Source organism: Diuraphis noxia, unplaced genomic scaffold (genome assembly GCF_037042655.1).
Source record: "Diuraphis noxia isolate RWA-SAM2 unplaced genomic scaffold, SU_Dnox_SAM2 contig0002, whole genome shotgun sequence".
NCBI classification, from domain to species: domain Eukaryota; kingdom Metazoa; phylum Arthropoda; class Insecta; order Hemiptera; family Aphididae; genus Diuraphis; species Diuraphis noxia.
Window position 1 is genome coordinate 81,401,132 of NW_028301712.1, and position 144,179 is coordinate 81,545,310.

Here is a 144,179-nt window from a genome sequence, read left to right on the forward strand (position 1 = left end):
AGCCCTATTTTATCTTTAATAATGAACTCATTCGAATCCTGATTTTTGGAATTCAAGGGTTAAATGAGTAACTCAAAAACTACTCGTATGAATTTCGATTCTGATATTACAAACTTTTCAAAAAATTTAGGTCCTAAAAAATATACAGTTGAAAAAGAGGGTTATTATTTAAAACATAAGTTTGTATCTCCACAAGACACTCCTTGAGTATCATAAAAAATCATAAAAATTTAAAAATATGGTATTTACGAATATGCAAAAATTCTAAAAATCAGATTTTAAATAATTATTGAAGGAGAAAAAGGGGGTGAACATGCTTGGTGAAACATCCTGTAAATTATTATTGTGTCGCATGACAGCTATTTATATATCATATACGTTATACGTAGGTACATAAAACATAATAATATTATATATTTATGCGGTATCCACGCGTCGGAAGAATTTCAGCGCGTCGATGGCAAACAATAATCATTATGAAAAACGTGCGAGTAGACTTAATAAAATACGTCATACCTACAGCTGTGTTATAATAATAATAATAGGTAAATAATGCCTATCATTTGACATTTTGACATTTTGACGTATTATTGTTCAGGAATGACCGTTTAACGGTATCGGAACACCGTGCTATTGCACTATTACACCGGTGCACATCAAAGTGTACGTCGCGTGCGATATAATTATAGACTTACTTTTAATGAGTAATTAGATCGATCTTTACCCTTTCGTGTACACATAATATTATTTAATATTTACTCGATATTAAAAAATATACAATGATTTTACTCGACTCCACCGTCTCCTGATAAAAGTACATTGTGCCAGAGTTGCGCCGCAGTATAGCCGTATTATAGGTACCCCACTGCTGCATTCTTACTTAAAAACAGCGCAAATGATATTATAATAAATAAATTGTTCTCATTTCGCACGCCTGCAAATCTGCAACAAGAACGGTTTTCTTCTCTTTTTCACAACATACATTTGCGATTTGTATACGAGCCAGTTGCCGTCGTTATTATTATCATCATCATAATCGTCATTGCCGCGTGGCTGACATCGTATAAATATAATAATACCTACCTAACTATGATTATGATACAGAATATATTAGAAACACGACGAGATTTGATAACATAAGGGAATCGAGTAAACAAACAAATTCCGTTTGCCAATACGACCGCTCAGATAGATTTTGTCACGTATACTGGCCCTTGCAAGTTGCCGTGTAGCTGCTAGATTGAGCGCTTCATACCTCATATCTATTCAACCTTAAAGAGTTTTCGTCTTCCTTACGCGTGGATCTATTACATATATTTTTTCCCGCATCCTCAACAGTATACCTACCGTGATTCTTAAAATGTAACCAGAACATATTTTTTTACGTAGATAACCACGCAAATCAAAAATTATAACGCGCGTAGATTAAACATATTATGCTAGGGCAAAATCGTTACGATTAGAATACAATAACAGTACTTGTTCAATACATTCACGTTCGTTGCGCTTTTACATAAAACATGACTATATTTTTTCGTCCAAATAGTTTCGTATTTTAAAGCTTTTTTTATGTTCATTGACAATTTAAATGCGTGAATTATTTTTCAAAATTAAACTATAGGTACTGATGATAACTGTTGGTTAATCTGAAAAATATACCGATCACATGTTAGGAAAAAACTAAGTTCACAGAAAATTTGAAGTAACATACAACGAAAAATCATGAAATATATGCACTGACAGCGCATGATAAATATGAAACAGATATGCAAAAATTAAATTAAATTGTTAATTTGATTAAGTAATATTAAACAAATGTCTATCTTACTTCCCATTAATTTGGATAATATTATATTAATTCATAAATATATCTGCTTCCTAATTATAATAATAATATAGTATATTATGTATTATAATCTTTCTAATATCTCTCTAATATAGTTTTAAAAGATTTTCGATCTACGGATAAAATGCATACGATTGTGATTTGTTAAATATTATCTATTTATTAGGTAAATTATTTGGAGTGACATGTAGTAATATAAGAGTTACACAGTGTTATACTTTATATTTTTATAATGATAATTATTATAATACCGGCTTAGCTTGAAAGACGTGGCATTGTAAATATTTTATTGTCTTTGTACGCCAGCTGGAATTTTCATAATTATATGTTTTTAAAACCTGTTACCGATACAATGAACAATGATAAAACGATTTCAGTTGTCAAAACTCAAAAGTGAACATAACTTTTTTTTAACACTAGTTTTTAATACCCAACAGTAAAATCGATCATTCTTTAAGTCATCAACACAGTTAAAGTGTTCGATGTATAATTATTATTGTATTAGGTATTAAATCTCAAAAGGTATAGGTATGCAGTATAAGCACAACAATAATTTAATTTCAATGTAAAAAGTAACATAAGAGGGTAAAGATGCTTGTCACATTCTGTTTAGGGAACGTTGTATATTATTTCTAGTCATTAACTGATAATTGTTATTCTATTTAGTTTATTTTGATTTCGGTATTTAATTATACATCAGATATTATTAATTTAAATAATATGATTTTTAAGTCATTATCGTAGACACATAAATCTTCATTATATTTTATATTTAACTGAATTTTTATTAAATTAAACAATTTTATGTTGAATAAAAAACAACTTAATAATTGGCTTAATCCACTAAGGGTTTTATTTAAATTACCACTTTATAAAGTTCTATGAAAGAATGTAATTTTTTTTATTTATGTGGTTACATCTAAAAGGTTTATATCTGTATATAGATATATATGTATAGGTACTATATTCTATTCTATATTGTCTAAAAAGCTAAGCATATTTAAAAAAGATTCAAATACTAATATCGTATACAAAAATATAATATGTAAAAAAATCTAAATCTAATATAATGTACAGAGTTTAAAATTATAATTGTGATATTTCAAGTTAAAAAAAAAAATATTAGTATTAAACCACATGTATGAAAATATATTCAATTATTGATTTTTGGTATTTATAAACTTTAAAATGTACGTATATTTAAACAAATAGAGGAACGAAATATTTACGAATTATATCATTTATTTACATAATTGAAAAATGGATACCTACCTTTTACATTACAGGCAATAAGGTACTATTGTGGTTTAAGTCAAAAGCTATATAAATAACTAATCTATACCAGAGATAATTAAAACTAATTGTGATTTTTATATCAGCTAGGTAATTAAAAAATGATAGGTAATTTTAAATAATAAATATATTATGATTTTTTTCAGTATATGTGTGAATATTACGAAATACTACTTCAAAATTTAAACATTAAAATAACAAGATAAATATTTGGTATGGTTGTAGGTTAGGTTTGTAGATGACTTGTAAATAATATTTTTTTATTATTAGTCGTAGTTATCGTTTTCTTTCAAATCGTATGTATAGGGAATCCAAATATATTCATATGCATTTGAATTATTTTTATATTTTTCAATGGATATTTTTAAAACTGATTTAAACATATGAAGTTAATCAGGTGTAGAAAAATAAAATATTGCTATTAAATCCCGAAGTAATAATATTTTTATTGATAAAAAAACTAGTTTCCACAACATAGCAAGCTATTGCATAAACGTTTTACAATCAAAATGTCAAGTGTAGAATACTATAATATATATATTTTAACATTAAAAATAACTTTAATTTAATTAGTTTGTATTTTATTGATTATTATCGGTCAGTTCAATGTGCTTTAAACAGAATTTTGTTATCTTTTTAAAACAAAAAGTAAGACGTTATCCGGGTATTATAGCAACATAGAATTTACATAAGTTATAACAAAATTAATTCATCATTATGAATAGTTGTGCTCTAGATATAAAATAGTATGTTAAGTCAACAAGAATAAATTTGATAAACAAAGGGATACCGAGATGGTGGTAAATGTCAAATGTGTTAAGCATAGGATCGTGATTTTTTTTCTTTAAACATAATATAATATCACCTAATAGACAATTTAATGACCATGGCACGAACCTTGTCTTAAAGAACCTGTCTTCATTTACTATGATAACGCATTATGTTCTAAAAAAAATGAAAAACACATATACTTATTATAATATACATATAAGTATAGTACATATTTCAATGTTGGTTTACGCTTTATCTCCGTTTTTTATTATATGTTTCATGGAAACTCAGTGCAAGTATATCGTAATTATTTATAAGTGACTGATTTTTTTTTCTTGTGTTTTATATTATATCGTAGTGATATTTTTGTGTTGGAAATAAGGATATCTAGATAATTGTCAAAAAATATATGTGCTTGTATTAATAAATCACAATTCACAACTATAATATTTTTATGGTTATACAATTCAATGATGAGTACCCATATGGATACTGCATTTTTTTCTTTACTAATAATAAAGAATAAATCGAGTTACATGTTCGAAATGTGTTTAAAATAATATCAAATACAAAAAAAAATGTTGGGAAATTAAAAAACCGAAACGAAGGCGTACAATGGATATTCACAGAGACCAATTGACCTAATTCTGAAGAGCTTAGACGCCTTAGATGACGTTAAACAGTTCGTTTTCATTTCGTATAACAAAAGTGTTTATGTTGTATTCTATTTAGAAAAATGAAAGGAATATTATTGAAATTATTACATATCAGTATTATATCATGAATATCACTTATAAATAATATAATATATCAATCCGACATCGCCTGAAACATTTTGATTATCAGAAGCCGGTATAGTATAGCAATCCAAAAGTGTTATTTATTTCGCATTATAATATATTGTGTCGCGTTGCGTTCGATTCGCCGGCAGATATCATAAAACTCCATAGTAGTACACGATTTTTCATAAATACTACACTGTAAAATATAATATACTTTTACGCAAGCCTGGGCAAAATGAAGATAATTTTTAACTGAGATAAATTAAGTTGATAGAAAAAATTCAAAAACGTTTAAGCTTAATAGTAAACCTAAATTTTTTTAACCTCGGTACCTAAGTTAAAAGTTATAATGAAACCTTTAATTAAGTTATTAAGTTAATTTAAATTAAATTTTTTAATTTATAAACAGCCTGTAATATAGTTTGAAATGATAAAAATCATAATTATTAATGAGCACAGCAAATGTGTACAGTAACATACAACTAAATTTGGAAAATAAAGAAATTGTACACATGAAAGAATAATGACGTAGGTACTACAATTATGAAAATAAATATAAAATAATATCTGTATAATATTTATTTTTTTAAATTATTAAATAAAATTAAGCAGGTAAGTGGATACTGCTCTGCTGTACATTAGGGGATGGGGTGAACCTCTGACTAGGGTAGGTTAAAACTGAATGCAATGATAGGTATCATATTGTATACGAAATACGATTCTTAACGTTTATGATTTGTCAGTCTAGGATATATTATATTTAAACCTTGTCATATATTATTCTATTTTGAAATAAATATTTTATTTTTCAATTAGGACGCATTTTGCATAAGGCACATGGTTAATCAATTTTTCCAAAAACATTGCATGTAGTTATCATAATTCATAATACCATATGTATATTATCATAGATATACTGCATATACCGGGTTTGAGGATAAATCGTTATCGTTACGCGATTTCATACAAATTTAAAACTCAAACGCTCAAAACATTTTCTCTATAGTGACGTTTCAAATTTTCTCTATAGCTATTTATAGTGTTGAATTGTTTAACCTTAGATATAAATACAATCAATTTTATTTGCAAATATTTATGGTTGTGACGAATTTTTGTCAATATTTGAACTTCAAATGCTAATAAAAAAAAAAATTGTGCCTATGTATTCTTATAATTTTTTAATCACTATAAGAATAACTTATGAGGAACTTTGTATTAAATTTTCAAGTTTTTTTGGTCATCCAACATTTTTTTACCGACACTTTAAAAAAAATTCTCATAAAAATCGAAAATTTCAGTAGTCTATAAATAACTCAAAAAAGTCAAATAAAACTGCTTATAGATAACATTAACATAAACATTTGGTGAAAATGTCAAGTATTTACAGAGATTTGTTTTTGAATTACAACCATATAAAAAAACGATTTGGTCGAAAACTGGTTTTGCGTAAAAATTCCCGTTATTCTGTCACTTTTTGTTGTTGTTTTTCTCGATTTTTTTGAAAACTGTTGGAAAATGTTTACTTTTGACCTCTATAACGCACCAAGAATATTCACTTTTCCATCGGAAACCATCCCCAAAGTTTGAAATTGAAGCATTATTTCGACTAGTTATGCTGTACACAGACACACAAAAAAACACACATCATTGTAAAATGAATACATTCATCACTCCGTTCAGAATATAAAATATGGAATTTAAGAATGTACTTAACTTTAATCTCTGAATAATTTTTAAGATAACTAAGACTATAAGAGAAAGAAATCAACTTTATACCTCTGTAAAATATTTATTAAATGTTAGCAAAAGTCATCATAATTTAATCAAAAAAATAAATGTATGTACATCACTGATAATCATATCATAGTTACACAATATTGTCAGTCTTGTGTGCTGCGAGAGTCGATAATGAATAGTGAATCCCAAGGACTATTTTGTCTATTGACAATATTGACTGTGTAAAATATAAATATTTTAAATAGACAGTAAAATACTGTAAGGATTTGAATTTCTATAACTTTGTAGCCACTTTAAAACACAATTTTTTTTTTAAATTTGGTTTTTTAATATTTAAATGTTCTACTATAAATGTTACTATAGGCGGTGAAAGACATAAGCGCCAAAATTAGATAAGAAAAAATAAAGTCGTATCGTACAAAAGCGCCAAAATCGTATCGTACAAAAGCGCCAAAATCGTATCGTACGAAAGTGCCAAAATCCTTGGTACCTGTGTGCCACGGTTAATAGATGTTAAATAACAGATATTAAATTTAGAATTATATCGTTCAAAAACTCCAACGTTTAATCTTAATCGACAAATGTCGACAATTAGATTTTATATTTGATTACAATAGATTGTCACATAGACAGTGTATGAGCAGTTTTGTGTTATTAGTTTATAACATATTGTTAGTAAGTACTTCGTAAGCATTCGTGTAAGCATCATTCGTTAAAATGGATTTTACAAAACTATTACAAATAAAGGTGTTGTGTGTATTTTACATAAAGAGCAAAAATATAGATTTTTACGAGAAATGGCCAGTGGTAATGTGTCATTGAGGTGTACCAAAAAAAAATGTTCTGCTAGAATACAGATGGATAAACCTATGACAGAAATTGTTAGTATTAATGGTGAGCATTTACATGAAATAATGAACGATCATGATGCCCTGTGTCATATTTTGCGCAATAATTGTAAACGAAAAGCAACCGAAAATATAACCGACCGACCATCGAAAATTATGCGTCAAGAGTTGTGTACTGCTGAAAATACTGCAATGGTTTCAGATGATATTGGAAATATCCGAGTTTCAATGTACAGACAACGACGTAAATTATTGCCGACAACGCCTCAATCACTAGAAGAAGCTATTAATCAAGTTAGTAATCGGAATATTTTTACTAATAGGAACGAAACGTTTTGTCACGTAGATACAGAAAGCAAAATCATTTTTCTGACCACTAAATCTAATCTCCAATACATGTGCCACAATAGTTCACTTTTACTTGCCGATGGTACATTTTACGTTAGTCCGAAATTCTTTTACCAACTATACACGATACATGTTTATAGCTGTGGAAGATATTTACATTTAATTTACTGTCTACTACCAAGTAAAACTTCAAATTGCTATGAATCAATGTGGAAATATATACAAAAATTGTGTGAAAAATATAATTTAGCATTTTCTCCAAAAACACTCCTAGTTGATTTTTAAAAAGCAGCACATGATGGATTTTTAGCAGTTTTTTCAAATTCAAAAATAAAATGTTGTAAATTTCATTTAAAGCAATCATTGTTTCGGAAAATTCAAAACTTGGGTCTTCGAAATGATTACATGAAGAACTCTGAAATAGGGATTTGGTTGAAGTCTTTTTTTGGTTTGGCTTTTCTTCCGTGCACCGAAGTGTCTGATGGTTTTGCAGATTTAATGTCCATCGCACCCGAAGATCAAACAATTTTAAAATTTAGTGATTAAATTTTAGAAACATACATTGATTCTAGTATATTTCCGTCTAAAATTTGGGCTGAAATTCCGGATACTGAGGTTATACGAACTACAAATGCAGCTGAATTATATCATCGACATTTAAAAGATCAATTTTATTTGACTCATTGTTCCGTCCATATAGTAATTGATGTATTATTAAAATTACAAAGTGAAACATATTTATTTATGAATTCTACTCCTAACAATAAATTAAGGGTATCTCACGAAGAAATAATTGTACAATGGAAGAAATACCAATATGGTGAAATAAATCGTTTAGAATATGTGAAAAAAGTAGGATTAAAAAATCAACCAATTTATTAAATTATTATTATTGACATTTTTTTATAAAATCGCAACCGTTTTATTAAATTTATATTTATTTGCATGTGTATTGTATATCATAATTTATTATTGACATTTTTTTTATAAAATCGCAACCGTTTTATTAAATTTATATTTATTTGCATGTGTATTGTATATCATAATTTATTACTGACATTTTTTTATAAAATTGAAACCGTTTTATTAAATTCATATTTATTTGCATTTATATTATAATTTATTATTGACATTTTTTTTAACATAATATAATTATTTAAAAGAGCAACTTTTAAATATCTACTTACATAAAATTTTAATTTCGGCCCAAATTATTTGTAAGTTTTGCACCTTTGGCGCCTATTTCACATGTTAGGTATACAATATTATATTGGCGCTTATGTCCTACACATTTTGGCGCAAATGATAGGTCATTTTTGTGCCTTCGGCGCTTCTGTCATATAGCCACTATAGGTATCTACATATTCCCGTTGATGTTAGGTCCGTTTATACTTTATTCATTAAAGTATTCAAATTATAATCTTGAAATTTATAAGTATATATCTGTAAATTTGTAAACTTAAAAATCATATTATTTTTAAACACTTCATTTCCAGGTGTATTCAATGTCTCTAGAACCTTTGAAAAAAAAAATAATACCTTTTCTACTTCACAATTATTTTAATTGAATTTTAACGAACTTTTAGGCATACCTATACCTATTTTGATGTATCTAGATCAATTCAATTCAATTTTAAATGCGTAGATTCATAGTAAAATAATTTCATGAATACAAATGTATTAAAATTAAAGTTTAAACGATTAGGAAAATAACACTACCTATTATTATTTTAATATTTACTAAATGTATTTATTCCCCTGCAAATCAACTGTAACAACTAACAAGTGATAAAGATTAAAGAAACCCGTGTATCTTATGAAAAGTTTCAAATAATGTGTAGGTTATGTATAGAAGGCGTCCGTAAGGTATACAAACAAAGCTGATCGAGGGATTTTCTAAGTAGTCGAGCTGATACGGCAACAATACGACAATATAATGTAATACCTATATTACCTACCAATATAATATAGTGCGGACATAACATTGGGCTGCGAGCCAACGCATATCGATACCGCGCCCGCGCATACGACCTACCCGGTGTGCTATGTGTGTCCGAGTATATACATTATGTATCATGTACACAATACACATTGAATATATATACATATGTCTGTGTCCGTACGTCTGTTGAACACGAAAAAGATCAGAAAATTATGCGCGACGTTCGATTACAAATCCTGTCGACGACTCTGCACAACACACTGCAAAACGAATAGTTTAATATAATATATTATTACTGTACAGTGTGCGACACTCGCGTCTCGCGGTCGCCGGGTAATACGACTCTTGTACGTCACCGCGGTCGCCGTGTTCACAAACATGTTTATAATATAGTGGTCGTCACGTGTGCACAACGGGTCGTATGATTATACCTATATATGCATTTATCAGTATTGTGTATATATGCGTGTACAGTTACCATAAGGTACAATACGCGATACACGACGTGCCGTCTTTCGGCACAGGAACTTACCTTTACCGCGGTGACTCGGTCGATGAGGTGGTCGTTCCAGACTAAACACCTAATTGCATCCCAAAAAGGACGTTATTTTGTAGGAGTACATTTTTTTTACACGCATTCTTGGACTTAAAGCATCTTACTGAAAAGATTCCATATACCTAGCCATCAAATATACGTATCTATAGGTAGGTATTAGATGGGGAGATATAATCATATTATTATATACAGAAATGAAATATAACTAAATAGATAAATATTTTCAAAACGAGCTTTAATGTTGTGACGTATAGAACTGTGTCAACTTATGTGTGTACCTATAAAAGACCATTTAGACTTATATTATTTTTAATAATAACAGTAATCACAAGATAACTAATTATTATTATTGACTGATTATTTTTAAAATTTTGTCAGGTTTAAAACGAGGTAGGTACCTACGACTAGTTCACACCCTTTTTAAGCAAGAAACTTGCCCAGTAAAAGGTATATGATTAAACTCAAATGTATAGCTATATGCCGGTCGTTTGCTCGGTCTTCGACTGAATAATGATAATAATAATCATGATACGCAGGTGTATAATATAAATTATTATTTAGATATAGACGCCCGATTCAACGATGATGACGACGTGCCCGGTATCAATGATTAATCGCTGAAATGGAAAAGATGAAAAAAAAAAATCCCAAGAGGTTTTGTGCGTTGGTCGGTCCACCAAAAACAAGGTGGTCGGGGATTTACGATCGCCGAGCGATAACGTCGCGCAATCGTTGGATTCGCCTGTGGCAAAAATCACTAATGACGACGGTGATGACACGATTGATGAAACACCTCTCCGGATGTGATTTTTTGCATAGTGTTTGTACTTGAACGATTTTTTGTATTTTTGTTTTCGTGACCGGAAAAAACTCCGAATAGATTGAAAAAAAAAATTGCCACAACCATAGTGCGATTCAACTATCTGGTTCAACGATATTATTCTAGCCATGGGACGGCAAGAGTAAAACGTATCAAGACATGAAACAAAATAATAATATTTCAAACAATCCTCACACGAAAAAAAAACAATAACTGTGTTAGTTATTACATGATTGATCATTGGGATTATCTATCTGTTCTTCGTACATGATCATGTGCGTTTTCCTTTTTAAGGTGGCATAGTACTTTTGTTTACTTTTGATACTCGCACAAAAGGCATCAACCTACACTATCGCTATGTATTAGGTATAATATATTATATTTTTATGCAGAAAAAGGAATATGATCCCGAACCTATGCAATATATAAATAATAAATATATTCGGTGTCCATGTGTTGATGACGGTATTCGTTATTTCTGATTAAACGCCTCTTTTACTACTACTTTACTACAACGCTCGTTTCGATTTTAGTAATTGTTTTCACACTCTCTCCCTGCTATTTTAATTTTTTTCCACTCCACCGTTTGCTCATTCGAACTTTCAAACGAATTTTTAAATCGAATAACAGAATATTCAATTCATTAATCATCATTCATCACAGACACGCTTATGGAGTATTGCATCCACACAATCTATAATTTGTAATGGTTACATAAGCACAATTTCTCTAATTCAACAAAACAATTTTATCTAAATATTATTTTTCTCCGGCATGATACTGTTTGTGAAATCTTGTCAGCACAAAACTTGTATCGTTGAAAATATTTTTTATATCATATTATACTACTACCTAGTACCTATTAAGTATTAATATTACTATTTTATTTGAACTGTTGTATATACACACCCATCGCAAAAAATATTAATCTTAAAATATAATTTTATGACTCTGTGATATCAAGGATTACTAGGACAAAGTTTATACTTTTATAGTGTTTACTGGAATATTTAACGGATATTATTTTAATGCCTAAAATAAACATAAAATAAAACTAGTACAACGACTAAGGTTAATATTATTCAAAAATTCAAAATAATACAATATTATGAATAAAACTTATCTGTGAATATTGTGAAAACCCGACAATGCCCTCCATTTAAATTAACAGTCAAATAGGTAGTTTGTATTTATTTTAAGACGAAACATATTTTACAAAAATTAAAGTATATTAGTTTTTAATTCTAAAAATATTTTAAATAAATTCAAAATAGTATAATTTACCAAACGTTTAGAATGAAATCGTCGAGAGTCTGGTTTTTATCAAATAAAAAATAAATCGGTTTTCACCGCGACGTCTGGGTCACACCCTTTTTTTTCCAATCACGAATCGATTGTGTTTGAATAATAATAAAAATTTAATAATAGGAAAATAAAGAGAGGATGGACCACATCGGGTACTCGACCGAGAGAACAAAAAAAAAATGTAAAACTCTATACATATATAGTATATACATATATAAGTAATAAGTATACGTAAAATGTAATATAATAATAAATGGTGGCTATAAGACAACCGAGGAATATGCTAACGAATGAATGACTATCTTAAAAATGATCTTGACGTGCCCTCACGATGATTTATCATTTTTTTTCTCCTCGTTCTATCATACTCTATGGGTATACCACCACCATATACCCGCCTGCCAATTGAAGTCCCAAGACCATTAGAACCGACGGTTTTCAAAAGGAAAACATTCCATTTCTAGTTATAGTAAATACGTACACATACACACACACATATATATATTATATATATATATATATAATACAATAAAAATGCAGTCGCTATATATACATATATATATATACCAATCAAAAGGATTATTATTGTATTATTTTTTTTTATCTTATTATTATTTCTTTTCTTGTAGTAACTATTATTTAACAAGTTTCAGTAAAAAAAAATAAAAAAAAATTGTCTCAGATTTATAGATGGATTAGATTTTGTATTAGTGTAACCAAAAGACCTAACACAGCGTGCCCCCGGGGGCTGATACTCCGGAGTGCGCACCTCCTATAACGTTTGTTTGGTCTGATTAAACAGTGTGGTGATTCGTTTCGTTTGTCGTCGTGTCTAATATCATATAGAAAATATTATCAGACAGATTATGACAACGTTTTAAGTGATCAATATAATATTACACGAGGTTCGAATCCAAAAATGCCAAAACGAGACTTTAAATATTATATAGTAAAGTATTATTCATTCCTTTTTTCGTGACTTTGAAAAAGTCGTTTATTCAGTATTAATCTTAATATTAAGTGAAAGCATTTACCGTTTAGACAATAATTGGTCGTAAAATTGGCATTTTACCACGAAATCTCAAATTTTTGGGAGCCTTATGCATACTGAAATTTAAATTTATAATGTATACGGTATATATATATACAAGGCGCCCAGTTAGGATTCACCCATTGCGATATCTCCTAAGATAACAAATAGGTACATAATAAATCTATTTTTTGGTGAAAAAGTAAAAAAATATTTTTTAATTTTTGAAAAAATAAAGATAACTATTTTACAGAGTTTATTTGGTTGAAAATGTTGACCTTTCAATAAAATAATGTAATTCATAAATCACACGATTTTTAATATTTTTTTTAGATTATAGATAAAACGGCAAAAAACTGGTTTTTATCCAGGTGGAAAGTACCCCTTTACGGCTTATGGGTATGTACAGGAAACTGTATATTACATCATATAAATAATACAGAATATAAAATTTAATTTTAATCAGCTTATAGGTGAACAAACAGAACTCAATGAGCCACACTATTAAATTTAAGGTGGTATGTGCCAAAAAACAACCTATTGATTAGCTGAAATTATTATCATTTGTCGTACCTACTTGAACAAATTATGAAGTACCTATAAGTTATAAATTATAAATTATTATAACATATTTAACTTCGAACTATAGTTGTTTCAGGGATAATATCCAACAGGATGGAGTTTAAATAAATCAATGATCTACTAGTATAGGATATAAAGTGTGGACAAATGATTATTTTTTATGATGAGTTTCCCGATATTTTTATTTGTATACACAGCTAGGTATATGCTTAGCATAGTCGTCGGAACTTTTGCGTATGCAGTATAATATTATTATCATTTAGTACTTGATGCCATAAAGCATTCGAGAATTTTGTATACGTGATGATTTCTAAAAATGTTGAGTGAACACCTTATAAGAATATTACATTATCCGTATTATGTAATTATTATAACCCTTTCATTCGCATTTTAATGAAGTCCGTGAGGCCGATCGTTATGTACCTATCATTTTAATAAATTGTGCTAACATAAAAAATGATAAAAATCGTCACGTTTTATTGGTATTTCCCATACGCGTATTTATATATATATATTATTATTTCAATAAAGCAATTTCAAATATTAAATTGTACTTTTTTCATCGATCATCCAAGTATTGACATCTGACCGATTATTCTAAAATCGAATTCTTTGGTCCGTTATGTGCGTGTTCGTCAAACTTGAAGCACAACGACGTCTTATATGATTCTACCGACCCGTGCAATGAACTTGATAAAACGCTCTCGTATAACAATTACTTTTTGCGGTCCGTGCACGGTTTTGACCTTGAACTTGGCCCCATACACAAATTATATATATATACATATATACGTCATCGTCATCATCACACACGATGGTATCGGGGTATCGTCGTACCAAAATCCAACACAATATAATACAATATATATTATTAAACTATAATACATATACTAAAGAGTAGGTATATATCTACTCTGTAGCTGACAAGATTAATTAAAGTGATACATTTACAGAAATCCTTTATTGTACCGGATTTGCGTTGTACAGTAAATGTGAGTCGACTGAGTGGAGTGAACGATATTAATTCAACTACACATATTGACGTATTATATAATTAACTAGTTGGTCCCTCTGCACTTGGTTGCCCGTTAGAAATAGGTACCAAATCTATAAAATGATTCAAAATTTGTGTTTAATTCGTAATTTAATCCCTGGCGTACTTATAGTTATGTCCAAAACTTCCTGTGGATTTACCTATCATAATAAGCTCCATTAAATATTTTTAACACAGCTATAATGAAATACAGGACTAAAATTATATTTAATCATAATAATTTCTCGCATTTCTATCTTTGTTAATGTGAAACAGTTTTTCAAATTGGTACATATAATAGCAAATTGCTAATTTCTTATTCACCCACACTAAATTGTTTAACCAATAGCAACCCTATAGTAAACAAAAATATATTTTTATTATTATATTCTTGAGTCTCTTCTTTGTTTTTGCCTTCGCCTTCGCCTTCTTTCCAACCATTTCGGGTCGGCTACATTTATCCTACACATCCATATTTCTTGATTTTTCACATCCCTACACGAACACATTCTCAGGAAATTAAAAAAAATCCAAAAAAAATTTACCAACATTTTCTTGCGGTAAAAATCTTCTCGTGGCAATTACGAACAACTTAAAAAAATTTTGAGCCAAATCGCCAAATCGGATAAGCCATTCTCATTTACCTACTATATACAATATACATTATTAACAATACATTTTTCAAACCATTTGCACCATTTGAATATATATTGAATATATATATATATATTTGAATATATATATATATATATATGGAAGATAACGCTTTATAATGTAACAACTGCATCACAAAATTCAAAACCTATAAACATATTTTAGGTATTTAAAAAAAAAATTTAACGTATATGACCCGTATATGATTCAAAACAGGGAAGCCATTTTCTTGTATTGATTTTTGATAAATTCGGCTCTAGGCCATTCTGCTAAACTGTTCTCGTTATCAGGTCGGCGTAATTTAATGTGTATTTCAAGAAACATTTTTGGCATTCGTTAACATCCAGTGTAAAAACGATTATACTGCGTTAAAATATACATGTATACAATTTTAAATATTTACGTGTATATAAAAAGTTAAAAAATTATTTCGAGGGACATAAAAAATTAACGCTGTCCACAGAAAAAGCAATCTCGCTTCACTGTCAGACAGTGGTTTTTTTCACTTTAGTATTTATCGTGCGCAAACTAATGGAACCGTGATAATTTACACATAATTTTTATTCACTCGTTTAGAGGTGTCGACTACGTAAAAAAAAATATAAATCGACAAAAAACACTGTATAAAAATAACGCCCGACCACATTACGCTACAACGGGTCATTTTCAACCGCAATCGACGGAAACGGCCAAAACATGTGTAGGTATATTATAGGTACTGTAAAATATAATATATTACGAGTGTCCAATTTCAGCAAAACACATTCTTTAGTGTTTTTTCCTTTTTGATTTTCAATCTGCTCGAGAAAAAAATTGCCACCAATGTTTCAATTAGATGATTTAAAACTATGTATTGTTACAAGTTAAAGACTTCTTATAGTTTACAACCTTTCACTCGAAAAAAAAAAGTTCGGTGAGGGACGACTGGTGATATGAGCCGGGTTTTTCAGCTATTTGTTTTCAAAAATCGCATGATTTACTTAAAATTGCTACATAAATACAAAAAGTATATTATGGCCCTTGATGCCTACCACCGATGAAGAATAAAATTATTTTCTTTAATATTACTTTTTGAAAAGCTAAAGAAACAATTCAACCAAAAACAACTTTCAAAAAAAAATTATATTAAAAACATGAAATAGTTTTAAAAAAAAATCTAAATCAAATGTTTACACAATATACCCTATGCGTGTAGAATTTATCGAATCCAAGGCTGATAGAAAAATATGGAAAAATATATCAGCAACTCATATAACATTAAAGATTTAAACTTTGATAACGCTATAATAGAACTTTTATGTTGTTCCGTATTTTGTAGTGCCATATTATGTGGTCGGAAATATGATTGTATTATGAAAAATTAACACTAAGATTTACATATAACAGAATTATAACGCTGCAGACTCTTAGATATTAAACATAATTGATGATGATTTTAATGAGATTTTAGTGGTTTTTGTTTTGAAAAATAAATGGCAGACGATGAACTGCGTAAAAACGCGAAGAAGCGACCAGCTAAGGTACTATACGACAGCAGGTAAACGTGATTCGTTGCGGTGGTGCTAATAAGTGTATTGAGAGAAAGAAAGAGAGAGAGTGAGAGTGTGTACAACCCGTCGTTGAGGTCAGAACAGTAAACCGGGTGGTTTACGAGTTACGACGTGGACCATAAAAACAGTCCCTGGTCGTGTTTAGGTTATAGGTAAGTGTATAACATTATACATATTTTTTTTACCTTTACGACCCACATTTCGTAACTGGTGTCTGACTCGCGTCCCCAAGATGAAATTAATAATATAATACCATTATCATTTTTACTCTGCTTCTGTCTCTCGATCGACGCATACAACTTTAAATGATTAAAACTTCTCTTAAGCGGTCACTATGAAAATATTGTGTTTTGATACCGAAAGATGTGTGTAACATAGGTTGAAAATATTTACAACCCATGTACACATTATATACATCGTAAAATTTTCTTACCTATACCTCTTTATCCAATTCAAATTCAACAAATGTTACACGACTAAGTAGGAAATCAAAATTAAATTAGTAGTTTGTGACGAATGTGATTTTTGAATAATTACTGAAAATAATCAATATAATTATTATAGGTCTTTTGCACAAAAACTGGTTCATAACTCTTAAGACAAGTAATAAAATAAATAATATGGTGAAGTACACTATAAAAAAAAAAAAATTAATTTTGTATATACATGGTTTTCAATCACGAGAAACCCCGATTAGTGGACGCCGTGGTCCTGTAACACGGGAAATAGAGATTCAGTCAAAATAAACGCTCATTAATATAGTAGGTATAATAAATTTTTCCAAACGGCGATAAAACAGTAATGTTAATAATGGTATATATCGTACGCGTGGCACTTCACCGGGAGACCCACTTCAGACACGAAATATAACATTATTATATAGCGCGGTCGTTTTGTTGACGTTTTACACGGTCACGGCAGTTATTTATTTATTTCGACCTCTACGACGGTTGTGGTTTTTTTTTCAACCCTCGTTTACACTCAAAATTTCAACAAACGACGTCAAATTTTACACCGTTCTACGTACGTTCTACGAACCAAAAGTGTGTTATACTTATACCACGCGCTAGTACAACTAATATCCTTCTCGCGTGTCTCCGAACTATAATATACGTATATATAAAACACAAGCGTTTTAAATATTTGAAAGTGAATTTAATAGCATCTTAAAAGAGTGCAGTTATTATAAAATTTATACGTGTAATGCGAGTGTATGTGTATAAAAATGCCAATGACCTCATAAAAAATGTTAAAAATAATTTTCTATGTACCAAACACTTAAGACTGACATGGTAATTTGGTCGTAACAATAATTATCGTTGAAATATTTATCTAACGACTTAAATATTGTGACGAGATATTCGTCGAAAATTCGATACGATATATTCAACTATAACTAAACACAGTCCTATGCTATACATATTATATACAAAGCCTTACCATCAAACTATTATTTGATCATATTTATGGCGGTAAAGTATACAAGTTCTGAACCACGTGTATGTTGTAAGTATATATATATCTATATATATATATATATATATATCACAACGCTATATTCTTTTAGAAGTTTTCTAGCATCTAGCATTTTCTGGCATCAATAAAAAATTATGTCGTTGGAAAACGTATTGAGTGCGAATCTGATCGCTTGAATTTCTCCGTTCAGCAAACGAACAGCAATTGAATATATTTAGTTGTATGGGTACCTACTACTCGATAAACGTCGATATAGTTCACTATTTAAAAAATAATGGACATTTACGCATTGCTGTCATGTCTTACAATGCAACTATAATATTATATCAGATGAGTATATATGAAAATAATATAGCACAAATCCACAACATAAAAGTGGAATGAAAGTACATTTTTTAATATTATATTGTTTTAAGACTCGTGTTCAACGGTCAGATCAAATTACTCGCGCTATAAATTAGTCACTAACTCTCTCGTTATCATAACGCGGGATCATAGCGTTATTAAACGACACGACCGTTGCTTCAATAAATTACTTGTGAAGTTATAGCATTTTTACTAGTGTAGGTATATTAACGCATTACGTAATATCGATTTCGTGTTTGCAAATAACCGAACGCAATAATTATATCCAACGACCTGCAAAAGACATAATATTATTATTATTATTATTGTTAAACGGCCGTGTTATTGTAACGCGTGTGCTGTTTTAATAGAAGCGCACACACTGCAGTTAGGTAATGTATTATTTTTGTCCGTACAGAAAGAGATCACGATTTACGCTCAAATACAGAGACTACGACTATAGACAAGACGCTGTAGAGTGTAGAGAAAGGGGCGCGGGCTCTTCAATAAAACCAAAGAGTGTATATAGTGACTACTATACAATATACGTGACCCCGGCATAATATGCAGCAGCCGCTATATATATAAATATATATATATTGGATGTAAATAATTTGAAACGACCAACGGCGTAATGAAAACGAGGATTGATGAGGGAAGACTGTAGTTCGTACGGCGAGAAAAGTGTAAATTGATGATGATTGGAATTTGACCTTTTATGATTCGTCGGGTTCAAAGTGATTAAGTCTCGGATATTTGATTTTTACAAATGCAATTGGTTTATTATCATTATATTATATTTTCTACACGTGTCGTGTAACACCCGAACGTTAATAATATAATATAGTATCTATATAGCTCATTCAGTAGTTAAGTGCCCAATACTATTAGAACCATATATTATAATGCTTACCTATAACAAATTGTATGAATATAACCAAAGAAATATAGAATAAACTATTTAAGTTTTTGGAAAAAATAAATATAAATCGTCGAGCTGTCCCGCATTTGCACGATTTTATACACTCGTATATAACCTTTTGCTGTACATTAAACAAATTATTGTTTATTCGTGTATAATCCAATTACAGTTGAAGTATCGATATTTAAAAAGTTAATTTTGTTTTTCATCATCAGAAATCCATTTATACATCATTCGGCGTAGGTATATGCTATAGATTATTTCAAAAGATATCAACATTATCATCATTACGTGTATGCACTATATATTATATATGTACGCACGTGCGTGTGTGTGTTAAGTGTAGACGGTTTTTATCAAACTAATTTAATATTCGAGATTTTTTTTCCGTAATAAATCGAGCGAGTGACCTGCACGGGGGTGTGGTCCTATATATATGTAATATATATACATTTTTCTACGAACTTCAGTGGAGATCGAAGGTAGGTACTGCAAATAATGAGTTACTGTCATCGTGTCTTCTATTATAGCCGCCGTACCTTTATGCAATATAATATTCGTTGGCTATTAATTACATTATAAGTGAACTGTCAAGGTGGTTTGGAATAGTCCAGCAATATACCTGTACAACCTAATACCTATACCGTACGATGTGGGATTTCATGTGTGAACGAATCCATTACAATAATTGACGAGCTTTGCTGTTCGTCAATGTATCACATCCGAATAAAAAAACACTACAGGATTTACTATGCATTTAATATTATATTATGATATTGATTTTTTATAACATGCCTGTTGTGTTTCGGAATCATCATAATTCCGTATATTTTTCGGTTTTTTACGCTCGTTATTGTTGTTTTGTTGTTGTCGTATATGATCGTCAAGATATATTTCTAAAAAAAAAAAAATCGATGGTTAGATCAAAGTATTTGCTGATATAAATAATCGTTTTTCGGTACGTATAGGTATTAGGAATTAGGACCACAATATTTTGTAAATAAATATAGAAAGTTAATGATTCCTCGTACTCAACTTAAAGAAACCGATGAATTAGTATTTTTATTTAAATGTTGTGGGAATATAATAGCAATGCATATACTTTATAATAATAATAAAACTAATGATAATATACACGTTATCGAGTTTAATGGATTTATGTTATCAACACGTCTTTTTTAAGTATAATATAATATATATGTAAAATTTAAACGAATACGCGAGATATTGGATGTCTGTTAAAAAAAAAAAAAAAAAAAAAAAAACGTTAAAATATAAATCATAAATCTTTATGAAACATATTATTTCAAGTCGAGGGATTATAATAAATAATCGTAAATCCCAAAACCCGTGAATACCAATTTGGCTAGCAAAATGTGTTTAATTATACGCATATATGTCCGTTCTTCGAGTATTCGAGTAATATACGAACAGCGAACAACGCGTTATAATTTATACCTACCAAATAATCAGTCAAATATATAAATGGTTTTGCTTTTGCATATTATGTTAGGTAAACCGGTCATGCTGTTGTTTTGGATTTTTTTTTCTCAACATCAGACACTGCGTTAATGGATTGGACATTTCCTAATAGCTTATTTGGATTCTTTAGTTATGTATTATGACATAATAATAAAATAATTCAATTGTGGGAGCTTAATATAATAATAATAATATAACTGTTACTCATTTGGTATGATATATTAAATTCCTGGTGCGGACGACTAACACACGATGCACACGCGAGACATATGTTTTTTTATTTTACGCATGGACGTATGAATTATAAACATATATTTTTCAAAAATTATTCACATATTATAATATTTCAAAAATTGATTTCGAGCTTAATTATTCGCATAATTACACGCTACTATCTTATTTCCACTCAATCATCGCATACATAATGTGTATAATATACTCGATTAGATTATTGACGTCGTGTACTTAAAATAATTATTATTAACTGATAAGTATATGAAGTATATAATATTATTGAACACTAAAACATCGAGTAGGCGGGTTATCTTGATAAAGTAATTTTTATTCCTTTATTTTTTTAACTCAGAATACTTTTAGCCAGTATATAGGACATAGGTGTACGTATACGCGTTATCGCCGACAATCAATATAAAATTCACGCATTTAATACAAAATTATGTTCAATAAATTATTTTACACGCGTTTGAATAATTCAATGAAAGCCTCGTGCATTTTTTTTATGTGTATTTTCTCTGCGGACGTTTAAACTCTCTGAGATGTATTGAAAGTAATTTCGCACGTATTGCCGAGTCATTACAAGAAGAGAAATCATTGTTTTCAAAATATATTTCCTGGAATGTTACAAAGCGCTGAATATAAAGAGTTTAGATCACGAAACAATACAGTTGGTTCTTAAAATTTGGAAGAAAAAATTTAAAATATATTATTATGTGGTTGACCAATGATTAATCTATCTTTATTAACACGCAGTAAATAGTGTGCGTTATTAAAGCTGAAACGGATTTTAACTGTTTATGAAGATATGTATAATATATTAATAGGAAATCCGTGGGATGACCCTCATAATGATAGTACAACATCCTTTTTTTAATTCATTTAATCACGTTTTAGTTTTATAAATTGAGAGAGAATGGTGGCGCGCAACCGGAAGGATTAACCTCAAAGCCACATAGGTATTGTATATACGTACCAGACTTTATTCAGCAATAGCACAATATTTTATTTTATTATAAAGAATATAATATAATATTTTATTTTTATTCAGTTATTATAATAATTGTTTTGACATTTATCGAAGTTTTTGTACATAATATTTTTGTTTAAGTAGAATATTATTATAAACCAATAAAATGACATGTATGTATATTAAAATATACGTAACAAATTGGGATTCATACACTTATGTAGAAGAAAAAAATATAATCACAGGACATTAATGAAATCATTAAAATGTTATTTATAGACATTTATACTATAATATTATATAAGGTAAGTGTTTCAGCCCGTTTCGGGTAAACTAATTTGCAGTGATTCAATTTTCACCGATATTTTTGTTATTAAAACTAGGTATACGTATAAGTACGCCAGGTACGGTGTTAAAAGTTAACAGCTATGACAAATTATTGTTATGAACATTTTTGAAAAACACAAAAATTGACTGTTGTGATACAGATTTATACACAAAAATAATATCTATTGTACATAATATTTTGGGCATCCATAAATTATACTAATCTTTGTTTGTACTCCCTCCGTATAATGTATAATATACACCATATTATATGCTGCTTGCATACATACAGTTTAACAAAACGCAATGTTACACTCTTACAACCTTAAATGAAGGTACCTGTACATAATAATTTCACGTTTCACACCTTGCCGTGTTATTGTCGATTCTAAGACAATAATATTATTACACTATATAGGTACATACGTGTATCTTAACTCATCTCTCTCGCCCTTCTTCGCCCACCACAAGTATAAGTATTTCGAGTATCCACACATCTGCTCGAGTCCTACGAATAGGTCGACGAATTCTTATGTAGGTACATATATTATTAAATTTGAAATCCAACATATGTAACATTGCACGCGCACCCTGTATTTATTATTACTACAATCTTGTTAGTTGCGATACGATACATGCTATAATAGAACGGTGCTCCGTATAAACGAATAATATTGTGCTATTTTACATTTTTTTTTTTTCACAGGAAACCAACAATTTGAAAACGGATGAAAACGTTAAACACAATATATTATCTAACGTACGTAATTTAAGTCGTTAAAAAATAAAATAAAAATGTGTATTAACATCAAGCGACTGCAATGCGCATTTGTCTGCACGCGTGTGTGTATATGTTTTTTTTGTGCGTTTGATAAATGTCAACGCCTATAGTATGTGTGTTTAAACGGTGAAAGTAAAATATTATTACGTTTGATGAGATCATATCCTGCGGGAGTTATTTACACGTGTGGTCAATTGCAGCCTTCGTGTAATAAGACGGAATAATAATATAATATCATTAGACCCATTTCTCGAGCAACGCCACCGCGTGTCCAGTATATAATACCGATTTATCTGTTCAGATATTTGCTGTCTAAGTGCGTATTCAGTAGATCTCTGGTCAAACCATTACAATTATAATAATATTGACAATACCAAAAGTCATTTAAGTAAATTGCTTTGGCGTTCGTTCAACTATATCTCTCAAATCGAATGAGAATACATTCTTTAAAAAAAAATTAAAACCACTGCATTTTTTTTTTAAGACTTCCGCACTGTAATATTCGAATAATACATCCTCTTGAGATTATGAAATAAAAAGCAATATTCTTTTACTTTTGTGTCAATATTTATAAATCATAATAATGTTCATTGTTATTTCAAAGTAACGAATGTTGTAAAATGTTAAGCCCTTTTGGACAAAGGATATAAGTCCCCTATAACTAAAAATAGTTTTATTTCAAGAAAGTGATGTTGTTAAAACGTACAATTATATATTAAATAATTAAATCCACTGAATAATATTAAATTCAGTCATCAACAGATTTAAAATATAATTGATTATCTAATTTTTTTCATTCTGTATTTGTATGAAAAAAATAGGTAAGTATTGGCAAAAAATAAAAGAGATATTTAGTTATGATAGTACCTACATTTTTGGATGATTTTGTGTTAAACAAATATCAAGAGAATTCAATTTTATTATATATGCCCATGATATTATCATATTACAAAGAATAAACTTCTCTGCTTTTCATGTTGTATTTCACCGTATTTATTTGAAGTAGGATCAATAAGATCTATATCATATTATTAAAATTTTACGAGTATTTATAAACTATGGTATTGTCTAGAAGTATTAATAGTTAGGTATACGATACTAACCTACGTTATAAATTAAATATACAGTCAATGGTGTAAGATTATAAGATTAATTTAAAAAAAAATATTATTATTATTATTATTATGAATACTTGTGCAGTTGTGCCACTTATTTTTAAGACAGCTATGTTTTTGTCAATTAAGAACGGACGTCGGACAGTAATATATATTTTTAGCTATAAATTACAAAATTATTCATGATTGACCAAATGTAAATAATTTAATTTTAAATTTCAGCTCTCAATTTTAATTTTTTAATTTATTCGTGATGATTAAATATTAATTGTTCCTTCTATGTATCTGTATAATATGATATGTTGTATCAGTATAATATGCTTTGAATGGATATACCAAATAAATATTAAATGTTTTACGTGACCTAAGTCTAAATTATTGAATTCTAATTATTTCACATAAATAACAAAATAAAGTACCTATAACTATTTTTAAAAAAAGAGGTAGTGGTATTAACGTAATTTTTAGTTGTTAATAGATTAATATTATGTAATTATTTCAACTATACCTAATATATACGACGTCCAATGCAAATCAATGAAATACGGCAGGCAATGTCCAGTAGGAAAACATAAATTTTTAAATTATGTATATTATACTATAGCCATATCTCATAAATAATATTATATAGTACTGAATCATATGAATCTGAGTGTGGAAAAAATTAACCTTTTTTTACGACGTGATCTCGTTTACTCGATATAATATCCGCACGCATGACGCATCGTCACAATAATAAACAGCTACTATGCTTTATTTAATTCAAATCGACCAGGAGAATAATAATAATAATTATCGCTTCTGTAATTTATACATCACACATTCAGTTGTGCAGGAATTATAATTGTATCGTTCTAACTGTATCGTTACGCACACGAGTTATTGACTTGTATTCAGTGGCATAGCTAGACGAGAAAGGGCCCCGGGGCAGTTAATAAACAAGGCCTTTTTACGAACATAGGATGGGCCGCAGCATGTAGCTTCAAATAACAATGATTACCCTCGGACATCGCTCGTTTTCATACGAAACACAAATATGTGTATGTGTGCGAGTATGTTAGATGTGTGTGTGTGTATGTGTGATGTGATGTGATGACAGTGAAAAATAATTAAAAAATAGTGCGGCTCTTTCGCAAACAAATATAATATCTATAAAAATACTAAATATACACGGAACATTATTATTATTATTTTTTTAATGTGAATATACTTACTATAGGGCAATAAATTTGATTAATTAAATAAAACAATTTACAAATTAATACTAGGTTTTGCAGTGAAAAAAAATGTGTCAATAAAATAAAAATAAAAATTAGGATAAAGTTTTGTGGTAAAAAAAAATAACTAACTAGGTACATGAAAATAAGAAGAATTGATCAGAAATTTTGAAAGTTACACACAAAATAACATGAAGACGTTTAAATTGAAAAAAATCAATATTTTTGAAAGACTATAGCTAATCCCACGTGATGACTTATAGGTAACGCTAATAGGCTTGTTATTTGTATAAAAGGCAAATATATTATGCAAAGAAATATATTATGCGCCAAAAACAATAAAAAAAAAAGAGAAGTATGACGCCAAACGTCTTTCACCCCATTGCATACCTGTTTATTGTTATTCTATTTAATATTACTGATATTACTTATTGTGATTGTGAACGAATTTAACTCGTATAATTTTGAATATTTACTGATAGATACATCAATACATTAAATTATTTGACGACACTTTGAGATCTGCAGTAACCCTGGGACACTGCCTTGATTTACTCTATGATGGTAGTTATACCGCTGTTTGTATTTTGTATAGGATGATAATATAAAATACAACACGTATATATATAGCTGGTACATATTAAGTCCCTACACAATATTTAGGCACAGTGATTCAAATAATGGACATGCGTATAAAATATGAAAAATGCAATATAATATTATGTTCTCCGTCGATCCTATAATATTACATAATAATATAACATGATAAATTCACCCAATGTGCGTCCGACACATTTCAATATTAATAATAATAATACACAGTGACCGTCGTATCGTAGATGTTCCAACGGGATTGGTTTTCATCGCACCCGTAAACCTGGCGATAAGATTCGGCCATCAACAATAATATTGTTATACAATAGCATATAATAATAATAATACACATTTATAATAGGTAGGTGAAGGTACCTTGAACGCAACCCATAGTACGTTCTACATAGGTACTATACCTATATCTACGTACACAACAGCGGACAGACGTCTTCGTCGCCGGTCGCCGTGTTGTAAAAAACGAAAAAAATCAAAACGTTGTTACGGAATAGATGATAATATTATAGAATACTCCGGGAATCAAGGATGTTGATTGGGAACGGTGGGAGGGAGAGCTCCGGAGTGGAGAAGTAGAGGACTGACAGAAGTTTTAACGAGAAGAATAATGATTAATGACGTGTAGGAAATAAAAAAAGAAAAATAGAAAAATAAAGAAAGGAAAAAATGTATAAAAATATTTTAAAGGTATTTATGGGGAAGGTGCTGCGCACGCTTTTATAGGATAAGTGTGTGTATGTGTGTTTGTGTGTGTGTGTGCGCTCGCGTCTGGACGAATGGACATGACACCGTAGTGTTATATGTGTGTAACCTACCTATATTATACTATCGTCATATTATTATTACTATTATTATTATTATTATTTTATGTCGTGGTCAGCGCACTTTTGGTCTTGTGTCCAACATTTTTAAGACGTCTGACGTGTACCTTGTTTTATTTGTGTTCAGATCCGCCGAAACGAATATCGCACCAATGCGCGTGTTGCGTTTGCGTATGTACGTATTAAGTATTATGATCCGCGCAGTCGTCGACGTATTAAAAAAAATAAAAAATAAACACTTATAACATTCTTGTCCCCTCCCCCTCCCTCCCCCCCCCATTTGTCTTAATCGACAAGTTGGCAATGATCGTAGTACAAACAACATGCAATAGATACCTATACTGTGTTATACTATTATATTATTAGTAAATAACTTTTCATTGACAACGATAAGATAAAATAAAATAAAATGGAAAATTAATTTTAATTACAATCGAAAAAGTTCTATAGATTACAGTTGTTTCACTTACGTCATTAACTCAACGTTAGCGATGTTCCCGTACGGCAATACCTAATAACTAAATGTATTTTTGTTGTTTTATTTCGCGTATCCTTAGACTTTATCGTTTCGATAAAACACTTGTTGCCTTTTTGTTTGTTTATTTTGCAAAAATAAGACTATTTTTATGTGAACAACTATTTGCACTTCCTATGATATGGTATGATATGATATAACGTACCAACGCGACTAAAGCGTGTTTATTACACGTTTTAGTCTTTATGACTCTATATAATTATATTTTATTAGCCTAAGTTCCAAAGTGCATCATACACGTATGTTTCAGTAAACGTTTATTAGTTTATTACCTAACTACTTCCGGTACACGAATATGTATACCGCAATATTGTAGCATTGCAATTTTCCAATAGGTACGATTATAGTACTCAATATTATGGCTAAGGGTTTAGTAATCTACTAACTAGGGTCCTAGTAACCACGTAAATAGTTTTATCTGTTAATAGTTTATTGCCAAGTATGTAATATATTGTGGTTTTATTTAATATGATCTACATACATCTGTCCATGTTTTATTGAATTTGGTTTAACGTTATTGCTGGTTGTTTATTCAAATTGTGTAAACTTCAGATAACACACAATCATCAATGTTGAGGAATTACCTTAGGAATACGAAAATATGATTTATATGTACATATTATACGTTTTTGATTGTTTAATAGCAAAAAAAGTATAATTTATTAGCTTTTTTGTCTTATCGAAATCTGTTTTACTGTAGTTTGTTATAATTATATTCTAATAAAATGCTTATATTACTCACTGTTGAACATTTTTTTAAGCCTAAAACTTAATATCTTGCTTAAAGGTCATAAAAAGGTATGCGTAATATTAAATAATATTGTTAATCCATACAGACTAGTTTACAATTACAATAAATAAGTCAGAATGACGTAGTTTTGTATAAAAGTATTTTAATAATATAAATATATATGGTATACTTATACACGATTATAATATAATACGTAAATGTAACCAAAATTCAGTGTTTTCTTCACATTTTAATTACTGCCTTCATGATTTTTTTATGATCTCGTTCCATCCACAACGAATTCGATTCGATTTTCTGGTAAATTTTGTCCAGCACAGCTTTCAGGTCGGCTGATTTGACAGATCGTCTTATATTGTCCATCTGCGTAAAAAAAAATCAATAATTATCATCAACACTGCATTACTCACTGCAATATATTGCGAGGAAAAGACGAAAATATCGTCAAACGGATGTATCATAATATTTACAACAGTGATCTCGTTGTCCGTCGCCACTTTGGTTGCTAACGTGGAGTACATGACGGCGATGTACTTGTTCAGGTCATCGCCTATTGGTGTCCATCGAATAGTGTCCAGTTTGCTTGATAGGAAACCAATAAGCGCTGTAACACCTTCCGGTGTGGTTACGACGTTCTCGCAAATTGTTTTGAAGTTCTGTAAGCTTCCGCGATTCACGACGTCTAATTGCATAATATCCAGGTGACTTAAAATCGTAAAGGTACACAATTAATACAAATTTCCAACATATTTTATCAATAGTATATACATTTATTATTAAGTAATGCATCTCGCAGATCGAGTAATAGTAAAAGAGGTTTTTTTTGTGTAGTTAGTGAGCGGCGGATATTTTGCGGAGTAACTGATTTCGGTATTTTGTTCTTAACTATGAACTTTTCTAAAAATTCTTATAACAGTGAATTCTTTAATTTCTTTTGAAAGTTAATATAAATATGGTTTTAGTCACCTAGAATGGAATTTTTTCATACAAAAAAAAATTGTTTAAATATACCGTTATATGAATAACTCTTAAAATTAATTGACTAATCTACTTCGCCTAAGAAAAATTAAACTGCCATAATCTGTAAATATTGCAAAATGTGTCCCCTTATTTAATAACCAAATCCGTTTCACACATTAATATCGTTACAATATTATAATAATAAACATAAAACAAGTATTACCTCAACAACGTTCGGACATTTTTGGAGCAGGCCAAAGCTCTCAAAATTATTTTTTTTTGTGACGGTGATCTCGTGGTCTTGTAGAGTTTGTGAATTTTCGACATGGTTAAGAGATCGTCTTTTTTCATGCCCATGCACAATGCAGCTTCTTCCATTTCCACCGGTATTCTAAAAATAACACGTCAATATAGTGCGTATGTTTGGGACTAAACATTGTTTTTGGACATAAAGAAACAAATATTGATTAGAGGTCAAGATTGAAACTATAGCCATCGTGTGGAAAAAAATATCAACGACACTTGGTGCCATATTATGAATGCCACCAGAGTTTTTTTCTGGGGAAAAAAGACTTTATTAAATTACTAAAAAAAAAAAATGAGCACGTTTAATACGAGCTGTAGAGATAAATGCTCAGATTTTTCTCCACCTCTGTATGCCCAAAGTTGTGAAACATGTCTCCTTATCATACGAATGCATTGTTCTATTTACAGAATTACCAAACACGATATACATTTTAACATGATATTTGAACAAGTTTAAATGTTGAGGTGTGTAGACTATTATATTTTCTTGAGAGATAAGTTTTATTAAACTCGTTGAAATTTAGGTGAACGAGAATAACATTATTAAACGTACCTACGTATGTACTTGTACCTATAGGTTCTATATATTATACGTTAAACCTATACTATATATCACACATTGGCCGTTATCGGATTACAAAATGTCAAAGCTCTGTAACAACAACACCACTCGACCAATCGTATCGCCAAGAATGTAATATATGCATTCAATATTTATCAATATAAATTCTTTCATATTTTTAAAAACCATCCTACTCGTTGTAGGTATGTTTTATAATACGAGTATTAATGCTGAGAAAAAAAATACGAAACTTCACTGTTTTCATAGGTATAGTTCGTAGTACAATTCGAACATTTTGCCGGCAGACTACGCAGATTATAAAAATCACAACATAATTATTATTGATTTATATAATATTATTATACAATATTCAAAACTGAATATAAAATTTGAAATATTAATTCACTTCGTATTATCGACGTGCACAATCGCTTCAGCGTGCATAATGCGGTATCCTACGCGTGCAAAGTGTATACAGTACATATTAAATAAGGTTTTTGCTCGACAAAATGTGTAAAACACACCGTAGGTACGTAACATAATATCCGTGCTTCGCAAATGGTATATATAGACAACAATAAATAACTCACTATATTATATTAAGGCGGATACTAAGGTGTATTCGCGTTGTCAACTTGTCCATATATACATGCGTGCCTACACGTGTGTGTACAGAGTGATCCATTTGACTTGCCTCACTGTTTTTTTTTTTTCATACGTGCTTATAATATTTTATCGAATTGAGTTTTCATATTGTTTTTATTCCAGATATCGCAAGTGATAAATCCCAAAGGATTGCGTAGGACTCTGCGCAAAACTCGACTTAACACCCCCCCCCCCCGTCGATTTAAATGATTTAACTTACTCGTGTCCGTTCATCCATTCGTTAAAATGCGTTAATGCAGATTTTGTGCAACGCGAGTTACCCATGTTACACGTCCACGTCAATAGTTTGCTCCAACCGATTTTCGTCGAATTGTTATGGATCTGATTTTTTGATAATTTATCGTACAATATATCCGCCAAGCCTTTCGTGTATTCCTATGAGAAATGGACGTTTATAATGTAGGTATATAATATTTATTTATTATTATTATTGTATGGAATAATATATAATATTATAATAGAGTAAGGAATACTTGGAACATTGTATATTCTGTGGGATATCGACGGATGGCGTCCATGATCGACGACAATCCGGTCACCGCCGTGTTCCAAGGTGTCACGTGGTCCTCCATCAACAGGTATTCGAGCAGCGAAGTGTAATAATTGTACGGCACCAGCTCTGCTCGACACAGGTGGAACACGTCGTCTATGATCTGAGCTCTGTTGAGCACGTGTATCCGGTCGGGATTAGTTACCAACTGGATCAAAAGAAGTTTCCAATTTTTTTCGTCGTAATTCACCCTGTAGAACCCTATACAACGACGGACGTATAATATAATATCACCGGTTTAGTATTATTGTATCAGATGATAAAATGTTAAGCGTAGGTAAGGTTACACAGTTGCATATTAACATATTATGCTTACCGGACGATTGTATGTTGACAATTATCCATCCCGAATCTTCGGGCACTGGCATTATTGCTTGCTCGTCGGTCGGTTTCAGCCAAACGCTTGGCGTGACCTCTTCGAAATCTATTTCGGCCTCAGTGGTGTACGTTAAGCCTACAAACCATTTAATGTCGTCGGTCGTTTGAGGCGGATACGATAGAGAAAAACGTTTCTGCGGGAATCATCATCAGAATAGTAAATTATACAGTCGATGATAAACATTTATTACATCAATTATTTTTATTGAAGTACCACCATCACTGCAGGGGCACGCCACAATAATACAGTGAATGTAATTTGGATTTTAATTTTTTTTTTTATTACCTGCGATGCTTTGAAAAATCCATCACTCGCGTAAGTCACTGTTATCAGTGGGTACCCGGGTTGGTTCGTCCACAAATCCATATATTTATAGATCGTGACGTCATCGTCGATATTGTAGTCGGCGTCGTATAGCACGTAATCGAATGTCTCCCACAAGTCTGTCGGTCCCGCTACCGTGTATCTGTAGCAACCATGCACGAGTATATAAACTATTAAAATCGTAAACTGTTTTTGATATAATTAACATTAAACCTTTACTCTTCCCTTATTTGCCCTCATCTAGAGTATTGCCTGTATTATAATGATATGTAAATCGGGGACTTTTTAAATTAAGCTAACGCCTGTCATTATATTAAATAAATAAATAAAAGCAATAAAATATTGTATTATCTGGGTAACTGTCTTTATATTCAGTTCCTGTATGATCATCTGAATTAATTTTAAGTACCTACCTATCTCAAATCGTAAATTTGCGTTAGTCAAATAAAAATACAACGCAACTTACAAGAAGAACGGATTCGATGATAAAATGAATAATAATTACGATATCATTATCGTTACCTATGTTTTCTGTATACTCACGCATAATCATTGAGATATTTGTCGACCGAAATCCTGAAGTAATACTCGCCCACCACACATTCCAACATCCTGAGAAGCGCCGCGCTCTTGTCGGATGCAATGGTATCAAAAGCATTTACGATTTCTTCGGGAGTGGACACTGCGAACGTCAAAGGGTGCGTATCGTTATACTCGTCCCAGGACAGCGCGTACTGGTGAACGTTCTCTACGAATGATTCCTCCATATCCCATTCAGGTTCGATCTGCAAAAATCACGCGTATGTCATGCAGAGTTTTGAAAAAGGTCGTATTTAATATTCAATCGCCAAAGTCTCTAGTCTAGACTAACCATACTCGTTAGGTAATAGTTCAAGTAATTACAAATTCCATAGTTCAACCACTCGTTGTCCCACCAAGAAGTGGTCACCATGTTGCCGAACCACTGGTGTAGGATCTCATGCAATATGGCCATGGATCCCTCTATTTTGTCTTCTGTTTGTGACTCGTCCGACAAAGTCACGTAAAATTCCCTAAACAAAAATAACAACGTAACACAAAACGTAGATTGATTTTCGCTTCAAACGACATATGAATAGGCACCTGACCGATATTGTTATAACAACTCATAATAGTGATAGCTCATTTATATGCACCATAATTCGTGTAAGATATTACAACGCACCGTTAGTTATGATTATTATACTATTATGTTAATTATATTATTTTTTTCATAACATTTTATTTTATTAAACAGATTTTTCAAACTTACTCGTAAGAATTTAGTCCCCAATTCTCCATACTGTAGGCGTTCAGTAAAGGAACGCCGACTAAATCCAACTTTGGTAACATGTACGATATTTGAGTAAACTTTTCCACGCCTTTGAGTAATTTTGGTGCTTTCCCCATCATATATTTGGTGTATTCAATGTACTCTTTGCGCGTATGCATAGCGATATTATCACCGTTTATAGAGTTTTTGTCGAAATCTGACACCATAAAAGCTACTAAATACGTGGGTATTGGCTTTGTAGTTTCAAAGTGATCCCAAACCCAATCATTTTTACTACTAAAAAAATAAAAATAAAAATGAAACACGTATTGTACTTATATCGTTTCATATTAGGTTATAGTAACTATGCTTAAACGTAACGAGATAACAGTATAGGTACAACGAATATTGACCTGACGCATTCGATAAAAATTACGAGAGCCCAAGCGAAATATCAAACTTACTTGAATTCGCTGCATTTAAGTGGCATATTAGACAACGTAGAATGATGGTTTTGCCTGGAGATCGATATCGTATACGGAGTTTTGAACTTCGGTTCATCATAACATGGAAATGCTCGTCTAGCGTATATTGGTTTGAACTGAGTCAGAGCTATCCACCTATACGGAAACAAGATTATAATATTTAAATTGTATTTAATAAAATTATACTGTTTTTCGACTAGGTTATTGTGACATGTAGGTGTATGGGTAAACTATTTCCGTTGGTACTTGTGACCTGGGTGAGAAGGGAGAACAAGAAAAATATGAAGACGGTAAATTTTGTAGTTCGAAAAAAGGCATATAGGATCTAGGTGTAATTAAATAAATAGTGTACGTCGTGCGTACAAATCGCATTTATTATAAATACCTCGAGCTATTGCCAGAGTCGTAGTTATATTTATGAAGTCCAGTGAAGTCGTCTCTAACGATACCGCTGAACACGACAGTGAACCTATAGAGCCGCGGTGGCAAAATCAATTTTTCTAGTTTGATGACCAACCGTTCGTTGGGCTGTTCGTACACGTAATCCTTTATCGCCGTGCTCCGGTTTGTCTTCAAGTCCCGGAACCAGGACACGGACGACACGATCAAATCCTTTGAGTTTAAGATCACCTCGGACGTGTATTGTTTCGCCCTCACAACGATGTCGACTTGACCGCTAAACGAGTTATTTTGTATGTCGGGCTTTATCCGCAGTTCGTAGGATACCGGTTCTGTGGTGTCCGGTAAACGGTAAGCGTCGCCATTGGTATTGGCGTGATTTGTTTCTCCGGTAAGCGTCGCCAAACCTATGCCGCCATTGTGCAAGGCCGTCAGAAAGTATGCGGCGAAAGTCAATAAAAAGACTTTTGACATAATCGTATTTATACTGTATTATACTATTACGACCGTCGTCAAAACGATACACGACTAACCAGTGAGTCCCGCACAGCAATTTGGACGATGCCATGAATTGTCGGTGTATATATAATGTAATCATAAAACTTATCGGTGAATTAGACTCGTTCGGCTTAAACCGTAATCCCAACTGAAGTACGTACTTTACCTTCATCATATTTTATTGCAATTATAATTTAGCGCAAAATAATGTAGACAATACGCTAAGACTTTTATATCTGAAATTTATTTGCATATATAATATTGTTTTACTTCGAATCTATTTATGAAATAATGTTGAATGGAATAATTGAATTTGCAGAAGAATTAAAAATAAAAATATGAGTAAAAGGTATATTTTATACACGACGCGTGTAGACGATGCAAAGTTTAAACAACTGCTTGTAAACTTTATCATGTTGTCAATTATTCACAAGCTCGTCAACAAAGGAACTATATACACTACCGTAATATAGCACAAAGAAATAATGTGTTGTTTTGAATGTGATTATGCATTGATATTTTCTGCAAATAGAATATTCGCGAGAAGTGCGTTTGAGATCAAATTTATATTTGTATAAGTTAAGTTTTTAATATACTCTATACTCTCTACTTTAATATAATTGATTAGGTATTTAGAGTTATATAAGTATAATATACATAGAAGTGCATCTGTACATTTGTTAAAATGTGTGGCTACATACAATTTTTGATTTAATGGTATTGTTAATATTTAAAATTGATAACAAATCGTTCATTAACGAGTGTAAAATCGTCAATTTATTTGTTATCATACATTTTATAGGTATTTATTATATATGATACGTAGACTAGAATTTTTTACTATAATCTATCTCTTTCATATACATATTAATATATCTATAGTAGTATGATCACTTTCTATAACAGTGTTGGCATTTGGAAACCTATATAGAAGGATACGAGAGACGCGTAGTGCTGCAGTGAATATATTAATAATTTAAGTACAGCGTAGTGTAGTGGAGGATATACGAAGGTATACGATGTACTTAACTAAACTCAAAACGTTAAAAATGTCATGTGCGTAAAAGAAAAAAAATTATACAAATACGCTAGTATAAGATCGTGATTTGATGGATGATAGCCATAAAATATATAATTTGAAAATTTCTGATTTTTTATTATTCTTATCACTCCGAGGGAAACAATCAGATACATTTCTTAAAAAGACAATTAGAGCGTTGAAATTATTTAAAATTAAGAATGAAGAATATATTTTAGATTCAGAAGTAGATTTAGCTCAAATAAATATGATTTTCACAACAATCACTTTGACCAATAAATGAAAATCACTTTGTATTAATTATAATCAGTTAATAACTATAAAATATAATATCGTCATTATAAATATAATATAATAATCTATATTCCCGTTAACTTGATGAAGGTATGGGGGAAAGACTTAAGCACCCTACGTGTCATATAATTCCCTATTTAGGCGTATATCCCAAAAACATTTACAGCTACACTGTCTACAATATTGATTAAAAGGTAGTCCGGTACAAATACGAATTGCTCAAAAATATTGTTAAATGCCTCCCTGGCTAGTGGCTACTTAAAATCTAAAATTTGATATGTTATATTATGATGTCTATAATAGGTAATCTATCAAAAATGTAGATTTATTGTATTGTAATCAAATACAGGCACAGTCACAGTGAGTAAAATTTACGTAAAAACGAGTACCTAGTAGGATTGCAAGATGTTACCCGAAAACAAATGGTAATATTTATGTTCTAGTGGGATTACCTAAATCGTTTTTAATTACTTATATAAAAATATTAAACAATAATTGAAAGACGATCGTATCGATAATATGTAGAATTAATATTGTTCCAAAAACTTTGATGGCTGTTCACATTGAATATTAATATAATACAGTAGGTACTTACTACTTAGGTCATAATTTGTAATATTTAAATAAAGCATTCGTCTGTATTTGTGCAACAATAATTTATTAAACTGTGATTTTTGAATGTGTTATGAGTGTTATGACATGCTTTTATTATTATTATAATGAATATTTTTTTTATAAGAATTTTTTAAATAATTGTCTCCACAGAAAAATAAATATTATCAGATTAGGCGAATAAAAACATATTACATGCAAAAACTTAAATTCAACCACATAAAATGTTTCAATGGCCCACTTCGCAGACTCATTTCAATAAATAGTTGCTTGCTGGATACATCTAAATTTAGGAATAAAATATTATGTTAACAATCATTATATAATACTTTGCAAACTTTGAAGAAAAAATTTGAAGTATAACGATGAATAGTCGGATGAAATCCTATTAATAATGTCATATAAGTGAAAATTAGTAATTAAAGATTACAAAATAGAATTATTTCTATGTCAATGGTAAAAATGCCTTTCATAAAATATTTTCAATAATGATATCGATCCACCCAAAATAAAAATATAAAAACATTATAGACAATCATGTTATGGATACAATTGATATTTCTTGTACCTTAAATTAACAAAAAATAAACCGAGAATGTGATAAGTTGTGATATAATCACTGTAGTTTAGCTAGGTATTAAAGATTGCATAAGTTTGAAGACATGTAATGTAAAAATAAGTTTTAAAATGTTTGACAAATAACAGTCGGTGGTCAGTTGGAGTATATAATATAGTAGTTCACGTTTTGCTATATTTTAAATGGTCAAAGGTAAGAAATAAAAGAAATATTTGTAGATCTGGATCGTATTATGATTATGAAGTATAAAATTTAGAGATTTACTACCACACGTTTCACAATAGGTTGAAATAATATATTATACATTTATACCTAGTGATGAACTTGAAAAAAATAATCTATTTTTGATGTACTTTTTTATATTTTATTTATATATTGATTGCAATTTATGCTTTTATTTCTATAGTTGTAAAGATATGTCTATTTAGGCTTTTGAATTATAGTCAGATAATATGACGCAATTTCTTACAAAATATCTAAAATATTATAAAATTATAAATACATACTAACTTAACCGATATCACCGATAAGAGGTTATCCTCAGTGGTGAGATGGGCCATCTAACCATATTATGTATATAATCAATGACTATACTTATTGAAATCGTATTTTTCTTTTGGCCAATAAATATTATTATTATTTAATATGTCAAAAAAAAAAAAAAAGCAACAGCATTAATTTGCCTGTAGAAGATGTTCCTTCCGATTTTCATGGGTGATAAATTAAAGGGCTCCATCAAAGGCACGATACTGGCCAAAGCGGTGCGACTGATTTCACTAATGTAACGATTGTCATCATCGACATCGTACATTTTAATCCGTACGTTGAGAATGGCTAATATGCTGAGTGTTAACAATACCTAGGTGTACATAATACATATGTAGTATGCACCATTAGAATATATTTGAAAAACTAATAAAACATTGAATTGGTGAGATACACAATTTTATTATACATATGATAATATATATGTTTCAAACGTTTCAGTTATTTATCTTTAAATATTACTATAGGCAGTCACATTTCTTGATTTCTGTATTTTTTATACTGGTATTAAATTATTTTACATAATATTATTAAAATAATTTCAAAATGCATTCTACGATCCTATATTATTATTGTAGTACAGTATAGTTATTAATCGAATGGGTACAAAGAGTAATATTGTACTTTGAGTACCTACCTATAATTATCTATATTGTATGTACGGATACTTTTAAAAATTATTTACTATTTAACTTCTGATAAAATATTTTAATTTAGATTTTGGAGTAGGGAACTAAAATCCAAATCGAATTAAAAGTAAAACAAATGTTTTGTTGATTATTTATTGAGGTCCTAACTCTAGAAACGCTTACAAAATATTCCTATGTCATACGTCGTATAGAGGCTACCTCCTCATAAATTTTATGTATTCATTAAACTAGATTTCCAACAACGTCTTAAGTAATAAAAAAATTAAAAAAGTAAATTTAAATTTTTAAATTGTTATTTGGTATCTACAAGATTATAATTACTTGTTACATTATTATTTTCTTTTTGAATTGATATAATACCAGATCAGTGAATTGCAATTGACTCGTTTATTCCACTACAATATTATTGACTCTAATAGTTCTGGTATAAATGTTTTGATGATTTGTTTATTATATTTTTAAGCAGCATTATTGTTTATTTTTTTAAATTTAAATTCTGTAAAATTTAAATTTCAAAATAAAATACATTACTATTTCACTGTATAATGTGTATACTATAATTCGTTCCCGCATTTTTTTTATGATTCTTGTGAATTCCAGCATCTTCTTGGAAATAACTCATTTCTAACACTGCTGCAGTTAATTATAATGGTTAAACTATAATAATCGTTAAACCGAGGAAAACAATTAAGAAAATTAATTGGATTTTTTAAAATTATTTTCCTGATTCCGGTCGATTTTAAACTTTCGTGAATTAATTTATAAAATAATCAAGAAAAAAATATATTAATTAGTTTAATGTCCGATCCTGTTTTTAACTTTATTTTCGCTGTATAGGTAGCTCTAAGCGTATTATTATTATTATTATTATTATTATTATTAATATATGTTTATAATTCATACTTGCCTTTAGATATTTAAAAAAGTAACTTATGTTTTGTATATTATTTATACATTGATGAAAAACTTTAATTTTTGAAATACAAGATCAAACAATAATATACATATATTTTATGAATTTTAGTTGTGTTACATATTAAATATAAATAGTTTTAATTCAGTCATAGAAGTATGTATAAGACGATACGAATGACTTAAAAAAAAGAATCCATAGTAGAACTTGTAATTTGTTAAAGTATATTTATTCGATATTTTAACAAATTTAAGTGGCACATAAAACTAATCAGTGAGTAAAAATACTTAGATATATATTAATATATATATTTAAATATAAAATACTTAAATGTGGACATATCATGTTTTATACAAATTAAATTATCAGTTTTGAACAAAGGCAGTTGAATTGTTCATAGAAATAATTTAAGATTTTGAATTATACTTGTTTGGTTCTTTAAACAAAAAATTTTTGTTATTGTTATTGATAAAAACTTTTTTTTTGTACTAGTTCCATAGGTATTTTTCACCTCCATCTTGAATACGCTAATTTTAAATCAAAAAATTACTGCTCTAATAAAATGGTTATAATTGCTATATAACATTATTTAAATTTGAAAACGTTATCATATTTATAGTATCATTAAAAATCAAAATTAGCAAGATATTTTAAAACCAATTTTATCATTCACGCTACGATCTGAACATAAAATTAAATTAACGAAAAGTGTGACATATTCACATATTTATCGTAAAAAAAAACTTATTATATCATACACATATTAGGAAATACTTAGATTATGTTTACAAATAGTTTAACTGACACAGACAGCGCTAAAATCTGCACAATTATTGCATAGTTATGCAGTCTCGACGAAGCATTAGAATCGTCTTCCGACGTGCTCTGTGGAGTCGTGTTCTGCTCCGATGGATTGAGCGGCACTGTTTTCGACAAAGGATTTATGTACTCCCAAATCGCTTCTGGACCACCATTGTCATACCATTTTTGGTTGTCAATGACTTCGCTCTGAAACACCGGGATGAGTGTCTTTGAATATTCACATGGTATTTTGCTTTCATAAATCGTCGTCATAATCTGAAACCGAGAAAATGTTACTTGATAATATCATGGATTTTCATTGCATCCATACAGCTGTAGACTTATTATTACATAATTTTTACTGTTTGTTAATCAAAAAGTAGAAATATATCACCCAGGAAGGAGCTAATTCGTGTACTGTGAGAAAAATGTTCCAAAAAATAGGGTATTACCCTGAAGTCTCACGAGTGTCTTAATGGTTTATACGATAACAAATTGCATATTATTAAGAATACGAATTGATTGACATATTTTACTTAAATCTAAACTGTCTCGAAGGATATGATAAATACAGTAACAGGTAACAGAAATAATGAAAAAAAACTATATTATTAGATAATATACTTATTCTATATAATAAGTGTTGAATGGATATATTGGTTAGCTATTAAATGCACAATATTTCATTAAGTAATCTAGCCAATAGCCATATAATAGGTGTACTACCATGAATGGACTTTTATACCATCAATCGTTATAACTAGAGTTTTAGTACAGTTATATAATAATAAAATATACATATTGTGGCTTGGTGAGGCGCGGTCGAACGCTCAATCTGCGGAAACGCACTGAGCGTACGTACCGGCCGCAGTTGCTAGCTCCCGGATGGGTGACCACCCGGGATTTTTAGCAACATATCCTTGCCACACTTACACAAACACGTGTTACAACCCTACCCAATTAAAAACCTACAAACAAACATACAAATATAATCCCTACCGTACCACCCCACACCCAATGGCCTATGTTGCCGCGGGTTCTCCTTACAAAAAAAAAAAAATATATACATATTATACTCTTTACGTGGTTGATTTCGTCTATGGTGGTAATTTTTGAAAATAAGATTGAAAATATAGTCGTAGCTATATTTTTGCCATCTTTTACGTTATTGACCAGGTCTGTGAAATTTGTGATAAAATAATTCATAGCAATTATCCCGTTGGTCGTCGAAGACATTGCATTAAAGAAGTCCTCGTAATCACTTGGTTCAATTGGAAATTTTTCTTCCATTATTAATGTCAAAAATCTAAAACACATATAATATAATATACTATTTAGTATTTTGGATACTAAATGTTGATACTATATTAATATGAAATATGGCAAATAATTATATCAAAAACCATATTATGGTAAGGTTGGACGTATGAGTATTTAACATTGTACATAATCTTTGACCTCGATCATTACAAGGTCTAGCTTTTGAGTTACTTCACTGATTTCTTAAATGTGTGTCAATGATTAAAACTATTTGGACAATATGGTCATGAAAAAAATTTGTTCTCACGTCAAAAGTGTCTGTATATCAGCACAAGGCAGCGCGTTAATCACCGACGCTCTTTCGGAATACGTTTTGGTGGTATTGTATAAGTGTAAAAGTTTGTCAAAACTTTCTGAGACTTGGGAATGTCGAACGCCGACACAGAACGCCGCGTCCTTAATATCAGACGGTATCCTATAACGATTAAAAAAACACATAAATGTCACAAATGTCAAATATCATATAACTATTATTTGATATTTTACCTAAAATATATTATAACGATCGAAGCACGATAATGCTGATGAATATTATTATAATGAAATACGAACTAGGACTTACTCTTCACCGTTTTTCCATCTCCGATAATATTCCGGAACCGTGGTCGATTGATACATAATATAGTTGTCCAACTTACACGCCCACGTCGACAACGTGTTCCAGCCAATATTGGTAGGATATTGAGGACTTTTCTGTTCAGCGATGAGTTTGTTTATCATTTCGAACGCAGTGTAGGCCAATTTAGAGACAAAGGCCTGCGTGAACACAAATGCGGTTTTAGAATTTGTGAAAATACGTCAAATAATAAAATATTATGATGCAAAGTGCAAATTTATACAACTGCAAAATGATGCGTTTACATTTTGCGTTATATTTATACGATTTTACGACTTGGTATTCGTATAGTACTATAGTGTTACACAACTAAAATAATTTATTTCGAGAGTATCGAGAATGTTTAACGAATGTGGATAGGTATGCTCTCAAATTTGCATTGTTAATGTTCTTTCGTCAATTCTTCTACACATATTAATTATGTATATTATGTTATGCCTATACATTTTTGTTTTAAAATGTATTTATTGTGTGTCACAATATTGTTATTTTATTCTGTTTTGAATAAGAGAAAATGAAAAGTAAACTTTTTTTTAAAAGTAGAATAATGCTAGTTGACAGTTGTTATGTTTTATGCTAACGAAAAACATAAAACATAGAAAACTGAGCAAATCGCTTTTATCGCCATAAACCATAGTATACCTATACTTAACGTTTAATACAAGTATAAGCATGGTAATATATAAAAGTAGATCATAAAATAATAGTAAACTAACAGCCATGAACTCATTAATTAGAGATAAACATTAAACAATTATTCAAAATTGAATTGGAAATTTCTATTAAATACACGTTTACTCTACGCCTATGTTCATTATATAATGCATGACAGCTGCAAAATACTAATCTAATAAACATACTTGTCTATATATAATATAATATACAAAGTTTCTATCTAACTACGTTGATCCCTATGAGCTTTTTCAACCTTCATAATAATAATTAACAGTGATGATAACGGGATTGTATATTATTGTATTATTATAATATAACACGTGAATGCGAGTAAAAGTTAATTCATGGTGAGCCCACCTCAACATCGACCAACGCATTCCTGAAACGTCTCATACGGTTTAAAACAAAATTTAAACTGTTCATAGCCGTGAACCACGGTATTATGTCATTTTCTTTTTGCAGATAATCCGTGAAGCTCATTGGTATCTTATAATTCAGCAGACCCGCTTTTGCCAAATTGAACGAATCGTCAATCAACTGAGCTCTGTTGAGAACGTGTATTTCTTCAAATGAATCGTTTAGCTGTTTGATCAATGATAACCAATTTTCTTCTGTGTAGTTTACCCTGTAGAAACCTAATGCAAAAATAAATAAATATGTTATACTATATCATATAATAATATGATCAATGGCTTAAATCGAGCATTTGAAACGAAATGTATAATGAAAATTATAAACAATAGATAATCTTTTGCAAAAATAAAGTTGTCCACCTGTTGATTGTATATTGAAAATGTACCATTCGACGTCATCGTCGATCGGGATAACTGTTTCATTTACCGACGGATTCAGCCAAACGGTAGGTGCGGACTTGGTGTCGAAATTTTTTTCTTTATTCGTCGTGTAACTCAAACGTATAAACCACTTGGATTCATCATTTGACTTGGTATAACCGGATAAAAAGCGTTGCTGAAAATATAAATAAATAATTGCTTGTTGTGATACTCGCAGTAAGTGAGTTGATTCCCGAGACCTACTTTATGTATTAGTTGATTCCCGGGTCATTTAGTTCGAACATCACTTGTTTGAGAGAAGTGTTACCATAGTATAGGTACTGGTAATCTCATTAACAATTTTTAAATACAATGTGTTATATATTTTTACCAAATTACTAAATTATTTTAATAATAATTTTTAATTAAAAAATGAAAAAAAACAACAATTTCGAGAAACTTGTCAAACAACCTCCTCGTGGTGTTTATTAGGTTACGCTAATAGGCTGAATATTTGACTAAATAGTAGGAAAAATATTTTATGACTGGAAATCAAATCGTACACATCTTTTGATGACCCGGAAATCAACTCGTACCTACCGTGATAGTTGGGATAATTCTTACTTGAGTTAAGACGAGTGATTTGTCTTTTTTCATGACGTTCACCACTGGATATCCGGCTTGTTCTGTCCACGTGCTCATCACAGTACGAACGTTGTTGTCGTTCAAACTGGACTTTGTCAAGTCGAATAGCGCATTGTCGAACGCATTCCACAGTTTTTCCGGTTCTACTGAGGTATACCTATAAAACGGTATTATTATACCAGATGCAACCTCCACTTATTAGATTAGTTCTCATCTTATATTATGATGAGTAAACAGATTTTTCATAATTTTTGAATTTCAAATATTATCGTCCTTAAAATATTTTTAAGTTATTTAAAGTCGTAATATTTTAAAAATTTGGAATATCATGGAAATATATACGCTTACTGGTTGTGGGTCAAGTATATATTGATGGCTTTTTTGAACGCTTTTTCACCCACCCAATCGTTGAGCATCATCATAATTGCCGCTGTCTTTTGTCTGGACCATCTGTTGGCAATGTTATAATTCACATCTCCTGGCTTTATTGTTGACGAGGTCAAAGGCCGTTGTTGGGTTCTGTCGTAATCTAGGGCCGGCCGTTGCTGGTCAACAATAAAAAAGTGCTCAAGTCGCCATTCCGGTTCCACCTATTACAGTGTACACAATAATAGGGACATTATTAGATTAACGTCACCATAACGCGACAGTATTAATATTATTAATATGTAATAATGCACATGCACGACTAGCGATCGATACAATGCTGACATAATATAATGTACTGTGCATTGTATTAACCACCGATATTATAATACATAAATATTACCGTTGCGGTGATAAGGTATTCTAAATAAGTCGCAAGCCCTTTATTCAGCCACGCAAAGTCCCATTGGGCTGGAGTCACTAAATTTCCAAACCACTGATTTGCCACGGCATGTCCCACTGCTGTCTTTGCTGACATTATTGCCTTAGAGCTCGTTTTCGTGTCGACAAAAAGCGTTTTTTCCCTGTCATGCACAAGCATACCATCATAATGTTTTTCTTTCAGGATAATTTTATTATTTTAGACAGATGATGACGGATATAACAATATTAAAAAATACAAATTTAAAGGGGTCGAAAGTCTATGTTAATCTATACAATTAATTGATTACCTAACTCATCAGTTGCAAGGATCATTGAAAATACACTCTGTACGATTATCACCATAAACCAGTTCAAAGTATAATCTATGTAATTATTATGCATAACTTATAATTCGAATACCAAAAAAATTGAGATTTTTTATGTTTGGCCAAAATACTTAAAAACTTTTTAGTATACCATATAGAGACATGACAAAAATATAAACATAATTTAAAACTGGGCGGTATTAAGCCTTAGATATTAAGTTATAGGAATTTAAAAATTAATTTTACGTGAAAGTTATATATAAACTTGATTAAACGTTTTGATCCGTCATCGTTATAATAAATCACGATTCTCAAATCATGTGTAAATGGTTTTATTGTCTACCTTACCGGTAAGTGGTTAGTCCCCAATTATTTTCGACTTGTTCTAAGCCAAGTATTGGTAGGGCCAACAAGTTCAGTTCGGGCATAGCGTATGGAATGCCCATGTAATTTTCCATGGCCTCCAAAATATCTGGCACTGCTTTCGTCATGTACTCGATCTGATACAAGCGGCCTAAGTGAGAGTACACGTTGACCGCGCTCAGGTGGGTTTTGTCGAATTGTTCGAATTCACCGACGAACAACGTGACCGAACACGTGGGCATGTATGGTGTCTGAGCAAAGTGAACCCATTTCTTGCTATTGTATTCAATCGAACCATCCGCGAGTATGTCATCTCTGCAATACAATGTTTTATATTATCCCAATCATGGTTTAAAAATTATGTTTAAATAATGGCCTATCAGAAATGGTAGGTGGCAGTAGATATGACTTTAAATATTAATTTACTCTATAAAATTCTATGTTACCTATTGTAGGTTTTAAAATGATTTCAGCAATTTTAAAGAAATTTTGAAAATGGTCAATGGTTTTATAACCTGTGTTAAATTCTTAATAATTTAAGGTACTGCAAGGTTCAATACGGTATAATACTGCGTATTCTATAAAAAAGAAGTAATAGTGAAATACCGTGTTTTAACATCTTTACTTACACGTAAATGGTTTCTAAAACTGGCATATTTGATAGAGCAATTTCATTCTTTTTAACTTTTATTGATATATTGAAAGGTGTTCTGAAATTTGGTTCATCGTAACAAGGGAAAGTACTTCTGGCCTGTGTGGTTTGAAATTGAGTAGCAGCTATCCATCTGAAAAAAAAAACGATTAAAACACATATAGACTTTATATTTTTATAATATGTTACACTATATTAAATATGAACAAATGTTGTAATTATTTTTAATAATAGTCTTGGTATTTATATTGAGATTTTCTTAAAATTTAACTATATTATATACATTTTTTGCCTGTAATTATTGTATTATTTACTAACCCATTTAATCTTTATTTACCTATTTAATGTTCTAAATAGGTTTTTATTTTATTTTTTTTACATTTATAGATATTATAGTTTATTAAAATTTTAATAACATGCAAGTCATTAATAACTTGTCTATTCATAACCATTTTCAGTTAAAAATTATACTTTATAATAATTCCTACGTTGTGATTTTACTAATTACTAGTCGTCTTGCCCGGCGTTGCCCGCAAAGAAGATTTGTTTATTTTGTTTAGTTAATAGGCACTATTAACTACAGGTTTTCTTAAATTTCTCTAAAAACAAAATTATTAGTTTTTTATTCAAGGGTAAATATAAATAAGTTTTTTCTGAGCTAACATGAGAGAAACTGACAAAATCATAATAAATTATTATCCATGAGTAAGGCAAGGGCCTGTATTATCGATTCCTGCAACTTTCATAGTATACCCTTGTGTTTTATTGATAGAAATTGTAGCACAACATTTATTGGGAATTTTACTCGTTTGAAATTGAACATAGAAACGTATTTAGGGGGGAGGCTTAGGCCCCGGGTGGTAAATTTTTAGGGGCTCTAAATTTAATTTCGGAGAGTATTTTGATACGATAGATTAGGTTAGGTTAGTACTAGTTTATTTAGGTGATAAAAAAAAGTAATGACACTCAGATAAACTAAAAAACTATCATGTTTTTTTTTACAAATTGCTAAAGAAATTTAGGTTAGAAGGAGGCATTTTTTTTTTACCTGGTACGCAAAATTCCTAAATACATCTCTGCTCGAACAAATATTCAATTGAAGTCATTGATGTTCTTAAATTTTATACAAATTGACCACTCTCTGCACCAGTGATAATTTTGATTTCGATAATAGGTATTATTTGTTAAAGATAAAACTCTCAATTTGATTTCATTGCACAAATTGGGAGAATTTAATTTTCACATAAGAATAATGAGAGTAATGATTTTTAAATTAAGTTTTTGTGGCATTAGACCTGACAAATTTAATGAATTAAGGATTTTTTATTAGCTTCGAACATAGAAATAATTTTTTCGTTTTTTGGATACCAAGTTCACCAAATTATTCATCGGATTTATAAGAAATTTGAAAAGGTATGTGGTACCTATAAATTTATGACTTATGTTTACATATAACTTAATATGTCACCGTTATTCACCTGATGGGGTGCCATTTGCTGATCTCAAACGCGTTGTTAATTATTATACCCATAACTTATAATGATAAATTATTCAATTTTTAATGTACTTATAGAATTTAAATTAATCTTAAACCTTGATCTACGATGTACTCTTTCATTTAGTTAATGATTACAATAATCGGATGAGTGGTTTCTGTGAATATGCGTGATAAGGATTTCCATTTCACATTTATATATAGGTATATAGACAATGAGATACAGTACCGGTCTGATCGTCTGATTATTATACATTTGTTTTATTGAAATATGCACTAAAATAAATTCTTAACAACTATCTAGAACTATTTAATATTAGGTACCTACGTTTACGTTGATATATACAGTTTAAAAAATCAGTGAACAAAATGTAATGAAGTTGACGTAATTAAATAATTTTGAATATGCTTGGAGTGGAGCAACAGTTTTGGTCAAAATAACATCTTAAGGTTTTATTGATTTATATATACAAAAAAAAAAAAAAAAAATTATAAATTATTGTACATACTTTTTTCCATCCAATTCAGTTTCGTAACCACATTTAAAAAACCCTATTCCATCGTCTCTGAGAACGCCTTCAAACCGTATGCGGATCGTGTATCTTCTGTTGGCCAAGATGTGTCCATCCATCGATATCGTCACCTGTTCACGGTCATTCGCGTAACTCCAAGAGTTTACACCGATAACCCTGCTGGTGTTTTCGTCCGTTACCGTGATTTCGTGCAACACCAAGTCATTATTAGAGTTCAGCGTGATCGTGGTAGTGGTGGTCTTCACTTCGATCGTGATATCCACGGTGCCAACGAATGAAGCGTTTTCCGTTTCGAGATTAGGTTCTACTCTCAACACGTACGATCGTGGTTCGGTGTTATCCGGCAACTTCCCGGAATCCGTGGTCTGGCCATCGTAACCCCTGACAAGGCAGAAAATTACGATAGAAACCACCGTCACCCGCGACATTGTGTACAGTGAACAAACACGTTGTTCGGATAAATATTGGTAACTGCGGCGCTATATACGAATATACGGCAAAAAAGACAATTTGACAGTAGGTACGTCGCAATGCAAATACGACCATACTACAAACATTACTATTTTATTATTATCATCATCAAACGTCACTAGAACAATAATTTCACTACAATCTTATCTATTGTAACGTTTGAAGGAGTTTTCGTATTTTAGTCACGATGTATTGACATGTTTGGACACTTCAACCGAAAAATACCATTCGTCATTACGATATTAAACACAATTGTCATATATTATGATCGTGAAAATAATAAGTACGCAAAGGTAGGAAATTACGAACCAGTGAATATGTTTTTTTTTTTGTTTTTAATATTAGATCACCTAGTAGATACCTATTAATCTATTTACATAATACGTCCTATTTATTAAATGGATATTCCCACACTTGTTAACGTTCGTAAAAACTTGGTACCAACGTTGAATACGATGACCTTGTGTCATTGAGCTTTTCAAGTTAAGTTTATAGTGTGCTGGTGTTGTAACTGCGATTACGTCAAACAAATAAAATAAAATATGTTTGTAATATTATATAAATATTTCCATAACGTATCTATATGCATATCGTTATACGAAAATGTTCTCGATTAAACAATAATAACTTTAACTAAGATATGCAGATGGAGGAGTTGCATTGTTTTTCATATGTTCTCATATTTATAGCAGATCAAGCTAGAAATCCATTAGTTACAAATTATGAATTTGCAAATAAACATTTAAAATTACATATCTACTTTAACATACATTTTTTTTTAGGTTGTAATGTACATATTTATGTTTTAGTTTTCTAATCATCACATCGCCAATATTATGATTATTTCCACTGTATTTTTAATCAATAATAATAATCGTAGCATTATGCGATGTGCATGACTGTGGACTCATGCAATATAGGTATTATAATACGTCTTCCTAAGTTATGATCAACAATCACAAAATAATAAATATTGACTTGCTGTATTATTTATTTTAATAGGTACATAATAAATGAATTATATAGTTTAGTGATGGCACATATTATTATAACAAACACAAATAATAATCACTCTATTAAATAAAATATTAAAACTCACGTTGAAAGAATTTAAAAAGAATTTATAAATATTTGCAAATATTATTCATACGAGTACATTATTAATATAATAATTATTCAAAAGTAAAGTATTTCACCCCTACATTATTTTTAAATTTTTCAATACAATTTGATTACGCATGACAGGAAAATTTTATTATACTATATAGTTAAAAGAATCGATAATTATGTAATGAATTTAACATACTAATGGACTCCAAACATTTGTCTCGATATATCGAATAGTGATTATATTATTATGAATACAATTCATGCGACGCCTTTTGAAATGTTTATGATGTACAAGCAATTTAAGTAAATCATACATATTTTATTGTTTTTGCCATATTTTTCTACCATAAAAATTATTTCAATTTAACAAAATATAATCTTAATTGCTGTATGACTAACGAACAATATTTCCTAGTAGCAAGATTCAAATCTATGTGCTCTATAGTCTATGTTAAACTGTTTAAATATCTATATCACTATATACCACTGTAAATATGGTTTAATATTAATAAAACTACAACAATAAATTATAAGTTATTATTATTCAAACGTTTCTCACAAAAATGATGAACTTGAAATTATCGAAGTATATTATTTAAATAAATACATTGAAATTTTGTATTGTTCAACATAGGCAATAACAATATTGCTTATTTGATTACCAAGGTTAGTAGTAGAGGTCTGAATTGCTTAAATAAAAATTGGTTTGCTTTCCAGTTTCAGAAAATTTATACAGTTATACATTTTATGTTTAGTTGAAACTATAAACAGTTCAATACAGTGTTCTTAAAATAGTTTAAATTTAGAATTTTAAATGTGATTATTTAATTGAAATTTCAGTATTGATAAAATAAATGCACTAGAAACTAAATACTAATAGTATAAGTACTAAATAAAAATAAAAAAAAACCTTCGAACTAACAAAATGAACCAAAACTCCAAACCAAATCAATATTTATATATGGATAATAATATAATTTGAACACTTTTTTGATATTTCTACTTTTAAAATCAACAACAATGATCGAACTCATACTGAACGATTACTTTCAACAGAAAAAAATGCCTACATTAAAGACATTTTGAATCATATTTTATTAAATTTGATTCAATACTACGAGTGAATTAGCCAACATAAATTACACATTCGATTAGCTGTGCAATTTTGACAAAAACCTTAAATTTTTTTTTTATCATCTAACTAAATTAATAGTGTAATAAATTCATATATATTTTGATCACAATCAAGAGACAATTAACAAAAACTCACTAGATTACAAAATATCAGAAAAACATAATATCATTGAATATATTGCAGATAAATACTTACACTTTAAAATTGCAAAAAGTTTTACCAGTAATCAAATTTCGAATAAATACTATGCCCATTAAAAGAGCAGAAAGTATTAATACGCATGTAAAAACAAAACTAAATATATAATATGGGCGTTCAAAAAACGGTTTAGTGGTCCGAACTATCGTCGTCGATTTATATATTAAGGTTGTAGCCTCTGTAAATGTATCTTCAGATTTTTTTATCGTTGAACTATAAGAAATTGATGATGAATCTGTAGTAACAGTTGGGGAAGTAGATTCATGTGTTTCTGCCTCTGAACTATGAGATGTTGATGACGAATCTGTTGTAACAGGGGATGAAGTGGATTCATGTGTTTCCGTCACTGTACTATGAGATGTTGACGACGAGTTTGTAGTAACAGGGGGGGAGGTGGATTCATGTGTTTCCGTCACTGTACTATGAGATGTTGACGACGAGTTTGTAGTAACAGGGGGGGAGGTGGATTCATGTGTTTCCGTCACTGTACTATGAGATGTTGACGACGAGTTTGTAGTAACAGGGGGGGAGGTGGATTCATGTGTTTCCGTCACTGTACTATGGGACGTTGACGACGAGCTTGTAGTAACAGGGGGGGAGGTGGATTCATGTGTTTCCGTCACTGTACTATGAGATGTTGACGACGAGTTTGTAGTAACAGGGGGGGAGGTGGATTCATGTGTTTCCGTCACTGTACTATGAGACGTTGATGACGAACCTGTAGTAACAGGGGGGGAGGTGGATTCATGTGTTTCCGTCACTGTACTATGAGATGTTGACGACGAGTTTGTAGTAACAGGGGGGGAGGTGGATTCATGTGTTTCCGTCACTGTACTATGAGACGTTGACGACGAGCTTGTAGTAACAGGGGGGGAGGTGGATTCATGTGTTTCCGTCACTGTACTATGAGATGTTGACGACGAGTTTGTAGTAACAGGGGGGGAGGTGGATTCATGTGTTTCCGTCACTGTACTATGGGACGTTGACGACGAGCTTGTAGTAACAGGGGGGGAGGTGGATTCATGTGTTTCCGTCACTGTACTATGAGATGTTGACGACGAGTTTGTAGTAACAGGGGGGGAGGTGGATTCATGTGTTTCCGTCACTGTACTATGAGATGTTGACGACGAGTTTGTAGTAACAGGGGGGGAGGTGGATTCATGTGTTTCCGTCACTGTACTATGGGACGTTGACGACGAGCTTGTAGTAACAGGGGGGGAGGTGGATTCATGTGTTTCCGTCACTGTACTATGAGATGTTGACGACGAGTTTGTAGTAACAGGGGGGGAGGTGGATTCATGTGTTTCCGTCACTGTACTATGAGACGTTGATGACGAACCTGTAGTAACAGGGGGGGAGGTGGATTCATGTGTTTCCGTCACTGTACTATGAGATGTTGACGACGAGTTTGTAGTAACAGGGGGGGAGGTGGATTCATGTGTTTCCGTCACTGTACTATGAGACGTTGACGACGAGCTTGTAGTAACAGGGGGGGAGGTGGATTCATGTGTTTCCGTCACTGTACTATGAGATGTTGACGACGAACTTGTAGTAACAGGGGGTGAGGTGGATTCATGTGTTTCCGTCACTGTACTATGAGACGTTGATGATGAACCTGTAGTAGCAGGGGGTGAGGTGGATTCATGTGTTTCCGCTACTGTACTATGAGATGTTGACGACGAACCTGTAGTAACAGGGGGTGAGGTGGATTCATGTGTTTCCGTCACTGTACTATGAGACGTTGACGACGAGCTTGTAGTAACAGGGGGGGAGGTGGATTCATGTGTTTCCGTCACTGTACTATGAGATGTTGACGACGAACTTGTAGTAACAGGGGGTGAGGTGGATTCATGTGTTTCCGTCACTGTACTATGAGACGTTGATGATGAACCTGTAGTAGCAGGGGGTGAGGTGGATTCATGTGTTTCCGCTACTGTACTATGAGATGTTGACGACGAACCTGTAGTAACAGGGGGTGAGGTGGATTCATGTGTTTCCGCCACTATAGTATGAGATGTTGATGACGAATCTTCATTTGTGTCCACCATTGCATAATATTTGTTTTTTCTTATTGTGATCAGTTGATCAAGAGACCTTTTCATTAAGTATTTTTCCAGATAAAAGCCATCTTCGGGACTTAATTTTCGTTGGAATTCATTAAACTGCTTGAGTTCGCCAACAAAAAGAGCAACCATAAACGTTGCGATCGGCGGAGTTTGAATAAAATGAACCCAGGTCTTACCCAGGTATTCGGTTGATTCTTTTACAGGCTCATATCTAGAAGCAGAAAAATGTAATTATTTTAATAAGCATTAATCACATTACAAAATAAATGGTGAAAGGTTAGGTTAGGTTCTAAAAAGTATTTAAGGTAATTACGAGTATATCCCAACCAATCATAATAGGACCAAATACAATAAATAAAACATATTATTCTTATTTATTGAATTGAATTTGAGGATAATAAATATGAACATAAACATCCTTAAATAAGAAGTATGTATTGTGCATTGTGGTTCAGACAATATACATTTTATAACAATTATTTTTAAACTGTTCAACATTTTTAGTACCAGAATTAAACTATATAATCTTCATTGATGTTATTATTTTAGAGTAAAAATGAAATTACAAAATATTTTACGAGATTATGATTAATAATATTTTATTTCGAGAATTTACATATTATTTATTTTTAATTCAATGAAATAATGTTTATATAAAATAAAAACAATTAGGTAGGTATGGCTTTTTATATTGTATTTTCACTTTTCAGTTTATAGCTTTATGAATAATCAACCAAATGCAATAATTCTTACATGTCAACTGAGTTCAAAATTGGTGTACTTGACAGAGCGATTTCGTTTTTTTTAATTTTGATTGAAACATTAAATGGTGTTTTAAAATGTGGTTCGTCATAACAAGGAAAAGCACTTCTTGCACGTGTGGTTTTAAATTGTTTGTTAGCAGCTATCCACCTGTAAAATATTTATAACAGTTATACAATATTTACGATCTAAAAATAATTTTAGAAAAAGTTGGAACTATTCGATGAAATATAATTCTGTATTTGTTTAAATACAGATTTTCTCCATATAAATCGAAGTGCAGTGAAAAGCGATCAACACGCAAACCTACTTTTTTACACGCTGGTAGGCATCGTAAGAGGTGTGGAAAATATTGGATGCATCGTCGTTCAAATAACCACTATAGTCAATATGTATTTTGTATTTTCGTTTTGCCAAAATATGTCCGACTACCTTGACTTTTACTCGTTCAAGGTCTTCCACGTATTTCCAAGAGTCAACCCTGACATCACCGTTAGTGTCATCATCCGTTATCCTGATTTCGTGCAACATCAAGTCCTTGGAGTTCAACGTGATCTCGGACGTGGTGGTCTTCACTAGGATCGAGATATCCACTCGGCCCGCGAACGAAGGCTCTGTCGCATTAAAGTCTGGCACCAAGTTTAGTGCGTACCATTCCGGTGAAGTGTCGTCCGGCAATCGTCCGAAATCGATGGTCGGCTTGTCATCGTATCCACGGACGTGATGTGCATACAAAACGAGAAACACAATAATTGATTGCGGACGCATATTGTCAAATGCACACAACTTACTAATGGCAAGAGTACCAACAAAAATAAATGACAGAATCAGTTCGATTCAAATCCAAGCACCTATATTCTATGAAACGATACGGTATGCAATTACCATTATCTTATCGGTTATTGGACGAGTAACGAGAAACGCGCCGAAGCGTTTGCGTTTTTTTTTTGATACGTTGTATAAACATCGAGGTACTTGTCTTGTGCGCCATAATGTTAATTATAAACATGATTCTGTTAAAGCCACGTCAAAAAGGTATAAAAAACTATAGAAAGTAACAAGTGCACGCCTAGTAGCTTAGTACTGCACTGGAATAAAACCACATTAAATTTGTCTGCACTTAATACATATTGTTTAATGTACCGATATCTACATTTAAGTCATATCGATTGACTGATATATTTCATACGATAACCACAATCAAAATATTATAATCCTAATGTTAATTGACCACATTAAAGACGGAGCTCAATTCATAAATATTGTTAAATATTGTCCTATTTGATATTTATACATGCATGTATAGATAGGTACGAAACGTACAAACAATTAGGTTATACTTATATGGTTTCAAAATAATATAAATATCTGTATATAGCTTTTTTTTTTTAAAATTATTGGATACCATAAAGTATTTTAACAACCATACCAATCATACAGACAAATGGCTTAGAATTGAACATTGATACAATTTTTACAGAGTGTTTGAATTAAATTTATTAAAATTAATTCATAGTGATATATAAAATATACAATATTATATACACATCACCTGAAACCGCTAGTACATAATGAGACAAGACGAGATATCAAGCCTCCCAATAATTTTGTAATGTATCAAAGCACTTGACTTTTCAACATCATTTTATCTCGTATTGATTAAAAAATATATTGTACATTTTAGTGAAATATTTAGTACCTACTTGTCCTGTCTGGGCTTAGTAAATAACTAGACAGTTCTCATTAATATTCGAAACATTGAGTAATTGTTTACTTAAATTTTGTATAATTTAGTACATAACCTTTTTGATTTAAAAAAAAAAAACTTAAATGAGCATGAATTATAATAATACACTTTTGAATATCGTCTAAACATTTTCATGAATAATGTTTACAGGCACCTGATAATACGAGTATATAGTACATATAGAATAAACAAATATTTTTCCAATTAAGTTGTTTGTATGAGCTGGTGCTGTTCTTAGCTACCTCCTTTCAAACCTCTCAATTAGCTTAACACTGCTAACTTTTTTACCCCAGTGATCGAGAAACCATATATATATGATTAGTGTTGATGAGCTGGAAGTGCTCGGGTACACACTTATTGTATAATAATATACAGTGTGGTTTTTTTTTATCAAAAAACACTCATTTTTTCAAAAAGTATTGACTTTTTTCAAAATATTTTTTTACATAGTTTCAAGTTGTTAAAAAAAACGTTTTTATTAAAAAATTATATTTTTAAATATTTTTTATCCTTATCATTTTTTAAGTTTTTTACTTTTTTGAATAACGACATAGAGTTTTAATTTCATATTCCAAAGCAGAATATTTTTCTAAGTATTTTGATTCATAAAAATTGAATTTAGGACGAGTAGTTTATAAGTTATATGTATTTAAAGTTTAGACAAGCGGAGTAGTGGACAAACATTTTGCGGGGTAACCCCGTACCACTCCACTCTACCAATCTAAACTTTAAATACTTATAACTCAAAAACTACTAGCCCTAAATTCGATTTTTATGGATCAAAATACTTAGAAAAATATTCTGCTTAGGAATATGAAATTAAAACTCTATGTTGCCATTTAAAAAGTAAAAAAAAATTATAAGGATAAAAAATATTTAAAAATATAATTTTTTAATAAAAACTTTGGTTTTTTAACAACTTGAAACCACGTAAAAAAATATTTGAAAAAGTAAATACTTTTTTAAATAATGATTTTTCTTTGATAAAAAAATCACCCTGTATAGATAGAGCTCAGTGAAGTACAGTAGTACCGATATACTATATAAATACAATAATGTTATACAGATATAAATAATAAACTAGGTTCTACATAATATTAATATTATATACTATGCCAACTATATAAACATTTCAATCCGTCACCACTGGCAAGTCACGTCGTGTATCTTGTCATATTATTATCCTGATTTTGAAAACGTAAATAATATATTATATTACTATATTAATACAATATTATGCATTTTGGCCTGGCATGGAATCCATGCATGATGTAGATGTCAATTTAATTATTCTATTTGTTCAAGATTAATCTTATTTGCTGTCTAATTTATAATATAAACCTTTGATGACGATCCTTGATCATCGCATGCAATATTTATGTATTTCATATTTACATGTTATTACAATACGTATAAACATATAGCCATATAGGTACATTATTAGTTCGTAAGTGTAAATTATTGTTTTTCTACTGTCAATTTATTAAACTTATTATATATAGGTACCTACTACTATTTTTTAGTTTTTTACCATTTATATTAATATTTATACATTTATACATTTATACATTTATACATTTACTTGGTCTTGTGATTGATTAATAATGTTGCAATTTTGCGTACCTATTTGATGACAATATTCAACATACATATTATTAAACCTCAGGATACCTACGCAATATTTATTGTATCACTGTCGGTCGAACATTTTATCTCTTGCATTATTCCTTCAATAATTTTAATAACAATTATGTTTGTTATAAAGAGTGTGTCGTGTGCCTGTACATAATATTTGTTCATTTGTGAGGAAATCTTTAATGTCACCTAGTTAACAGCTTAATTTTAATATTTTTCCTCCATTCACTTAATTTCTGTTTTGGCTTTTATTTTATTGGTAGATGATTATTGTTTAATTTGGTTTTGACTTACTAAACTGTAATTATTTATATTTGTTTATTTAATAAATCTAATCTAATAGATTTAATTGCAAAGAACAATGAAAAATAACATTCATAAGAAGTATTCAAGCATGAGCCCGTAACAAAGAGAGAAATAGCAAATGAGTTGTAAATGCATTGTATTATTTTGTACTTTAAAATTATTTATAGTTTCCACAATATAATTTGAATTCTGTAAATGCTGATCATAAAATAATTTGTTCCTAATTTTTTACAACAAATCCAGAAGGTGTATTTTTTTAACCGGAATTGTGAGTTAAATATATCGAGATATTTATAGCTTAATTGAGTTAGAAATACCATAAAACCTAATGATTAATTAAAAACTTACTACTTTTAGTTGTTTCTTCTATCAAACATGGAGGTGATTGTAACTTAAAATAAGTGTGATCTTCATGTGTAAATTTTTTTTTAATTATATGATACTTAAATATTATACTATCTAATGAACTTTATTTCTATAATTTTCTTGAGCATTCTTAGTAAAAATCATTATTTGTAAGATTTTAACTATATACTATACACTTTTCTAAAAATGATTACATTCTTAATTTGTATAGCTTTAACTCAGATTTGATTTCTTGTCATAAAAAAGTATTCTGATTCATACAAATTATTATGTTCATTCCTATTTCAATTTATCTAATACATATTTAGATACAATAAATATTGTTACATTTTCAATCATTCGTCAGAATAAAATTCCTTAGCGGTATTAACTTTACTACTACTAGTAGTTTTTTAAATGCTTTAGGCATTTATACTTTATAAATATTGAATGGTATAATTACTATTGAACAAAACATATCATGCTATATATTATTATTAGTGAATAATTCAGAACTTAATAGATGATGCTGAACCATAAATACCAGAAAAAATCATTAACTACTAAAATATTTGTGAATCTATAAGTTTTATAGTTTAATAATGTTTCTAAATAATTGGTGTATTATGATTAACATTATAAATATTAAATTTGCAGTTATATTGAGCAGTGTAGCATAAAAACTTTGACCGAAATTTAGTTTTGGATGTCGCCGTTTCAGTCAGTTCCCATTAAATCTGTGATGAAAATCCGACGCAAGTCTTCGGTCAACTGCATAGTTTGGTATATACATACGGCATCAATGAAACAAGCTTAGTTCAAATATTATCATCAAATTGAATTCCGGCTATAAACATTAAAGGAATATATGCTACTTTGAAGTTAAAACTAATGAAAAATTTTAGTTTCCAATTATAAATATTTTTCGAGTATAAGATTATTTGGTGAAAAGGGTAACAATTTAATTTTGGGTATTGGATAAATTAACCAATTCAAAAACAATTTAACTTACATAATATATAGAACTAAGAAATTTACAAAACTAATAAAAAAAAAAGACATGGAAGAGGATAAAATAATTAAAATAAATAGATCTACAGGACTTATAATAAAACATTAAATAAGTCTTAAAAATAAATATCATAAAATAAAAGAGCATGAAGGCCCAACATAATAAAAATATTACTCAGATAATAAATAATTAATCATCCATAATCTACTCAACCTAAAAACAAACAACTAATCTAACTGAATATAATTCCAATAGAATAAATTATATTTAAACTCTTCAAACGAATTCAGTAAAATATATTACTTATTAGAATTATTAAATTAAGAATACATAAAAACCAGTATTCGTTACTTGAATAAAAATATAAAAACATAAGTACACAACTCATGAAATTACAATCAATAATAAAAAAAAAAAACAATACTAACAAAGAAAATAAAACTTATAAGTTTTTTGTTTTTTAATTGTGAATTACATATTAGAAGTTGATATATACGTTTAGTTATCACAACAATTATTTGTTGAAGACAGGCGCCAAAGAAACATAATTAAAACAACTGCTATGAAAAAGAGAAAAATTAAAAAAATTAAATTAAAATAGGGATGTTTATCAGATGGCACAGGAATAGTATGATCAGCAACATTTGATGATGTTATGATAAACTCTGTCGATGTCTCTGTATGATCAGACAATGTAGTGCATAATTCTGATGTTTCCGTGGAATAACCTGTTGAAGAATAGGGTTGATTCATTAATGTGGGTATTCTAGTTGAAGAATCAGTATAAATGTAGGTTGTGGTACCTCTGGATGATGTTTCTGGGTAAGCATGAGTTGTATCGATTTGTTCAGATGACGAAGTATCTCTTGTTAAATGTTCTGACGTTGACTCGGTTTGTTTCGACGTTGTGGTCACTCCTGGTGTAGTCTCAGTATATATATGCGTGGTTGAATCTGTGCGTTCTGACCATGTGGTGTCTTCTGGAGATGTCAGTAAAGGTGTAGTCTCAGATTGAATAATAGTGGTTTCGTCAGTTCGTTCAGTACTCGGGGTATCGTCTTTTGTAGATGATTGAGATTGGTTTGTGGTTTGATCAGTATATTTCGATACAGTGGTATCTCCGGATGACGTTTCCGGGTAAACATGAGGAGATGTATCGGTTTGTTCAGATGACGAAGTATCTCTTGTTGAATGTTCTGAAGTTGACTCAGTTTGTATCGACCTCGTGGTGTCTCCCGGTGTAGTTTCAGTGTACGTATGCGTGGTTGAATCTGTGCGTTCCGACCATGTGGTGTTTTCTGGAGATGTCCGTGAAGATTGGTCGGTTATCCGTTCAGATGGGTTTAATACAGTAGTTTTTTCATGTGTAGTCTCAGATTGAATAATAGTGGTTTCGTCAGTTGGTTCTATACTCGGGGTATCGTCTTTTGTAGATGATTGAGATTGGTTTGTGGTTTGATCAGTATATTTCGATACAGTGGTATCTCCGGATGACGTTTCCGGGTAAACATGAGTAGATGTATCGGTTTGTTCAGATGACGAAGTATCTCTTGTTGAATGTTCTGAAGTTAACTCAGTTTGTATCGACCTCGTAGTGTCTCCCGATGTAGTTTCAGTGTACGTATGCGTGGTTGAATCTGTGCGTTCCGACCATGTGGTGTCTTCTGGAGATGTCAGTAAAGGTGTAGTCTCAGATTGAATAATAGTGGTTTCGTCAGTTCGTTCAGTACTCGGGGTATCGTCTTTTGTAGATGATTGAGATTGGTTTGTGGTTTGATCAGTATATTTCGATACAGTGGTATCTCCGGATGACGTTTCCGGGTAAACATGAGGAGATGTATCGGTTTGTTCAGATGACGAAGTATCTCTTGTTGAATGTTCTGAAGTTGACTCAGTTTGTATCGACCTCGTGGTGTCTCCCGATGTAGTTTCAGTGTACGTATGCGTGGTTGAATCTGTGCGTTCTGACCATGTGGAGTCTTCTGGAGATGTAGTACTCGGGGTATCGTCTGTTGTAGATGAATGAGATTGGTGTGTGGTTTGATCAGTATATTTCGATACAGTGGTATCTTCGGATGACGTTTCCGGGTAAACATGAGGAGATGTATCGGTTTGTTCAGATGACGAAGTATCTCTTGTTGAGTAGTCTGACGTTGACTCGGTTTGTTTCGACGTAGTGGTCGCTCCCGGGGTAGTTTCAGTGTACGTATGCGTGGTTGAATCTGTGCGTTCTGACCATGTGGTGTTTTCTGGAGATGTCCGTGAAGATTGGTCGGTTGTCCGTTCAGATGGGTTTAATACAGTAGTTTTTTCATGTGTAGTCTCAGATTGAATAATAGTGGTTTCGTCAGTTCGTTCAGTACTCGGGGTATCGTCTTTTGTAGATGATTGAGATTGGTGTGTGGTTTGATCAGTATATTTCGATACAGTGGTATCTCCGGATGTCGTTTCCGGGTAAACATGAGGAGTTGTATCGGTTTGTTCAGATGACGTGGTATCTGTTGGAGAAGTTCTAATCGTTTTGTCTGTAGTGTGTTCAGTCGGTTTTGATTCAGTTGTCTCTTCAAAAGAAGTTTCAGATGAAGTATGTATAGTAGTATCTGTTTCATTTGATATTGTGGTTTCTCCTATTGTTGTTTCTGTAACAGGTTGAGTTATTATTGCAGTAGTTGTTTGTGATTTTTGGGTAGTTGTTTTTGTTGGTTCATCAGTTGTGGTATAGTCCTGTGAACATCCTGTGTTTTGATTCACAATTTCATGATATTTGTTATACCAGTAAAGGTTGTTTTTCACTTGCTTATACGATTCATTAAATTCTTTTCTGAGGTCTTCTGGCGTGTTTGGATCATCTTTTAAATTTGTTAACTAAATTTTGAAAATAATATTTTTATCTGTTATATTCATTATTTTTTACTTTTCTCATTTTAATTCTATATATTATTTCTTACTTTATTGATTTCGGAATCAAGTGCTGCTTTTGATGTACATATAGAATAAATAAATATTGCTATATTGTTTCCGTCAGTATGCTTTTTTGTAATTTTGTTTAAATTGTTCACTAAAAAATCTATTAAGACTTCAAGTCCTTTTGGCGTGGAGGATATTGCACTAAATACATCTTTAAAGTCTTGTTTTCGAATTGGTCCATCGCTTTCTAATGTATAATTTAAATATCTAAAAAACAATTTGTTTATTATTAATTTAAATTTGAACGTATTTTAATCAATTATTTAAAATGAATGTGCGAAAATAAATTCGTTTATCATGTTTCATTTAATAATTTAATCTCACACATTTTCTTACCTTGACAATAGCTGATCATCTTCTGTACAAGCCATTGCTGTTTGTGCTGACTGTTTTTCTGAAGGTGATCTTGTCTTTGTATACAAATCAAGCATTTGTTCCCATGTTGAGGTGTCATTTGTTATATGAATACCAACACAGAATGCAGCGTCTCTAATATCTGAAGGTATTCTGTACAAATATACAGTTATCTATTTTTGTTTTTTCATTCAACCAAAAATTAAAATTTATCGGTCAAACAGCACAATTTCACTGTCTTAAAATAGGTATGTTTTATTCTTTAAGGTAGAGTTATATTACGTGAGTCAATTTTCACATAATACTATTGAACTTGTTCTAATTACTTTTCTCCGTTTTGCCATTTGGTGTAGTAATCATACGCCGATTCTATGCACTTCTCATTATTTAACTGGCATGCCCATTCGGAAAATGCGTTCCAACTGGTTAGGATAATATGATCTGTGTTATTTTTTTCAACTACTTGGTCTTCCGTTTTTTTATAAATAATACCTGCTAAGTTACTGACGCATTTCTGTTTAATAAAAATCAAATATATAATAATACTGTTATGAGTTTCTCTTATGCAAAATACCATTTTATTTTGATGTTTATAATTAATCTTGTATCATATTTATATTTTTATCAAACAAATGTATATTAGTTATCCTTTATATATTAGTATTTATTTTCTCTAGTTTTCGAGAAAAATATTGATTTATCTGATGCGTAAATATTGTCTTTGTTTATATCTATAGCTTAAGCGAACACTATACATTCTATTAATAGAATATTTATATTTCACTAAATGTGTATAATATTAAATTATCTATTGTCATGATTAAAACATAATACGCATTTTTTAATAAAATTGGTAAAAATTAATTTTGAAATATCAACACAAGCTAAATATTGAACCATATAATTTGTATTTATTATGTATAATTTTTTGTTTCATATAATACCTTCATAAAACAAATAGTTAAATAATATGACACATTAAATGCGTATTTATAGTTTATACCCACTCTTAAATCGGAATATTCAGTATCATTACGCCGCATGCGTTCTATTAGGTATGAATATCCGTTCATCGCAGAATACCATGGTAACACGTCATCTTCTATTTTTAAATATGACGATATTCTCAATGGGAAGGAATAATGTAACTTATCAGCTCTGGCCAAGAAGAAAGAGTCGTCAACCAATTGAGCACGATTGAGTACATGAATTTCATTAGGCGTCTCTTTCAATTGTCTGATCAATGATGACCAATTGTCTGTGTCATAGTTAACCCTGTAAAACCCTATAAATTCAATAAGTACATTATAAAATAACGAAGAGCCATTTTTGAATAATTGAATTCAAATTACCAGTGGATTGTACATTGAATATGAACCACCCCGGATCTTGTGGAGCTGACAGAATACATCTGTCTATCGTAGGCTTACACCAAGTGGCCAACGCTAAATTTTCGAAATTTTTAGACGATTCGGTTGTATAAGTGATCCCAATGTACCATCTAGATGAATCAATAATTTTTTCAGGAGTGTCCATTAGGCACCTTTCCTATAAAGGTTTTAGTATTACAATCGATCAAAGTTTGTATCCGCAATGCAAAATGTACTTGAGTTATGATAAACTCGTCGTTGACTTTTACTACATTTATCATTGGATATCCAGCTTGTTCCGTCCATCGTTTCATGAAATTAGTGACATTGACATCCTGCCCAAAATCAAATTGATATTCAGCTATAGTGTCTTCAAATGCCGCAAACAACTTGTCGGGGTCTACCGATTCATACCTACATTGACATCAACGAAATACTGTGGTCATAAAAATATTTTCCAAAAAGTTATATCTTTTATCCGGTGGATAAAGAGAACATATTATACCGTTTTTGACTAGTAAAATGTTCAATTGAACTAAACTTCTTAATAAAAACGATAGTAATTATTAAAAAAATCTTGTTATATTATATGATTTATAAGGCAATTGAACTAAACGTCTTAATAAAAACGATAGTAATTATTAAAAATATCTTGTTATATTATATGATTTATAAAGGCACTTGATGTGTTCTTTCATAAAAATGCACTAACCAAAAAAACACCATAATATCATTGTTTCATCGAAATTCATATGACCAAAATGAAAAGAATTTTTGATAGTCACAGCAAACAAAACCAATGTCTATTGTGGTATAATTATGATAAATATATAAAACGATGATAAGAACATACTTGTACAGTTTCAAAAATCGGACCAATGACTGCTCGAATATAGTATCGTTGGTGCAGCACTTTAACATGCGCAAGAATGCTGCGGCCTTTCGGTCAGTTTGATCATAAAACACGTCATTGATATCATCTGGAGTTTGCACGGACGCAGTAATCGCACGCCTAGGCGATTGATCATATTCTAAAGCCCACTGGTGCTGTTCAATTACGAACATCTGGTTCATTCTCCAATCGGGATAGACCTAAATATAATAAAGTAATGTTCGACTTTATCATTTTCAATCTCGTAGTAATATACAACAATTCAATTTGGAACTTATAGCATCAAAAACGCTAAAATATGAGCCACAACAAATATATTTTACATCCTTAAACATGCAAACAAGAGTACAATTTTTGATAGGTTACACATTTATGAACTGTCTATAGCAATACAATGCACAGTTCATAATGTATAAAAAAAGATTATTTTCCCTGCAATTTGCCAATTTGGAATTTAAAAAAAAAATGTTACTAAAACTTAAAATTGAGTGTTTATTAGGTATATTATGTTTTATCAATCAACGAAGGTTTAGTTATTTCGTTATTCAAAGTTCAAAAATATTCAAGAAAAAATCTAGTTAAGTGTTGTAAACAAAAAAAAAAGGTAAAATTCCCTTTAAAGTATCAACATTCTACATTATAAACAAAATATACTTATAAATCTGAATATTCTGTCATTCAAATAATAAATAAATAATTTATAAAATGCTGTATAATGCTTCACTACATCCGAAACGGATTTTTAATTGCTATAAGTTCCAAACAATGTGAAGACAATATACATAGCTAATTTTAATTAAATCAACAGTACGTTAGGCGTGTCTGGGGATATTTGACAATTTGAACCAGGTTTTGTCAGCTGAATCAAGCCGATACCTGATATCGGTTAATCTAAGTAATGAAAATACTGGATACTGTATCAGATTTGATACCAAAATATTGTCCATACCAGTATTATACATATATTCCAAAATTCAAGGTAAACTATTTTTTATGTAAAAATATTTTAAAGGTAATACAAATAGAAAAATTGTATCATTAAATATTATTTTAATTCGACTATTTACTATCAATTAATATTCCTAATAACTTTGAGTAAATATATTAATTAATTAATAATGTTAATATTATTTAGATGTTGGTATCTGGTACAAAATATACCAAATAAATAAGATAAAACTTATATTTATCTATAAAATATCTGTAAAATTTTTAAAAATATCAGGGAACAATAATTTTATTATGAAACAATAGTACAATACTCTATGCTTTCTAAACTTAACAAAACGGTACCTAGCGCAAGTTTTTTTATCAGTAGGTATCCGACATTTTAAGAAGATATGATTACTAGTTCTCATTTTTTCAATCTGTACCAGATTTTATTTTGAAGAACCTGCAATTATTACAATTCCTAAATTCTTTATTTCAGATACAAAGCCCTGGTTCAATGAAAGTAAGTTATAATTCGAACGATTGCCGTATTCTCCAGATGCGCCAGACGTATACTTGAGTTAATCGGTCAGCGGCAGCTTTACGCCCCCGTACCGTGTCCATGGAAAAGTACTGAAAGTACGAGGCAAATGCGTCATGCAGCCACATATAGTCCCACCAAGAGCACGTGACCAGGTTTCCGAACCACTGACGGGCCATCTCACGCTGAACCATTGATAGCCCAAGTTCCTTGGCTTTGGTGCTGGACACATCATCCAGTAGCAAATACTTTTCACTAAAATGAAAACGAAATAAATACATTATTCCAAGCCTGTCGCAGAAAGTAAAGGTTGCTTTTTTGAGCATGGATTTCGTGCGATAATTATTATCTTATTTAATTTCATTCAAAATAGAAAACTAGCGAGAGCGATGAGATACTTTTTAACAAACCGTTAATGTTTCAAATTCAGTACGCCATCTATACTTATATTATAAAGAAGGACACTGTTTCAAGAATCTATAGTCTATAGACTAAATTTTTCTTATAGAATGCCACAACCACGTGTGTTGTCTCCGTCGTACAAGTGCGTAGCATAGAAAATATTACGCTCAGCAGATCGAGGTTTATCTTCGTTTGTTTAAAATTTAGAGTGAAAGAACCTATTATAAAAATAAAAGGAAACATTATTCTAGGGCATCTCATGGGATTTCTATTATATTTTAATTTTAAAGCAGGTTATGAGTATTTTTAGAGATACAAACAATTTACAATTTTAAAATATTCATAACTCACTTTAAAATTAAAATATAATAAAAAGCCCATGGGATATCCTTGATAATAATCTTGCATTTGATTGTTACCGATAAGTCAAACGAATATAAATCATTTTTTGATCATGGATTTTTTAGATACCTATATTTATGTGAATATGATTGAGATAGTACAATGTTTTGCATAATACATTTGACGAGCAGTCTTACCGAAATGTGTTCAGTCCCCAGTTTCCCACGGCATCTGACTTGAAATCCGGCACGGCGAACAGGTCCAGTTTGGGTAACTCGTACCGCATTTTCGTAAAGCTCTCCATGGCCACCAGCAGCTTAGGTGCCTCACTGGAAACGTATTTCACCTGGTCTAAACGGTTGGCGTCTGCGAACACATATACGGAACTATCACCGGAAATGCTTTCGACCGTCATCGAGTCAAATCCGCTGATGACAAACGCAACCATATACGTGGAAATCGGTGGAGTCTCGACGAAAATGTCACGCATCTCTTGTACGGATGAACTGAAATCATTTTTCGTTCCCACTTGATCAGCTATTCGTATAATATAATAATTAAATCAAGGTTTTTGATCCTATTTATTTATTCAGTTGTCGAGTGCTGAATGTATTCGGATTCCAAACATCGTAATAACAAGATAATATACAGGAATTAATGCAGAATTATTGATTTCAGATTAATGCTTATTCTAGCAGACGATTAATCATAAAGTTAATGTGTATAACATGTGTTATATAATAATATGATATAATAATTATATCATACTGTGTATTAGTATATTATTACCTATATGAATTTACGAATTACAATTATCGTATAGGTCCTAGCTGTTACGCTTCAAAAACAAAACAAGTAGGTACCTAGGTTGTTAATTTGCCCACATATTATAGGTATTTAATATATTTTATTCACTTCAAGCATCAATATTTACAGCAGAAACGATGACAATATACAAAGTCGTAAAATATCTTCACACAGAATACGCAAACCATCAAACCAAATTTATAATACTTAGCGACTCACTCAGCAACTTAATCGCCATCACAAATACACGAAACCAATCAGATATCACAAAGCTCATCCAAGAAGAAACTTTTCTTGCAGGAAAAAAGAATAAACATATCCTTTTTGTATGGATCCCAGGGTACATATAGACATTCCCGGAAATGAAATGGCTGACCAAGAAGCTTATAATGCAATTGCCTCTACATCAATTTCAACCATAAATTCCATCACATTCGCAGATGCAGATGCAAAGAACGAAATTAACCTACACTCAAATAATAAATGGCACTCTCACTGGTGAAAACTCAACACCAAATTCAACAAAATAAAAAATAATATAAACCCGTGGAAAAATCCTGAACTCAATGGAAAAGATGAAACCATAATAAACCGCCTCCGAATTGGTCACACACACTTAACACACAGCTACTTGATGAGTAAAGACGATCCTCCACTATGTGAGTCATGCAGCCCACTTTTAACCGTCAACCACATCATCACTGAATGTCAAAAATACAACCAGTATCGAAATAAATTTCACATCTCCGAACAAATCTGTCAAGCACTTGAACCAAACCCACAGGATGTAAAAATTTTAATTTAATGTAGAAAATTTAAATACTTAAATACTAAAATGTAACCAAAAAAAATTTTTTTTTCTTTTACTACCTACTTACCTGGCCTAGTTGTCGATGTATTTTGATCAATAAATATATATATATATATATATATATATTTTATATAATTGCCATATACCTATTACAAATATAATTTTCATAAGAACATTGGACATATTATTATAATATTAATATAATATATTAAATGTGTACCTATTAATCCCTCCCACAAACATTACCAAACTATATCACTGCTATGACCAGAACCCCGAGCTTAAAACGATTTCTAAATTGAACATATTTTAATTCTTAGTTAAGTTGTTTTTAATTTAGTTAATTTATTTTATCCATTCATTTTTAACTAAACAAAGTTATGAAAAAATTATTATTCAACTTTTAGCTTAACTTAATGAACTTAAAAAATCGATAGCTTTTTAAACCTTGTTTTTACATATATATTATAAATTATAATATACATTCACAAATATTCATCTGATTTGGACATGAAATTTTCGTTACTTCTACGTAGCAAAATCTTCACTTATCCATAGAAAAACACTTACGTCCTCTAGACGAAAAGAGGTCACTTTTTAATTCTTTAAACGGAACAGTATAGCGTCATTTCAGTGTTTTATAGGGATGCCAAAATTTAAGCAGGCCAATTTTTTTTTCGTCAGGCCAATTTTTCTTCAAAATAATATCTAAATACAGATATTGTTTGTGTAGAAGTCAATTGTATGGGGTTAAACTCTATAAGAATAAATTTAAATTGATTCAAATTATATTCTATTAATAATTTGTTTGTCTTTTGATTTAGACCTGATAATATTTAATATATGTAGCAACATTCAACCAATGCAATTTATTTCAAATAAAATAAATATATTATTCCTATTTATTAACATATTATAATAAATAATAATACAATATTCCATACAGTATACATAATTAGTTTTTTTTAATTTAAGTAAATTTACTCTTTTGAGTGAAGAAAAAATATTGCATTTGATGCCACTCGAATAGTGCTTATAACTAACTGTTGAACCCTGTCAGCGCACTGTAGATTGTAGTCCAGACCAACAATACACAGACAAAAATAGGGGAGCCAAAGTATATACTCTGCACCCCCCCCCCCCCCCTCGAAACGGCACTTCTGAACCGGAATCAACATTAAATATTAGGCGTGACGAAAAATAATATTTTACATCGGATGCGATTGGTATAAAAATCAATTTCAAATCTTCAAATGCAGTTTTAGTGTATATCTATACTGTTGAGACTCAATTGATTTGCGGCTGATTGATCAACGGATTTTGAGATGAACATAGATCATCTAATCACAATTTATCATTATTCAAACAATGGTATTATACTCACTCATAATAACTCTTATAAATCGGCATATTGGATCGTGACGTTTTGTTATTTGGCCTAGTCAACGTTATATTGAAGTGGGTTTTGTACGCCGGTTCGTCGTAACATGGAAATATTCTTCTGGCTCCGGTCGGTTCGATATACGTCAAAAGTAACCATCTATGAACAAATACTTTTTTGAAAACAAAACTATTATAACACGTAGGTACGTAAACGATGGGGTTGCTTGTCATGACTTGACAAACCACACACTAATAATAATATATACAAAGCGAATTCGATCTAACTTTCGGGTTGGATTGAGCCAAGAAAAATCGATTTTTCTGCAATATAATTATTACTCTGTAAAATCAAGATATGTAGGAGGGCTGTAAAAACCGGGAAAATTAATATCAGAACGATATTTTCAAGAACGCTATTAAAAAAAACTTTTAATAAATAGGAGTATTTTTATCAGAAGATTATATTCTCGAAAATAGTTTTTAAAGGATTGATATATAATAAAATTATATTGCATAGAACCATACGAATCCGAACAGTATTTTAAAGAACGCCAGTGATATCAACGTGAAGAAATTGTGGAAAAAGGGTATAGTGATGACTGTGTGGCCACTCGCTCTCTGCGCTGCGCTCGGACAAAAAAGAACGAAAAGATCCCTCGACTTACTATTCAACACCACCGCAAGTTAGTCACAGGGTAACCACAAGTATACCAAGTGCTTATCAAACTTTTCAGAGAAAATCTATCCTGAAAAGTACGGATTCTTGCCAATATTCCCGAGAAATTGTATCCCAATTTAAATATTAATTTGAAGGATACTTACCACAACTAATTCATTCATCAAAGTCATTCCTTGATAAACTTTGTCCTAAATAGTTAGGGTCCCGATAATTATTATCTTGATTTTTACATAAGCCCAATAGCTACATTACATACCTATCTATTTAATAAAACTTAAACATCTATTTCTGTCGTCAGTGAAATTATGAATATCATTAAATAATCACACTTACTCTGTATAGCTGTCCTTATTGTATTTACTTTTGTAGAATCCTTCCATATCGTTTGTATCGATTTTCACATGATATTCGATGTTTACCAGGTATTGAATTCCAACATTTAATTTGGAACTCAACAAAATGTTGCATTGTTCGTTTTGGGTATCATAAATGACTTTAATTACGTCAAGATCATCTAGTGTTATTTTTTCGTGCACATACACCACATAAACCACAATATTTTTACAATTCAACGTAATCGTTGAAGTTTTGGATTCTACGTTGATCACAATTTCTACCTCCCCGTCGAATTCAACGACATCCGTTAAGTAATTGTAGTCTGGTATAATTTTCAAATCGTATGAGTCCGGGGTAGTATTTTTCGGCAGTCGATAAACGTCCATTTCGTTTTGACTGTTGTAAGACGAGCGTCCATTATAACCAAAAACACTCGCAAACTGGGTAAAAAACAACAACACCACTACGTGTTTTAATATCATTGCGTTGATGATTCGTAATATACTGTGCCTTGAGAATATTCAGACTAACTTCGGGTATCGCACAAACAAATAAAACTGAGATATCCTTGAAATTGAGTATCATCAAATCACGTTAAATCGTATAGTTAACTATAATTTTAATAACTGTGATGAAAAAACATTCAACGATTCACGTAACCCGTATATATATACTTTACTGAGTACTTATCTATTAATCCACTCCAACATTATTTAGGTAAGTGTGTGATTTAGATTCCTAAAAATATTCAATTTTTGAATTTTCAAATACCATTAATATAGTAGTTACATAACTTACGTTCAACAGATAGGTATGTTAGAAGATTACTTGAGTAGCATGATACATTAAACAAATCTTATGTATCACTCTGATTGTGGATAATGAATGGAACTCTATTGGGTGTGTATAATAATACGCCCAAACACATAAGTTGATAGTAAACAGTGTAGGTGAATATAATTGTATGCTCAAACGGAACGATGTTGTATCGAAATAAATCATAACGATGATTATATTTTAATACTCAATATAGACATTAAACAGACAACAAACGCAATACTTATTGGGAAGCCAAAATTATTGTATTGCATTTTAAAGTTTTAGAAATCTCATTTCTAAATCACATCGAATCGAATAATTGTTCAAGTAGCATAAAACAAGTTGATGTTCAACGAGAATGAATAGTTAAGAACAGGTAACAATGTTATAACAACTATTATATTGATGTTGTACGTAGTAGCGTTCGTTGCATCGAAAAAAATAATAAAAGATGTTTAGACGCTACCGGTTTTTTGTTGTAGTGAAAAGAAGTTAACCAGTAATTATGGATACTTATATTTATCTTAGTTTAATTTTGTCATTCACTTATTGATACGTATTACATAAATATTATGTAATTTACTTTCTAACTAATATAATACTATTAATAATTAAGCTCATTTAAATTTATGAAATTGTTCACCATTCACACAACTTAAAATAATAACTGATTGACTTTTTTAAATCAAAAATAAAAATTTATTTTCGCATTTATTATTTTACATTCATCCATCAGAAATGCCCAATCGAGTGATACGCAGAGCTTATCTTTTGAATTAAATCTCGTATACTGGATAAATATTAAACTGATAATTTGATGAATATACTCAAAAGATACCCTGTATATTATAATATTATTTTGTTGTTTACGTTGAGAATTTGAAATACGTAATTAATGATTCACAAATGTACACAAGAGACAATCAATTTCCAATAATTATTATTTCAAACAGGATATAGTTATTACGCCACAAATAGAGGTAAATCGTGATTTGTTCATTCTATCCCTCTCTCCGTTTCACTATCTATCTATCTGACCGAATAATGTCGTATAACGCATTAAGTGTAGGTAGTTTTGATAAAATACTATATTATTAGGATCAAAATCAACCACAATAGGTATTATATACCTATTATATTATAGTTACTTTTACACATTTTACACAATCATGTTTAAATTGTTTGATTGAATATTAAAATAATAATATGTACTAATATATACTCGTTCTTAAGCAAACACATTGAAAATAACCAATATTATTAAAAACCACTGATAACTTCTTTATCTTTTTATACATAATACTAATAATAATAAGTCAATTTACTGTTATAGATATTAGAGTTAAATATATTACCTAGTATGTTACTTATTATGATATATAATAATATTATTAATGTATCATAGAGCTCGATCAGTTCTCATAGTTCAGTGGTTGTTACTTGTTAAATGTTATACTTTATTGTGCGACCAGTCGTTAAATGCTGATAATAGTACTAAGTACTAACGTAAAAAAAAAAATTCTAAATCAATGCAATATTATCTTTTCTTCTACGATCATATTTAAATACACCCATTAAATTGTTTGCGTTGCCAAATTATTTGTGTTTCTTAGAAATAGATAGGTATCCAAAAAACATCATTTTCTGAATAACAAATCATAACATATTATGCCTCACCTGTAATGATGATTTGCAAATCACACACAATTTTAAAAGTGCTATACGATAACCTGACCTTTAGCACCATGTATAGGTACCATGAAATATTAACATTTATAAAGTTTTTAATTTTAAGAAGAAAAATTATTATATTTTAAACGGTGTTTTATTATGCTAGTACTCAGTCTAACTAAAACAAAAAAAAAACATAAATATCATCAATTCCTTTGATGACCTTCAAAATGTGTCGTACTTGCCGGTAGAACATGTACGTATCATATACGCATACAATATTAATGGTAATTAGTAAATACCACTAACCACTGATAAATTATTATATTATTTTTATAATTCTATCGCAGGTATTGAATCTTATATATGGATTTTTAAAACAAGTTTTGAATAGGTACCTATGACTTTTTTGGACTATATAATCGTTCAATAATACACCTATAATTTGTATTTGTTTCATAATATTATATTATGATTTCTAATTAAAAGTTTATTTTAACTTACAATTTTAGTATTGCAACAGTTTAATGCATTTTCGCAAATACATAACAATTTAATTATTCTAAAAATATTTTTCGACGTATTGCAAATTGCTAAGACGACGTTGCCCCGGCCCCACATGTGTAAAATTTTACATAGTCATTATTCAACTAAAAATTAAAATATTGTAAAAACAGAACAAAAGAACATAGATAATGTTCTTACCTGCAATTTTGATAATAGGTAAATTCACACTTATATAAATACGGACAGCAGACAGCACCCTATGATAATAACAAACGGAAATCTGGTCTCGTCCTTTTAATAGTATACACTATACATAGTGATAAGTGACAACAGATAATTTTATATCAAACGATATTATAATGTCATTGTTAAAATATTCCATAAACATTTATTTTAAAGGTAAATTTTATTTAAAGTAATTTTTTTATCATTTTCACATCAAATTTATTTATTTTTTACTAAGTACCTAACTGATATTTCAATTGTTGTATATCCATTACTTTTGATTAATATTATTCATCATATAATAACAACTTACCTATTTTCCATTATGATTTTATACTTGTTTATCTAATTAAGTTGGATATAATTTTATTTTCAACTTAGCCTTACCTACTTTTAATTAATACAATAATCAAATAATAATATGCATCACATGGTTATAAAAATTAAACTATATCTAAAATAAATCTAAGTATACAAGAGTGAGATACCTAATAAGCGAATCTGTGATTATTTAATAAAATATTTTGACGGAATTGCTCATTAGTTTTTTAGCGTATGCATCTAGTTTATCAGTTGGTAAGCATTTGATTAAAATGTTTCACTTTTTTTTTTTAATGGAAACCATTTAAGTATCTTTAATATTCTAATGAATGTATTGATTTACATTTTTTTATTATCTAATCTTATATTTATTTTGAATGTGTTTTTAAAAACCGCATAATTAAATATTAATAGGTACCTATAATTTTTCTTTCTGTGTAGGTAGCAGCTATACAGTGTACACTATTTATTCGTAAATCAGAAGGTATTACGGATGATTAAAAAATCGTTTGAATACAATCAATCGGTGTCATATTTTCAGAGCAAAAACCAGTGATATAAAATTGTTTTCAATAAATACAATATTATCGTTGTACTTATGCGTATGACGAATAATCCATAAAATGTACTATCATTGTTATCTTATTCTAAATCTCCATATAATAATAACACCACTTGATTTGCTCATATAAATGAGTAATAAATTACTTAACCAACAAAATCATATAAAGTTGAAAGTATTAATGGAATTATGAAGTTTGATTACTGACTATAAGGAATTACCAAGATTATCTATAGTAAAATAAATTATTTGTTTATTAAATACGATTAAAGCTAATATATAATTGTAATTATAATTTTAATTTTAAAAAACACAGGTTGAAATTAACATAAATAATTAACAATTATAATTAAGCACATATTTTGTATTGGGGTATAACTGGTTTCAGAATTTAATATTTATAAGTTAACTTAACAGTTATTCACAATGCATATATAAGCATGATAAAGTAATGTTATTTTGAACAATTTGAACAATTGGATATAGAACATATTAGGTACAATCTTTTATTATAACACATTTGAAACAAAAGCACAGTCTTAAGAACAATAAAAATTCAATAATAATTTAATGACAATACTTATAATAAATTCATGGATACAAATGTGATATATAAATATATATTTAAATTTATTATCCAAGAATATCAGTGGATGCCATTATTTTCTTACTATACATACAATAAGATCCTAGTTGTCACCAAGGTAACAACGATGATGACGAAAAACAAACTACTACGACATGACGACTGACCAGATTTATTGGGACACTTGGATATTATAACTGGACCTAGTGTTGGGTTGTCGAAATCGAATTGTGGATATGTCGACATTGGTTGCATAGGCCCAGTTGTACCAATTGACGACATAGTTGTTTCCGGTGACTTCTCGGTCGTGTTCGACGACACAGTCGTGTTCGACGTCACAGTCGTGTCCGACGTCACAGTCGTGTCCGACGTCACAGTCGTGTCCGACGTCACAGTTGTATCCGATGTGACAGTCGTATCCGATTCAGTAGTAATAAGTTCTATCGGTGCCCCTGTCCATTGGTTAATTGTGGTGTGGTAATATTTATACCACAAGAGATTTTGTTCTACTTGCACATACGATTCGTCGAATGAAGCTTTAATTTTTGGTGGCAATCCAGGTGCATTCTTCAACTTTATCAACTGAAAAATACGTTTATTAAATAAATAATAGTATTAAACTATTAACTGTCATACTCGTATTATTATTATTATTATTATTATTATTGTATAGCTTTTACAGACATATGTCAATCTGGAGGTCCATTTCTTGGCACCCCCACTTTGGAATTTTGAAACAAAACTAAGAGCCTTTTTTTGTGCTTCATTTGTGCTGATTTGTGCTGAAAATCTCAACATTTATGCTTTTGAACTTACTGAGATACGAACGTTTTTTATAGGGGGTGCTGGGGAAATGATTGCACCCCCACATTGGAATTTTTAAATGAAACCAAGAGCCTTTTTTTGTGCATCGTTTATGCTGATTTGTGCCGAAATTCCCGACGTTTGTGCTTTTGAACTTACCTAGATACAAAGTTTTTTATAGGGGGTGCTAGGAAAATGGTTGCACCCCTATTTTCATATTTAAAAATTTTAATGGTGTCATTAATTTGTGCATCGTTTGTGCTGATTTGTGCCGAAATTCTCGACGTTTGTGCTTTTGACCTTCCCGATATACGAACGTTTTTCATAGGGGGTGCCTTGGTTATGATTTGGCCAACTTTTAACCCTTATAACAAGTATCATATTCATAAGGCTATATTAAGGCCATAATAACCCTTAGTAAGAAATAGTATTATTATTATTTTGTAATTTGGTATAGTATAATTAAAGTTTTTACACAATATTTTATAAACTACCTATTAGTTTTTTACATGTATTTTTATGTTTACTTTTTATAATTAATTAAATTGTTGTTATAATATTACATGTGTTAAAAAACCTATATCGATTTATATACCAAAATTTCTAAAATACATGATCAATAACATAATTATTACAATATAATAATATAATATTAATAATGATTGTTCGATTTGAATATTCCATTTATTTAATAAAATATTTATCATAATAAATTGTAATATGATGTGTCAACTAGGTATTAAAATATTATATGTGTTTAAAAATGGTTTTCTTAGGCATAGTTAAAGAAAAAGTATAATGATTAAAATAATGATTAGCATTAAAATCTGGACTTCCCTAAGACCTTAACGTATATACGATTATGACATTTTCCATTGTAGAAATTAATTTCAAATCACATTTTTGACATGCTGACGTTTAACAACAATACATACGAATAGTATCCAAAATTGTAAGAGAATTTATATTAATTCTGAATCATTTGCCTTCTCAAAATAAACATATTTATACAATTTAATATTTGTTGATAATTATTCAGGATTAACTATTAATTTTGTCCCTCACCTTAGCTATTTCTTCATCAAGAGCTACTTTTGAAGCTAAAATCCTATACATGTAAGTAACAATACTCTCTCCGGTAGGTATTTGCCTTAGCATACGTTCTAGGTTGTTCATTAAGAAGTTCGTTAATGCTTCGATCCCTTGAGGTGTCAAAGACATCGCATCACATATGTCCTTGAAATCTTGTAAACGTACTGGACCATCATTATCATAGTCAAATAAAAATTCCAAAAATCTAAAATAAAATAAATAATAAATTAAATTATTGCTTTTGTTTAGAATAAACTAAATTGGTAGGTATACCGTATACATAACGAAGATAATAAAAAAACTAAAAAAATATTAATACTTATAAAATTGGTTTTAAAAATATATTTCAAACAAAAGTGTCTATTCTGATTACTTCTTGAAAGTAATTTTTAATAAATAATATAATTTCAACAAAATATTTAAAAACCGTATTTTTAAAATATTATGTTTACATGTGAAATAATGTTGCGCATATTTGAAAACGTTAGTTTTTTACGATGAGTAAATATATTTTCTTAAGCATCGTCAAATAAAAATTTAGTTCACATACTTACCGATATAATATTGTTGTGTCTTGTGAACAAGTCAATGCTGCTTGAGCTGAGTTTTTTTCAGAAGCTGATTTAGTGGTCGTGTATACTTTGAGCATATATTGCCACGTATCAGTGTTGTTACTAACTTTAATTCCTGTACACAAGGTAGCATCTTTAATGTCGGGTGATATCCTGATAAACAAAAATGAGAAGTAACATAAAAATAATGCTATAAACTATCAACCATAATATTTTCATACGTTATTGGTCAGGCTTTGAATGTTACCTTTCTCTATTCGTCCATTTATTGAAATTTATTATTGCGTTTTTCGTGCAATATTCACCGTCCAAGTAACAAGCCCATACAGAAAATTTATTCCAGCTCGTTATGGTCGTGTGGTCGTCAGTGTAATATTGGACTACTAAAAGTTCAGTTTTTTTGTAAATACATTCTGCCAATTTCTGAACGTAAGACTATAAATTGCAAACATACGTTTGGTAACATATTACTCATAGATTACCAATGTTGGTAATACTAATTAATAAGATAGTATATTAATAACAGTGTGGATTAGCACTTTATTACTGTGTAAGAATGAAATGTTGTGGTTGTTTGATTTTATTGGTTTTAATCAGTTAGGATTATACATCCTAACACTTAATACATAACAAAAAGTTTTAAACATTTTCACATAAAAAAAAGAATAATTTTAAAACAAGCACTACAAATTATTTTTAAAAACCTAAAATACAATTTTAAAACGTATAATTTGTTTTTAATTTTTTGGTGTTAATATACCATACTGTATGTCTATTATCGGTCACAGTGTTAATCAATAACAATAAGATAACATAAGACACAGAATACATATAACATGCAAAAATATTAAAAGAAATAAACTACAAAATATTAAGAGTTAAAATCGACTGAGCCATCTTAGCATACCTAATATAATATACACATTAATATTATTCTATATACCTTTTGAATATTTTAAATCTACGTTGATATAAAACAAATTTTGTGAAACAAAAATGTTTAAGAACAATACAGAGCTAAATAAAATACCTTGTATTTTATTCCTTGTATTCTCATGAACTACTAATTTATAGCAGATATGTTATATATATTAGCTTTGTATTCGAAAAATAAAAATAAAAAATACCTACAAAATCCGAACTTTGATCACGCTGGAGCCCAGTGCAATACGACATGTATTATTTTGATTAAACATAATACGAGTATATTATTGAAAATTAAATACGTCATTATTTTCAAATAGCGCTATATAACAATATAATATATTTAATTTAATTGGTAAAAATAATAATTTATGATGATTTTTATTAATAAAATATGTTTCATATTTTTATCGTTAGAGTAGGTATGTCAAAATCTCTTTAAATAAAAAAACAAAATTACATTGGTAATGCCTGTTTATGATGAGACACCTACAAAGATTTAATAATACGCACATAAGAAAGGAAATCATATTAATGTCATTAAATACCTTTATGTAATCGTAACCCTCAGAACTACGACGCATTCTTTCGACCACATATGACAAACAGTTGATAGCTGTGTACCACGGTATGTTATCGTCTTCTTTCATGAGATAGGTCGACAGGTTCAGAGCTAACGAATAATTCAACATTCCTGCTCTTGCAAGATTGAACGAGTCATCGATCAGCTGTGCTCGATTCAGAACATGTATATCTGTATATTTTGATTCATTCAACTGTTTTATAAGTTGCTGCCAATTATTGAGGTCGTAGTTCACCCTATAGAATCCTGCCGATAAAAAAATTCCATGAATAAAAACTCAAATAAATATTTTAAGAAAAAAATACCAGTGCTTTGCAAATTGAAAATCACCCATGTACAAAGACTTGAATCATGCAAGTACAATACTGACGTGTAAGGTTTTAGCCATCTAACTGGTCTTACGTCGTCAAAATTTCTCGCCAAATCATTAGTGTAGGTAAGACCAATATACCAGCGGGTAGTATCATCGTTGGAAGGCCAAACCGAAAAATGTGTCTAAAAAAAATTAAAATTATATATCAATTATTTTTGATATATTATAATAATATCCCATAGTGTGCTTGATTGAGTCTAATATTTACCTGAGTAATTATGTACGTATTTTTATTTCTAGTGACGTTTACCACTGGATAACCTGACTGATCGGTCCAAGATTGTATAAAATTGGTGAACGGCACATTGTCTGATAACTTATATCCAGTATCAAAGTAATAGTTTTCAAAAACCGCCCACAAATCACTTGGTGTTACTGCACCGTATCTAAATGAAACAATTTGAGGAATTGTAATACAAATGTGTTAAATAGCTTAATCACTGAACTAGTCATAAAATATGACGTACTTAAAGTTATTCAAATACAACTTTAAGGGTTCTTGAAAATTGCTCTCAGTTACTATGCTTCTTAACATTCTTAAAACTGCCGCAGCTTTGTTGCAAACCACTTCTTTAAATATGTTTTGGATGTCATCAGAAGTTTCTACAGAAGTAGTCATCGGGTGTTTCGGAGTCTGGTCAAAATCCATGGCAATCTGGTGTTGCTCTATGACGAATAGTTCTTCCAACCGCCAATCCTGATTCACCTAAAATACGATCCAATAAATTAAGACCACGAACGCAAACAGTTTTGAGAACCATTAACGCTTAACTCACCATTTCCAATGCGAAATATTGAAAATACCGTGCGAATCCATCGTTCAACCATAGATAATTCCACCACGCACTGGTCACCATATTTCCAAACCACTGATGGGCGTTAAGGTTTTGGATCAACATTTGTGACTGCTCTTTGAATTTCATTTTTGCATCGTCGTCAAACAACATGTACCTTTCTCTGTGCGGGCAATGATGAAAATACACACACAAGCACAAAAACCAATAAATCTATAATATAAAACCAAATTTTGATAACTGGTTTACATACCGATAAATATTTATTCCCCAGTTTTCCATTCCATCACCGTCAAAATCAGGTATCGACATGAAATCCATTTTTTTCAATTCGTTTGAACTAGCTGTGTAGTTCGACATGGTTTCGAACAACTTTGGCGTTTCTTCCGTAACATACAGCACTTGATTCAAGTAATCATTATATGTGTAAACATCGACCTCACTCCCTTCTATTGCATCTGATTTTTTCAAATTACCGACAAATACTCCAACTAAATACGTTGGTATCGGTGGTGACGTTTCATAATGATCTGCCCACCAGCCATAATATTCGCTAAGAGAATTAAATTATATAGATCGTTAACGCCCCATAGTTATAATTTTCAGCAGAAATTTTTCTCTCTTTATGTATAAACTTAATTTAAATTTTTTCGAGCTAATCAAAAAGAAAACCAGTGTTATTTTAATGTATACACATTATAACGGTTGACGTTATGCTATGAATATTTAATACTTTTGTTACCCGAATGATTACTCTTATGCCAATTTTAAATACTCTACGTGTGAGTGTGTGACCTAACGCGATCAAACATCCAATATAAAATGCCGTCAAACAAATAAAGTTGATCAATATTTTGTAAATGGTAACAATGTTAAACAGGGAATTATTATTTATGATTGTAGTTAATACATGTGTAATCATATAGATTCAAATTTTATAAGTACCTACAAAATGAGTAAACAAGTGAATAACATTAAAACGAAAAAATGAGAAATCAAATTTCTTTGAATCGTTTTGTTAAGAGGATGGCAGTTATAGTATATTTCTGAGTAAACTTGATGACTCACAGTCTCTGCGTGTTGTATAGAGGCATATTGGATAACGTCATCTGATATTCTTGTCGGCCCAGTGATATATTGAACGGAGTTTTATACTCAGGTTCGTCGTAACAAGGGAACGCTCTCCTAGCAAACGTGGACTTGAATTGCGACAAAGCCATCCATCTGTAAACGCAACATTAAAATGATATTACATCACACAAATATTATTAAAAAAAATAAATAGAAATATACACGCAGTCGTTCAAAGGGAAAGTAAAAAAACTAAATTTAATCGTTTAAGTTTAAGTCTCAGAAGTCATGTTATTATGAGTAAAATATATTAATATTAAATCAATTTTTAATAGATTTAAATAAAACAGTAAATATTATTTATTATTAAACTCTTTTTTCCTTTACATAATCATCATAAATAGCTTAAGGAACCTTTGAGTTCCAACACTGCCATCACAAACATATTCTATTCTTTTCTTTTGTATGCCATGTTTATCTGAACCCTTTCTTGAATTATTCTTAGATCCTTCATGACTGAGTCCCTCCATTTCGTTCTGGGCCTGCCAGAGGTCTTTTACCTCTCATTTCAACCACCAGTGCTTGTTTAATAATTCGGCCATCCGTCCTCCATAAATGTCCTAACCATTCAAGCCTTTTGCTTCTCGTATTTGAAAGAACATTTGGTCTTCCATATATTTCTTGTAATTCATTATTATGTCTCCTTTCAAAATGTTACGTTTCTCTGTTATATTGAAAGACATACATTTTTCTTAATGTTTTTCTTTCAAAGGTAATTAGACTCTGGTATTGTCCCTTGGTGGTTTTTTTTACATAATCGATTATTATATTTTCAATTGGGTGAAAATTAAAAAATAGACACATACATTATTATTGCATAATTACTTTACAGTTTCTGAACTGTTACTTGATCCTCGTCCTATTGTTTACAAGGAAAAAATTATTTAAGCATTTTATATTTTATTTCTTACAACTACGCGTGATATTGTATCTGAACCTAAGTTTTCAACTCTATTACCCCCCCCCCCCCCAAAAAAAAAAAAAATTTAAAAAATTGCCACTTATAAATCAACATTTTCTTGACTTACTTGGTTACACCATTCTCCTTGTACATGCTCCTGTAGAAACCAGTCATATCAGTTCTCAGCAGTCCCTGGAAAACTATCTTCACCTGGTACCTTCGGCCGGTCAATAGATTGTTCGCTGCATAGATATTAAGAATCTCAGCATCGTTGTCTAATTCGTATGAGTCCACCGTCTGGTCTGTTTGGGTCTTCATCTCAGTAATAGCCACGCTCTTAATCTCCATATCCTTGGCGTTCAACGTCACATTTTGTGTGATGGAATTTATGTAAATAAGGATCTCCACCTGGCCACCAAATGTATATGAATCTGAGCCTTTGTCATACTTTGGCACTAGCCGCAAGCCATACGCTAACGGCCGGGTGTCACGCGGCAACCGGTGCGACGACGATGAGTCCGATTCAGCTTTGGCTGGTTGATTTTCTGCATAGCTGGCAATCGGATGAACTGCGATGAGTGCAGCAATGAGTGCAACGATTTTTGTTATCGTTTTACAATACATTTTTGTTGTTGACGCCTCTGACGATTCCGTCAAACAGACTACCATTTTCTGCTGACACTCCAAACCGGATCGCAATTAAGGCCTTATCTGTTTGCAGTGTGCGCACTCAAACTGCGATATCAGATAAATTTACAATCAACGCCCCCACTATTTTGGAGGGCTTTTCTGAATCGAAACATTATTTCGTATACGCAGATTGTTTTGAACACATCCGAACACAGCAGAAAAACACATTCCTTTTCGTTCACAGCATTACTGTTAGATAAATACAACTTGTTACAACAATTAACCAACACAAATAGAATAACTTTTCTAAGTTCTCTATACATTATATATAATAATAGCTTAAACTAGATGTAAATCATTTGATAACTAAAAAATATTGTTAACCCATATTTAAATTCTAATAATATTTTTAAATTAGAGTAAATATACAGTAATAAATAATCATAGTAGGTATACTGTATATTAATAAAAACTATTATTATGAAATGTAATGATATACTAAAGTACTCACTGTTTAAGTACAGTGTGTGAAGATAACAAAATACACTTCTATGTTGAAATAAAAATACACTTGAGCATGTCAAGTGGCTTTATGATCGAGTGATTATTTTATAAAAGCAATAAGTTCTCACTAACGGCTTTTAACATATTCATTACGTGTTTATTGAGTTTTTCTGATTTGATTGTTTTTCTAAGATTTTTATACTTTGTCTCAAAAGAGAATAATCAGTTAGCTGGCCGATTTACGTCAGTGTTGAGATTCTCCTACCAACTTTTCCTATGAAAAAGTGATCACATGGTGCTCAACACGCCAATCGCAAACAGTAATTGTTCTTTTTTGAAACAGGGTAAAGTAAGACCTAAGATGAATTCAATCAATGAAATACAATGTAATTTATTTCTACAAAATCATTTTATTTGGCACTCCAAATTAATAGCACGTTAGCAATGAACATTTTTTACAGATACTAGGACTCATTTTTGTGTTTGATGTTATTATATAATTTTGTATACATTTATTTATTTAATATACATTGAAATAAATTTATAAATTAGTCAACAATAATAGTCTGGTATTTCATTATTATAATTTTTAAATACATACCTATGTGTTTTCTAAAAAATGTCATAATTTCATGCACTTAGCTTCAACTCAAGGACTGAATGCAAACTCCTCGATAATTATTATTTATTAAAATAATTATTCTATTTTCAACAGCGTAATTTTTAATTCTGAGTATTTTCATATATTTACTTTTGTTATTAAATATTGAATTGTTAGATTAAATTAAATTATGTCTATAGCCAATAATCCATTTTGAATACTTCTTAATACTCATTTCAAATAATTCAATTTCGTATAAAATCTTGAGATGTTAATATTAATAATATAATTATAATACTTTTAATTATTAATATTTTTAAAATTATTAACAAATTATTCAACTAAGACAATATTGCAATTTTTGTGAAAGGTATTAAGAATTAATTAGTTCTATAATCTTATACCAAGGTACAGAGAATTCCAAATAAATAACCAATTCATTTTTTATTTATCTATATAAATTAATAATTATCATGGTTATTGTATGTTTAATAGAATTTGAAATACTTTATAGGTATTAATAATAATATTATTTTTTCTAAATTTGAAAAACTATACTTCAAATCTGTACAAATATCATTATATTTACCGAATAACAACTTTTTTTTAGAATACTAGTTATTGAATATTTTATTGATGTAGTTACTTTGTACAAAAAAGGTTGAGATCAATTCTTATATAGATTATAGAGATGCAATATCACATCAATACGTTGAACAATTATATACATTCTAGAACATGATCAAAATGAAAAAATTAGTTACTTTTATAAATACAATTTGTATGATTTGCACTATTAACTTTAAAGGTTTAAATACTTAATACAATATTGACATTAGAATTTCACATACACATTTTATTTATTTCAAAATTTCCTCGTGAAGTATAAAACATCCCATAAAACGTAATTATATAGTGTGTATTATGTTTTATAGGATACCTAATATGTAAATAAAAGTGTTTAAGGTAAACGTAGAAAAATTTTGGGTTAAAGCTATGTTATTCACCGCTGTAGATAAATGTAATGTCACACCTCTGTATGTCTATTATAGTTTCAACAGTGTTCTATATAAAATGATGTAATCCCTAGAAGTATGCCCAGTGAGGACGGGACTTCGGTAATAACAGTAAGTATAAACTAATGTAATTTTGTCCCGGCAACAGTAACAGTGATGTTTACTTGTTTTTCTGAGATTTATTTAAAACTATCCTCTCTATTATTTTTTTTTACCATCTTTATAGGAACTTAAATAAAATACCTAAAAAGTAATAATAATAATAATTATTATTAATGATATTATCATATATCATGCATCAATATTAGTATTAGTTATCTCATCTTTCTCATCATACGCTTCTTTTGTATTTTGAGTAAGTCCTTGAGATGATTATGGTATAGGTAGGAAGGTACTAGGTACTAAGGTTCACCTGGTAACCATTAATTCGGTTCTAGCTTGGACTAATTGCATGTTATCTTATACTATATTATGTTGATATACTACTACATGTTTTATCTAACGCTCTTATAATTTTAAATTGATCTTAGATTATATTCTTTATTCATTAAACTAATATAAAGTTTAGAATAACTATAACAATATACGTTTATTTATAAACATTTCATATAAGTATTTACATTTAAGAGTCTTATTTATAAATATTATTATAAAACCGGATTTCCTATCTTTTTCATTTTGACATGATAAATGTGTACGAATGCCTGAAAGAAAACAGAATAAGTCACGTCTAGGGTGGTTATCACTTACCATGGACTAAAGCATTCGGTTTCATGAGATTATTCTTCACAAAATATAAAAATATGCCTTTAAAGCTATCAAAATGGACCAAAGCAACATGATACAACTTGTATGCACAGGCGCTGTTGCGCTGGATGGTTTTAATGTGGTTGTCGTTACATATTTAGTAACTGGCACGGGGGATGTGGTAGAAAATTCCGTGGTACCGATTGAGGTTGTAATAGACGTTAGATTAGTAGGTATTTCAGTCGATGTGCTCTCGGTTGGTATAGTTTGAGGATCAGGTTCTTGATTTTCTAACGCCCATTGGCTGATTCTATCTCCATACTTATTGAACCACGCTAGGTTATCATTGACATTTTCATACGATTTCTCAAATGACGATCTCACAGAGACAGGGGCAGTAGAATTGTTTTTCAAACTTCTTAGCTAAAATAATTTTTAACATAATTATTCATGGTAACTGAAGTCGATCAATTTATGTTGATACATTATATAATGTGTGAAGTCAACAAGTTAATGTATTTTTTATAACTGAGATTTTGAACAAAATAATCAAATAAATAGCATATGACAGGAATTGTTACTAAAAATAGAACATGATATACATAAGGATTTTATAAGGAAAATTATAAGATTAAAATAGTTTTCTGTGAAAAAAATGAAATAATAATTATAAGATGTATTATGCGATGCAAACATTGTTTGCACATTAGGTAGATGAAAGAGTAAGGAACTATAAAAATAGATCTAATACTAACTTTTTCAGTTTCATTATCGTTAGTCATCTTGGTGGCTAAAGTTGAATAAATGCTGGTTGCGATGCCTTCGCCGTCAGGCATCTCATTCAAAATTCTATTCAGATTAGTAGATAGGAATTCGTATAAAACATCAAGGCCTAACGGTGTTGCTGATATGGCAGATATAACAGATTTAAAGTATCTTCTCTCAATCGTACTATCTAATATATGGTTAATGTACCTGAAACGAAATTAGCAGTCCTATTACATTTTGCGAAGAAGGTTCAAAAAAAAAAAAAGGCTCTAACATTTTAAAAATAAATGTATGCAGTATATAAACTGAGTGTATATAATTTTATTACATACGTATTTAATTCTGTTCTGTTAGTAGAACATCCAAGAGCCAACTCAAAAGACATTTTTTCTGAAGTCGATTTTGATTTTTTGTACAATTCAAATATGTTATTAAAGATCGATGAATCATTACTGTTCTTCACTCCAACGCAAAATGCCACGTCTTTGATATCAGCTGGTATTCTGTACAATACCATTATTTAAGTTTTATATTTGGATGATCATAGCCGGGTACTATAGTAGAAAGTAACTAACTTCATTCCGGCTTGCCATTTATTAAAGTATTCTTGTGCTTTCATTGTACAGTATTTATTTTCCAACCTACAGGCCCACGTCGAGAAAGTTTCCCAAGCACTCATCACCTTAAAATCAGTGTTGCCACTCGATACGAGGGATTCAAGCTTAGTATATATGGTTCCCGCCAAGTTGCTGACATGAGACTGATTAAAAAAAAAGAAAAAGATGCATAATATGTAATCTATGACTGTAAATTAAGTATTGTCATCATTGCGCAAAATATCGATGCTAACCTTGAGGTTTGCGTATCCCTTGTCACTGCGAGGCATGCGCTCTAATAAATAGGCAAAGCCGTTCATTGCCGAATACCACGGTGTAGTGTTGTTTTCGTTCTTCAGGTATTTGGACAAATGCAATGGCAATGAATAGTCCAATCGGCCCGACCTCGCCAAATTAAAAGCATCGTCTATCAGCTGGGCACGGTTGAGGACGTGGATATCGTTGGGTGTATCGTTCAGCTGCTTGATCAGTGCCATCCAGTTGTCGCTGTCGTAGTTCACTCTGTACAAACCTGTTTGACAGACGGAACGGTTATTTGAGATCGATTATTTTTCGGTTTTTCGGCTGTTTTTCGGCCGTCATAACCATTACTTACCAACGGATTGTAAGTTGAAAATGTACCAACTCAAATTTCGGGGGGCCGTTATAACAGTTGACGCCGATTCTTTATTCGTCCAAACGGATGGTTTTACATCACTAAAATTTTTAGTCACATCAGTTGTGAACGTAAGACCAATGTGCCATGCCGCTGTTTCGTTGACGATTCCATCGGTCTTATTGATATAAAACTGGCTCTGTATATTAAAGATATAAATAAATTTAAATTCAAATAACTTTTTGTGCTGAATTTATTTAAATTTATGATCATCATAATATATTATTATAAGTATCAAATTACTAATTAGTTATTAGTAATTAGGTAATATTCAATATTAAATTAATTATATTTAATATTAGAATTATACATGTATTTTTTTTTTACTTGAATCACAACAAATGTATTTGTAGTTGTGTTTCTCATTATATTCAGTACCGGATATCCTGACTGTAAGGTCCAATTGGACATGAATTCGTTTACCGTCAATTTATTCCCAATGCCATGATTATATTCGTATAACACATAGTCAAATGATGAAAATAGGTCTGAAGGCTCTGCCACACTTTGACTATAAATAAAATCCAACAATCATTTCTAACTTAATTTTATACGAATCAATATTTAATAGGAATAATATAGACTTTTAAATGTTTTTAACACTTAATATTGGTATGAAAACATATTTAATATATACCTCATAGTGTCCAAGTAATGTTGTAGGGACATTTTGAATAAATGTTTGGTCACAAACGTATTCAACATTCTCAAAACCAAAGCTGCCTTTTTATACGATATTGGATCAAATACGTTTTTAATCTCTTCAGGAGTGCTCACGGATGCAGTTATTGGATGTCTGGGCTTTTGGTCATATGCCAATGCACCCTGAAACGCTTCGATCACAAACAGTTCTTCCATTGGCCAGTTGGGTCTCACCTTTTCCGACAAGGGCAAACGAATGTTTAAATAAAAAATATAATATAGACATTATGATAGTATGTATTTTGTATTTTATACCATTTCGGTGGCAAAATATTGAAAGTACTGCGCAAAACCCTCGTTCAACCATAAATAATCCCACCACTTACAGGTGACCAGATTCCCGAACCATTGATGAGTGAATTCATGTTGTACAATTATAGACGCACGCATTTTCATTCTCGCTTTCGAATCATCCGATAGCAGCAGATAGGTTTCCCTGCAAAAATTAAAACACCCGGAAAACAATAATATTGATCGTCAAATTTACTCATCCGTCATGTCTTACTGATAAACATTGATTCCCCAATTTTCCATCGCCCCAAAACTCAAATCTGGTACGGCCAATAAGTCCATTTTAGGCAGCAAATATGACAAGCCTGTGTACTCTTCCAGTACACGTAAATGTTTTGGAGCTTCGTTAATTACGTACTGGGTTTGATTGGATAATTCTTGATATGTGTAAACCGTTATCGCTGATGAATTGTACTTATCATATATTCTGCTTGGTACAAATTCACCCACGTAAATAGCAACTAAGTAACTCGACATCCTAGGTGTTTGTATGAAGTAAACCGTTTCCGATTGATTCAAACTATATTTGAGATTTTATTATTAATAATTGTTCAATGACATAATATAATTGAAATTTCATGTTTTAATTGGACAATTTACAGCCATGCTAATTTTAAGTTAGAAATTACATGGTAAATCGTAGATCATAATATTTTCGTTTTATTGAATTAGTGCTGATTATTATTTTTAGTAATGTATTTAATTAGTAATTACCATATTAAATGGTTCTTTTTATATTAGTTTGAAAATGTTATTTTATTATAATTATTATAATTATTTTATGCTATTCTTTTTTATGGACGCTAATAATTATTTAAATTAAATTCAAAATGATTGAAATACAATACAGTATTGAACTTCGAAGTTCCCTTTTGTAGTTTAAGAGATACATTAGTTATATCAGTTTTTAAGACATTTTGAATTTCTTAATTTCATATTATTTATATATTAGATTAGATTTTAAATAATATAGCATTTTTAACCACCACTTAGTATAGTTTAGTGTGTTTAATTTATGAAACACCGCTGGCACATCAATATACATTATTGATTCATGGTGAATCTGAACAATTTTTATTTTTTATGAAATATCATGAAAATATCAAGTAGTTATCTTAAGTCAATATTAAGCGTAACGCTTAAAGCGTTTATAAATATACGTATTAGATTTTATAATACGAATATTTTAAACATTACTAATTGAATGATCATCATTAAGTATAACTAGTATATTAATTTACAACACTAGTTATATGCTATGCTCTATAGAAATACAATATACATGGTATATTGTTATGTTGTCTAATTGTAAATATCTTATGTATTTTGTTAGACCTATTTTATTCCTGACGTTTTATTTGTATAATACAAAAAATAATAAATTTGTTTAAAACACATTATTTATGTATTATATGACACTTTTTACTAACTATTTGTTATATAATAGTGTTATAAACTGTTCGATATTCGATTAATATGTCACCTTAAGCACACTTTGATCATAATATAGTACACATTAATTGCCTAAAATGTCAGGTACTCAAGCGTAAGTAATAAAAAAAATTTACAAGTACCTTTATCTTGTCGATTAACGAGACTGCTGTTTACTTTTTAAATGAATTATAATAGTATTCACAATATAAGATCAATCTTTTTATTTAATTTTAAATATAAATGGTTATCAACAACAATATGACCATGATAAGCAGTTATAATTAAATCGAGTGATGTTTTCACATCATCATTTAAACTCTAAGTAGAGCAATGAATGTATTGGTTTTACAATGATTGAGGTTTTAATTTAGTTTATTTATTTTATATATATATATTTAGAACCTGAAATTATGTTTTAGAAAGTTAAAAAATATTTTTAGTCATTAATTTTGAGAAAGATTTGTGGTAGCGAATTGAAAAGAATTATTATATCGGGGGTGCAAGTCTCCAGTACTTTTGAAACTAATCATGATATTTCCACAATGTTCAACAAAATCGAATTTGATTTTTTGCTATAATTAACAAAAAAAACAATTTTAATTACTTAAAAAAAAATTATGTCACAAGCTTGAAAATTTAAAATAAATTTATCATAAGCTACTCTTACAAAAACAAAAAAAAAATTCAAAAACCCAGTCAAAATTATTTTTATGTATGTTTGAATTACAAATTTTGACATATATTTTTAAAATGACGAATATTTTCAAATAATTTTGTTGTTATAAAAATGTATACATTTAATAATTATTTATTTTAGAGCCTTGTATTTTTCAAATACAAGGTTTCTTCTAACCTTAGTTCACATACATTTTCAATAATCTTCATTCAAACCATATGAATGCATCGATTTTAATCCTTTTTTTTCATGACGTTTTAATTCTTATTTTGTTATTTATTCAAAATAGGTATTTAAATTAGGTTTATACATAGCTAGATACTATATATAGGTACTCACATCTTTCTATGGTCCGTCAAAATTTACTTATAAGTTAATAGCAATAAAAAATTATACTTAAAATATATTTTGGCACAATCTAGTTCAATTCTAAGTATTAGTATTGGTTAGTACCTAAATTACTGTTCACTATGATAGTAATATCAAAAATAAGGCTAACTAACCGTTTTTGCTCAAAATATGTTTCAGCGTACTGTAAAACATTATAATAGTGATTTGTCTTGAATTCAATTGTATTTACTCCAACCATTTTAATAGTGACCTACTTACTGACAAATTTTACACGAAACATACTAGGCATCACTCTGATACATGATTGACTTCCGCATTTTTTTTTTAAATATCTACAGCGTTAAAATAGTACTGTTTATGAGAATAATAAAAATGGAAAGAAAATTGTCCAAGTAAACAACTCACAATATTTTGCAGAACTACTGAATATTATTTATAGTAATTACTCAATCACATCATATTGTTTTTAAATTAAAAAAAAAACAAATTACTCAAGCCTTGCAATCACTGAATGAAATAAAAACTATGAAACCAACATAAACTGATTAAGAATAGTTTGAATAAGATGAATCATTAACGATGAATAGTTTATAAGGGGAATAAACTCTAAATGACTCATTATTTATTCGTCGTACGTTATTAAATATAAATAATAATACTAATCAAATGTGTATTGATTTAAGTAAAAAAGTGAAATACATTCTCTCAATCAATCTATTTTAAAGATTCATTTATACGATTCTATTATAAATCTCTTAACACCAGAATTATACATGTAAATATGCATACATATTAATATATATTATTCGTCCATACATAAAATATATAACTGTGTTAAAAATTAATAATCCTTGTCACCCAAATTCAGTATTAATGTAAAATTTCTATACATATCCACTTAATATAATTGGACGGCATTCGGTGAAAAGGGTATAAGTCATTTTTTTGTCATTTTGACGTTATGCATCAATTTTGTAGGAAATTTCACGCCGGATCTAATGGTGGCACTGCAAATAGTCCACCTGTTTTAAATATTGTGTAAATTGCATATTGTGTGATAAGGCATAAGTTAAAAAGTGTTAAAAAAAGTTTGTGAAAAAGGGTATAAGTCAATTTTATACTACCTAGATAATATATTTTGTATTTTGTATAGACGTAATTTTTGTTTATAATAGGGTTATTTAATATTTTATTGTTATAATACTTCGTTGCAAGACGATTTCCAAAAGAACGGCATTACTTTTAAATTCGGCACGAAGTAAGTACCTACCTACATTTTTTTTAATTTAATGATATATTACCTAACCTTTGATTAAAAAAAAAATAAAAAAATATTTTAAGATTACACTTCGATGACTCAACATTTAAATATCTTAATTTATTTATCGAATTTCAAATGCAAAATGATTGTTATAAATTTAGAGTAAATTAATCTTTTATAAAACTTCAATAAAACAATAATATTATGCTTCTCCTTTACGTTCTATACGGTATATTTTATGTATTTTAAAATTTTAAACTTTAAAACGAGCTGTATATTTTAACGATTTAAATATTATTTTATACCTTTTGGTTAGATTTGAAATAAAATTATAAAAATAACGCAGAAATGAAAGCACGCGAATAATGTTAATTACTCTATAAACACTATTAATAATAACGAATTGAATTAGAAATTAAGAGGAACATTAATATGAAGTCATACGTTGTACATATATTACGCAATTACGTCCATGCCACCCCTTGCCAAATAATTTCATTTCGTAAACTTCCATAACAATTTACATTAATTAAAACGATTTTAAAATACACTCAATATTTCAAGTTTGATTCAAAAAGTATATAAAAAAAATAATATGATCACGCTTACCCCTGTTGAATATATTGGATTGGCATGTTGGACAGAGCAATATGATGCTTTTGTTTGACCACCGATATGTTGAATTTTGCTTTGTACGCGGGTTCATCGTAACACGGGAACGCTCTTCTCGCATAAGTCGGCTGGAATTGCGTCACAGCTAACCACCTGTTGCGTTTCGTTATGGGACCATCAGAATATCGCGTAGGTATAATTCACCGTGCAAATCGTCATAACAATAATTATAATAACAATGCTGTACTTACTTGGTCGCGCCTCGCTCCTCGTACGAATCCAAATACAAACCGGTCATGTCAGTTCTTACATTGCCGGCGTAAGTTATCGACAACCGCAGACACTTACCTATAGGGACGGACCTAATAAGATGGATTTCAAACTGTTCGTCATTCGTCAGGTACAACCAATGGCTTATTTTTAAATCCAAAGGCCTCGAGACGTTTGTTATATCTGCCACCGTCACGGCGGTCACGTTCAGGTCCTTGAGATTCACTGTCACGACTTCGGTGGTCGAAACGACAGTAATATCTATATTCACTTGGCCTCTGAACGTTAAGTTATCGGTACCGGTGAAGTTCTGTAACTCGAACCGTAAGTCGTAATAATCCGGAACCGTAGTTCCAGGCAGCCGGAACACAGCGTTCGTGGTTTCCGCCAGACTCGTATTTCCATCGTGTCCGCTCAACTGCTGCACCAGGGCATGGATACACAATACGTAGACCAAAAAATATGTCAACTGCATGATTGCAGCTGCAACGCACGAATAAAACTTATAATTAACTGCGTCTAATATACTATTATAATGTTCTCGTGTAAAGATACGTCGGACTCGTATTAGTTTTATCTTATCTAGTTTACTAAATGCAAGATTCTTCCGTGTTATAGGTAATACAGCCATTCACCTCCAAAGAAGTCGATGTCGAAATTGTTGTGTCATTTCGGAACAATTTACGACCCTTCCTCTAATCGCAGTAAGTAATCCGTTAACAGCTCACCACTTGAAACGAATTTCATTATATCATATTATGTTTGAAACTTTTATTCCGTCGTATTTGAATTTCTTTTATGTCATTCCAGTTTATATCATTTCTCAATTTCTGATTTTGTCCCAACATAGGTACTAACGAGCAAATGGAATTTGATCGACGAACGTGCGATATATCTTTCGTGTTTTTTTTTTCGTTGTGTCTCTAATAGAGTTCACTTCTTCAAAAGTCGATAACCCTCATAAACTACTCCTGAGTCAAAAGTATTCAACCATAGGACCATGTCTGACACTGTTTGTATAATATTAAACATAACACTCAAATGATAAAAACGTCATAAGAATTAGCTTTTTATAACTTCAAACGCTCATACAAAATGAACGTGAAATAATATTCAAATAAACTTCTTTTTTTAATGTAGAAAAACTTATGAGAAGCCTAATATTAACTTTTTTTCAATTATTCTCGGTGCTCCACGCGCCTATATTTAATTTTACTGAAAAAATTCGCGAAGAAGTCACAGCAACACAGCTCACACCGGACTGCAATAAACGACTCGATAGTTCATAGTTTATCATCATTCAATTCACCGAATAATAAATCATTTGTGGCATAAAATTCTGGATATTTCACTAATTTTACTCGCTATATACTCGTATGTATAAATATAATTAAGCTTATTATTTTTATATTTAATAGGTTTATATTATTATTATCATGTATTACAGTCACAATATTACCAATGATTTATTTTTTAAAAATTCTATTCAAAAATAATAATAATATAGCCCATATCGTGTTAAGAATATACCTAATATTATGTTTGTTACCAAATTAAAAAAACAAACCCAAATACTATATGGTAACGCAACTTTACGCGCATACTAAGATTGATATAAATATAGTAAAAAACCTAGATATTATAATTTCCATGCCGTACATTATTTTCAACGAATTCATCTCTCGGTGATCACGGACGTTACGGAAAAAACTTTTTTTTTTACCTAAGTAGGTTTTTAGGTTTTTTGATGATAACTTACGATTTTAATTTAATGACTATACTTTTTTTAAGGCGTTATAATAAAAATTCAACAGATTATTTCGATAAGAACTTGGTTTTTATTCTACTGGATGTCTGGATTACTTATTTTGGTGTTTAAACATATCCGAACATATTGTAAATGCTTTAAATTGTTTATATTTGGGTTTGTTAACATATATAACACTTGAACATTTTTGTATCCAATTCTAAAAATTTCTAATTCAATAATTACAATGTATTATTAAATACAATTTATTAATTTCTCTCTCTCTCTCTCGTCGGTCTCACTGCTACGATTGGCGACACCGACCCTAACCTAACCGACTACGCTGACGTCGTGACGTGCCGGGCCTGGAACAGCGGTCTCTCCCATTCCGGGTCTCCCCTAAAATATAGTCGCTCGTTTCCCCGGCGCAACAAAAGTTAACCGTACATTTTCTATTGGCATAGTTATACACCAAGTCTTGAGTTTTAAAATTTTATTTCATTCACGAAGTTGTTTAGGCATTACCCAAGCTATCAAAATTACAAACTATAACTTTTAACGATATATTTATGGCAATTAAATAATAAATTAAAACATTCACCTAACCAAGTATAGGTATACCTATTGTTATAACAATAAAACGGAACTCACATTATTATTTGTTCTATAAATGTTGTATAACTGTACACAAACACAGATAACAACAATAATCTCAAACTGTAAAATTACAAAATAATAGTTGTTATAACTTTAGAATCTTCATACACAATTTCACTTATTGAACCACATAATATTTATTAAAATATTTCTGTATGTACATTATAAATACTAAAACTCAGAAAACCTATACATATATATTATACATGAATAATTTAAGCCTTTATCGTATTATTCAAAACGTATATTTTTGAAATATTTAATTCTTATTGTGCCCAATAATACTGTTTTTCAAATCACAAAATGTACATTGAGACTATTGGTAATGTATATTGTATGGTTTTTTTTTTGTACTTACAAAATGGCTCTCATATTATTATGGTATTTAGATTATTATAATTTCCTAAATATACTATTTTAATTATTTATATATATATGAACAATAGACATTTGACTTGATGAGGACTACTTTACTTAGTATAATTCTAACCTCCTCATAATATGTCCATCTATGGATAAAATTTACCATATTATAATATTGGTTGATGTGCAAGTTGTACTGGCTAGTTGGAAAACAATCCATGCTACAGATCTGGTACACAAACAGCTCTTATACCTATGTAGCTTTCATAATTTGAACTTATATGGCATGTGATTATGTGGTTGTGCAAGTAAATCCAACATCAATGTGTAAGACAACGTTTTCAAAATTGAAAATATACCATTGGCTTAGCATACCAGATCAATAGAAATTAACTTTTCTATCAAAATAATGTTGGAAGATATCATTCATCCACAATAAAACCATAAAAGTCTACCAGCAAATTTGCCAATAGTTGCATGTACACCAACACAACTGTTAAACATCATTTTACCACTTTCAAGACACTATAGGTGACTTAAATGATTCAAAACTTCAAAAAGCATGTCTCACTCTCATTTTATCATACCTAAGTAATGAATTTATTCAAATTCTGATTTTTTGATTTTTCAACTACACATAGATTTAGCCTTTACCTTTTTAAAAACAATGTTTAAATTTAAACTTCATAATGATTGGTGTGAACTCAAAAAGAGCCACTCTAAACTTAGTTTAAAACGTAACAATCATTTTCATGTAGATGTAGTAAGTATATTAATATATATTGTATTCAATTATTAACTGTACCTACTTATAGAAACTATATGAACATATTATCGAAAATTTAATCAAACATTTAATTAAGACTTGTTACAAGGGTATATGATTTAAAATTTTTATTTTTATTTTTGCGTCACTTCAAATCTTATACGCTATTTAATTTTAAAAGTATTTTTTCATTTATTTTGATAATTTTTTTTAACGTTTTTTTCTTCTTTTTTTATGTATATTTTCTAATAAAAAGTATCTCACACTATAGCCACTGACAAAATACTAATATTATTTTTCTTTTGTCGTTTTCTCAATTTGTATTAACTTTCAAATTTTTTCCAAAAATAGGTTTTTTTAAATGTTCTTTACTGCAGAACGATATAAATATAGGAATAAGTAATATATTTATATTTTGTTATATATATATCATTCTACCTACTACTATAGGGTATTGACCATTGAGGTAGTTTAGCTATGGGATTAGCGCTTACAAAAAGTTTTCTCATTAAATATTATCATGGGTGATGATGTAATAGAAGAAATGTGTGACGTTGAAATGTACAATTTTAAAACTTATACTAAGCCCCAATAATCCATATCAATGTCAATATGTATAAAATTTAAAAGTAGCCCATGGATTGAAACATCTGTTTGTTCGGTAAGAATTTTAGAGCCACTCCGTATCTGATGAGTTTACTTGATAAATAAATAATTATTATTCAATTCTCTACGCCAATCTAATTACGTATTTCTTGAAAGTTGTCATTAATACATTAGTAATACACTGCTGGAAAATATATACTTTTCATGTAACACGATTAATTTTATATGCAGCAATTATTGATTTGTACGAAACAGAGAGTATTGTTCAAAAACATTAAAAGCATGTTATCAGAGCATAGCTTATTAATTTTTTTTTTCAAATTTAATATTGTAATATTTATATAATATTAAACTATGATATTATATTATTACTTATACTTTTAGCATACACATATAATAAAAATAATTATTCTCTTAAAAAATTTAAGAAACTAGCTTTTTTCATTAAAACAAAACATTTGTCATCGAAAAAAACTTATTAAGATATAATTATGAACACTATAGTATTCAAACTTATAACTCGTGGGTTAGTAAATAATATTTTAGTTTAAAAATAATATTTTTTTCATTATTGTACATGCTAAAGCTACATATTATTTTCTATGTAATATTCTATAATTGTGCGCCGCGCGCCGACGTGAATTTTACACGTACAATGGTATGATGTTCATTCCGTAAAACATTCACCGGAGAAGAAAATTTCAGAACAATAATAATGGACACCATCAGAATTAAAAGGATTTTGGTATTTCTACGCAAATCCGCGACGGCGCGGCGGCCGACATCGACACGATCACAGTGGCATACGTTGAGCGGAACACAGACATAATGCCGCCAACGTGGATAAGACCCAAGCCATCGCTGACACCTCAAAAGACTGACTGTCGGCGTTGGATGTACCGTTCGACCATGTTTCGTTACCGAAGGTGGAGTTTTTAGTAGAATGATGGACATCTGGTTTCTCTGACAATCCGAGCCTGATCACTGCGGCAGACGACCATTCACCGATTGTCGAATAATGCGCGTCGAACCACGCTAGATTGTCATCTACCCTGCTGAGGTACAATGCGTCGAATTTCCGTCGGAGATGTTCCGATACCGAAGTGTCTTTCCTCAGGTTGTCAATCTTTCAAACATTTTCAATTTAATTAATATATTATTGATTTTCAGTGAATACTTATGAAAAAAAAAAATTACCTAAATGGTCATTGATTATAATATTATTATGACATACTACAACTAGGGGTGACCTATCCGTCAAGGACTCGTGGCTTATTTTTATAAAAACATTTGTCTGTAACATACGTATACTATTTTCGTGTAAATTGTGATTTTCCAGACATCAAATAACCACCACGAATGCCCCTACCAATAGGTTTATATGTTATGGGCTCGAAAATTTGAGTACCTTTCGTATTTCTTCGTCACGAGCCACATTAGAGGCCAACAGCGCATAAATAGACGTCGCTACTTGTTCCCCGTTGATTATTTCGTTTACGATCCGATCGAGTTTGGTAGTTAAGAACTGGATCAATGCCTCGATGCCCTGCGGAGTCGACGCCAACGTGCGGTATATAACTCTAAAGTCTTGCGGCAAAATTGTACCGTTGTACCCGTCAAACATGAAATCCAAATACCTATGAAAACAAAACATTTGTCGTTATATGAACTATGAGATAATATTTTGTTGTTTGATTACTAAAAGCAATTTCTATCTTAATGATATGTGAACATATCATGATTGTATTTTGTTTAACTATTCAATAAAATAAATAACGGTCAAGTTGTCACACGAAGATAATCGTTAAAATTCAAAAAACAACTTTAATCACTGACGAAAGGAACGATTTACATTATTTGGTCACATGGAAACTATACACAGTTATGAAAATCTGGCTCAACATGTGTGAGCTATTTCGTGTGCCACCAGAGACCAGGGATGGTCCAATGAGGGTCTCTGTCACCAAGGACAACGCTAACTCTTTGGAATCGCAGGAGCATTTGATGAAGCCACCTGTGGCTCTGGCCGGCTTGACCACGTCGTATACTCTTACCAGTGTATGAGCACCATCCACGACAGTAACAACCTTCCAATACCCAATTCTGCGAGCGATAACTGGATTCCTTATGTTGAACAATAATCAGTGTGTTTAATTATTTCGATTCAAGTGTTTTGAGTAATAAATTAGGTTGTGTAACTTTGTACTTTTACATCATAGACTACAGGCAGCTGCAAGTTAGGGGTAAGGCATTAATATAATATTTTATATTAATTGAAATTATTGAATTGTAGGCATATTTTGCATGCAATGATGTTGCACAATGTACTTGATCTTATTCTCGAATCACGACCTCCAGATCTCTCCAACGATCAAGAGAAAGGTAATAGCGCAATTTTAATATTTACGTCTGGTATCATTCTCTAGCACTTATAAGTATAGGGAACGACACAGACCAATAGCATTAGTTCCCAATCATTATAATTTTATCAATATTGGCAGGCGCCTTAGTTATATTTATTTATACTTTCATTTTATTCTTTTTTATTTTTGCGTTATTACACTATAAAGTATAAAAAAAAAAAATCACATCCGATATTTTTGAGTAGGTATCACTTCAGTGCTACAGACCATGACAGATTTATTTATTATTTCACAGTATACTTACTTTGACAGTTGAATCTGATCTTTGGAACACGCCAACGCTAACTGAGCGGACTGTCGATCAGACGCTGATTCAGATCGGACGTACACGTCAAGTACGGAATTCCACACTCCTAAATCACCATATTTCACCCCGACGCAAAACGCCGCGTCCCTGATATCGGCTGGTACACTGGAAAAAAATTGAAAAAAATGTCAATTTATAAGACAAGTACCTTTCTTGTTCAATGTCGATATAAATTAATTAAATTAATCCCGTTACTTTTCACCCCGGCGCCATTCCCGGAAGTAAAACAAAGCAGATTTTATGCACTGCTTGTTATCCAGCTTACACGCCCAATTCGAGAACGCGTTCCAGCCCGTGTTGATGGTATGGTCTGTGCTATTATGGTTCACGACTAGATCTTGAGTTTTTGTGTATATCAACCCAGCCAAGTATCCAACGTAAGCCTACATGTGTACACGATTCGGTGGCACATAATTAATAATGTGTATGGATAATATATATATATATATATATATATATCATTAAACTCATTATAAGCTAACTATTTCATTTTTCAACCTTATGCCTTATAACTCAGATAAATTACGAACAAAAATCCAAATATATATAAATAAAACAGTAGATATTCAAAATCATATCGAACCAGTTTCCCCCTGATACTCAATAATAATAAAAAATATTTACTTTTAGGTTCTTGTAACCATTCGGACAACGTCTCACACGGTTCAACAAAAACGTGAATCCATTTTTAACTGAATACCACGGGATCGGATCGTCTTCATTTTTTAGATATTCTGACATCCACAAAACCAGTGCATAATCCACTCGGTTTGCCTTGGCCAAATTAAATGCGTCGTCAATCAACTGAGCTCGGTTGAGCACGTGTATTTCTTTGCAGTCAATATGCAGCTGACTGATTAAGGCATTCCAGTTTTCTTCCTCGTAATTAACTCTAAAAAATCCTAAATTTTTATTTTTAAAAAAACCTTTGTATTTATTTTACAGTAACTGAAACTCAAAACCGACAACATATTGTTGTTTATACGCATTACCAATTGACTGTAAATTGAAAATATACCATCCAGTTCCATTTCGATCCGTCAAAACGGTTTTGTTTTTCTTCAGCCAAATCTTAGGCAAAACCCCGTTGAAGTCTTTCCGATTTTGCGTCGTGTAAGTCAGACCGATAATCCATTCTGTTACATTATCTTCGGTAGAATCGTTCAAACTATGAATCAAAAACCGTTCCTGAAAAATCATTTCCAATTATTATAATATAATAATATTTCAATAATTACTCATCAGGAGCATTAATGATATCTCCCATATCTACCTGAGTTATGACAAACGTGTGATTTTTCTTGACGATTTCCACCAACGGGTAACCGGCCTGTTCCGTCCAAGATCTTATTAATTCGGTGATGGTTACATTTTCTCCTAAATCAAATTTGGTGTCGTAGAGAACGTTTTCGAACGCGATCCACAGCTCTTCAGGAGTAGCCGCTTTGAACCTATAAATAATAATATACAAATACGATTTTCAATATTTATTTAAGCACGTTTAGCATGAAACACTCTGAAAATCGACTGCACTCACTCATTATTTGTCAGATACAGGTTCAACGCCCTTTTGAAATTGTCTTCGGTCACCGCATACTGTAGCATACGAAGCACCGCCCCCGCTTTGCTGTACGATATGACGTCGAACATTCTCCGGATCTGTGCTGGGGTTTCAACGGATCCTGATATGGCGTGCATCGGGTTTTGGTCAGCGTTCAAAGCTGATTGGTGCACTTCGTAAACAAACACGTCCTCTAGGCGCCAGTCTGGTTCGACCTGCAGTAAATTAATATTGTTGTTGTTGATAATACTAAAATTATTGTAATTTTTTCATTATTGCTGATTATGAATTTCGTAATATGCATAATACCGTTTTAGTAGCGAAATATTCGAAAAACGTTGCGAAACCCTCGTTCAGCCACAAAAAGTCCCACCACGCGCACGTCACCAGATCTCCAAACCACTGATGAGAGAGTTCATGTTGTACGACTGTAGTTACGAACTCTTTCATTTTCGTCTTGGAATTTTCCGACAGCAGTAACAGCCTCTCCCTGTTGTAATATCAAACACTCGTCATATTTTATATCACGCATACTGTAAACGTTTTCTTACACTTAATTTAATACACAACTGCATCAAATCATGTGGGCGTGCATTAAAAATGTACCGTAATGAAGTGTTGTTATTGTTACATTTGGTTACTATTTCTTCATTACCTGTACGTGTTCAATCCCCAATTCTCCATCGCGCCCGCCGCGAAATCCGGAATTGCTAACAAATCCAGTTTGGGCAACGTGTAATCCACTCCTGTGAACTCTTCCATTGCTTTGAGAAGTTTCGGTGATTCGTCTGCGATGTACTGTGCCTGCTTTACGTAACGCCTATGTGTATATATGCCGATGTTACGCGTTCTTATGGCATAAAATTCACCCACGAAAAACGCCACCAAGTACGTGGACATTGGCGGAGTCTCCTGGTAGTGATCCCAGAACATGTCCGAATGTTGTCTGTATGTGAGACGGGAAAAATAAAAAAATTAATACAAGCTGGGTACAACTATTTTAGCTCAATTGTGTTTGAACTGAGCACATCCACAGGTACGCATGCGCCCATTTATTGTGGAAAGCCCAATTATTTCGCCAATTTATCCGGCACTACACACTTTCAGACAGAACGAAAGTGGCAAAAAAAATGTCTGTACCTACGAGTGTCTGTAGTCATACAAATTCATGACAGTGATAATTATTTATCTGTAAATACCTACTATTATACGTATACATACAACATTGAACAATTAATTTAGTGCTACAAACATTTACGCGAAACCAAAGTAAAAATATGTTAAATCAGTTTCAATCCAATTGCATAATGTGATTTTGTGCCTTCACAGATCGATTAATATACAAAATATCGCATATGTATAAGAATACCTTAAAAAAAATATAGGTATAAGGTATATAAATAAATTGCTCTTTCATTCGAATAACGTGGTTAAAACTTAAAAGAGCAAGCCGACGCGTGCAATACAATCGAACAAAAACACAATAAGGATCAAATGTATAATATGCTTACATTTTGATGGAATTTAACAACGGCATATTGGACAAAGATATTTGATCAGATCGCCTTTTGATAGACACCGTGAACGGTGCTTTTAGCGCGGGTTCGTCGAAACAGGGAAATGCTTTTCTTGCGTACGTGGGTTCAAACTTTGTTACAGCTAACCATCTAAAATCACATTAAACATTATATTTCTAATATTCGTTAATACTCGTTCTAATTTTAGACTGTAAATTATAGTCCCGTTATAATGCGAGTGCAGGACAAGTCATATTTTGAAATTTCATACCGCTCGTTAAACTACCTATATAATATTTTATCATTATTTATATACCTAATAAACCACTTCAATCCGTTTAAATAAAAATATGCTTTTTATCAATTCGATGATTAGAATAAACACATTGCAACTTTTCATAAATATATATAAATATTACACTCTATACGAACGACAACGTGTGAATAATACATTTATTATATACCACGTAATAGTAATTTTTTTTTCTGAGTAGAATCCAATATAAGCGTAAATATTAAGAGCAATGTTGGAAGTACTAAAATAAATTGATATATACATAAACATTTTATTTTCTTAATGTGAGTAATAAAAAAAATTCAAACAAAAATGATTTGTAAAAATGTGAGGTAGGTACTTACTTAATAGGTATTTGGGGAAATGGTAATAAATAAATTATTTAAAACCCGTGAGTGCTAATACCTAATACCCATTTAATTTACGCCTGTGATATTAAAATGAGTAAAATGTGACAATTACAATCAGATTACACTCTTTGACCTTTCCAAAAATATAATCATTAAGTAATATGTACATCTTAGTCGAGGAATAACATGAAACTCAAGTAAAATACACGTTACGTACCATGTCTAAACGAATGCAGTTCTTGCAATTATCGAAATCAAATATAGTTTTAAGGGGTGATACGCTCTCGAATATCAATAATAATTTCAAAGCGTTTTGAAAATGAAATATTAAAATTTTAATACCACACCATATAAAAGTACATGATTTTCTATAAAATTATTTGAGATGAAACGATTTTCCAGTACTAAACCAGGGCATGTGAAATATGGAAACCTAAAACTGAAACAATTATCTCTTTTAAAAACGATATAAAATAAAGATTTTTTAAATTTTTTTTATTGAAATCAAGAAACTGTTTTTAATAAATGAAAACTCCAATACGATTATGCTCCAATTACATCGTAACACCACCACCCGTCATACCTTCACTCCATATATGGAACCTCAAAAGCCTTTACTGTTATTTAAACAGGCAATGCAATCACACCAAAATAACCTAAATGATATATATTTTACAAAAATCCCGAATAAACATAATGGAAGATTTTAAACACATACTCGTATTGTTTTTTTACTTAGAAATTTTAATAATTTATTTTGTAGATGTATTATTTTCGGATGTTAATTCGATTATGTTAATTTTGCACTAATAATTATGGGATAACTAGAGTTAGTTGTAACATTTAAGTGAACCAAACTGTATTTGGTCATTTCAAATTTTTTTTTTTAATAATATTAACCATGACCTTAGTCATATCATATACCTAACATTTTATTAAAGAAAAGATATTCTAAGAAATACCCCAATATAGTTAAATAACAGAGTACCTAAATGTAGTGTTGTACGATTGAGAACGTTTCACCTTTTTAGCTACACAATTGAGAACGATTTTTCGAGCGACGTTGTCATTTATCTCAACTTTTAGTAATAACTTTTAGGGCTGGGATTTTGATCCAAGGTCATATTTTTTTTGGTGTTTTGAAATGTTGCTGATTAAAACTGATTTTTTTGTATTTTTTTTTTTTTTGCATTTCTTGACAAAATTCACCTTAAATTTGTTTATAAAATAAACGAAAATTTGTTTGATTAACAAAAGACTTTCAGCATGTTTGCTTTTGATTTTTGATTTTTTTTTAATTTTTAATCATTAACTGACAAATAAAAATAAAAATATGTTGTAAATAAATATTAATTTTAATCTTAAAAAATGCCTAAAGCTGACAAATAAGTGATAAATGTATTGATTTACTGCAATGATTTGTGTGTTTATTTTTATTTATCAAATTCAATTCCACGTAAGTTTATTCTGTAATCAAGAACTCAAGGAGATATAGTAATTGATATCTATTATACATATATAATATATATTGTATATTTTATATTTTTAAATAATGTGGCAACGTTGCATAAAAGTTAGCCGGGAAAAACGTTCTCAATCGTGTCCTTCCCCCTAAATGGTTCACAAACTAAATGTTTCCTGAACTACTCGACGTCTATATCATCACTACCCATATTAAACCCGCATTAAAATCACGGTTCCTCAAAATTCCAGGAAACGGTAGTTAAAATTCCTACAACTGAACACCAAAAACCCGAATAAATAACATCGGCGAAAATCGTTATGTATACTTGGTGACGTTTCCCTCCCGATACGAGCTTCTGTAGTAGCCAGACATGTCGTCCCGGAGTGGCGCCTGAAAGTCGATGGCGACCACGTAGTGTCGGGCGGGTATCAAGCACCGGACGCCGACCGTGACGATCAGCTGCTCGTCGCCGTCAACCAGTTGCCAGTCGGTGACGTTCAGCGGAACACCCGTGTTCACGTCGGTCACCCGGACGCCCGTCACCCTGACGTCTTTAGCGTTGAGCACGATCCGGCAGAGCTTGGGTGTCACGGACGTGACGATCGTGATCTCCACGCTGCCCGAGTACGACAGCCTGTCCAGGTCGGTGTCCACGCGCAGCGCGTACGACACGGGCGTCACGCCGTCGGGCAACCTGTACACGCCCGCCGTACCGTTAGTGGCCACAGAACTGTCATTTGTCGCCGACGCGGCCACCTCCTCGAACCCACCCTCCATCGCAGCTGCCGTTTTAAATCCGTCGGCCACGTCTGAGTGGTACGACGCGGACAAGTCGTTCAACTGGCCGGCCGCTTGGTGCCGGTGCCGCGGCACCACGGCGACGAAGATCAAAACGAACGTAACGAAAGCGTAACGAGCCATAGTCGGGTCTCGACTGATCGTCGACGGCGCCGCCGCCAAATTGGCACAGATAACGTTAATCCATCGTGTTCACAGATTATAACGTCTAATTTATAACGTGCAGTGCAGCCTAGTTCAATGACAAGTCGTCATAATATTATAGGTAATATTTGTTTACGACGACACTAGTATATCAATATATGGCATGCGTTTGCAATAACAATTTCGCATTTCATAATAATTATATTATGTACCTATAATATGCTGCAAAGAAGAGGAGGAAGAGGAGGAGGAGGTTATCCGACCTTGGTCACACGGTACTTAAAACTATCGAAATATTAAAATGTGATAAGTAATTTGATTATGATACATCCAAGATGTCAGGAATAATAATATGACATGCATTACAGATTTAGTTTAGAAAACTAGCATTTCGCATAATATACCTAATGCGCTTTTAGTGATGGGAAAAAAATTTTTGATCATTTTCTATTCCTCTATTACAAAATAAAAATAAATAAACTCACTTTAAGTGCGCATTCATACAAACAATACTTGTTTAAAAAATAATGATTACGAGCTAAATAGTATGACTATTATCGTTATTAGTTATTACACTATTCGCAGTGCTACATTCAGTGTATTCAGGACATTTGAACATTGTGTTCTAAAAAAATTAAATTAAATAAACCGAAAATGACTTAAAATAATAATAATTATTATTATTATTATTTTTAAATTCTGGGTATCTAAAAACAATAGAAATAAATTTCAAAATCACATTTTAAAAAATGTCATCGATAAATATAAACACGATGAAACACTCTGTATATCAATCCTAATCCGATAAAATTTACTGTTCGTATTTGTATCAATCAAAATAGAACCGAACTCTATACACACACTTAAAGATAAAGCGTTAAAACCAACTCCTATAATATCCTATTTATGTGATAAATTACATAAATTCCACTTGTTTTAGAACTTGAAAATTAAAACGTATACGAAAAATTCTATGATATAACAATTGTAATTATCCACCCTATATAAATATATAATAATTATAAGTTGTGAGAGTACTTACTTCAAAATTAAAACCTATTAGATTTATTTTTGGATCCAGTATTGAACATAAAATCAAAATTCATGTTGAAAGACTCACAAATAAGAACAATATTTAATGGTTTATTGGAAATTATATAAGTGACTTAAAGTCACTTAGGTACTTTGGTCACTAGTTGACTAGTTATCAGGCAGATAATATTTTTTCTCCACGCTGTTGCATATCGTTCTCTGAGGTCATATAGACTATAGAGAGACAAAGAGACAAAATATATATACCTTTGCTATAACAAGTTGAGATTTAAAATTTTTGATTTGACACGATTTTTATGCCTCGACGTAGTAAAAATTTACAAATCACAACAGAAGTTTTTTTTTCTGCACCAAATGTGTTGCCATTTTTCAATCGGTAAATACTCAAATACACCGCAATATTTGGTCGGTTTTTTGAAACTAATTACTATAAAATCAGAATAAATGTCAACGGCATAGCTATACATTTCGGTTTAGGTACTAAATTTATTTATCTACAGTTATAGGTACCTACGCACTTACTAACGATAGGATTGGAATAGAACGGATTTTAAGAACTCGTAAAAAAACAATCGCATCGCTAAGATAAATACTTAATCCTAATGATAAAAATAAGTAATTTAAATATTAGCTCATCGTCGGAATTATATTTAGTAAAATATAGAAGGTAAGTGTACGCATATCAAAAACTTAAAATATGAGTAGCAATAGGTATCAAAAATAATTAAATCACCACTCGCAATAAAGTATTGTAAATCATTTTAATATACCTGTTTATATGTATACACGCCCATACATTTTGTACCTAACTATTTGTTGGTGATATTAAAATATAAACGTATAATAATATACGGACATAATATTTAAAGACCGTAAAAGTTTTCCTAAAAACTGTTTTTAAGTTATAACGATAAAAAATAAAACGATATTATCAATAAAAATGCATACGACCCTACGGTTAGAGACGGACTCACTAGTTTTAGTGGGTTATTTTTAACAAGAGCCTTTAATTTATTTTTTCCTCAAAACGTTCGTCAAAAAAATTAAATGACGGCTAGTTTTTAAATCTAAGAAAACGCGTTGCTGGCCCCTTTCACTTTAGCACTTAAAACGCCCAGGTGTTTCGTTTCGAAAACCATCGGAAAAATACGAGTAAAAGAAAAAGAATGACGGAGACATTCGGTCAGAGAGTGGTGGTGACCAGGTGGGGGGAGAGAAGTGTAAAAAAATACTCGTCGTCGAATATGACGTTCCTGACAGCAGTTCGCCCTCGCTAAAATTATATTTCGAACATAAACAAGGCATACTATATACGTACATATTTTTGGACGCCCAACTCTTTCATTCGTATTGTATAAAACACTTCCTGGTTTGGGCGTGACCTACGCGCATTTACCCTCTTCCCTTTTTTTTCTGTCGTTACATCAACGCTATTTGCTATTATTTTCGATAAAATAAAAATATGTATACATAATGATTAAAACAAAATCTTAACGTCTTCCGCTCGAAACTTACTGGTCGTTATTGTAAGACAGAATAAACTAAAACGGCGGTGAACCGTTTAATCGATCGTCCGATTATATTATAAATGTTAAATATTGTTATAATTGTACGTACGCTCTTGTGGAGTTTTTTTTTTCCTCCGAGACAACAATTCGCACGCAAACGAAAAATCCAATTACGCAATTTTAGCTGGTCTATAACAATAATATGTATAGCATAGCGGTATAGACAGGCATACCATGATATTATTATCGTTATGCAACGACATTAAATGAAGTAACATATTATTGTTATTATATATTATAAATATGGTATGTGCTGCAGACGGGCGACGGCCGACGGGTGTCTATAAAACGTTAAATGATGGTAAAAATGGTAAAATAACAATATGATTTACTGGTTAAAAATGAATAATGATAATTAAAACACTGAACTATAGTAAACAAATCGCGTGCAAAACAATATATTATTATATGCGCACTTACGACAGTAGTAACTAGTAATATACAATGCAATATTATGCATATGACATCCACGCTTATATATAAAAGGTAATTGATGCATTGCAGAATGTTTCTACTACCACTACTATTTTAACGATACCATCAACTATTTTTGAAAACGATTATTTCCACACATTGAAAAATTTGTATTTTTTTTAATCTTGTTTTTTACTATAATTATAATATTTTACTGATACAATATTTGAATAATCTTAAATAAATATAGAACTAGAAGGTAGTTGAAAAAAATTATAAACATTTTAACTTTAGATGAACGGTAGAGTAAAGTGGTGTAGCAAAATATTAAATATTTTATGCACTAGGTAAATAATATTGATTCAAAATTAGATTTTAATAAATAAAAACCCTCAAAACATTCACCATATGAAATGCATGTTGGATTTCCTAAAAGAAACGGACTATTATAACAATGTAAAAAAAAAACACTATTGATATACTGTCTACATTTCACACTTGACAAATTTATCACTTTTTTCCCTTAATATGATAGATTATTAATAATATATAATAGGTATACCTATTTATAATGTACTGTGCCAAATAACCTAAAAACTAATAACCTCTGTTTTTGATATTATTTAAGGTTCAATGAAAAAAAAATACATGAAATATAAAATTTGATGTTTTCATTTAAAAAGTACAAAACAGTAAAATTATATAAAATTATTTCATTTTTTTTTTTTTTTTTAAGTTGTGTTATAAATTTATAATTAATTTTAATTGTAATTCGTGAAAACAAAATAGAAATACATCAATTTACAACAAAATTAAAAACTATTTTTAGAGAAAATAAAATATTCAATTGTTATGAAGTATAATTATCTTGTATAGGTAATATTATAATAATATAACTATATGATATTAATCATGTTCTGAGAAAATGAAGGTGAATGTTTTTTTATAAATGTAATGAATGTCTCAAGGAGTATCAGAAGAAAAATATTAAATTATGTGACATCAATACCACACCATCATATCAAAAACCAGGACACACGCATAGCTATATTTCTGAAAATAACCTAGGTACTGAAATGTATAATGATTTTTAAGTCAGTTTGAAAACGAACGTATCAAATTTAAAATCTCTAGGTCGTATTTCTATTTTAGTTATTGTGTGTCTGTACCTACTTTTACGTATTTGTTTCTAACCGTTTTGTCATAAATCTTACTGTTGTTTCGTAGTTTTTTCGCATTTTTCCTGAAAACTGATATAAATGTGGACCTCTATAATGATATGTACCATCTGTGTCCGATTTCCGATCGATAGGTGGGACTGAAATAAAAACTTTCCGGGAATACTATTTTTTCACTGGTAAAAGTCTTCGAGAACGCAAAAAATAAATAAAATAATGATAGTAAAAATAAAAAGACACAACATCGTAAAACCGATACCGTATTCTTCTCGTGAACTCTAAAACGATCTTAGATCATCTATGATCATAATATAAATATTACATGTGTATATATAATATATATTTATATTATACATTTTATACATATTATTATTATTATATTATAACTCACCTCGAAAATAGTACGACTGCAGTTATCGTATTCGACCAAAAATCGAAAAAACCAAATGCACCTACCACAATAACACGACTACACAACAATAACATCTTTTATAGGTTTTACTATAGATATAAATTCACGCATTCAAGACAATATTGAACAAAAAAAGTTTATGATAACAATGTATCAAAATTATATCTATAATTTTAAATTGATACATTTCATAATATTCATTGAGCGTTGTACTGTTATATAGTAGGTTATTGTTGATTGGCCGTTAGTGTTACACAGCAGGTTTCACATGATATAAATGGATCATATTTTAAAATATTATTATATTTTAATGAGTAATGACCAATATACGTTTGGACAAATCCAATGAATACTAAATCATTACAATATATGTACACACTACACATAGAATCCTTATAAGCTTTAAACACTGATAAATAATTTTTTATAATTATTATTTTTATTTTTTTTTTTTGCCAAACAATTTATTGAGACGATAATATTACACCACTTAAAAGCCGAATTCGCGATCGCTGTAGAAATCGCTAATTACGATGTAATTTTCCCTGGAGCGCAGGTAGTCGAACGTCAATTCTGTGTAAATAGGAAACGGCACGTTAAATAATTAAAAAATTTCGAATTAGTTTGGTTTATATAATTTTTTTTCATATTGTTTCCATCAGTATATAGCAGTTGTTTATGCAAATGCAAAATGTATGTTCAATTATTTTCAGCGAAACATTTACACATTGAATTTAGATTCATATAGAGTTACATTGAATTATTCAATCGTTACGTTAGCGGAAGGCAGCTACAAGTTTCCAATAGGTATTTGAAATCATGTATTTCCCTCTTCCCTTCCTCGATAAATGTTTTTTTCGTATAAAAAGAGCGCTTCAAAAGTTTCATACGTCATGTTCTCGTCAGTACTATCTACAGAAGGTACAGTACGGTAACAAGTAATTTTTACAATTTTTGAGAAAATTGAAAATAAACTACCGAAAATTTACCACCCTAACGACACACACGAGAGACCCGATCCTAAAAAACTTTTCCCATTATTTTACAACTTTTTAATAATTTCCAGACACGTGATTTTTATCGATTATTTATTATTATTTTTTTTTTTTTTTGGTAGGTGCCTACTTTATGGACGTGATATAATTTTTTAAAATAGTAAATATATATTTTTAGTTTTTAAGTATGTACAGAATGTCAAATGTGTATTGGTTGTTTAAATTGTTTTAATTGTTTTAATCCAAAACCTATACACCTTCATGTACGTAACAAAGTATATTATGTTGTCCTGTAAAATTTCAAAATATATTTAGATAGAATGTGAACAAAATTATGTTTTATACAACTATTACTTGTAATACAATCATCTAATTAATCAAAAGATATTTTTTTTAAAGTTATGCTATTGAATTTTGAAAATAATAATAAATTTATTAGAATAATTGATTTTCATAAAGCATTATAAAATTATCTCGATTAAAACCACACACTCAAGTAATACGTAAGACTGAAAAGAAATTGGAATCGTGACCTACTACTCTGAAAAAAAAAGAAGAAAAAAACAACAACAACATCAACTATACAATCATCCTTGCTACACCTAGATATATAATATAATAAAACCTAAATATTTGTGTGAGGGGTATTACCAGTGGGTGACTTCCAATATCATGTGAATCATGTTATGTTCATTTCTAATTGTTATCATAATGACTTATTGTACAGATTATGTGTATATATTGTCTTTTTCTTAATAAAAAAAAAAAAGTAATACGTACACATATCTCTGGTTTTATTTTTTAAATTTTCAAAATATTTTCAAGTCAAATGAGAAGCAATATAATACACATAAAAATCATCCATAATTTTCTAATTATAACCACGACATATTTCACAAACGATTGTATAGACAATTTAATAGTTTTAGTAACATTATACCTCCACGTTATCTACTCAGCTTCGAGTATATGATGTTCAGAGATCCACTGAATCGTATAGTCTTTCGTCGTTAAGTCGCAAATTATCTATTAATGTAAATTGGAAAATAAATGTGTAATCCGGCATCTTTAACTCTACTTACACTTTACAGACTACATCTATACCATAATGTCGAAAATGGGGATTTTATAATAAACTTTAACTTGGTATCGGTATGTTAACTATATGTTAACAATGTATTATAAACAAGATTTGCTACCTAATCAAATTCTGTAAATTGATAGTACTTTATACTATTTATCTTAAATAAAACTATATTATAACTAATTTTTATTTAAACTTATACATTTTACCACAAAAATAAAAATAAAATGAAACTATCATTAATTTATTAATTTTTCTAGTTTTTCTAATTTTTCATATTTCATTTTACTTATACTCATTAATAAATGAGGCGGTACTTTGATTAATTAGTTTAGAACAAACCATTCGTGTTGAATTAATACTACAAAAATGAACCTACAACAATGGTGTAGCCAAATTGCCTATCCACGACACCGTGTTACCATAATATTTTAATGATAAAAATAAACATTAAGAAAATATTTTAGGTGCGCGTCTTATGAAATACCGGGAAAATGAAAATGTTGAACAATACGAAATAGAGTAATATAGAGAATATAAAGTTTGCTTAAGGTGCAAGTTGTCCTCAATATAAGCATTCCAATGGAGAGGGAAGAGGGGGGAATGCTACATAATTTAAAAAAATATTAAATTTTAATGTGTAAGTAGTTTATTATACTTCAAGTGTGAGATTTTTATAACGCAGTTTTAGATGATAATAATATAATGTAATATTGTCATTAATATAAAAGCTCTCTACATAAAATAGGGCTTATATCGTCCGTTGAGATTTCAAAGGTTTCTGTTACAGAATGATTTATCTGTAAGCTTGACCTCTGCTGACTACGATCGATGTCAAACAACTAAATACATAGTATTGTTGTCATGGTATCACATTTTATAAGTTACAAACAACGGAGTGCGAAAATTTATCGTTGACATTAGTCAATTTTAGATTAGAAAGTATCATCGAAACGTTGCGATTGGCTATACTTTTATGTCGTAGGTAGGTACATTAAAACGTCAGCATTTCTAGCCAATAACACAATCATTTTTAGTATTATATTATAATAGTAAAAGTATAAATTATTATACCTACTACCTAGTTATAACTATTGTAACGGTATTACAATAAATGTATTATGTCTCAGAATAATTAAATATTATGTTAGTATTTTTCTATAATTCAAAGAAATGATATAACAGATGACCTAAATGAACTTAGAATTACGAATGAACTTTTACCGCTAAATTCATATTTATTATTTTCTTTTTCCAATATCAGACTTCTCAGTTGACCATACATACACACATATTTGCAGTTTAAAGAAGCCCTATGTAATGCCCCATAGACAACATTACTATAATATTATTAAATCGATTTATTTTTTAGTTTGACGTTAGCATTATTATAATTTTGTAGTACATGCAATTTTACAGGTATAGAGTATATACTTATAAGTTATAAAGACCAATGGAAACACCTTAAATCAGTGTGTATATATTATAGAAGTATTATTAAAACCATCATTATTATTGTCTATTGATTGTTTAATCGATAATCAAAAAATATACTTTGTGTTTGTTTCATTTTTATAAAAATGTATGATATAATAAAATTACACTTTTTATTTAGATTACCTAACCTACCTACATTATACTCGAGTATTCATAATTTGTTCATTAAAATAATAATAATACATTTATCTATGAAAATAAATGATGTATTTTATTAAATTTTTTTAACTACAATCGCTTGACTGAAGCAATACCATTTGATAAATTACATTAATAAAACGATGACACGTTTGCAGGATGTCATTTTTCGATTTCATCTATTATACGCATATTTCCTCCCAGATTACGACATATTTCTGTTTCAATGCGTGACTTGTGGTTTTGCGAAGAAAACAGTATAATCGTCCGACATGCGAAAAACAATGTCCTCTGCCGGCGCACTGTGCTCCGGCGGCTGCTAGTGCTTTACAGTGCAGCATAGCCGATTTTTAAAAATAATGGTTTTCCATAGATTACAAAGTTTTCGCCGCATCCGACTTTCGATTAATGCTACACACATTTTACATAATAATACTATTTTTTTATTACCCACCGTGCCTACGCATAGACAATGATGATGATGCGCATGCGCGAGTTTAACATAATACTATGACTGTGAGTTATTCGACGTCGTTCTTCATGATCACACGATCAATATTATAAAACCCGCGCGAGCTTGTATATGTGAGTGAGTATTTATACCAAAGGCGCAATCCAGCCATCGTGACGTATATACAAGTTTAACGGTTTTCTATACATTACTTTAATGGCTTTAATTTGAAAATTACGATGGGTTTCCCATATATCCCATAGTATAGTTATAAATAATATGTATATTATGTTATACGTATATTTACCATAACTACGCATGTTAACAGAGAGTCTAAAGCCGTACAAGAACATATTTTTATGACGAGTCGATCTTCAGCTGTTGTTGCCAACAATTAACGGAATGTGGTAAAAGTATACAGTTATGAAAATGGCTTTTAATTCGTAATGAATTCTTAGAGATATTTTAGTTAGTATAGGAACATAATGGTTTTAAGAAAAAAAAAGTTACCGATTACTTATGGACTTATGGTATAATAATATAAAATGCGGGTCCTTTACCGCAACAGATTTGTTTCCGGATTATGTTAATACGACTAATTGACAGCTACGCATTCTCGTCGATCTTGATCGACAAAGTGTTTTCTAGTTTGAAAGACAAAATGTGACGTAAAAAAATACAAAACTAAAATCCATCACAAAAATAAAAGTACATCAACTACGAAATAACTTCGTAATATTTATGACGGCTTATGGCGTGGGCGAGTCCTACCGCGGGATAAAAATACTATTCAAAGCTTATCGAATATTTAATGGACGGTTCATTTTTTATGTTTTATTATTTTTAAAACATTTTTCGTCAGAAAAAAAAAATCAATAACCATTCGAATCAGGCTAGCATTTGAATGCGTAGGTATAACTTAAATATTCAAAGGCGATCTCGCCTGAACATAATATTATATGGGTACCGATCAGTAAATTAATGCACGTAAAGTAGGTACCTACACAAAATATTTAGTCAAAATAATATACAAACATTACATATATATAGGGTGATTTTTTTATCAAAGAACACTCATTATTTAAAAAAGTGTTTACTTTTTTCAAAATATTTTTTTACATGGTTTCAAGTTGTTAAAAAACCAACGTTTTTATTAAAAAATTATATTTTTAAATATTTTTTATCCTTATCATATATTATATCATTATTATATCGTGCGACTTCATCGTTTTTAAGCTTACCTATATCGTTGTAGTAAAGTTTAAATACACACACGGATTATTAATCTAAAATCTTTTAATCATTTCACCGTAACAAATTTTCTTATATCTTTTTCACATATACCTACAACTATACACATATTAACACACCATCACATTAATAGAAATCAGGTTGATAAGGTTAGCCCATTCAATCGATGGTTTTCGTAAATCGTTATATTTGTATGTACTATTTGGCCATTATGTACCTATTAAAATTATATTATTAAGTTTTTTATATTACTCGATAGTATTTATGACGTGATCACTACAACAAATGTCCAATATTACTTATCGATGACTGATTTATTTATAATAATTGAGCTTTGATTTCAGAAAAGTGCGTAATAAATATACATATTGCATACTATAATGCTGTCTAACAGTTGATTTTTGACTTTAATATGATTTGATATTTTTCTTAAGTGAAAAATGATGAAGTTTGACGAAGTGATCATCTGAAAGCCATTAATAAGTGTTGGAATCGAATACTACGTAAGTTGAAAACATTTAACCGCATATTGGCAGTGAAAAATGTTTTGGTCTCTTGGCCATAAATCATAATTCCACCTGATTATCGACTATAGTTTAAAATACTGAGAATAAATAATATACTAAGCAGCGTCGATGTCGTCTGACGTATTCAATAATACGTGTTTTGGGTAAGACGTAGGTAATAGTTATCTACCGACAACGTCGATTTCACACGAGACGGGCTGTGTATATGATATGGCGGAGATACCTGTAAAAGAAACTACCAATATGATTATTAATCATTACACGACAGGTTATCCGGTCGATTTGAAATTACTCTGTACGGTAGCTTGGACAATGACGAAATTGACCCTGCAACATACCACGGTTGATATTGTCCGGATAGTATTTATCGGGTTACCGTATCTTGAACATTTCCTTTGCCGGTGGGAAATATTATGTATCTGAAATCGAAGTGATCGCATATCATTTTATCATTGGTGAAATATCGGTGATCAATATAAGTAGGTAGGTATACACATAACAATAACGGAATATAATATTATAACCCTTATTACAGAAACTTTATTTCGAAATCCATTCAAATTGTACTATAGATAATAATGTAACATATACATTTTAATTATTCAATTAATAATTCACCAACAAATATTTTAAATGCCACTATACCAAGTAGTTTTGCTAATAATTTATAGATAGGCACGTTTAATACTTCAATTATTTCAATATTAATTATATTAAACAAACGTGTGGCTTAGTTTAATTTTATAATGTACACAATTTGTGTACAATGTGTATAATTTAATATTATTACCTTTCATATTTTTTTGTTGAATTATATACACATTTATTTTATTTTTAATATTTGTACATCTGCATAATACAAATATATTATTACACTGTAGGTTTATTACACAAGTGTTCATTTGAATTGTACCTACAACTTTTATTTGTATACAACAATTTTGTAAACTGAGTTTTTTTCTCCATAAATAAATTTAATTAATATATATTGGCAAAATCGTAGACTTTTAATACCTATAAATACCATATAGGTGTGGTATAACTGGTATAAGGATTATTATGGCTATTCAGACGTTCGAATAACTATCATAAAATATATTATAGTATTATCGACATGTAATAATGTACAGGAACACATAATATTATGAGTAGATCTATTTTAGAGGTGCCTACAAAAAATTGCAAATTTTCGAAAATATAAATTTTACATCTAAAATTCGACAATTTTTTAAAATATTTTACAATTTGTTTGAAAAAAAATTAAAATTTTAAATATTTCACCCGTTAAAAGACAGCGTTATACAATTTTACATTCTCATGAAAAATATTTTCCTAGTATTTTCATACTTATAAATCGAATTTTGAACAAGTATTCAGTTGTTATGCCTAATAGTATTTAAAGTTTAGACGAGCGAAGTAGGGTTAGTATAGCACAGAGGTACCCCGCAAAATGTTGGTCAACACAGTTCAAACTTTTCGAAACAATGACAGTGTAGACGGCATACTTAGAGATATACTTATATATGAATCGGTAATCACCCCGTAGGTCTATGTATGTTGCACACAAGGATAATACACAATACAATGGTATAACCTACATAACGTTCACGTTTTACTATATACAGGGCGAATGGTGATTGTTTTATTATATTAGCTAACACTCGATATTTTTTTAAACCGTCTTGAACCACGCAACCTGGAAATCATTGTGAACCTCACTCTGGCTGCTGGATCAGGTTAGGTCAGTAAATGAGTTGCATATAATATGTATGAGCTTGCAGCAAAGTTCGTCGGGCTATTATAACAGCAGAGCATTATGATGACGGTGTTCCATACATTGCGTAAAGACACGTGCAATGTAAACTCGTAAATATTTTAAGTGTATGTTCTGCTTCCGTCGGGAATATTACAATAATTATTATATAACTAGGGCAAACTAAGATTTCGGCAGCGTAAGAAGATATGGTGAAAATTATCGTCATATTATGGATTATCGACGGTTTCGTGCAGTGGACAAACCGAAGATGATAATCGCGCATTCGGTGTAATGTGTTATTATATTATTATGATTTCTACCACGGCAGCTGCGTAGCACGACGTATTTGCCAAGTCCAATCCAATTCACTGTACGCGTGTGCAAAAACCGCATTTAATGAGCGCGGTTTTATTCACATTTGCGGAAACGGTACATTCGAAGGCTGCAGTATCGCTGCAACAAATATAAAAAATAAAATAAATACCGTTTATAAAATAATAATATCTTTATTTATTGTAAATTATAATGTATGCCAGTGATATTATATTATAATAATTATTATTATGCTTCGGACACGCGCGCAGTATCGTCGGCGGGGGGTGCCGGTGTATAGCGACGAGCGTATAAAATATTATTATATACCTATAAGTACATTATATTATATGCAGACAGATACGCACTTATAAAATATATATATTATTTATATTATATACACGTTAAATAACTATATATATTTATTAAATATCGGACCGTTTGTTATTGTAGAGTATATTTTATATATACATACTTTGAACACAGGTATAAGTATATCTCTCTCTCTCTCTCTCTCTCTCTCTCTCTCTCTCTCTCCTTATATTTGTGTGTGCGCGCGCGCGCGCATATATATGTATATTACATCAAAGTTTATGGTGTGTATATTATTATTATTATATTGTCGTAAGCGCCCGAGCGGTCGTCTATCGCATATTATAATGAACGCGGTGCTGCACGCGGCCACACGCAAAACGCCGCCATGACTTCTTACGCAATAATTAAAATCTCGCGAAATGATTTATTCGGATCGGCTCGTACGACGGCAACTCCGGGTTCAGCTGCTGCGACTGCGACAGCGACGATAGATATCGGACCACCCCCGTAGTCGTACCCGAGTGCAGCCGCGTTCACGACGTTCCACGGCAGCCGAGTGAAGACGACGACGTCGACGATAATAATAATAATAATATCGGTACGGTGCGCAACGCGCATAATAGTATTAAACACGCGTCGTTTTTCCGATCGTACCTTTATTGATTTTTACTTTGCTCTGCGATCGGATGACTTTGTGCATCGAAATCTCATGCGTATAGCTATGTAAATCTATACCAACCAAAAAACAAAGTCGGACGCTTTGTAGTACTATATACTTTCCAGTGGTGTCCTGTGGCGGCGATACAAACTTCTATTTTTCAAATGAAAACCGCCGTTTTAATTTAAGACTATTTAGTGGAAATTATAATTAATCATTTCAAAATTTGAACGAGTAGTTTCTCAGTCATTATAAAACGTTTATACAAATGATGACATCTATAAAATCCTATAAATGGTTAAAAAAAAATACAAAATATATGGAACATTGGGTCTAGTATTTATTATACTAACTGTCCCATTTTTTACAAATTAATAAATATAGATGTAAAATGTTGATAGATTAATATTTATAAGTGTCTACCTACTATTAAAGTTTTTTCACTTTCAAACCACAATATTCCCCATGTAATTTTCAAACAAATTATTACAATTATACATTTAAAATTGGCTAACTTAACCTGACCCTTCTCTTCAAACTCAGAGCCTGTGGCAAGAAGGGGTTATTAATTTATGCAACAATCAAATAATAGTAACAAAATACATAAAAAGAAAAATGAGAGAAAAAACAGATACCTATAATATAATATATGAATCCCTACCAAAATACTAATAGTTAAACATAACAACAGTGTAAATTAATAAGTGATATTAAATATGAGAAAAATTTAAAAATGGAAAGTAGTACATAAACATTTTAAAAATAATAACAAATTACAGTTGATGTATTCATGGTGCTGTGTATTAACAGCTTTCTGACATAAGATTTTTTTATTTGAAAGGTCAACATTTCGAAAAAAATAATCAGCTATATAATTTACTTTAAAAAATGAAAGTTTTTACTTAAAAAAGTTTTTATTTCCACAGGACACTCTTTGAGTAGTACAAAAAAATATCACGAATTTAAAAACATGGCCTTTTTAGGATATGTAAACATTTAAAAATTCGAATTTTAAATCACTGTATAATTTAAAAAATAAAAGGGAGAGCGTGCTTGGTGATACCCTATAAGCTATATTGTATATATATTTATATGAAAAATACATAGATATACAAAATTTTGTTTATTGATAATACCATTAATGCTGCTTGGTGAGGCGTGGTCGAATGTAACTGCGGAAACGCTCTGAATGTACGTACCAACCGGTGTTGCTAGCTCCTGGATGGGTGACCGACACTCATTGTTATCATATATGTAACAATAATCTATCGATGATATACATCTATTATTAGTAATATTTTGCCATACAAATATAACAATATTTAATTTTAGTCATTATTCTTTATAATAATATTTCCTTTAACATCAATATTAATGTAGTGTTGTAATTATAACAGTAGCAAATAGCTAATAGATAAAATAGGTGCAATTATAACATATTAAAATTATGTATTCTTGGGCATTTCTCTATATATATTCTGACGATTCATCACATTTTTTTAATTTTCACTTAATTTTACTTAATATTTTTTTTTCTTAATTAATAATGATGAACTTAGTTATTAGGTACAAATTTGTTGTATTATGTTATTATTATTTGCATTCATCTATCTAAAATCTATCTAAAAATAGATATAAAATATCTATCCCAAAAATATTGAACATTTGAATATTCCTATACCTTTATTAAAATAATAAATTAATAATTTGTTTAAAATGAACATGGTTATTAGTCAATTATTATTTACTTAACATACAGGAAAGGCTTAACAGTTATCGTAAATGAAGATTTATCAATGTGTCGTCTTTACATAATTCGGACCATGATTAAATCGTTTACAATGAAAAATATTCAAACGTCACGACCTACATATATAAATATATAATATATTTATAAATTATTATACATCGTGAACCACGTAAGTAGGTACATTCTGCAGTTAAAACGATTTAAAATATCAGTACACATTTAATTTATTATACTTTTATGGTTAAAGATATATCAATCAAAAAAACGAACTTTAGTAAATATCATAACACTACTTGTTATTTAGATTATATAGTATACCTACCTTCTGCAAATTCTTCGACGCTTTTTCAATTTCAGTGCTAATAAGTTCAATTCAAATAAACGCCGACACCGAATACATTGATTTTATACCGATCAATAGTTTTATGAAAAACGTTTTCCTTATTTGTAATATTTTTCGTACTTTTCTAATAAAATTCAAAAAAACATTCATTTGATCATCAATTTTTTTATTCAAACTTTTGGTGACAAACCTCATCTGCCATAACACTGCGCAAAACTAGGAACGTTAAATATGAACGGGTATTGGGTATTTTTTCTTAAAAGTTCACAAGAAAAAAAATCACCCCGCGTAACACACGCATGAGTACGTAGTCAAAACACGTCTGATACCCACTCATGGGAGTCATAACATTCGTTCATATACCTAATATATTGTTGTACAGTGGTTGTATACATCATTTTCAGTGGTTTTCGCGCGAGTCTTTTAGATGATTTCTAGCATCCCTTCCACGTTGTCATCTAATTGCATGTATCTACATTTATTTTTTATACGTAGTAATATTTATATATATATTATATATATATATAGGATCCAAAAATAATTGTGCTGTATCGACGACCGATTACCATAATAACAAAATATATGTTAAGCAATTGGATTCGATGTCATAATAATTTTGCGAGAAAATAATACCGATAATGGAATTACTATAATATTATTTACACGTACTGTGAATAAGTAATAACGAGTATGATATATTATTACACGCACTAACTTATTATAGTATTGTTGCTCGAGATTAAGAGGTCACCTGAAGTTATGAATTATTCCGATAATATAATAATAATGTGTGTTCTCAATTCTATTTTATTATTATTACTGTTTTTTTATTTTTATTTATTTTTATGTATAATAAGATTTATTCGCTTACATACTTTTTCAAAAAAGAACGGTATAATATAACCATTTGAACCGACAGCGTAAACGAAGTATTCGCAGCAGAAGAATAAATGTAATAAAATTAATTAATAAAATGTAATATAGTCACAGAAAATGAAATTATTTATTATTTATTTTATTAAAAATATCCTTAAATTTTTTTAGAACAAACTAAGTTATGATATCTGACTGATGTTTAGCATATATTTTTATGTATGTATGTGTGTGTGTTATAATAACGGATTACTTATCTACTGCAGCAGTGTAACATTGTGCCTACAAACTATTATAGTAATATAATAACATGACGTATAATGAGACTGAATTAGTACCATTTATTTTTTAACGCATTTTACATAATATTATATCATTGTTAGAATAATGTGTGTCAGAATAAAAATATTCAAATTATAAAAGATTGTAAAAGGTTTTTTTTCTCTGAAAATTAATTTGATATGATAAATCTTTGACAATATTTATAAATAATTTTTTAATAATAATAAAATTTTCTTTACAGTATAAAAATAATGTTTTTACTGATTCACCGATTTCTAATTATTTCTATATTAATAAAAAAACAACAACAACCAGTATAAACTTTATATTTTTTGTTATATTTTTTCGAAGGGAAAATAAAACCATCTTCTAAGGCATACCATCTCGCGTTAATATCATAATTTTCGAAGAAACTGATCCTTTTTGATTGAACATAAAATATGTTGTAATTTATTATAAAAATTAAATTGTCTATGCTGTAGTGTTAAAACAACATGCTTTAAATATTTTCATTATAAATAATGAAATTTTATATGCGGTGAAATTTAAATCCGTTGAACAAAACAAAAATATCCTTAGAACATTTTATATAAAAAATATTATATTCAGGTTTTTTTTTTTGCTATTGATAGGTATTTAGTTGGCAAATCGTTATCTTACGGACGACATTATTAAAATACTGTACAAATTATTAAGGCGTTTGCAAATATAATATAGCGTGGTTGTGTTACCTACCTCAATATTTGTCAATGGCAAAAACAAATTCTCGAAATAGTTATTAAAAACTAATAAGATCAATTTACAAAAATTATTTCTTAACGTTCTTACGTTTTTAACCGTTAAACTTATTTTGTAGCGTTGTAATACTTAGTCGACGATAACATTGACCTGATAAGTGTATAATAGGTATAGTAGTCTGAGTCCTGAGATGTCTAAAAACCTAGCTGAAGTGGATTCCCCGCATTCGCATAAAACGTGACCAGCAAATACCGTAGATAGGTATAGGTATCATTGTTTTACAGCGTTTGAATAACCTACAGACATATTATAATATCATTATGTTAGTAATTATAATATAAGTGCGCGTCAGATATAGGTAAATCATTTTGGATGTTCACAAAACAATCGCGCGATCGTTGTTATTAATAAATTGTGTTTTACAACAGCGATAAAAACATAAACGATCCCGTTGAAAAACTATACATGTTCAAACTACGTACTCCGGCATTCATCGAATTGTGTAAGCACAGATAAAAAAAAATTAATACAACTGACGATGACCGTTGTAACATAATATTGTGACGTTTTCTCAACGCAGCTCGAAAAAAAGGGTTGCGATGGCCCTTCGGCAGTTTAGCTCGCCCCTATTCATCTAACACCGTACTCGATTACTCGATATTAGGTACCAATAGGTATAATATTTTATTTATTTATTATTCCGGTATGTGCGAGGTTTATAGTAAGAGTTTTTCATGTTTTTCATGTTTTCCTTCAGCCTACTCAGTTAAATTTAAACTTAGTTAAATAATACATGTCAGCAGTGCTTAAATAATTACAATTATGTATTAAAATGATTCTTTGTAGGTCACTTACATTCTTGATATGGTAATAAATATTTATTTATATTTTTTAATCTACAATCAATAGTGATAGATTTTCCTAAAAAATTTTAATAATAAAATACAATATTACAAAGTAATATTTATATTTCACCAATAATATTATGATTATAGTGATATATGTTATATTTTAAATACGAGTGAATAAGGAAGGTATTACAGTGGTCGTTGGTACAATGTGAGATTCCCGTGTCCTGTACACTTTATATCACTCATTTTAAATTTAAATTATCCTAAATTAAGATATAATTACTCATTATTTTGTAAATGTATATTAATCAGACGATACTATTTATAGTCATTAATTCATTATGAAAAATAATAACATTTTAGAACCAATAGATTCATCGGATCGATTAAAATCTAAAATATATAAGATTTCTAATTTATTATATTTAAAATGTTTCAACAATATATATGTCAGCATTATCTATGTTATTATACAAGTTGAGTACAATGTTTACATTATATTATATATATTATAATTGTTTGTTACAAGTTTTATTATATAAACAGTATTGATTATTAATGAGTGGTGACAATAGATATAGCATTAATAACAATTATTATAAAATAAATAACAGTTTTTGTGTGCCGTATTTATTTATCGTCGTGAGAGTTTACGGAGTCTTCCAATAGGAGTACGTCTTGTGGTCGTAGGCGTCTGGTTTTTGTTTTGGTTCAAATTCCGTACCGTGTTCGGATTCTGATGTTTTTAGTTTTGAGTAAACATTTTTAAATTGAATTTTAGAAAACAAATAATGCATAATTTCCCTTGTTCAGTTTTTTGTGCTTTAGTTTTCAATAATACATTTTTATTTATTTTCCAAAAACGGTCGTTCTGTATTTTCTATTTAATATTCATTATTCAGGCTTAAACACGTTGTGTATTATACACATAAGTTGACAGTGTACATTAGTACTACACGTTGTATACTTTAAAAATATAGTCAAGTTGAAAATATTTGGATGCGACACAGCACACTTAAACCCCTCACTGAAGTTATTTGTCACTAACAGATTAGACCTTAAGTAAAATAAAAAAATTACAATCAATCTCGTAGATACTGCAGAGAGTACCTACTCAACTGGCCGTTCACAATATTATAGTCAATATTGTGATTATAGCATAATTTTTTACAAAATTTAAAACTATTAGTTTTAAACTAGATTGTTTGCAGTGACGAAAAATTGCTTCATGTCAAACATCAAAAGTTTCAACTATCAATGAAAGCACAATTATACGTATAACTATTACTTAAAATTCAAAAAATATTATAAGATGATAATTTGATCTAATCATATAACTGAAACATATAAAACTGTAGAAAAAATAGTTACATCTGAGTATTAATTTGATAAATAATAATAACAATTACAACTTTTGTTCCAACCCCATCAGTCATTACAATTAATTATTAAAATGTTTACATAAGATCTTAATTAAAAATAGTGTACCCCTATAATATATAAAAATATTCTTAAGAATGTTTACATCAACTCCAGTATATAATTGCTCTACAAAATAGCATTGTCTGGTCCTAAACGAATTATTTGTATTCTTCAATGATCAAATACTGGTTCAATTCATTGACAATTCTATCAGTAAAAAAAACTTTGGTAATGCATTTAAATTAATAAATAATAATGAAATCATCAATGAGTTAAAAAAAAAAAAAGAAGCTAAACGAAAATTGTTACAATAACAATTATTTCATGTTTCATGTCAAATAATTTAAGTATACTGATTATATTTTTAATTCATTGTAAAACGTACTTATTTATATAATTTTAAGAATTATTGATATTAGAATTTTAAATGAATCATACATTTTTATTAAAACATAATAATATTAAAATGTATTATAAATTAATAAATTTAACATTATGACTATTATTTTTTTAGATTGAGTTTAACGAGAATATAGAGTTGATAAATTCGCATTTTATCAATAAATGATGTACCTATCAAGGAAATCAACAAATTCCAGTCCTAGCTATGTATCACCGATTGAATATTATAATATATCTTTTTACAGCTAGGATGATTAATTTTACATTTTTTTTTGTTTAAGTGCTGTTTAATTTTTATCTAACAACAAATTTATTTCATCGTAAAATAATTTATATTTTGCATTTTTCGTTTTGTTGTACATTTTTACATATTAATTTAAGGTATAATTTTTTTCATCTTTGACATAAACTTTTTCGAAATAATTATGTATTTATATTACATAAAATTAAAACTCAAAATATACTTGACTGTCAATTGTATACATTACAATTTTAAGAACCCTAGTGTTGTTAATTTACATATTATTTTAATCTTACCTAAAAAACGTATTTAACCATATTTACCTAAGCTTTTCCTATTTACTTGTACAACTCAACTGTCAATTATTAACTGAAAGTGAAAAATTATAAAAACATGAAATTAAATTATAGTCAAATTTTTATCTATACGTATAGTATTATAATTACCTACATTATAATATTATTTTGAGTCATTTTGAAATTAAAGAATATCCACGTTTGTTATACTGCAACATAAAGTTAAAATTATCTTTTTGATTATATTTTAGAATTTTTTAGTTAACTTTTGGCCATTTTTTTGGTCATCAATATCTACCTATAATCCAATCTCAGCTATAATATGATGTACTTATAACGTAGATGGATTGTGTAATTCGATTTATGTGTGCCTATATGTGTAACCAATATAAAGATAACGTTCGATGCACGTCAAATAATATATAATAGTATAAAGTCGACGCGCGTACAGCACCCATCCTGCACCCGACCGTTTTTATTGTGCGTACCTGTTTATTTTTTACCGTGGGCAAGGCGAATATACCAACGAGAAGAAACCAGGACGAAACAAATAGATATACCACCGCCTACGTCTGATGCACGGTCGGGCGAGAAGGAAAAAAATTGTACGTGATTGACTGACGTGCAGCGGCCCGAGATTAATTTAAAGCCGTGACTGTTCGAAATAATAAATAATATGTTAATAATTTATGTACGACTATAATATAGGTGTAGGTAAGTCCTATTATACGGCGCAGTATGGGCCGCGTGTCGCCGAGTTTTCGGATAAATTTACACGCGGATTACACAGGTAAACAGAGGTGGGTACTATACTACGGTGCGTGTGTGTGCGCGTTCGGACAAGCGAGCATCATCTGCAGTGATATAGCTGCCGCCCAGAAACCGTTATTCGTTTTCCCATCGAAAATCTTGGGACCTTTACCCGTCGATATTGTTCGTATACGTCATTTAATAATAATACGGCATAATATTATTTATATATATATATATATATATATATTATGCTCGAGGCGCACGCGCACACCTATTTCGACTCGTATATTGTAATAAATTTATACATACATAATATATATAGGTATATTATAATATACATATTATAATACAATAAATAATAATAATAGGACCTAACCTGTACTCTTGTGTGCTCAAATATTATGTATAATAAAATGTAGGTAGGTAGGTAGGTACGTGAGACTGTTGTGAGTATGTGTAGGTAACCAGTAGGTACAATGACACGCCATCGCCGTTGTGCGGCCGAGACTAATGCGTTGCGTGGAAATCAGCTGCTGCCAAAGATTTCGGCGCGAAGGGGTTGTTGAATCGATCTCGCTGTAATCGCTGTAGGTATACGTATTTGCGTGTGCGTGTGTGCATGTGCATTATCCCGTCCGTTTTGTGCACCCCACTCCCTCGTCCGGTCATATTTAAAATTATTGCGAGAAATATATTATATTTGTTTAAACGTCGATGCTGTCACATTAAGCGATACATATTATATCCAACGGGAACCGTACACACACGCGGGCGCACACGATATAGTTGGGTATCTGGTAATACCACCTTTATTGTGATGCATTAAATGTTAGATGCGGATACGAGCAATAATGATACCGCATAAGTATAACGAGAAGATCTGCAGTCCCCCGACGACACCATCGCCCTGCATATATGCCTTTGCGCACTACGGATGTTCGTGAGGTACAATAATATATAGTGTATACATTATATTAATCGCCGGTAACATAATAAACAAACACTTTTAAAGTTTAAACAGTATAGCTTTTACGTCACGTATTCACAACATCAGTGAATTCGGTAAACAATAATAAAAAAAAACTATACCTATAGTGCAGCTATACTAACCATAAAATAGCTATATTAAAGTTACACGAAATAAAACGAAACGATAATATTTTTATCATGTTATCAATAGAAAACGCATAAGTCTGCAAAAATTGGGAATTAATTATACGATTTTCAATCGTTTCGATGTTTTTAATTTACGGTTTAAAACTAAACACACGACTTGAATTGCAACTCGGTCATTTACGATACACATACTGCTGATGGTGCATTATTATTCTACAGTGCGATTGCTTATATAACTTTCGTGTGTACACAGATCTGGCAGACGTGACTTCTTTTCTTTAAGTTGATATACACACATATACATACTTACCACGCGAGCGTGTCGACCACTCTGCAGGCACCGCGAAATCGCAATGACTCGATGCAATTATTACCATCGGAAACGTGTTCATAATATATTGTTGAGTTTAATCGGATAAATAAATGCATATTAGAAAGAAAAAATAGTGTATGTTTATTATGTATGTAAAAAACGTGTACGCGAGGAGAGACGATTATTATAGTTGTATAGCAGTATTATAGGTATCTATACATAACCACACAAATTATATAAGTAATATAACGACATCGCCTAAACATCTATAATATATGATTATAATGTATAGTATGATTGTATTATTTATAGCAAAAAGGTGAACAAAATTCGTAAAACCTATTAAAACTATATAAGAAAATTCGATTTAGTAAAATAAATAGCAGTTAATATAAGTTCTCTTTATTTTTGTAACCCCAAACACAGGAGCGGACTCCGCGGCGAGTCAATACAAACGTCAACTTTAACCAGTAATAATTTTTACTGTCGTTACAATTTTACCACCATTAATGTTTTATGAGCATAGAGCATTTCACCAACATCATGCTACATAAAATACAATTTTAAATAGTAAGTATTTTAGTATATTTTATACATTGCATCTAGGTACTTAAAACAAATTAATGTTTTGTTTAAAGTGAAATGGTTGTAAACGATATACGAGAACATGAAGAACTTTTAAATTCATCATCAAGTAGATAATATTAAAGTTTTTAACATTTTAAAATAAACTGTACAAGTATAATAATAAAAATTTTTATTTAAAAGCGTTTATCAAAAATAAATTCAATCAAAATTTAATAATTTAGTTGCATCTTCTGTTCCCATTACATATTATTCTTTCGTCGGTACATATGTCTCGTATTCTTGTGCTGTTTTCAGATGATGTATTTAATATACGTCATATCGTACAACGAACCTGTATAAAACTAAACATGATTGTTAATATGTTACAAAAAAAAACAAAATTTGAAGTCGTAAGTACATAATGGAGGCTCAATATCATCTTCTTCTCCAATATTCTTATAAAAAAAAAAGATCAATAAATAACTTTAAATTAATATTCAGCTCCACAAAAAATGTATAACTATTTAATACTATTTTCCTACGTAAAATAACTTAACCATAAGTTTGTTATACTCTCTTGGGATCTCACAAATTTAGAGGAGAATGCGCAATTTATTTAATAATACACCTATTTTTTGTGTCCGCTTATAAGTATTATATAATATTATGACGCATACAATATATTTTATTACCACGGTGGTCCAGAAAACAACGATTTTATAGATTTCGTGAGGAAAAAAGAATCGTCAAGAACTAAGCGATACTGATCGAAACGTCTCGGCCGATTATACTTCACCGCAGTACTTACAATAATATTTCATCTGGGTCGACGATCGTTAACTCGACGTGGTGAGTGCCCTCAGATTTTGAACTCTGCTCTCCAGTATTCGAAAGCAATTATCGCAAAAACGCAAAACACCATATATACCGAACCGACAATCCGATAAATGTTTAACACGTCGAACGTACGTGCAGAAACAGACATCTAAAATAATAATATATTATATACATTATTGCGGTTCGACGTGTACTGTATTTGGTACAATATTAAAAATAAAAAAAAAAAACAATGAAATGTTTTTGTATCTAATTGTCCTGAGTAACACTAGGTTGGTATATATTTGTAGATATTTAATTGAGATTTTTAAACTTAATTCAATATTTCACAATTATGAAAAACGACATTGTAGTGAATGTTTTATATATAACATATTATCCTCTTATATGCGACAAGGAAAAATCATTTTAATTTTCTGTTATATGATATTTGTTTAAGGTTGACTTTAACTTAAATTATTATTATTGTAAAAATATAAAAAATAGTTCCAAACAGTCAAATAACTTGCAAATTTAACATAAGATTCTTCAAAGGTTATTGTTATAAAGATTTTAATATTTTAAAGATACATAAGATCCACAAATTTGTAATACAAGCATTTGAAATCAAATTTTAACAACATTTTATCTTAATATTATTTTTCAAATTGGTTAAAAATGTATAAAATCTTCAATTTTTATAGCTACAACATGAAAATATAATATAAGAATCCCCATACTATACAGGTCAATTGATGCTAAATTTAAAAGCATAACAGACTAACAGAGTTAACTGAATTATTCAGAACGTACACAATGTTATGCGTTTGTAAGACGGAAACAACGCATGAAGATATATGGTGTCTTCTTAAAAGAAAAAATTAGAGTGAGCGTACTTAGTGTATCATCCTATATAATATATTATGTATGTATAGCAAGGACATGAATTAAAATTATCTGAAAAATGTATGAAAAAAAAAAAAAGTAGCGTCAAATAATTAAACTATATTATTATTGTTATTATCTAAGACATTTTTACCGTATAATCGTTTGACACGACGAATCACCTCAACCTCTGACCGACCAATTATAGTTAAAAATTGACAGTAAAAATATAGTCGAGATACGAGATTAACAATAAATACACTAGTTTTCGAAATTTTGATTCGATAACATAACTTTTGATGACACAATCTTAAGTGTGTTATAAATATTGTTACATGATTACAATAATTGAATAATTTATTATTATCTGTAAATAATTAGGTATCTATACTTGATTTAAAATTTATTACAGAATAAAAAATCTAATACTCTCGAGAAGACCGAGTTAAAGAATTTAAAATCAAATTGATTTTTACTCAATCTTTTTGCTTAATTTTGAATACGACGACTTATGTATGAAAGAAAGTGTTTGACAAAAATATTAAAATTCTCGGATATTATATTTTCTAGTAAAAACTATAAAAACTGGTTTATAGATTTATATGTATAAAAAAAGCATTAGAACGATTTGAAGGACCATTGATGATTTATAACCAAAATTATAATTCTTCGAGAACCATGTGTATAACAAGTGTCTGATATGGACAATAAAAAATAAAAACGAAGATGAGCGGTCTCTTCTGATTAATATTTCTTCACGACGTTCATATATTATTTAAAAAAAGAATAAAGATTATAAAAATATCCCAATTTAACGACTGGTTTTTGATTGCCGATCAATGGCCGGCATTCAGTTTTCCGTTTTAAAATGATATTATCATTGTTAAGCACTTAAACGATTTCGGAATTTCAGTTTTTATTTTCCGTCATAATAAAACATATGATAGTATTATCTATTACCGAATGACTAATCATATAAAATATCATATCGTTGCGTCTAATATTTTCATCCAGCCTTTATCTGTACACAACTCAACTGGACACTGACCTAAAACGCGTTTGGAAACTAGCTATGTATATTTTAGTATGATACGCTGTTATATACGCTGACATATTGAACCCTACATAATATTATCATTATGTCTCACGTATAAAATAAAATATTGTACTAGGTATTATGACTGTATCCATAAAATGTTATAACCGTTGTAAAATATATTTATTCCTGATGAATTATACCATTCACATTTAAAATTAATGTTGTACCGCTGTGCATTTAGATATAGACGACAAAACCAAAACATAATATAGAATGCAAGCCGGTAATAACAATTGTTATTTTTGATAATCGACGTCACGTTATAATTACGTTAATATATTATAAAGTACAATAAATTGCAAATAAATAATATCGACAATATACCTACCATTTTGGGACTTTAAGACATCGCAAACTGTCCAACGAATTCAGAAACCTAATCGATGTATAAACTGTAGAAATCATTATTTCGGCATCGGCCTCGAAATCGCCTGTCTCTCTCTATATATATATATATATATATATGTATATTATATATAAATATCTACTATAATATATTATTATTGTTATTATTATTATTATCACGTCGAGAGCGTACGAAAATTTTGGTGGTTTTCGGCGATGCCGTCCCAAAGGCCTTGAACGTCTATCGCGGGAATTCGTTTTTATAGAGGAATTCGGCTGCTGTAGGAGCAGTCACGCGGTGAGTGCGTATAATAATTCAAACCGATTAACGATCGTCGTAAATTTTGCCCCGGCGGCGGGCATAGACGGAACATTTTTGGATATTAAAGTGGAAGCATTATATTTATATATAGGTTGGTGGTTGCTGCAGGCGTATATAATTTATATATTTAGATACACATAAAATTGTAATCGATTTTACAAATTAATTTTTTTATTTTTGAATGAAATCTGCAAAAAATTACCTGAAATACAAAATAACTATTGTAATATTGTTATCTCTAATTGTCTCGTGTATAATAAATACTTATTAGTGGCGTCACGTTATCTACTTCCAACACCTATTGATTTTGAAGATTTTAATTTTAAATTAACCTATACCTAAGAAAAGAAATATAGGTGCCATCTGAATCAATTCAATCATAAGCCTAAAATTTGAATGATGAAGTTCAAAAATAACAAAACAATGTTGCAAGTATCAAACACCGGATTTTACAAGTGAGCTGTTTTAAATTTTCCATTTTTTTCGTTATCGAGCCAGTAAATTACTGATTTGATTATACACACATACAACAAATGATTACTGTTTAATAAAGTAAATTTAAATTAAGTACCTACCGAGATATACTTTTAGCCTTTAGTACGTTCATAAATTAAAACATTATTTTTCCATAATTAAAATAGAATATTGTGATGAGAGGATGTTTTTTTTACTTACTAGTTACCGATATAATCAATATACAAAGTTTCGATGGACATACTAAAAATTACTAATAGGTAAGCAATAATTATTGTTTAAAAATTCGAGAAAAATTAAATTAGCTTTTCCTGGATAATAATATTAACTGTAATGAGTAAAATATATTATACTCATCGAAAATGGAACCAGCACGTACATAACACATTTTTTAAATTGTTGATATAAATATAACCTTAAAATTACTATATTCTATTATGATAAATATATTTTATTTCTGAACAAAATCTTTTTAAACTTGCCCAGCCGTCCGAGTGAACAGATTATTAAATTGCATGTCACAGAATATTAATTCCAGACGGTTTTTTTTTTTTTTTTTTAATTTAGTGTTTGGTCTGTAGACTGTATTTATAATCACCTGCTGCACACGGGTAATACGGTGGTTATATTATAATATAAGTTAAATAATTATACAATTTATATATATATATACTTTGAATACTAACCAAAAAGTCAGCCCACGCATCAGACGCCACGGCAAAACTGCATTATGATGTATATACATACTGGTTTTTTCGAGTCAAAAACCGATTTTTAAGGGGGAAAAACACGTGTACCTATACGGATCCCGGCTAGTCGCGCGATAATATTTGACGTGCGGTGACTGCAATACACACATATATAGGTATATATTATATGCAGCGCTCGTCGTACATAATAATCCGGTTTTTCGGACAATAAATATACACCCGAAAAGTTGGATGCAGACACACAAAAAACACCCAAAAAATATCAGACCAGTTTCGAGTTAGTTTTTTTTTCTTGGTTTTCGATTCCCGAAAAAATATTTTTCGTCTTTTGTCTCGTTCGGAGATTTTCTTACGCAGTTTGTGCGGTTTTTTTCCCCCCTCGTAGACAGTTTACGTCTCAGATGTCGGTAAACCGACAAAAATTTTGCCTCTACACGAAAATATCCGAAAAAAACTCGTTACTGTTTTGACGCTATACATGTATATACATACATGCGTCCCGCAATGAACAGAAATTCTTATGTTTATTATTATTATATTTTTTTTGCTTGTGTTATAACCAAGTCTGGACTCGACATTTTCAAACATTATCGTTGGTAAATAATATAACTCGCAATTTTTTTTTTTTTTTTAACATTTTCGCTAACGAATTATTATTAAACGTACACAATCAAACGAATGGTATTTCGGTACGAGTTTTTCGGGATATGAAAAAGAAAAAGAAAAATTATTTTTGCGTCTATTCGAAACATGGAAGAATGCCCATTAAACACAGTGCAGAACATGTCCGATATCCGTCAGGACAAAAACCTGCAGCAGTACGAAAAGCATACGCCCAAAACCGTAAAAATCAATTACTTATTCACGCTGTATGCGCGCATATATATATATATAAGTACCTATTGCAGCTATAATAATATACCACCGCCGCAGTGGCAGTCGGCGGCGTTGCAGTTGTAATTCGAGTCCAAAAATGTGTGTGTAATGTCGTCTCTGATAATCATAATATTGTTATTGTACGACATTCGTTTGACGGAAAAATCAAATAATATTGTAAAACAGCATATTATTTTATTATAATTACGAAGTATTACAATACAAGTATAGTAAAATATTTTATAGTAATTTTAAGAGAGTATTAAACGGTGTTCACGCACGGATAGAGTGTGATGTGCATCTCATTACCATTATTATATAACAATATGTATGTTATTGTACAATATATAATAATGTATTATGTAATTTATATGTATCAGCTGTTTATTTTTTTTTTGTACACGAAAACGGCAATAGTTCGACTGAAATATATATTTGGCTATGATGTGTGCAAAAATTGGCACTCGAGAGCCAACGATAAAATATAACATTCTCTATAAAGTATTCATATGGCAGGAACATAATTGAACGTTTTAAGCGTAAAATAAATATTTACAGACTATATAATAGCAAATGAATGTTATCGAAACTCATTTCCTAAGATGACGTTTTAAACGTCTGGTTCGGAGTAATAAACTATAATCTCTAAATGAAAAGAGCAAAAATCCTATTTAAAAAACACATTTAAAATCGATAAAAAAATTTTTACAGATTCCCCACAAAACATATAAAAACAAATTACAGAATAAAGTATAGCGTTTGTCTGCACGACTAAACGCCTATGCGCTTTATAAATTATGTACAGTAATATAATAATTATATACTTCAAAAATATTATAAGCAACGTCTAAATAATATAATAAAAATAATTAAATATTAAATTATCATATGTACCAAACGCGTATAGAGTTGTAGAGTAACATATTACTATCATTGGAATATATACAGTCAATTAATGTTTTTGATTTCAGAATCGGCTATTATGGCCGTTTGCTTTAATTAATTTGGGTCCGTACACGTCGTGTTTTATCGTAAGTGGATGCGTGTAAATCGTTAAGTATTAACGCCGAACATCAGTACTCAAGAATTGGTAAATAATAAGTATATATCTGTAATTATTATACATTCTTACCAACATTGTATTAGTATAATATTATGTAACAAAGACGGCGTGATTGAATTTTTAGAATTTTTTTTTCCATCACATTAGTCTTATTAAAAACATTTACAAATAATATACGAATTGTCATAAATCATAATACAACAATATAGTATGGTGTTCATTAATTTTAATTATTCTCAACAGTTATAGCGATTTTACATTAAAAAAAAAAAATAAAAATATTTCTTAGAATTTAGTTAGTAACGATTTTAATTATTGTGTTCTCATACGACGTTTTCATTTTATAGTAATTTGATTAGATTACAATGTATGACATTTCATTAAAAAAATCACAAGAAAAAGATAAATTATACGTTATATCGACTAAAATTAAAATTCCGGAAAAATAAACAAATCAAGATATATATATATATATTATATTTGCTTTAAATTCGACTTATTAAGAATGTGTAGCTATATATAATTGGCAATTGTACGCAATACTCATAATATAAATATAATATGTGATACATTAAAACATTTGATCAATTTGTCATTTTAATTACCGAACACAATACAATTATTACCACACACCATATGTATTATATTATAATATGGACTTATTGTTGAAGTAAAAAGTTACAGACTTCGAACGTTATGTAATTTACAATTAGCTAAATAACCAATATTAAAAAATGTACGCACATTATATTATATATATGAGGCGATTCACCCAATAAATTTTAAATTACTTCATTGATTTTCAATAAAATTAAAATATCAAAATTGCATTCGTAGACATGGTTAAAATTATTTACTCTAAAAACATTTATACATACAATAATGTTTTAATGAACACAAATATCTCCATAAATCTGAAAACGAAATTTAGAAGAACATCATTGAGAAATGAGTAGAAGTCGTTAAACAGTTTTTGCTATTTTATGTTTTGAAGTGATATACAACTCATCTGAGAACCCCTCTCTATTTGCATAAGTCGGGCCTTCAGCCTCTATATACGTATATTATAATAATATGTCACCATAGTATTTCGTATATTTTGTTATGAAATTAATACAAATTTAACATCGTTTTCGTTATGATATAAAATATATTTTTAAATTGTTATATCTAGTCTACGGTTTACCTGCCCACTGTTTCGTGCATAGGTACTGTATAGGAACTCGGCAGGACGACAACCGATTCGACAACATGTTAATATATTATATTTAATTTTATTCTCACAAAATGTGAAGCTGTTATAATTAGAACGAATGGCTGATAATAATATTACTGTATATTATATATTGTAGCGGGTATTTTTGAAGAAAAAAAGACACACGTGTGCGTCTTTTCAGCGGGATTACGTGACTGACATTGATTTGCTTTACCGATGCAAGTATACAGTTTTTTCTTTCATTTAACATATTGCCAACTCATTCGAAAATCATGTGAGGTCGAAGTGATTCTCGAAAAGCTCTTTTCCCCACGATTAGCTCGTGTATTTTATGTATAATAATCGACGATGGTGATAATATATAGCTACAAAATGTGTAATAAATATTAGTGAAAAAAAAAAAAAGGTAGGCGTAACTACTTATATACTCATCATTAACTCACACATTTCGTATAGGTCCTATCTTTATTTTTTTTCTAAATATAATATAATATTAAATCGTGATCGTGTACATGTCGATAAAACGTCTAATGAAACAACCATATTGTAATTATAATGATTCCGATTTAATCGGAGGACATATGGGTTTGTTGTCAATATTGTGAATGTAATTGGGATTGTTTAAAAAAAAAAAAACTAATAATATTCAATTCGCCGACAAGTCTACATTTCCACGCTATTTTTATTTACTACGTAGGTTAGGTATAGTTTGGAAGGTACGACTTGAATAAAAAAAAAAAGTTAAATAATAAATGACGAAAAAAATATGTCCATGTACAGTGTCGACCAAACTTGCACATAAATCAAAATATATTTCTGTATATACCATACGAGCTGTATTACAGTAATATAACAATAATTAATCAGCATTATAGCCGACGTATTGGGAACACGACATATTCGTCTTAGTGCCTATATCCGTGTAAAACCGATAAATTTCGTTAAACTGCACAATAATAATATTAAGGGAGTTGTGACAATAATTTTATACTGCATCCCTTTTACTGGAGACCATGTGTGAAAGGTACGTCTTAAAGGCGATTCTTTGATTCGACGGCGCTATGTGAAATGTGTGATGGTTAATTTTTTGTCAATTTGAGGCTATAAAAAAAAAAGATTACCGAAAGATGTGCTAACACGAAGCTTTTCACTATACAGAAAAATTTAATTTCTATTTTCTATATCATTAGAGTCGTCGAGAAAACGCAGCAGACAATACAAATAAGTATTAATTGAAAATTTGTCGTCCGATATAGGTAAAATCTCAGCAAACAAATTCACCAAATCGAAAATTTTTTATAGAGATATTTTTTTTTTTTTACATGCATGTCGTAATTTTGTTAGTTCAATAACAAAAACGTTTAAATATTATCGTTGTGGTGTACGTTTATCAAATGAATGTTTTCTAATCTAAAAATAATCAAACATATATACTTGCAAAACACTTTACACGCATGAAGTAATATTTTGCATAATATTATACATTTATACAATACAAGACTAAAACATGGATTTCATAATTGGACGAATAATATTTCTTTTATACACATTAATTATCGTACGAGACAGTGCTACAGCCAGAGGGCCTGACACTAGGGGAATGTTTGGACTTGAAATATATTACCTGCATTCATTAATATATATTATTAATTTTGATACTTCAAAATAATTTTGTATTACTTTCTTAAATGGACGTCTATTAAATCATTCTATAAATGAATAATGATAAAATACATAGATACTACCCTAACTAAAAAAAAATCTGTCTACATTCACAGAGTGTATAGTACCTACTGGTTATACTCGTATTGTAAACTATATAGATCTATAAGTCCGCTGGATACTGTTCTTATTAATTACCTATTAATTCTCACTCACTCATTTTTCTACAAAAAACTCAAAACATTGTAATGATAAAAAACATAAAACTGCATTTTTTCCTGACAATTATGAAAAAAAAAATTTAAAAACGTTATTAGATTTTGAAATAATGAGTGATTCATCATTCACAATAAAAAAATGCATTGTAAATTAATATTTAATATTGGTCAGCAATTTTTTTATTTATAATTTTTTTATTTAAAAAAATGTAAGACTCAGTGGAATCAATACAGGTACCATATTATACGAAAGGAAAATAATTAAACAGTTGAATCGATATGAAGATAATATTACTAGTAACTGGCGACGGAAACAATTTTATAAACCTTTTTCAAAATCAAGTAGTTTCGGCAGAATCGAAAAATCCAAATATTCAACGTATTCAGTAGCTAATTTATTATAACAGGTCTTTTACTACATACACCATTATGTATCTCCTTTGAATTAGCTTAAAGCTAATAATCGTTCTCGATGCCAAGGACTAACGACAAACGAAGACTCGGCGCCTCTTTCATCCATCAAAAGCGTTACAGTAGAGCATCGTCATAAGTGGACAAAAAGCACCGCCATGGCTTTTACCCACTACTGCGGAGACAACTACCAGAAAGCAAAACCGGCTACATTTACGTCGGCGTTACATAAACCGGTGAAACCAACAACTAGGTAGTATATGTATATACCTGTTACTATCTGTAATCAAATTTAAGTCCGCTGTAATTACTATAAGGAAATTAAAAAACTGTATCCTCAGTTGTTCAGATCAAATATACAGTCGATATTGATAGGTCTACAAACATTCCCTTTACTATTGGAAAATTGATAAAATACTAAAAGTATTTGAAATACAAATATTGACCGAGTGGCTCATATCAAAAAAATCACTCAGAGCACGGCCTATCATCATCAAACCGACGTGTAATAATTTATTAATTAGGTATATATAATTGGTACACCGTAGTCGATTGACGACGACTTGAACTATAAGAAAAATAATGAAAAAAAAAACTATTTAATACGAAACTGGTGGTCGTGAAACAATGTGCGTGTGTGCATTCAACAGACGAGAATAGCATTAAATTCAAAAAACAAAACGGACATAATATTCAAACAGTCTCCAGTTGGATATACGACGCGGACTACAGGTAAACTTTGCTATACGTATATGCAACTACTGGCGGCTGTTATTATTATGTGTACGACGCACCTCTTGTACGACCGCTACAATATACTTTTTATGTATATATATTATATATATATATATATTTCTCATCGGATTTACCATTTTATTGTTTTTATTTCGGTGGGATAATTTTATTCTCTCCACGCTCCACTAGTAAATCGTGTCGGTTCAAGAGGTTTCGAATACGTACCTATATATACATACATACGTCGACCCAGAGACGGAGAAACGCAAACATTTAAAACAAGACGGATATACGTTATATTTTATTATATTATTATTATTATTATTATTATTATTACTATTATTATGCGAGTGTGTGCAGTAACGGCGTATTAAAAAAGAAAAAAAAACGGAATGTCCCGAGCACTCGAACCCATTCCACTCAAAAACCCATTGATCGCGCGTCGTCGGGAATCGAACCTGTCCGTCAATGACTTACTGGGCACTGTGGATTCCGTGGGAATGCGCCACATTATTACACTGAACCCATTATAATAATTCGCCATCGCATGTGTATAATAATATTATAAAGGTACCTATAATACACATTGCATACATTTTACACCTTAAGCCGCGCGCGGACGTACCGCATTGTGACGATCCCAATTTACATTTACGCGGCAGCTTTCCTCCGCCGCCACTGCGGTGCACTGCACACACAATATTAGTATCGTCATCATCATTATTGTTGTTATAATATATTTTACTATACAATGCGAATAGGTCTACAGCAACAGGTCCGTAATATTTCAAGCGAAAACGGTTGTCCCGAAAAGTCTATCGATGGACACGATGGTCGCGACGACCGGTTTTCGTGTCCAAACTATTTGGACAAATTTTACATCAGAAAACAATCGAAAATGACATTAGACCACGTCCCGCAGTTACACAATAGTTTCATAATATATTATATTGTTATCGCTTTATCGTCGGAGCAAAAAGCTGAAGAACGCAATTTTCGTGAATTTCTGCATATTTTTATTTTATTGTGATAGATTAACTCATATATACTTGCGATGCATTTCTTCCGAAACCACACGGATATCATATTTAAATTGTGAAGATCGAATATATGTCTAACCTATATGAATTATAACTGCAGATATGTAAACTCCAAAAAGTGTCCTTAGAGGTAATTGAGTTGATGATTTCATTTTTATAGACATTGTATACGTGAATATCTACGTCAAAACAGTAAAAAATAGTGAGTATAAAAATACATCAAAATCACGAACGACGAATAAGTTGTACGATAATATTATTATGCTTGATATTGATTAACACTTTTAAACGTTTGAACAGACAAAAATATTTAATTTGGTTTTTGAACTTGTAACCGTTAAGTAAAATATTATATTTTATTGAAATTTTTTATTCAACCCTGAAGGCAGACGGAAATTAATAACTTCCCCGTTTTAAGAGCTTAGTGTAGTATTAAAGTTTAATTACTGTACAATGCTGTTTGTTTAACGTTTGCTTATTATTTCAATATATTTAATAATATACATATATAACGCTTCTGGGTTTCCAAAAAGCCTATATTATAATAAAGAAAAAATATTTTAAAATTAAAAAATTCGTTAACTGATTCGTGAAAACCCCATCATAATTTATAATATATTTTTATACTTTATAGTAGATACATTTTACAGCTACAATATAGCTTTAAATCTAAATTCGTAATCAAATAATTGCTGAGGTGTAAGACATCTGATTTAAAAAAAAGATATATATTTTTTTATCGATCTGTAAATCTGTTATAAGTAAAAAAATGATTTGCTTAATCATCGTTACGAATCGAAAATAATTAATCCACAATTCTTCTTTTTTACATTTATCAATGCGTCGTTACTCATTAATTAAGTGTATGTAAATAATACATTTATGTTATCTATTGAAATGCATAGTAAACTGTATGACACAATTTGTTATTTTCCATGTTTCTTAATATCAAATCGTGTGAATCATATCATAATATTAGAATAAAAATACTTTGTTTTAAACTAAAAATAAAATATACATAATAAACATAATAATATTATGTCTCATGATCTTTTCACACGAAAAAAAACCTCGTGACACATTAGACAGCTGATAATAACGTTTGTGAAGTTTCCCCCTCCCACTTTAACCCAGAAACTTCAAATATCTTTAGAAAAATTACTGCTTATTTTTTACTATAAGGAACGACTATTTAACCCTTTACCCCGAAACTTAGAACCTATAAGAACATTTTGTTCTTATTTGTACTCTTATTCCTCTTCCTTCTAGCCAATGACTTGAACTTCGACATGCATGTCTTATCTAGTTATCTATACAAATAGCTAATACAAAAATGTTCTATACATTTATATTCACTATTAAAATGAATTTTTATAATTTAATAGAACCCATCTAAATTTACAACAAAGAAAAACATAATGCGACTTTCAATT

At 30.1% G+C, this 144,179-nt stretch overlaps 6 protein-coding genes and 1 long non-coding RNA gene across 7 annotated transcripts in view; all 7 read right to left on the reverse strand.

Moving 5' to 3' along the window:
• Positions 1-28,804: 28,804 nt before the first annotated feature.
• On the reverse strand, positions 28,805-35,164 carry LOC107173029 (thyrotropin-releasing hormone-degrading ectoenzyme-like). Its single transcript, XM_015523379.2, has 12 exons — positions 34,588-35,164; positions 34,182-34,337; positions 33,718-34,014; positions 33,298-33,478; positions 32,970-33,211; positions 32,388-32,568; positions 32,040-32,235; positions 31,647-31,924; positions 31,373-31,548; positions 29,863-30,030; positions 29,150-29,384; positions 28,805-29,042 (listed from the first exon to the last, which is right to left on the reverse strand). Exons 1-12 carry the CDS (start codon positions 35,073-35,075, stop codon positions 28,905-28,907), a joined length of 2,736 nt encoding a protein of 911 aa, XP_015378865.2. The 5' UTR covers positions 35,076-35,164; the 3' UTR covers positions 28,805-28,904.
• A 5,151-nt stretch (positions 35,165-40,315) lies between these two features.
• LOC107173027 (aminopeptidase N-like) lies at positions 40,316-49,281 on the reverse strand. The gene is made up of 12 exons (XM_089220589.1): positions 48,695-49,281; positions 46,668-46,823; positions 46,024-46,353; positions 45,330-45,510; positions 44,909-45,150; positions 44,540-44,717; positions 43,916-44,111; positions 43,500-43,777; positions 42,414-42,607; positions 42,099-42,266; positions 41,615-41,837; positions 40,316-40,807 (listed from the first exon to the last, which is right to left on the reverse strand). The coding sequence occupies exons 1-12, from the start codon at positions 49,144-49,146 to the stop codon at positions 40,505-40,507; spliced, it is 2,901 nt and encodes a 966-aa protein (XP_089076715.1). The 5' UTR covers positions 49,147-49,281; the 3' UTR covers positions 40,316-40,504.
• An 881-nt stretch (positions 49,282-50,162) lies between these two features.
• Positions 50,163-71,834, reverse strand: LOC107173026 (uncharacterized). The gene is made up of 16 exons (XM_089218519.1): positions 71,317-71,834; positions 70,306-70,461; positions 67,501-67,809; positions 66,634-66,814; positions 65,050-65,288; positions 64,433-64,610; positions 64,179-64,374; positions 63,834-64,111; positions 63,153-63,340; positions 62,809-62,979; positions 62,454-62,679; positions 60,309-62,370; positions 60,008-60,233; positions 54,771-55,298; positions 54,452-54,610; positions 50,163-53,909 (listed from the first exon to the last, which is right to left on the reverse strand). Exons 1-16 carry the CDS (start codon positions 71,799-71,801, stop codon positions 51,626-51,628), a joined length of 7,866 nt encoding a protein of 2,621 aa, XP_089074645.1. The 5' UTR covers positions 71,802-71,834; the 3' UTR covers positions 50,163-51,625.
• Positions 71,835-75,973: 4,139 nt separating this feature from the next.
• LOC107173054 (aminopeptidase N-like) lies at positions 75,974-83,961 on the reverse strand. The gene is made up of 12 exons (XM_015523412.2): positions 83,312-83,961; positions 82,221-82,376; positions 81,406-81,705; positions 81,135-81,315; positions 80,826-81,064; positions 80,567-80,744; positions 80,291-80,480; positions 79,951-80,231; positions 78,726-78,913; positions 78,461-78,631; positions 77,880-78,111; positions 75,974-76,592 (listed from the first exon to the last, which is right to left on the reverse strand). The coding sequence occupies exons 1-12, from the start codon at positions 83,851-83,853 to the stop codon at positions 76,095-76,097; spliced, it is 3,156 nt and encodes a 1,051-aa protein (XP_015378898.2). The 5' UTR covers positions 83,854-83,961; the 3' UTR covers positions 75,974-76,094.
• Positions 83,962-86,505: 2,544 nt separating this feature from the next.
• LOC107173025 (aminopeptidase N-like) lies at positions 86,506-94,843 on the reverse strand. The gene is made up of 12 exons (XM_089219336.1): positions 94,301-94,843; positions 94,047-94,202; positions 89,930-90,235; positions 89,680-89,860; positions 89,360-89,598; positions 89,050-89,233; positions 88,663-88,861; positions 88,301-88,578; positions 88,026-88,210; positions 87,783-87,953; positions 87,438-87,657; positions 86,506-87,105 (listed from the first exon to the last, which is right to left on the reverse strand). Exons 1-12 carry the CDS (start codon positions 94,792-94,794, stop codon positions 86,722-86,724), a joined length of 2,997 nt encoding a protein of 998 aa, XP_089075462.1. The 5' UTR covers positions 94,795-94,843; the 3' UTR covers positions 86,506-86,721.
• A 4,072-nt stretch (positions 94,844-98,915) lies between these two features.
• Positions 98,916-107,325, reverse strand: LOC107171705 (aminopeptidase N-like). The gene is made up of 12 exons (XM_089219338.1): positions 106,702-107,325; positions 104,261-104,416; positions 103,405-103,695; positions 103,059-103,239; positions 102,726-102,964; positions 102,462-102,639; positions 102,181-102,376; positions 101,813-102,090; positions 101,384-101,571; positions 101,126-101,293; positions 99,867-100,095; positions 98,916-99,584 (listed from the first exon to the last, which is right to left on the reverse strand). The coding sequence occupies exons 1-12, from the start codon at positions 107,295-107,297 to the stop codon at positions 99,252-99,254; spliced, it is 3,033 nt and encodes a 1,010-aa protein (XP_089075464.1). The 5' UTR covers positions 107,298-107,325; the 3' UTR covers positions 98,916-99,251.
• Positions 107,326-131,098: 23,773 nt separating this feature from the next.
• The window catches only part of LOC149058988 (uncharacterized), a 16,004-nt gene continuing 2,923 nt past the window's right edge, over positions 131,099-144,179 (reverse strand). The window contains exons 2-3 of the long non-coding RNA XR_016190630.1: positions 131,683-131,859; positions 131,099-131,236 (exon numbers count right to left, since the gene is read on the reverse strand). This is a non-coding gene — a long non-coding RNA (uncharacterized LOC149058988). The remainder of the gene's footprint in view (positions 131,237-131,682; positions 131,860-144,179) is intronic.

Excerpts from the sequence above, each read along its gene's own strand:
- LOC107173054 (XM_015523412.2), bottom strand. The coding sequence starts at position 83,853 with ATGGTAGTCTGTTTGACGGAATCGTCAGAGGCGTCAACAACAAAAATG. Across the intron at positions 81,706-82,220 it reads CTATACAACACGCAGAGACT|CGAATATTATGGCTGGTGGG; the intron begins GTGAGTCATCAA and ends TAATTCTCTTAG. Across the intron at positions 78,632-78,725 it reads AAATGGACGAATAGAGAAAG|GATATCACCCGACATTAAAG; the intron begins GTAACATTCAAA and ends TTTGTTTATCAG.
- LOC107173029 (XM_015523379.2), bottom strand. The coding sequence starts at position 35,075 with ATGTCAAAAGTCTTTTTATTGACTTTCGCCGCATACTTTCTGACGGCC. Across the intron at positions 34,015-34,181 it reads CTTAAATGCAGCGAATTCAA|TAGTAAAAATGATTGGGTTT; the intron begins GTAAGTTTGATA and ends TTATTTTTTTAG. Across the intron at positions 33,479-33,717 it reads TGGGGACTAAATTCTTACGA|GGAATTTTACGTGACTTTGT; the intron begins GTAAGTTTGAAA and ends ATTTTTGTTTAG.
- LOC107173027 (XM_089220589.1), bottom strand. The coding sequence starts at position 49,146 with ATGTCGCGGGTGACGGTGGTTTCTATCGTAATTTTCTGCCTTGTCAGG. Across the intron at positions 43,778-43,915 it reads TTTCAATATACAATCAACAG|GTTTCTACAGGGTAAACTAC; the intron begins GTGGACAACTTT and ends TTTTTGCATTAG. Across the intron at positions 40,808-41,614 it reads CCATAGACGAAATCAACCAC|ATTATGACGACGATTTATGA; the intron begins GTAAAGAGTATA and ends TCTCGGTTTCAG.
- LOC107173026 (XM_089218519.1), bottom strand. The coding sequence starts at position 71,801 with ATGATATTAAAACACGTAGTGGTGTTGTTGTTTTTTACCCAGTTTGCG. Across the intron at positions 64,112-64,178 it reads ATTCAATGTACAATCCACTG|GGTTTTACAGGGTTAACTAT; the intron begins GTAATTTGAATT and ends TTGAATTTATAG. Across the intron at positions 55,299-60,007 it reads ACAAATAATTGTTGTGATAA|AATCGAACTGATTCTGTCAT; the intron begins CTAAACGTATAT and ends TGCTTGGATTTG.
- LOC107171705 (XM_089219338.1), bottom strand. The coding sequence starts at position 107,297 with ATGGCTCGTTACGCTTTCGTTACGTTCGTTTTGATCTTCGTCGCCGTG. Across the intron at positions 104,417-106,701 it reads CGGGAGGGAAACGTCACCAA|ATGGTTAGCTGTAACAAAGT; the intron begins GTATACATAACG and ends ATGTGATTTTAG. Across the intron at positions 103,696-104,260 it reads TTGTTAAATTCCATCAAAAT|ACAACATTCGGACATGTTCT; the intron begins GTAAGCATATTA and ends TCTCACATACAG.
- LOC107173025 (XM_089219336.1), bottom strand. The coding sequence starts at position 94,794 with ATGCAGTTGACATATTTTTTGGTCTACGTATTGTGTATCCATGCCCTG. Across the intron at positions 89,234-89,359 it reads CATTACTTGGACACTATGAG|TCAAAGTGTGGCAGAGCCTT; the intron begins GTATATATTAAA and ends TTTTATTTATAG. Across the intron at positions 87,954-88,025 it reads AAATGGCAAGCCGGAATGAA|AATACCAGCTGATATCAAAG; the intron begins GTTAGTTACTTT and ends GGTATTGTACAG.